Genomic DNA, 115,219 nt, shown 5'->3' with positions numbered 1-115,219 from the left:
ATATCTCAACTGACAGACTAATGACATAGCTGCATTTTGGCATGAGCAAGCAGTGACAGCCACGTCACCACCCACGCAGATGCCCAGCAGCTGGCAAGTTCCTTTGCACTACACTGGGAAGATGCATCTTGGTTTCAGAAATGTTAAAATTGGGGAAGAGGGTATGTCTTCAAATGGTGTAAATTTAGTATAATGAGGACTATTGCAGAATGGTAATAGGCAAATTTGGAAACAACTCAAATCCATCATCTCAACCAACCCCTAGAATCTGAGCAGGTGCTTTGACCGTGACCAGGTCCAAAGTATACGGCACTCCAAGAACAGTCGGAGCTATGTGGGAAGGGAGCTGGCCCAACTTTTTGAAGTTGGTTGGAGAAGGATGGGTATGTGACGTGTGTGTGTGTGTGTGTGTGGTGTGTGTGTGAGGACTATATGCAGAGACAGGAGCTGCGTGTGTTCTAGGAATTGGAGCTGTGAAAAAATATCCCACCCCTGAATACATAAAAAGTCTTGTTAGCAAAGTGCAGGAATTTTCTAATCTTACTTGGGAAACAGTTAATGTCTGAGAAGCTTCATATCGAAGATGCCCCACCCTCACACTGCTCCCAGACGTATCACCCTCGGACTTAAAGACTGCACAGACTCCTACTCACCACGTCGGCCTTGGACCCAGGTAGGACCAGAGACGGGGGCATGGGAGTGCTCGCTCTTGAGGTTTTCAGCGGTAAAGAGTGTCTCTTTAGAGACGGACTGAGTGATAACAGATATTGTTCCCTCCCAGCCTTTTATAGACAGACCAAATCTCCACTCAACGCAGTCATTCTCCAAGAAGCGTCCAGCGTTTAGGTCGGCTTCCTTCGGAAGCCCGGAGGACCCTCGGCCTCCGGAGTGGACGAGGGTCTGCTCCAAATTCCCATCAGGGGCCCGCCCAGGCGGGTGGGCTTTCCCAGCCGCTTCCCCAGGAGCGAGGCTTTGAGGGCCAGAATGGGAGGGATGCCCTGAGCCGGCGTCTTGCAGACCCGGGCGAGGATACACCTCCCTGGCTGCCGCTTTAACACGGGGCCGGCGGCTGCAGCCAAGCCCACTCAGCCTGGCCTCTTAGGCCGCAGCCGGGTGTCTCGCCTGGTCTCTGCCCTCCGGCCGTGCCCTCTCGACCGCTTGCACCGCCGGCCGCTCTCGCTCCAGCCCTGGCGGCCCCGGGGCCCACCCTACGCGGTCCCGCTGCAGCAGCCACAACCCGCGCGTCTTCCGGCGGGTTATGAGCCCCGGCCGCCGGCTCCGCCCACAGGGGGCGGCCATGGAGCCCTCCCTCTCCCGGGAAGCAGCGCGCGCCCTCGAACCCGGAAGCTGGAAGCCGCCCGAGCGCGCCCCCGAGGGCCGCCCGGAACCGTGGGTAGCGGCCACCCAGCCACACCGCCCCACGGTTCCTCACAGCGGTCCTTGGGAGACCTCCTTCAGCCTTTCCGGTGAAGCGCCTTCTCTGTCATTCATTCATTCACTCCATTCATTCATTCATTCAGTTATCTATCCTGATTGTGTAAGATCTACCCCCACATTCTTATAGGCCCCGAGTATACAGCAGTTAACAAAATGCAGTTCCTGCTTTCTTGGAACTTAATTACATTGAAATTAATTGACAATAACAAATAGAAAAATAAATAGATAATACCCCAGGCGATGGTGAGGACCATGAAGAAAAGCAAAGCAGAGTGGGGAGATGATGGGCCAGGATATTTGTATCAACCCACTGTAGAAAACAACAATAAAATTTAAAAATAAAATTCTGGAATACATATATGTGTGTGTGTGTGTGTATATATATAATTTTTTTTTTTGAGACGGAGTTTGGCTCTTGTTGCCCAAGCTGGAGTGCAGTGGCGCGATGTCGGCTCACTGCAACCTCTGCCTCCCGGGTTAAAGCGATTCTCCTGCCTCAGCCTCCGGAATAGCTGGGATTACAGGCATGCACCACCATGCCGGGCTAATTTTGTATTTTTAGTAGAGATGGGGTTTGTCCATGTTGGTCAGGCTGGTCTCGAACTGCGGACCTCAAATGATTCACCCGCCTCAGCCTCTCAAAGTGCTGGGATTACAGGCATGAGCCACCGCACCCGGCATATATATATAATTATTCTTGAGACAGAGTCTCACTCTGTCGCCCAGGCTGGAGTGTAGTGGCGCAATCTCCGCTCACTGCAACCTCCACCTCCCAGGTTCAGGCAATTCTCCCTGTCTCAGCCTCCTAAGTAGCTGGGATTACAGGTGCCTGCCACTAAGCCTGGCTAATTTTTGTATTTTTAGTAGAGACAGGGTTTCACCACGTTGGCTAGGCTGGTCTCAATCAAACTCCTGGCCTCAAGTGATCCACCCACCTCGGCCTCCCAAAGTGCTGGGATCATAAATGTGAACCACTGCGCCCAGCAGGAATATATATTTTTAATGTTCTTAAAACAGTGTTATTAGTTTGCTAGGGCTGCCATTAAAGAAATCACAGATTAGCTTAAACAACAGAAATTTCTCACAGTTTTAGAGGCTAGAAATCCAAGATAAAGTGTGGGCAGGTTTTGTTTGTCCTAAGGTCTATCCCCTTGGCTTGCAGATGCTTACCTTCTTTGTCTTCACATGGTTTTGAGGTAGGAGAGCCGCAGGACTTATTTCCCTGGTAGCTAAGGGATGAAGTGTAAAAACCTGCAAGAACCAGCAGATGGTGAGGAAAGAGATCCCTAGCCACCCTCATTGCTCATTATCGTAGGATATTCCCACCAGTGCCAAGACAGTTTACAAGTGCCATGGCAGTGACCTGGAAGTTACTGTCCCTTTCTATGGCAATGACCTGGAAACTATTAACCTTTTCCTAGAGAGTTCTAAATAACCTACTCCTTAATTTGCATGTAATTGAAAGTGGTTATACGTGAATATAAATACAGTTGCCCAAAGCCCACACATTGCCAACTGTGAGTGCACTGCCTATGAGTTATCCCTGCTCCAGAAGGAACAGTGAAGTTCAATAAAAGATTACTAACACCACCAACTCACCCTTGAATTCTTTCCCGGGAAAAGGTAAGAATTCTCCTAGGCTAAGCTCGGATTTTGGCTTGCCTATCTTGCATCAGTTTCGTGCGTACGTGTGTGTGTGTGTGCGCGTGTGTGTGTGTGCTCTCTGTGTCCAAATTTCCTCTTTTTATAAGGATACCAGTCAGATTGGCTTAGAGCACACCCTAATGCTTCATTTTAACTTACTCACCTCTGTAAAGGCCCCATTTCTGAACACAGTCATATTGGTTAGGGTCTTGTGAATGGGTCTGTTGAGCCCATAACAAGGTATCTAAGATATGACAAGATAGTAAGAGGTCCATCACAGTGGCTCACACCTGTAGGCCTAACCACTTGGGAGGCTGACGTGGGAAGATCACTTGGGCCCAGGAGCTGGAGGTTGCAGTGAGCTATGATCATGCCACTGCACTCCAGCCTGGGTGAAAGAGCAAGACCCTGTCTCAGAAGAAGAAAAAAAAAAAAAAAAAAGCCAGAATCCAGGTAAGTAATACAACTTGGAAGCTGCTTTTGTCCTGACGGCATTATTTACCTAGAAGGAAAATGATAATCATCCTTTTGAACTTCAAAGAGGAAAAAAATAAAACACAATGAGTGGGGAGTAAAATAGAAGACCTTCCTTACTGCTGGGCGTGGTGGCTGACGCCTGTAATCCCAGCACTTGTGGCCAAGGCGGGTGGATCACCTGAGGCTGGGAGTTCGAGACCAGCCTGACCAACATGGAGAAACCCTGTCTCTACCAAAAATACAAAAATTAGCCGGGCATGGTGGCACATGCCTGTAAGCCAAGCTACTTGGGAGACTGAGGCAGGAGAATTGCCTGAACCCAGGAGGTGGAGGTTTCAGTTAGTCGAGATCGCGCCAGCCTGAGCAACAAGAGCGAAACTCCATCTCAGAAAAAAAAAAAAAAAAGACCCTCCTTACAATAACTGGGACCCCAAAGGGCAATAGCCTCAGGGTGAGGATGAATTGAAAATGGAACAGCTTAAAAGGAATTTACAGACTGGATCAAATTGCCTGTCTCAGACGTGATCTTGGTTTAAGACTGTCTCTGACTATGGTGTCACCAGATGCTTGGCAAAAGCAAATATGAATCCTTTTTGGAGGAAAGCCTTATAATTGTAGGGCCCACATTTTTCCTACACATATGTTTTCACAGACAATGTCAAATACAGAATTAAAGATAACCAGGTACACAAAGAAACTAGACTCTTTTAGTGAGAACCAGCAGAAACACAAACATTGGAAATAGACCTGCAGAAACAACTGCTTTTGGAATTATTTGATGCAAACTACAAAATAATATTTTCTTGGGCCGGACACAGTGGCTTATGTCTATAATCCCAGCACTTTGGGCGGCCAAGGCAGGTGGATCGCTTGAGCTCAGGAGTTCAAGACCAGCCTGGGCAACATGGCAAAACCCTGTCTCTACAAAATATCAAAAATTAGCCAGGCATGGTGGCACAGGCCTGAAGTCCCAGCTCTTCAAGAGGCTGAGGTGGGAGGATCGCTTGAGCCCAGTAGGTTGATGCTGCAGTAAGTCACGATCATACCACTGCACTTCAGCCTGGGTGACAGAGCAAGACCCTGACTTAAAACATATGTGTATTTTCTTGCTTACCTATTAGAGCTTTTAGGAAAAAAAGTAAAATAAAATCATATTTTCTTTGCCTGAAGAAATAAAAAAGATAACTTGGACAATTTTGGCAGGTACCTAAAAACTATACAAAGCGATAGAGCAGATTTAAAAAAAGAAGTAAATAGACTTCTATTCTATGATTGAGAAATACAGTAACTAAATTAAGAACTCAGTTAATGGCAGATTAGACATTGCTGAATGTAGAATAAATTGAAAGGAAGGTAGGTCACAAGAAATTATCTAGAATAAAGCATTGAGAAACAAAAAATGTACTTTACAGAAGACAGAGTAAGAGAGATAGAGAATACAGTAAGAGGATCGAACTAAGTTTAACAAGAGATAAAGCTGGGGCAGAGATAGTATTTGAAGAAATAAGGGCTGAATATTTTTAGTACCTATGAAAGCAACCAGGTCACAGATATAAGATGCCATATAACTCTCTAGTGGGATAAATAAAAGAAACCCTTTTATTTATCTAGTCAGAAAATCTACACCTCGTAGAAGAAATTCATGCATTATAGTAAAACTACAAATTGTTATAGAACCAAACTGGGGTCCACTTGCCTGGTGCGGTAAAAACAGATATCCACACTGAGGTTGCAGTGGTAGAAAGGAAGGCATTTATTTGCAGAGCACCAAGCAAGGAGGACCAAGCAGCTAATGATCAAATTCTGACCTCCTCAATGGCTGGCAGGTAAGGGTTTTTAAAGGCAGGGGTAAATTTCAGGAAAGCAGAAGCTACAGGCAAAACTGTAAATCAATACCTGGAGATCACACGTTAGTTTTGGCCTAAAAGGGTGGGATATCTTGAAGGGGGGTGGCGTATGGGGTGGGGATGGCTTACAGGTAATAGGTAGATTTGAGGATTTTCTGATTTGTAGTTGGTTAAGGAAGAGAGGCTTTGTCTTAAAATTTGGGATCAGCAGAGGAAAATATTGACTGGTTTGGGGCTATAATTCCCTCCAGGCCCCTCCGGAATAAATTTAGAGCAAAACACTGTGATCGGAGTTTAATCTTCAATTCTCCTTATGTGAGGTCTACTTGCCAGCAGTAGCTCTGTTCAGTTAGGGATCCTCAGTGGTGGGGTCCGGGTTTCTGAAAGACCACTCAGGGACATATGTTAAGATGTCATCTTGGCCAGGAGTGATGGCTCACGCCTGTAATCCCAGCACTTTGGGAGGCCGAGGTGGGCAGATCACCCGGTCAGGAGATCGAGACCATCCTGGCTAACACAGTGAAACCCCCTCTCTACTAAAAATACAAAAAATTAGCCAGGCGTGGTGGCGGGCGCCTGTAGTCCCAGCTACTCGGGAGGCTGAGACAGGAGAATGGCGTGAACCCGGGAGGCGGAGCTTGCAGTGAGCCGAGATTGCGCCACTGCACTCCAGCCTGGGCGACAGAGCTAGACTCCGTCTCGAAAAGATGTCATCTTTGGTTTCTATAGGGAAACCAAACATCTTTGGACTCCAACTTCCTTGGCTATTGTTTTAGGCTACTATTACCTTCTTGCTTAACAAGTTACTTATTTACTTTTCAGAGATAGCTAGGTGCCTGGAATTTCCTTTGAAGAAATTCAATATTTTCCTTTATTTCCATGCTTGGGTGTCTCCCTGGCCCCTAAGAAGGAGTCCCTGCTCCGTCTCAAAAACACTAAAGGCAAAGAGAAAATGGTAAGTGTGGCTGTGATGGTTTCTAAATATCGGAGACTCTCTCGAATGTGAGGCCAACTCACTTCTAACGAATGGAATGTAGGCCGGGCACGGTGGCTCACACCTCTAATCCCAGCACTTTGGGAGGCCGAGGCGGGCAGATCACGCGGTCAGGAGATCGAGACTGTCCTGGCTAACACAGTGAAACCCTGTCTCTACTAAAAATACAAAAAATTAGCCGGGCGTGGTGGCAGGCGCCTGTAGTCCCAGCTACTCGGGAGGCTGAGGCAGGAGAATGGTGTGAACCCACAAGGTGGAGCTTGCAGTGAGCCTGGGTGACAGAGCAAGACTCTATCTCAAAAAAAAAAAAAAAAAAAAGAATGGAATGTGGTGGAAATGATGGTGTATGATTTCCAAAGCTAAGTCAAGAAAGACATTGCCGTTTCTGCCCTGCACACTCTTTGGTTGCTTGCTCTCAAGAAAACCATCTGAGTAACCAGGATTAACTTACCAGCCATGGGAGTGAGCCATCTTGGAAGCATATCCCGTTCCTTCAGGCAGCGTTCAGATGATTTCAACCTCGGCCAACGTCTCAACTGCAATTCATCTTGACTACATCCTTCGCCCAGAACCCGTCATCTAAGTAGCTTCTGAATTTTTGATCCCTGAACGTTCTAGTAAAAGAAATCCACACATTATAGTAAAACTGCAAATTGTTTTAGTGAGATTAAAAAATGTTTGTTTTATTAAGCCGCTAAGTTTTGGGGTTCTTTGTTATGCAGCAATCCATAACGAATACAATGCATGGCACCACAATTAATAACTAACTCAGGTGACATTGTGGCAGTATTAAGTGGTATTAATATCATCAGTATTAATGAAATCCAGAAGATAGTGGGATGAAATCTTCAAAGTGTTGTGAGGAAATAATCAACAACCCAGAATTCAATGCACAGTTAAAAAAAAAAAATCCTTCAAGAATAAAGATGGCTTGGCACATTGGCTCACATCTGCAATCTCAACGTTTTGGAGGCCGAGGAGGGTGGATCTCTTGAGCCCAGGAGTTCCAGACTAGCCCTGGCAACATAGTGAGACTTCCGTATCTACCAAAAATTAAAAAATTAGCTGGACATGGTGGCACATGCCTGTAGTCCCAGCTGCTTGGAAGGCTGAGGTGAGAGGATCACTTGAGCTTGGAAAGTTGAGGTTGTAGTGAGCACGATTTTGCCATTGCACTCTAGCCTAAGCAACAGAGTGGGACGCTGTCTCAAAAAAAAAAAAGAATAAAGATGAAATGAAGACATTTTCAGACAAACGAAAACAGAGTTATTTACCACCAGCAGACCATGTTAAAGGAAATTCTCAAATTTTAACTTTAGGCAAAAAGAAAATGATTCCAGGCCAGGCACAGTGGTTCATGCCTGTAATCCCAGCACTGGGAGGCTGAGGCAGGAGGCTTACTTGAGGCCAGGAGTTCGAGACCAGCCTGGCCAACATGGTGAAACCCTTTCTTTTCTAAAACTACAAAAATTAGCCAGGTCTGGTGGTGCATGCCTTTAATTCCAGCTACTCCAGAGGCTGAGGCATGAGAATTGCTTGTGGCAAACTCCAGAGGCGTGAGGCAAAGGTTGCAGTGAGTTAAGATCACACCACCGCACTCCAACTTGGACAACAGAGTGAGACTCTGCCTCAAAAAAAAGAAAGAAAGAAAAAGAAAGAAAGAAAAAAAAAAAAAGAAAATGATACCAGATGCAAGGATGCAAAAAGGGCTGGGCATGGTGGCTCATGCCTGTAATCCTAGCACTTTGGGAGGCTGAGGCAGGAGGATCACGTGAAGCCAGGAGTTCAAGACCAACCTGAGCTACAAAACGAAACCCTACCTCTACCAAAGAAAAAGTAATTGAAAAACAAAAATTTAAAAAATGCAAAGAGGAAAAAAGAACAAAGTAAAAAACATATGACTAAATCTAAATGAATATAAATAATAGACGAAAAATCTCAATAATCCATGAGGTTTAAAAAATAGATATAGCATACTGAGTATGTGTGTGTGTGTGTGTGTGTGTGTATATATATATACATATATATATATATATATATTTTTTTTTTTTTTTTTTTTTTTTTTTTTGAGACAAAGTCTCTCTCTGTTGTCCAGGCTGGAGTGCAGTGGTGCCATCTCGGCTCACTGCAACCTCCGCCTCCTGTATTCAAGCGATTCTCATGCCTCAGCCTCCTGAGTAGATGGAATTACAGGTGCGCGACACCACGCCCAGCTAATTTTTGTGTTTTTAGTAGAGAAGGGTTTTGTCATGTTGGCCAGGCTGGTCTCAGACTCCTGGCCTCAAGTGATCTGCCTGACTTGGGCTTCCAAAGTGCTGGGATTACAGGTGTGAGCCACCAGGCACAGCCATTTTTTGGCTGGAATTTTGATATGTATTTTTAGCTGGAAGGGCATATTACTGAATATGAAGACCAAATATAAAATTACAGTAACTAAGACAATGAGGTAGCTATTGGTCTAAGAATAGATCAACTGAGCAATGAAGGGAATAGAGTCCAGATGCAGACATATACATAGGCCACCACCTTGCATATGACAGGGATGGGGAAAGGAAGGTGTTTTTAATAAATTGGTGCTGGGTCGATTGGATATTCATATTAACTCCTGGTTTACAACATATACAAAAATATTCCAAATGGATTGGAGAGATCTAAATATAAAATAATAAAACCTTTTAGAAGAAAATCAGAGAATGTTTTTACAACCTTAATATAGGCACAGATTTATTACATGCTATAGAAAGTACTAAACATAAAGAAAAAACAATACGTTAACATAGATTAAAATTAAAGACTAGATTTTTCAGATACTGCTAGTGAGACTATACATTGGTACAACTATTTTGGAAAAGTATTTGGCAGTATCTACTGAAGCTGAATATTATGACCCATCAATCCTGCCCCTGGGTATATACTCAACAGAAATGCATAAATATGTTCCCTAAAAGATATATACTAGAATGTTCATAGCAGCCTGTCAACAGTAGAATGGGTAAATAAATATCAGTATATTCACATAATCAAGTATACACAGCAATGAAAATAAACAACTACACACAATATTGATGAAGCTCACAAACATAGTTTTGAGCAGAAGAAGCCTGACATAGAAGAATACACACAGTGTGATTCCATTATTTAAAAGTACAAAAGCAGGTGAAATTAATCTATGGTGTTAGAAGTAACCCTTTTTAGGGTAGTGACTGGAAGTCGGGGGGCTCCGGTGGCTTCTGGAATGCTATAATTTCTGTTCTTAATCCACGAGGTGGTTATACAGGTATGTTTAATTTTGAAGATTCATCAAGATAGTTATCTATATATATATATATGTAATTTTCTGTATTAATATTGTAATTTAATAAAGTTTTAAAAAAATGTATGTTGTATCTTTCAGAACTAAAAGAACAGAAGCAGAGCATGCAACTTCAGATTAGCAAAGAGGGGGAAAAGCATAATAAAATGTAATCAATCCAAAAGTGAATATCTATAAGAAGTGGGGAGCTGTTTTATATAGGGTAATCAAGGGACATCCCTCTGATAAGAGGCAATTTGAACAGAGACCTAAAAGAAGTCAGGAAGTGGACCCTATTGATACCTGGAGAAAGCAAGCATCTTAGCAGAAGAAAAAGTCCCCGAGGTGAAAGCGTGTGTGGGCACACGCATGGACTGGCAAGGAATCCAGGATGGCTTGAGGCAAACCATGGTATGAACTTGGATCTATTCTGAGAGAAATGGGAAGCCTTTGAAGACTTTAGAACTGAGAAACAGCATAAGCTGATTTATGTTTTAATACAGTCATTTGGCTGCTATCTGGAGGATAATAAACTATGGGGGACACAAGTGTTCAGGAAGCCAAGTGAGAGAATGGTGAATTGGACTAAGTGGTAGCAGTGGAGATGATAAGAAAAGATATATTTTGAAGATTCAACTCACAGAATTTTCTGATGGGTTGAATGAAGAGTGTTAAAGAAAGAGGAGTCAAGGATGATTCTGGGAATTTCAGCTTGGGCAACTGAGTGTTCCCATTTACTGAGGCAGGAAATATAGGGGATAGAGCAGGTTCAGAAATGGACCTATTAAATTTGAGATGCCTAATACATATCCAAGAATGAAGTATGCACTAGGAGTCTCAAGTGCAGACAGAATTTGGGGCTGGAAATATAAATTTGAGTCTTAGCAACATACATATGTGGAGTTGAGGGTGTTTGCAAAATCATGACCAAAAGCTGCATAGGGAAAGGAGCATGTGATCGGGAAAGGTCGGTGAAGAGATGATATGGCATTAGCACACGTGAGTTTGAAGACTTTTTCATAACTGGGTACCAAAATGTGTCCGCTGGAAAGAAATACTCCAAATTTTTTATTGTGATGAAAACCACATACCATAAAATTTACCATCTTTTTCTTTTTGAGATGGAGTCTTGCTCTTGTCACCCAGGCTGGAGTGCAGTGTCATGATCTCAGTTCACTGAAACCTCTGCCTCTCAGATTCAAGCAATTCTCCTGCCTCAGCCTCCTGAGTAGCTGGGATTACAGGCGCCCACCACCATGCCCAGCTAATTTTTTTTTTGTACTTTTAGTAGAGACAGGGTTTGGCCATGTTGGCCAGGCTGGTCTCAAACTCCTGACCTCAGGTGATCTGCTCCCCTAGGCCTCCCAAACTGTTGGGATTACAGTCGTGAGTCACTGCGCCCAGCCCATCTTAATCATTTTTAAGTGTACAGTTTAGTAGTGTTCAGTGTATTCACATTATTGTGAAACATCTCTAGAATTTCATCTTGCTAATATGAAGCTCTATACCCATTAAACAACAATTCTTCTTTTCCCTTTTCCCTCGGCCACCATTCTACTTTCTGTCTCTACTAGTATGGCTACCCTAGATACCTCATATAAGTAGAATCATACAGTTTTTGTCTTTTTGCCTCAAAGTTTTAACATTGCTAATATCTAGGTTCTGTCACGTTTGTTTTCTTTACCTATCTCTGTGCTTTCATAAATGAGCATTTACTTTTTTATAACAAGTAAAAAACACAAAATACAATATTAGTAGCTTTTATTTTTGAGTCGTTGAATATGGCTGGTATAATAAACCTGTTGTGTAGTGCCTATTACAAATGCCTGTTTACAAATTGAAATGTAAGACTAAGAAAAATTAAGTAATTTGACTAAGATCACAAAGGTAGGGTGTGATCAAGCTGGGATTTGAAGGTAGTTTTTAATGATTCTTGAGCTCAAGCTCTTTACCACTCTGCTTTGAATGCTTAAGATCTGGGAACAATTTAATATTGAGTGAAAAACAATTCCATCTCACTTCGTAGGGATGATGTAGTTCTGAATAAGGTCATATATGTAGATGTATATAGAGTGTGTTGACATACACAATCAATTAAGAAGGGATGATATAAAATGCAGGGTCTTTGGATAATTGATTAGAAATTTGAAAAGCAGAAATGTTTAGGCTGGGTGAGGTGGCTCACGCCTGTAATCCCAGCACTTAGGGAGGCTGAGGTGCACGGATCACCTGAGGTCGGGAGTTCAAGACCAGCCTGGCCAACATGGTGAATCCCCACCTCTACTAAAAACACAAAAATTATCCAGATGTAGTAGTGCTTAACTTCTGTATGTCTCTATCTCCTCATCTGTGAAATGGGAACAATATTAGCATTCACTTCAGAAGATTTTGAGAATTAAATTAATTGAAATGTATAAAGCACTTAGAACAGTGCCTGGCACATTGTAAATTAATGATAAATGTTAGCTACTGGTAATGACTGTGCTGGGCAGACAGAGGACCCTTTTAATCTGAATATTTGTGTCCTTTGATTCTGAAAAACTGTCTTGTGTATATGTATGAATTTCCTACCATTCATTTTCTCTTCTCTTTATGGAGACGGGAAGCTTGGTCTTTACGTGCAGGGTGTTTAGGCCATTGATATGGTTTGGCTCTGTGTCCCCACCCGAATCTCATCTCAATTTGTAATCCCCATGTGTCAAGGGAGAAAGGTGATTGGATCACGGGAGTAATTTCTCCCATGGTGTTCTTGTGACAGTAAGTTCTCACGAGATCTGATGGTTTTATGTCTTTGGAAGCTCCTCCTTCACTTTTCTCTCACATTGCTGCCACTTCGTGAAGGATTTGCTTCTCCTTCTCCTTCTGCCGTGATTGTAAGTTTCCTGAGACCTCTCCAGCCATGTGGAACTGTGAGTCAATTAAACCTCTCTCCTTTATAAATTACCCAGTCTTGGGTATTTCTTTATAGCAGTGTGAAAGTGGACTAATACAGTAAATTGACCTCTATGATTCACTGAAGTATCCACAAATGTCAGTACCTTTTCTTCAGAGCCATCCAGTTTCTTTCTCTCTCTCTCTCTCTCTCTCCCTTCTTTGCTTCCTTCTTTTTTTTTTTTTTTTTTTTTTTTGAGATGGAGTCTCACTCTGTCACCTAGGTTGGAGTGCAGTAGAGAAATCTTGGTTCACTGCAACCTCTGCCTTCCAGGCTCAAGCAATCCTCCCACTTCAGCCTCCTGAGTAGCTGGGGCCACAGGTGCATGCCACCATGCCTGGCTAAATTTTCGTATTTTCAGTAGAGATGGGGTTTTACCATGTTGCTCACGCTGGTGTTGAACTTCTGAGCTCAGGAGATCTACCAGCTTTGGCCTCCCAAAGTGCTAGGATTACAGGCATGAGCCACCACATCCAGCCTGCCAACCAGTTTCCCCAGAGGATTCCTCCAATCTCCTGCTGGGGTTGGATGGAAGATGGTTGAAGGGATGAAAGCCTGGTTTTCACTATAAAAGGGTGCTGAGGGCCCCACAGTTCAATATGCAGCCTTACATTAGTCCCCATTTCAGCCATATTTTTACCCCAGTCTCTACTGTCTGGTGTCCGTGATTCTAGAACAGCTCTGCAATCAAGGACACCAAAGTCAATCCACAAATCACTAACATGACATGAAATTTTTACTGGCACATAGTGAGTGCCAGTGAGTGCCACATGAAGTGAGAAAAGTAAGGACAAATTTGGGAGTTTGTCATAAAGCTGATATAATATACAGGGCTGCTCCTGGCTGGACATGGTGGCTCATGTCTGTAATCCCAGCACATTGGGAGACCGGTTACAGCACATTGCTGTAATCCCAGCACATTGAGACCGGTCCCAGCACATTGGGAGACCGGTCTCCTTTGGGATGAGGAAAGGATAATGGGATGAAGAAAGGCATGAGGGAGGAATGTGTGCGTAACAGCCAGCTGTATGGGTAGGTGAGGGGGTCTAAGGATCTGACATTAGAATTTCAATGAATCCCCGTTTTCAGCCCTCTTTCTTCCATAATGCCCACTATCTCCAAGGCCTCTGTCTTCCCAGGAACATCCTTGTGCCAGTATACTTTTCTGCAGGCTCTGCTACGTCAGTCACCACTCTTCCATTTTCTCACCACCAAAAACTTGACACCTCATGTCTGCTTCTATATTCTCCTCTATTGTCTTTTATACGCTCCATTTTGCTTATGCATTCAGGTTCACGAAATAAAGATAAACTCATGTTGTTAATCAGCTATATTTAAATGCATTTTAAACAAATTAGGCTGGGCACAGTGGCTCACGCTTGTAATTCCAGCACTTTTGGAGGCTGAGGCAGGTGACTGCCTGAGCTCAGGAGTTTGAAACCAGCCTGGGAAACATGGCAAAACCCCATCCTACAAAAAATACAAAAATTAGCCAGTTGTGGTGGTATGTGCCTGTAGTCTCAGCTACTCAGGGGGTTGAGGTGGGAGGATCACTTGAGCCCAGGAAGTTGAGGCCGCAGTGAGCCACGATCATGCTGCTGCACTCCAACCTGAGCAATGTAGTGAGACTTTGTCTCAACAAACAAAAACAACCAAACCAAATTAACATGGAAATACCCTTTTATCTTAAAGTATGTCAGTTATGATTCTCAAAGGTATATGATTCTCAAATATTGGTCCACTTGCACAGAAAAGAAAAAGGAAACAAACAAAAAATATTTCCTCACATATAAAATGTAGGTAGGAAAGTATATGGATAACATTTATTTTCATCATGGATACATAGTTCAATTCAGTTCAAATCAAAACCATTCAATACATATTTACTGAGTCCCTTCTGTGTGCCAGGCACTGTTTTAGGCACTTGTGATACATCAGTGAACAAAACAAAGGCCCCTGCGCCCATGGAGCTTACATTATAGCCGGGAGAAACAACAGTAAACAATAAACACAAATATTTGAAGTATCTAGGGTGTTAGAAGGTGATAGGTGATATGAAAAACATAGAGCAGGTGAAAGGGATATGGGATTTCTCGATTTGGAAGGTAGACAGCTGCAGTATTAAATAGTATAGACAGGATAGGCTTCAGTAAGAAGGCAACAACTGAGCAAAGATGAAAAGGTAAGGGTATAGGGCATCTGCAACAGCTGGTGAATGGGTCCAAAGGTTAGAACAAGGCTGGAGTTCGGGAGAGGTCTGGGCTGGAGATGCGAATCTGGCAGTTGTTAAACAGAGATGGTAATTTAAGCCAAAGACTGTATGAGATCACTGAGGCAGGAACTACAGAGAAAAGTCATAGTCATGTCTTTCAGGGAAATAAGCAATTGGAGAAATTCAAATTCTTGGGAAATCTAAGACCATTGAAACATGGCAGGACAATTTTAAGAAATGGTGTATACCCCCCACTCTTTTTCTGCCCATCAAAGTCATACAGGACTTAAGAGTTAGAGGCCAGCTTTTTTTTAAGTAAATGTAGTAATATAAAAAATTCTAGAGACACTGGTATATATTCTGGATTTATAGCTTTACTTTGGATAATTCACACAACACTCATGTTTTTGTTCTATTTCCACATAAAACAGTAAGAAGTTGAACTTGACTCACTTCCAATTATGTCTGTAAGGATGGAGTATCTATTTCATTAAGTACAGTGAAGCATTAGGAGCCAATTCCTCCACTTTCCATATTTCCCTGCCTGAGCATGGCTCCTGCAGTCACCTCTCTCTGGTCCTCTTTGGTGGGCCTCTTGATATGTTGTCCTAGGGGCGATCTTAAGAGACACTTCCACTTGATACAAAGCATATTTCAAATCTAACATTGTATGCTTGGCAAAGGAAAAGTTAAATATAGCTATCCGAAAGATTTCTCCCCAGGATAAAGTCTCAATATATCTCTATTCAAAAAGGCATCATTATGTTTTAAGGAACTGTGGTTAATTTTTGTAGGTATAATAATGGCATTGTGGTTATGTTTTTGAAGAGTGCTCGTTTTTTAGAGATACGTCTCAAAATATTTATGGATTAATGACAATAAAAAAACCCATCATTATAGATGGAAGTCTGCATAAATATCTCCAAAAATAACTCCTAGGCTCCAAGGCAGCATTACAAATGCAGTGTTTAAAGAATTATTGCAACAAAATACTAAAGGAATTGCTAAGGAAATAATTTATGGCATATACACTTACTAATCTGATACTAAATGATAGTCTGTTGTCACTTCTAATCATTTTACATACTCTATGGTGGGGGGGAGTGAAAAATGACAGCCCTTGAGCCAAATGAAACCTAACAGCTGTTTTTAAAATGCTAAAATGCAGTTTATGGGAACCACTATTGCACACATTCACCAGTGGGTCTCACCCAGGGACAATTTTGGCCTCCAGGTACACCTGGCAATGTCTGGAGACATTTTTGGCTGTCACAACTGGGGAAGGGACAGCTATCAGCATTGAATGCTGGCATCTTGTGGGTAGAGGCCAAGGATGCCCCTAAACATCCCAGGATGCACAGGGCAGCTTCCTATAGCAAAGTATTATCCAGTCCAAAATATTTGCAGTGCCAAGGTTCAGATACTCTAGTTTATATATTGTCTCTGGCTGTTTTTGTACTAAAATGGGTAAGTTGAATAGTCGTGACAGGGACCACATGGCCCACAACACCTAACGTATTTACTATCTGGCCCTTTACAGAAAGTTTGCCAATTCTTGCTCTACAGAAAACCATAAAATATAAATAAGTATCTCATATACAGTAAGTTATCTGTCAATTCTAGAACACTCCCTTTAACATTTTTTCTTCAGAAATGAGAATCAACATTTTAATTTCTACCTCTTCTAGCTATATAAAGGGCTAGAGTAAAAGGCTGTACTATATTTTATTCTGATTTATTAAAGGGATACTTAAAACAGTGTTTCTCAAGTCAACCCACAGATCATTAACATGCCACGAAATTTCACTGGCACATAGTGAACTGAGAAAAGTAAAGACAAATGTGGAAGTTTGTCATAAAGCTGACATAATATAAAAGGCTGTTCCTGGCCGGACATGGTGGCTCATGTCTGTAATCGCGGCATATTGAGACTGAGGAGGGAGAACTGCTTGGAGCCAGGAGTTTGAGACCAGCCCAGCAACATAGTGAGACTGTCTCTACAATAATAATAATAATAATAAATTAGCCAGACATAGTGGGACACATCTGTAGTCCTAGCTACTTGGGAGGCTGAGGCAGGAAGACTGCTTGAGCCCAGGAGTTTGAGGCTACAGTGAACTATGATTTCATCACTGCACTCCAGCCTGGGCAAGACTGAAACTGTCTTTTAAAAAAGGGTCTGGGTCGGGGTTGGAGTGGGGGGGTGCAGGACAGGCACGGTGGCTCACACCTGTAATCCCAGCACTTTGGGAGGCCGAGATGGGCGGATCACCCGAGGTCAATGGTTCGAGACCAGCCTGGCCAACATGGTGAAACCCTGTCTCTACTAAAAATACAAAAACTAGCCAGGTGTGGTGGTGGGCACCTGTAATCCCAGTTACTCAGGAGGCTAGGGCAGGAGAATTGCTTGAGCCTGGGAGGTGGAGGTTGCTGTGAGCTGAGATCAAGTCACTGCACAGAGCAACTCCATCTCAAAAAAAAAAAAAAAAAAAAAAAAAAAAGGAGGGGGGAACTGTTCCTACATTTAAAAATATTAAAATGTCCTTTCTTTTCTGAAACAATGCTGATAATAGGCAGTTGTGTTTTTAATATGGCAAAATTAAGAGTTGGTAACATTGTGCCAAACCATTTTTTTTAAATGTTTGTTTTGGGAAATCCAAAAATCAGGGAACCACTGATTTAGAATCTTTTGCTCCAACATAGATTATTTGATGTTTAGTATATTTCACACAACATTGCTGAAGGTATTTCTTAAATGTGTTTTGCAGTGTCTAATAAGGGATGAACTACAGCTGAAGGCTTTTCCGCACTCATTACAATCATAAGGTTTTTCTCCAGTATGAATTCTCTGATGTTTAGCAAAGGATGAATCATGCCTAAAGGCTTTCCCACAATGACTGCATTCATAAGGTTTTACTCCAGTATGGACTCTCTGATGGATAGAAAGATGTATTCTCTGGCTAAAGGCTTTCCCACATTCCTTACATTTATATGGTCTTTCTCCAGTATGAGTTCTCTGGTGTTGAGTTAGGTATGTACTATGGCTGAAGGTTTTACTACATACATTACAAATATAGGGTTTCACACCAGTATGAATAATCTCATGTTGCCTAAGGTGTCTAATCTGGAAAAATGCTTTTCCACAGTCTTTGCATGTAAAAGGTTTCTCTCTAACATGAGTTCTCAAATGCTGGATCAGTCCAATGCTCTGGCTGAAGGCTTTCTCACACACCCTACATTCATAGGGTTTCTCCCCAGTATGAATTCTAACATGTTGAGTAAGCGATGAAGGATGTCTGAAGGTTTTCCCACACTCCTTACATTCATAGGGTTTCTCACCAGTATGAATTCTCTGATGTGGAATAAGAGATGAACTTTGGCTAAAGGCTTTTCCACATTCCTTACATCTGAAAGGTTTCTCCCCAGTATGAATTCTCATGTGTTCAGTAAGGTGAATAAGCTGTTTGAAGATTTTTTCACAAATATTACATTCAAAGGTTTTCATTTTTGTATAACTCCTTGAATGATTAACTAAATCTATGTTGTATCTGCTTCTCTTTCCAGATGTGTCATATATACGATCTCTTTTTCTTGGAAGACCTATTGGTTCTGGCATAACTTCTGACTTTGCATTAATTCTTTTCTCAAATCTATTAGATTTTTGGCCTCTCTCCTGAGTGAATGTTTTCTTGCACATCAAGGGGATTTGCCCTTCATCCATTCTTTGGTTCTCTTTTTGGCTTTCTAGCTTATTACATTTGGAGATTCTTCCCAAGGTGGAATACATGGTGCTTCCTTTTGTAGATCCTTCCATCATTAGGCCACAATGTAATTCTTCCCATGAAATATCATTCTGTAAGGCTGACTCTTTGGTTTTTGTTTTGCTCTCCAAGTCTAAAAGAAATAAAAAAAATAAAAATAACCCATATTCCCTGCACTTTAAAAAATTAATTGCCACAGTGAGAATGGGAGGACAAAATATATATACTAGGTACAGGAGTTTTGGATTGTCTTCAAATGTGATTCTGTCACCTAGAGAGCTGATACGAATGCAAGTGAAGAAGTAGAGAAAAGAAGCTGTTAGAAGTATGTAAGGTGGACCAGGTGCGATGGCTCATGCCTATCATCCCAGCACTTTAGGAGGCTGAGGCAGGAGGATTGCTTGAGCCCAGGAGTTCAAGACCAGCCTGGGCAACATAAAGAGATCCTGTCTCTACAAAAACAAAAAACAAAACAAAAAACAAACAAACAAAAAAACCAGGCATGGTGGTGTGTGCCTGTAGTCCCAGCTACTTGGGAGGCTGAATTGGGAGGATCAATTCACATCTCAGCCTGTAATCACACCACTGCACTCCAGCCTAGGCAAGAGAGCAAGACTCTACCTCAAAGAAAAATGTAAAATGATTTTAAGAAATTAGGAGGAGCTCATCCATGTGAACTGCAAGAGGAAATAAACTAATAAGACAATAAGAGTAAATATCAGAAGATCAAGGAAGATAGAATTTTTTTTTTGACAGGGTCTCTCACTCTGTCACCCAGACTGGAGTGCAGTGGTGTGATCATGGCTCACTGCAGCCTTGACCTACCAGGCTCAAGCAATCCTCCCACCTCAGTCCCCCAAGTAGCTAGAACTTCAGGCACATGCCACCATACCTGGCTAATTTTTGTATTTTTTGTAGAGATGGGGTTTTACCATGTTGCCCAGGCTGGTCTCAAACTCCTGAGCTCAAGCAATCCACCTGCCTTGGCCTCCCAAAGTGCTAGGATTACAGGTGTAAGCCACCATGCCTGGGTGGAAGATAGGATTCTAACATCATATCATCTCAAGCCCATACTTCTGTGACAAAATTTTCTTTATTTACAAATAAAAGTATTTTAAAAGGTATCTCAAATACTTTTAAACACTAAAATAAAACACTGAATAATGTAGGAATGCACTGACTTTTAACAAAGGATAGCATCTCCCTAACTGGGATAAAATTCCCTGCAGTCGCGAGGATTCTGAAATGTCTCCATTCATACATTTCCCACCAAAATGTATATGTGAGTGTATGAATTTGTACATCTATGGTCTTAAATATACATCTGTTCAAAAAAAAAAAAAAAAGATCATGGTATACATATCTACATCTGTTTTAAGTCTTTTGTGTGTGTGTGTGTGTGTGATGGGGTCTTGCTGTGTCACCCAGGCTGGAGTGGAGTGGGGCAATCTTGACTCACTGCAACCTCTGCCTCCCAGATTCAAGCAATTCTCCTGCCTCAGCCTCCTGAGTAGCTAGGTTTACAGGCATGCGCCACCACACCTGGGTAATTTTTTTTTTTTTTTTTTTGGAGACAAAGTCTCACTCTGTTGCTAAGCTGGAGTGCAGTGGCGCAATCTCTGATCACTGCAACCTCCGCCCCCTGGGTTCAAGTGATTCTCCTGCCTCAGCTTCCCGAGTAGCTGAGACTACAGGCATGTGCCACCACGCCCAGCTAATTTTTGTATTTTTAGTAAAGACGGGGTTTCACCACGTTGGCCAGGATGGTCTCGATCTCTTGACCTTGTGATCCGGCCACTTCGGCCTTCCAAAGTGCTGGGATTACAGGCTTGAGCCACCATGCCCAGCCACTAATTTTTGTATTTTTAGTAGAAATGGGGTTTTGCTATGTTGGCCAGGCTGGTCTCAAACTCCTGACCTCAAGTGATCTGCCCGCTTCGGCCTCCCAAAGTGCTGAGATTATAGGTGTGAGCCACCACACCTGGCCTTAAGTCTGTATCTTTATGGGCCTCTTTTTATATCTGTACATTAAGTTTTATCTCATTCTTTATTTTAAAAAAATTTAAATTATTATTATATTTTAGAGATGGGATCATGCTATGTTGCTCCGGCTGGTCTCCAACTCCTCGACTCAAGTAATTCTCCTGCCTCAGCCTTCTGAGTTGCTGGGAAGACAGTGTAAGCCACCCAGCTAGGCTATCTTATTTTTTCTACAACTGCATTGCATTCTACTGCATGGACATAACATAATTTGACTTGTCCCTACTGAAAAACATTTCACTTGTCTCCAATTTTTCACTGTTATAAAATTACACCATAGTACATCATTATACACAAATGCTTGTATACTCCTGTCAGTATTTCACTGGCTTGACTAGAGAAATTGATGGGTTGTGGATGTGTGCCTTTCCCTGCATACTCACTGGATTTGATCAACCTTCATAATTTTTGCCAATATAAGAGGTAGAAAATGGCTTCTCAATTTGTGATAAAATGTTAATTACTCTGTAAAATCTTTAAGGATAGAGAATATATATTTTATTCATTGTATACCTGGCATAAAATTTTTGGATGAAGGAGTTTCTCTGATATTTACCCTTACTATTCCTATCCATCCATTTTGGGCTCTGCCAACCTAAAGCACCAATACTTCCTGTTCACAAAAAAATCTTATTCCTTAGTATTTCTAACCTCACTTTAGTAACAACACATAAAAAGTGCTCAGAAATAGCTGAATAAATTTTGGAGTTAGCTTAAAAAGCAAGCAGAGATGTTTAGATTACTGATTACAGGGAATAGGGAGATGTTTAATTTTTCTTTTTAAGGTAAAAACAAGATAAATGTCGTATTTCAAGTGGTCAAACCTGGCAGTAACATTCAAGAGGATTCAGAAAAAGAAAGTAAGACATCAGCAAATGCAACTAGAAAGTTGAGTAACTCAGGCATAAAATGATGGAAACGTGCCTTAGTGTTGCCTCAACACAGATGAACAGTAGAAGTGGATCTAACAGGTAATATTAAGGAAGAAGCTGTGGGGAACCAGGGAAAAACAGAGTAGAAAACATGCTTAATGTTCTTGCTGATACCATGATTTCTAGAAACTGAAAGAACAGAGGAGGTTAGGATGAGAAACTTGTTTAGATGAGATGGCTTCTGTTTTTGGATGTACTGGGTTTGAAGTACAGTGCTTCTATGTGGAGATGTCCTAAATGCCAGAGATATATAAGAATAGGGTTCATATGGATGTATAAAACAAAGATGAAATTATGGAGAATATGGGCATGGAAGGAATATTTGAAACCATCACAAAACATCTGTGGGAGTTTGTACAGAAATAGTGCAGCAGTGTAAAAAAGACAGAGATTCCTCAGAAATTGTGGCAGAGTCTGCTGGTTATTCCCTAAACTCTGTTCACCCTGATTTTGGACATATGAATAGATTATATTTCCCAATCTCCCTTGAAGTAGATTGAGTGAAGTCACAAAGGTCTCTCCTGTTAAGAGAATGAAAGTGAAAGTGATGTGAACCACCTTAGACTGGCCCATAAACCCCTCCCAAATGAACTCCTTTGCTTCTTCTATTATAACTCCTCGCTTATTCTATGCTGTCTAAATGCAGATGATGAGGAAACCCTAGTGGATAGAGGAGCCACAAGGCAGAAGAATCCTTCTGAATCACCAGATGAAGAGGAACTGTCCAGTAACCTAAACAATTTCTCCAGGGCCCAGTGCAGTGGCTCATGCCTGCAATCCTAGCACTTTAGGAGGCCAAGGTAGGCAGATCACTTGAGGCCAAGAGTTCGAGATCAGCCTGGCCAACATAGCGAAACCCTGTCTCTACTAAAAATACAAAAATGATTAGCCGGGCACAGGGGCTCACACCTGCAACCCCAGCTACTTAGGAGGCTGAGGTAGGAGAATTGCTTGAACCCAGGAGGTGGAGGTTGCAATGAGCCAAGACTGCACCATGGCACTCCAGCCTGGGTGACAGAGCAAGACTCTGTCTCAAAAAGAAAAAAAAAATTTCTCCAGATCAGTATATGATCAAGGAATAAGTTCATATTCTGTTTGAGATAACTTATAGCTCAAAATCTGTTGTGAAATTTTGGAGTCAATTTATTACAGTCGTTTAGCCTATCTTGACCTAGGCAGAAATCATGTATCTCCATTAAAAAAGACACTGATGAGAAACACTGAAAAAACAATAAGAGAAATAGAGGAGACAAAAATTATTAAACTAGTTGATAGAGGAAAGAATATTAAGGTGGCGAGGTCTACATGTATAATCTAATGCAGCCATGTAAAATAGTGCCATAAGAACACACAAACTGTGGTGTCAGAATGATTAGAATTAAGATATTGAGTCCACCAAGTAGTAGCTAACTGCCCTGTATACATTTCTTAATCAGCCTCCTTTTCCTCACGTGTAAGACAGAGGTAATGTGGGACTTACAGAGAACCCAGCTATCATTCACAGAGAACCCAGGTAAATACCTGTCATTATTACTGTACTTAAATGTTAAAGAAGACTGTTAAAAGCCACTGGATCTGCTAAGAACGAATTCTGTGGTTGATTTCTCAAAGAGTCATAAATTTTCTGGCATGAAAAGTTAAATTACACAAGTTAAAATGAGAGAGTTACAATTGAAACTGTGATCACAAAATAAGGATTAGAAAAATATTGAAAATGAAATCATTGAGAGACAGTGAAACTGATGGTAAAATGACATGAGAGTCCAGTGAAGTGGACTGTATTTAATGAGGAGAGACCTGTGTAAATCTAAATGTACATGGGAAAGAAACTATGATCAAAGCAAGGTTTAGAATATTGGAGAAAGAGGTAAAAATCATGAAAGTCAGATCAAAAGAAATGATGAAGAAGGTTAACCCTGATGAGAAAGGCATCTCTTTTCCTCTGATTCCAGAGAGACTAATGAGAAGATGCAAGTGTGGGAAAAGGGTGACAGAGATAACAGAATCAACTTTCTTGAATGCACCATCCACATGGCCTCAGTCTTCCCCACGGCTTGGAGAAGGCCTTGAGGGGAATTCTCTGGCTAACATCACAAAGGCCCCACCTGCCTTGCACTTACCTGAACTTGGAACTCCTGAAATATCTCTCTCCATCAGCCATGGTTCTTCTCCTTTCTCCAGCTGGGAAATCACGCCAGGTTTGGAAAGCCGATATCCTGCTTTTGGGGAAGAAAAAAATGCATGTGCTGAGGTCACAGAGCCATCCCAAGAATATAAATATGGTTCTTTGGTATTCGGGCCTTCTAAAGAAAGCAGAGTAGAGTAGAAAGAAGAGAGCAGAAAAGAGCATAGCAATCCTGACTGGGTGTTCAGAAGGAAACACGAAACCTCTAATACAGAACCCAAAGCCCAAACAAAGCACTTAATTTAGAAGCAAAGGTTTTCATCCAATAGGTACGTTCTATTTTCAAGAGGCGCCCATCCTTACCCACTGAGACCAGGTTCCCATAGTTCTCCAGCATCACCTCCCGGTACAGATTCCGGTGAGCAGGGGCCAGCTGCCCCCACTCCTCCTGAGTGAAGTCCACTGATACATCCTTGAAGGTTAACAGTTCCTAGAACATCAAATACGTTCCTTTTCAGCCAGACTTCAGGAAGTTGTTCTCACCTTGTCTAGATGCTAAGAGATTCTAATCAAGTTTTCCTGGATACTCTCTTACTAATCATTTAATTTATTCTAATGATTATAGATTACATAAAATGGAGGTTATAAAACAATGCATAAAACATGTAAGTTACCTCTACAACTTACAATCTGGCTGAAGTGAAAATGTTCATGAAATATTAAAGAAGGTCACAGTACAATTTACAGTAATTTTGATTAAAGACAATAAAGTTCAGGAGTATTTGAGAAAGTGGGGAGCTCAGAAGGGGCTAAGGCCACAAGAGATGACAGGGACTTTTGTTGGGCTGAAAGAATTGGTTAAAATGAGAATACTTTAGCATGGGTAAAATAACCTTACCTAGGTTTTTCTGTTAATAATAAAAGTATGAGAGAACAGCACATTTTTGGAGGGAGCATGAATTCTGCCTAGTAATGAAGACGTCTGGACAGAGATAGATATTCTGGGGTAAGAAGTATAAGGGTCTATTATGTATGATCTACAAAAATAAATAACCATTTGACAATTATTTTTTAAAAATACTCCATTAGAGAAATGCAAATCAAAACCACATGAGATATGATCTCATGCCAGTTAGAATGGTGATCATTAAAAAGTCAGGGAACAACAGATGCTGGGGAGTCTGTGGAGAAATAGGAACGCTGTTACACTGTTGGTGGGAGTGTAAATTAGTTCAACCATTGTGGAAGAGAGTGTGGCGATTCCTCATGGATCTAGAACCAGCAATACCATTTGACCCAGCAATCCCACTACTGGGTATATACCCAAAGGATTATAAATCATTCTACTATAAAGACACAGGCACACGTATGTTTACTGCAGCACTGTTCACAATAGCAAAGACTTGGAACCAACCCAAATGCCCATCAATGACAGACTGGATTAAGAAAATGTGGCATATAGACACCACGGAATACTATGCAGCCATAAAAAAGGATGAGTTCATGTCCTTTGCAGGGACATGGATGAAGCTGGAAACCATCATTCTCAGCAAACTAACACAGGAACAGAAAACAAAACACCGCATGTTCTCACTCATAAGTGGGAGTTGTACAGTGAGATCACATGGACACAGGGAGGGGAACATCACACACCAGGGCCTGTCGGGGGTGGGGGGCTGGGGGAGGGATAGCATTAGGAAAAATACCTAATGAAGATGACGGGTTGATGGGTGCAGCAAACCACCATGGCACATGTATACCTATGTAACAAACCCGCACATTCTGCACATGATCCCAGAACTTCAAGTATAATTTAAAAAACAACAACAACAAACAAACAAACAAACAAAAAAAAACCTCCCAAAAGCTAAGGGAATTCAGAAACTGGAAGGCTGAAATAACAACAAATCTCCTAAGTATAGAGAATATTTTAATGCTTTTGTATTGTAAATAATTCTGAAATGCATTTCAGGCCTATTAGGCTGATGTTAGCATCCACATTTAACCTATGAGAAAGCTGAATTTGAGAAAAGTTAAAGACATAGGATTAAACCCTATGATTTAAACACATGATTAAACCATGTGATTTGGGGAACCAAGATCACTCCACTTTAAAACTCTTCTGTTCTCTAATAATACCCTCCTCTGTTTCTCTGACTACTCTCTCATTTTCTTGAGTTTCCCTATGCGTCTGGGGTTTGGTAGTGCAGAGCTTTGCCAATGCTATCAGTTTTCTGACTACTTCATTTAGGACACACGGCACATTCTTAAACTGCTATTAGAAGTTTTCCCTCCTTTTCCGCTTCGCCTATTTAGCTCATGCTCTTCATGACCTGCTAGTATCTTCTCTACTCATTTCTTTTTTCAGTTACAGTCCTGCTCTAGGACTTGACCAAAAATCCTCACTTAAAGGTCATCAATGAAGTGTATACAACTCCAAGAATATCAGAAACTGATTCTGTTGACTTTTAAATGTTGCTTAAAATGACTCATGTTTGTCTTTCTCCCAGATGATATGTGAATTTCATGGGCAAGGACTACATTACATTACGTCTTCTCCTCTCTATCTCTTTTTCTCTCTCACACACACATGCGGCCTCAGCACAATATATTTGTTGGATAAATGGCTAGAGGTTTGCAAAGACAAGAGGTTTCCTGTGGAGGGTTACTACTGGTGGGGAGATTACCTGTGAAATCAACTGATGTGGCCTGGTTTTCTGAGGAAGAACAGGCTAAGAAAAGCCAATCGGCCGGGCGCGGTGGCTCACGCCTGTAATCCCAGCACTTTGGGAGGCCGAGGTGGGCAGATCACGAGGTCAGGAGATCGAGACCATCTGCCTAACACGGTGAAAGCCCATCTCTACTAAAAATACAAAAAATTAGCCAGGCGTGGTGGCGGGCACCTGTAGTCCCTGAGGCAGGAGAATGGCATGAACCCAGGAGGCGGAGCTTGCAGTGAGCCAAGATCGCACCACTGCACTCCAGCCTGGGCGAAAGTGCAAGATTCCATCTCAAAAAAAAAAGAAAAAAAGAAAAAAAAGAAAAGCCAATCCAGGAGGTTGAGTCAAAGAAAATCAAACTCCTGTGCTCTTAAAATCTGAGAAGCGATGTCAAGAAAGTGACCAGAAACTCCAACCCACCTGGGATTCTGCTGTCAGGGATCCAAGGGTCACTCTACTCTCTAAACTTTCTCCCTGGGTCTTTATGTCATCAGCATCCTGAGACAGCAGAGCTGGGGAAGGAAAAGAGCCATGAGGTTTGCATCTCCCCAAATCACCCAAACAGAGAAACTGCCTACAGACCCACTCAGTGTGGCTTCTCCCCAAAAACGTTCACAAAGAGGGACATTTAGAGCGACCCAAGAGCAGCCCAAAGCCTCCTTAATAAGGAGGACCTGCTGCAAGCTGCTTTCACCATTAATATTTCCCAATGGTCTTAGAGATCTCCCAGGCCAATCTTTTGTTCAAAAATCCTCAAAGGTTCCCTACTGACAAGAAAGAAAAATGCAAACACTTCAATATAGATTTCTTTCTTGTTATTTTTAAATTATTATTATTATTTTGAGACAGTCTTGCTCTGTCGCCCAGGCTGGAGGGCAGTGGCATAATCTTGGCTCACTGCAACCTCCACCTCCCAGGTTCAAGAGATTCTCGTGCCTCCGTCTCCAGAGTAGCTGGGATTACAGGCGTGTGCCACTATACCCAGCTAATCAACATAGATTTCAAGATCCTCCACAACCAGTCCATGGCTTCTCCAAGTATTATCTCCTCTAAACATTACCCTTCATCCACTGGACACACCTACCCACACAATCCTAGTACCATTCTTTGAACACATCTGGATAGTATCCCACCCAAATCCTATTTGGTGAAAAATTGAGATATCCTCCAGGCCCAGTTCAAGTAAAGTTTCCCCAGACACCCTTAATGAGAAGAAAGTTTATTCTCTCCTATGCTTCCCAAAAGCTTGGTTTTTATATCTATTCTAGTATCTCTCTCAGGCAGCTTTTTACTTTATTTGTATAATTATCTCTCTCAATTGAGTATTAATGAGGTTATGGCTAGAAACTGTATCTTGCTCATTTTTTTCCATCTGCTAAAGTGCTATACATAACACACTGCCAGCTTTCTAGAATTTAAGTAATACTGGCTGAATTTGAGGTATTAAAAATATGCATTACAGGCCGGGTGCGGTGGCTCACACCTGTAATCCCAGCACTTTCGGAGGCTGAGGTGGGTGGATCATGAGGTCAGGAGTTCTAGCACAGCTTGGACAAGATAGTAAAACCCCGTCTCTACTAAAAATATAAAAATTAGCTGGGCGTGGTGGCGGGCACCTGTAATCCCAGCTACTTGGGAGGCTGAGGCAGGAGAATCGCTTGAACCCAGGAAGCAGAGGTTGCAGTGAGCCGAGATCGCCCCACTGCACTCCAGCCTGGGTGACAGAGCAGGACTCTGTCTCAAAAAAAAAAAAAAAAATGCACTAGAGGCTGGGCGAGGCAGGCAGATCACTTGAGATCAGGAGTTCAAGACCAGCCTGGCCAACATGGTGAAACCCCGTCTCTACTAAAAATACAAAAAACTTAGCTGGATGTCGTGGTGCACACCTGTAATCCCAGCTACTTGGGAGGCTGAGGCATGAGAATCGCTTGAATCCGGGAGGCAGAGGTTGCAGTAAGCCAAGATCGTGCCATTGGACTCCAGCCTGGGTGACAGAGTAAGACTCTGTCTCAAAAAAAAAAAAAAAAAAAAAAGCACTAGGAATTAAGGCACATGAATAACTGTCTTTGTATTTTATTCCAACTTTTTATCATGAATATTGAACATCCATACATCCACATCTAGATTCAACAATTGTTAATATTTACCATATTTGCTTTACCTATCTACATTTTTTCTGAAGCATTTCAAAGTTGTCTGCATCATACTTTATCCCTAAATATTTCAAATAAGGATCTTCTCTTGTATAACCACAATAACATTTATTACATCTATGAAAATTAACAATAATTCCATAGTGTCATCTAAATATTCAGTCCCTATTCAGATTTCCTCAACTGTTTCCTCAACTTTTATTCTGGATTTTTTTTCCAAACCAGGAGTTAATCAAGGCTTACCCATTCAAAGTGGTTGTTACCTCTAATCCCTTTTACTCTAGAATAAGTACTTCCCCTTTCTTCATGATGTTGTCTTTTTAAGATACAAGAACAGTCTGACTGTATCCTCAATGTGGGGTTTATCTTATTTCTCCATCCACTGTATTTTGTGTAAACCAGCAGTTCAGTCTTTAAACTTAATTTAGGATCACATTCAACATTGTTGGTAGGAATACCTTGTAGGTGGTACCAGGCGCTTTATATTACAGTTATCTGCAAAGTATAAAATACCCAGCTATCCCATTACTGAGACATTTGATTAAAACTGTGACCACCACACCTCACCATTGGAAAATTATGTTCATTCCTTGCCATTTAGTAAGTAATTTGAGGGGACAATACTTTGATATCATGTGAGTATCTGTTCTCCATTAACGTTTCAATTATTTTATTTACGGTAAAAGATTCTATCATTCTTTCTACATTTATTTATTTCTTTATTTATTTTTGAGACAAGGTCTTGCTCTATCACCCAGCCTGGAATGGAGTGCAGTGGCGCCATCTCAGCTCACTGAAACCTCCGCTTTCCTGGTTCAAGCGATTCTCATGCCTCAGCTTCCTGAGTAGCTGGGATTACAGGCATGTGCCACCACGCCCAGCTAATTTTTGTATTTTTAGTAGAGATGCGGTTTCGTCATGTTGGCCAGGCTGGTCTCAAACTCCTGGCCTCAAGCAATCCGCCCACCTCGGCCTCCCAAACTGCTGGGATTACAGGAATGAGCCACCACACCTGGCCTCTTTCTACCTTCATTATTGGCAGGCATTTTCTGTGAATAGCTTTCCCTCACCAACTGAAGAGGATCTAAAAGGCACGGTAAATGCATCTTTCATTCCCATAACAACCTATTTTTCAAAGTAAGGAAACTGCTGGGATTACAGGAATGAGCCACCACACCTGGTCTCTTTCTACCTTCATTATTGGCAGGCATTTTCTGTGAAAAGCTTTCCCTCACCAACTGAAGAGGATCTAAAAGGCAAGGTAAATGCATCTTTCATTCCCATAACAACCTATTTTTCAAAGTAAGGAATCAGTGTATTAATTACCTCCAATGTTTGCAAATGAATTTCCCTCCCCATCTTTCTCTATTTTAAGTGTCAAGGTGATCATGTGGAATTTTACTTATTCAAGGTGTTACCATCAGTTTGGATACTTCAGCTTTCCCAAATCTGTCGAGTGAGAGACCCTTAAACCTGGCCTCTTCTGACACATATCCATTAGTCTTTAAGCTCTTCCTTGCTTTCCAACACAAGTTACTCCAGGCTCACCTGGTACTTCCCCTGCTGCTTCTCCTTCTGACCTAGCCACCAAGTTCCTGTGTGACCCTGGGCAGGCCTCCCATTTGATTTACATTTCCCCATTGTTAGAATAAGAAAAATCAGGTTAAGTCCATCCTGCCCCACATGGCCACAGGAAAGATGAAAATAAATAACATACGTAACCATGACACTGAAATACTGGTCCTAAGCTGAACTGACCACTACTACTTAGGAAAACCCCAGACTAGGAGCCACAATCAAGAACTCCGGAAACCTTCCACCCACTCGTCTCCCTAAGAGATGCTTCCACTCAAGTGACTCATTCCTTCTCACACTAGAGGGGACTGCTTTTCCTCCCTCCCACCCAGCAGTTTATTCTCACCTTCTGCTTTAAACATTTCAGTCACATCCTCCCACAGGGCCACCCGCTCCGTGGCCGCCTTTGGACGACGCAACTTCGCCCAGGTGCCGGCCTCGGTGGGCGGGGTGATGAGGAGCTGCTGCAGCATGACGGCGTCCGCACTCCTTTCTGAGGACACTCTGTCTTAGCCCATAGGGCTTGTCCACCTCTGATGAGGAAATTGCTGGAAGCTCTGACAGGAGGCTTCCCAATTGTACCGATCTCCTTAATCGCCGACTCCTACTTCTCAATGTCCTCTCTCAGGAACCCAGGGAACATACAGTATCAAAATCCGAGATCTGGACTTGTGTCTATCATCGGCTGTCAGGGCGCATCTCCCAACTTGAGCTCCATCTGTCTCCTCGGCCAGCAGCTGCAGGCGCCAAGTATTTACTCTCAGCAGCCCCTGCCGATGCTGGGCAGAAGACATTAGAATCAGCAAAGGCCCAAGGAGGCTCAATCATAGGGCAGAACGCTAGAACATATATGAATCACTGTAAAATGTTTCCAAAAGATACACGGAGGCGGTGGGCAGACACAGCACACAAAGTTCAAAGCACCGCGCAGGTGTCAGGAAGCACAAAGAGACGAATACAACCCAATCCTTTGGGGCAGTAATTATGTGTAAAGTAGCCGGGGATTAGGAATCCCAGCTCTTTCACTAGTTGGCTGTAGCAAACCGCGAAACCGCTAGAATCCGTCTCCTCCTCCCCCAATCAGAGGGTTAGTCCTCCCCACAGAGCCGGACCCGCCCGGCCCTAGCCTCCCAGCCTTTGTCTGAGCACGACTCCGGGGCTGCGGAGAGCACCGCGCGCGACAGGGTGGCCGCGGGCGGAACTCGCGCTTCCCGGCTCGCCCAGCTCCCCAAGCCCGGGATACCCACCCGCTCACCTTCTCCCCGCTGGGCCGGCACGCCCCCGCCTTCCCACCGCTGCAGCCAGGTCCCGGCACTGCGCGGCCACGCTCCCACGTAGCGCTGCGGCGGGCAGTCGGGGCCCAGTGCGCCTGCGCAGCGGCTGCCCAAGCCTGGTTCCCAGCGTCCTCCCGGGGAGCCGCTCCGCCAGCGTAGACGCCCCCACCGGTGCGCGCCGCGTTGGCTGCATTCAGGGGCTCCCAGTATCCGATCCCTGCGAGCATCATCAGCCTGGCTCCTGCGGGAGGAGACGGAGCCTGCGTTCTTAGGCCCCAGACTCTGATGAAGAACAACCATCTTTCCTCCGCTGGGAAAATGCACGTGAACGTTAGGGTGAACCTTTGAAACCCTTGACAAAAGGGAGCCATCGGCATCACGTTTTTTGGTGAAACGACACTGGTGTAAAATAGTCCATAGCACTTTCCCTAAATATTATGTACATGCCAGTTATTTATTCTAAGCAGACAGTTGAATGAATTCCGGTATATTGTTAAAAGAATACCACAACAGTTTTCTGTTCTAGTATTCAATAAAAATTCTCATGTTTATTGCTTATCTTGTATTTCTGAAATGCCAGAAAATACACAAAAACAAAAAAAATTATTGCCTGTAATTTCAGCAAGCAGCGGTAACCTTGCTAACAGTTGGTGTACAGCCTTTCCTACACACACACAACGTTTTTCATGCATTGTTATATATTTTCCACAAAAGCGATTATACTGTAATGCTGTTTTATTGCTGAGTTTTCTCCCTCCAACAAAATTTGAGTACATCATTCCAAATACATTTCTACATCAATAGTTTACAAAAACAACAAATTAGGAAATAGAATACAATTATAGTACTTGCTAGCTGTTATGAACCGAATGTTTGGATTCCCCCAAATTTATCTTGAAGCCCTAACTTCCGTTGTATTTGGAGGGTATTTAGAGATAGGGCCTTTATTGAAGTAATTAAGGTTAGAATATAGTCCTAGTCAGAAACGAACCCAACTGGACCTTACGTGGGGCTTCTAGTCTCCACACGGAGAAAACAAATTTCCGTGTTTTTGTTTGTTTGTTTGTTTGTTTGAGATGGTGTCTCGCACTGTCCGCTGGGCTGGACTGCAGTGGCGTGACCTCGGTTCACTGCAACCTTCGCCTCCTGGCTTCAAGCGATTCTCCTGCCTCAGCCTCCCAAGTGGCTGGGATTACAGGCGCCCGCCACGATGCCCAGCTAATTTTTTGTATTTTTAGTAGAGACGGGGTTCCACTATTTTGGCTAGGCTGGTCTCAAACTCCTGACCTCGGTATCTGCCCGCCTCGGCCTCCCAAAGTGCTGGGATTACAGGCATGAGCCACCGCGCCCAGCCAGATTTCCGTGGTTTAAGCCACCCAGTCAATGGTATTTTGTTACAGCAGCCCAAGCTGATGAATACACTAGCATATAATAGTTACAGAATATGAGGCTCTGCCCTAAGTGCATTTCATATTTTAACTTATTTTGTCATCATAGAAACCACTTGAAGTGAGTACTATTATTATTCCCACTTTACAGATAAGAAAACTGAGATTTAGAGAAGTTGAGTAACTTGCCCAAGATCATGTAGCTTACAAGTGGTAAACACAGGCAGTCTATGTTCCTATCTGCTACTCAACAAAAATACCGCATAAAATACAATAAAATGTTAATGGTAGAATCTAAGTAGTGGTACAGGGATGCCGTACTGTAAAATTCTTTCAATTTTTCTGTATATGTGTATGTTTTCATAATAAAATGTCAGAAAAATACAGCTAAGAATAAACAACAAGAATTATGCAGGAAATTATAAATAAAACTCCAATTTTTTTGTTTAAATAGTAAGAATAGTGATATAACACATTCACGAGTTGAAATAGTACATTCTAAGTATGTCACTTTTCCTCCAGTTCACATAAACTGTGATGCATCCCAATCAAAATTTCAACTTTTTCGGCTGGACATGGTGGCTCACGCCTGTAATCCCAGCACTTTAGGAGGCCAAGGCGGGTGGATCACCTGAGCTCAGGAGTTCGAGACCAGCGTGGTCAACATGGCGAAACCTCGTCTCTACTAAAAATACAAAAATTAGTTGGGTGTGGTGGTGTGTGTCTGTAATCCCAGCTACTCAGGAGGCTGAGGCAAAAGAATCGCTTGAACCCGAGAGGTGGAGGTTGTAGGGAGCCAAGATCGTGCCACTGCATTCCAGCCTGGGTGACAGAGCAAGACTCCATCTCAAAAAAAAAAAAAAAAATCAACTTTTCTTTTTACTAAACTAAATGATTCTAAAGTTTAGCTAGTATGGCAAGTGTTCCAGAATGGCCAATAATGTTTTCCAACAACAATGAAGGCAGACTTGCCCTACCAGATATTACCTTGTCTTATGGAGGCAAAATAATCAAAATAAAACTAGTGCCAAAATATACTCGGAAATCAGTGAGATGAAGTTGGAAACTCAGAAACAGACTTGACACTTTATTTAAATTTAGTATATTGTAAAGCTGGTGTTTCAAAGCAGCTGGATAATGATCGATTATTCAACAAATATCATTAGGACAACTAGTTAGCCATTTGGCAAACAGTATGAGTCTTCTCTGGCTGACAACAAAATACCATAGACTGGGTGGCTTAACCAACAGAAATTAATTTTCTTATAGTTCTGGAGGCTGGGAAGTCCAAGATCAAGGTGTGAGCAAGGTAGGTTTCCTTCTGAGGCCTTTTCTCTTGGCTAGTAGGCAGCACCATCTCCTTGTATGTTCACAAGACCTCTTCTTGTGTGCTTGAGGAGAGTGAGCTCTCTGATGTCTCTTCTTTTAAGAACACTAATCCTATCAGATCAAGGCCCCACCCCTGTGACCTCATTTAAACTTATTACTTCTATAAAGGCCTCATCCCCAAATACAGTCACTTTAGGGGTTAGGGCTTCAACATATTCGTTTGTGGCGGAATACAAACATTCAGCCCACAGCAAGAACAAATCAAGTTGGGTTCCTGCTGTACATGTTACACATCGTATAATTTCAAGAAAGTAAAGTTTTGTTTTCTTTTTCACTTTTTAATTTTTTTAATTACCCCATATCCTAGTCAAAGTAAACTTCTGTTTTAAAGTAAAAGCACAACTGTTAACGGGTTCACATAAAGGTGATTCTAGACATAGTTTTGGGATAAGAAACTATTCTATACATAGTTTTGTGATTAAGGTCCTATTATTTGCAAGTAACTAGCTCACCAGAATTGCTTTCTAAGTTAAAATGATTATTATTATTGTTGTTGTTGGAAGGATTCTGGAGTCTTCAGGAACTCGAGGAAGAACTGGATAGCCTAGTCTGTGAAAGGTTAGGAACCAGCGGATTTCTGAGCACCACAAAGCAAATACCTAGAGAGATGCCCTCTAAACCACCACCCTTAACATGATTCAGCTCTGGCAACTTTCAGTTGTGTTACTCAGTTCAGAATTCCAAATTTTGGCAGGATCATTTGATCATTTGGCTGTGACCAGGGGCCACGGAGTGTCATGGTAGAAAGACTTGGCTTCTGGGCACCCACCCCATGAACAGTTAGCAGTTCCCAACAAAGGGGAAATGTTTCAGACTCAGGAAAAAGATGAATTGCTCCTTAATTTATTTCATAACAGAAGTAGAACTTTAATACTAAACCATGATTTTTCAAATACAAAAAAGAAAACTATAGATTAATTTATGACTGTAAGTACAAATATTCTAAATAAAATATTGACAAATAGAATTAGTGATGATTTTTTTTTTTTTTTTTTGAGACGGAGTCTCGCTCTGTCGCCCAGGCTGGAGTGCAGTGGCGCAATCTCGGCTCACTGCAAGCTCCGCCTCCCGGGTTCACGCCATTCTCCTGCCTCAGCCTATCCGAGTAGCTGGGACTACAGGCGCCCGCCACCACGCCTGGCTAATTTTTTTTTTGGATTTTTAGTAGAGACGGGGTTTCACCGTGGTCTCGATCTCCTGACCTCGTGATCCGCCCACCTCGGCCTCCCAAAGTGCTGGGATTACAAGCATGAGCCACCACGCCCGGCCGAATTTTTAAAAATATATATGACCAACCAAGTTTTTCCCAGGAATATAAGGGTGTTCCAATACCAGGAAGCATATTAACATAACATATAACATCAAATTCAAGAGGAAAAACTATATGATCATGTCAATAGTCAGTGAAAAAGACTTTAATAAACTTTAGCAGTCATTTCTGGTACATCATTATCTGCTTAACAAGCAAAGAGCATTTACTGTTTGTCAACTATTGTTCTAATCCATATACTAAAAACTCTAAGCAAAATAGGAATAGAAGGAGATTACTTGGTATAGACCGAATGTTTCATCCCCACAAAATTCATATGTTAAATCCTAGCTCCCAATGTGATGGTATTTGAAGGTGAGGTCTTTGGGAGGTGATCAGGTCATGAGGGTGGAGCCTTCATGAGTGGGATTGCTACCCTTATGTTGGAAGTAAAGCTCGGAGTTGCAAAGAAAACGAGCACTTAAACAAAAGATTTCTTAGCAAGGCAAAATTTACTTCTGTAGAAGGGTGCTCTTCGCAGGTTTGGTCACCACGAGAGCACACTGAACAAAGGAGGGAAGGGGTTTTTATCCCTAATGCAGCTTGTCCCTGTCACTGTGTCCTGCCTCCATTGGCTGGAGTTGGACCGCACAATCTAAGCTGAACCCAACTGGCTAATTCGGAATATGGTTACACTGGTGAGAAGGGCAGTTTTGGCGGGAAGAGCCATTGCAACGGGAGGGGTAATTTACAGAGTGGCTAGCAGATGTGGTCTCTGTAGACAAGGACTGGTGGGAAAGTTGTTTACTGAAACTAACATAGGGAGGCCAGAGGATAAGGAAGTTGGTTTGGCCTTGGAAGTAGGGAACAAAGAACGGGACGTTGAACAAGCCAAACCTTTGAAGAGGAACTTTTTTTGTATCTGATACCTTATAAAAGAGGCCCCAGAGAGCTCCCTGTCCCTTCCTTCTACCATATAAGGACACACCCAGAAGATGGCCTCTGGGAACCATCTGCTCAAACCTTGATCTTAGACTTCCCACACCTCAGAACTGTGAGAAATAAATTTCTGTTGTTTATAAGCCACTCAGTCTATGGTCTTCTGTAATAGCAGTCCAAACAGTAATTTCTTAGACATTACTTCTAAGAAAGACTATTTACAAAAATAAAAAATGTAAATGGTACCCTAAATAGTGTAACAAGAAAACAATTTCAAATAAAATCAGAAACTTGCCATCATATTAGTTTGTAACATTGTCTTGGAGTATTTGTCAAATAAAATAAGAAAACTAGCACAAATATTGGAAAAGAAGAGGTAGAGCTATATCTTTTTGCTGATGATATGATACAATATCTAGAAAAAGTCTCTAATAAAAACTGCTAGAATTAATAGGAGAATTGATGTGAGATAGTTGCCTCATAAGAAATACACACAAAATAAATATTTTCCTTGCTTTAGAAATGAGCACGTAGAAATTAGTAGAGCTGGGCACGGTGTCTCACGCCTGTAATCCCAACACTCTGGGAGGCTGAGTTGTGTGGATCATGAGGTCAGGAGTTTGAGACCAGCCTGGTCAACATAGTGAAACCCCATCTCTACTAAAAATATAAAAAATTAGCCGGGTGTGGTGATGGACACCTGTAATCCTAGCCACTCAGGAGAATGAGGCAGGAGAATTGCTTGAACCCAGGAGGCAGTGGTTGCCACAAGCCAAGATTGCACCACCGCACTCTAGCCCAGGCAATAGTGTGAGACTCTGTCGCAAAAAAAAAAAAAAAAAAAGAAATGAGCACCTAGAATAGAACAGAAGTGGGATATATTCCATCCTCAGAAGGAGTGATTCGACCTATAAAATATTTAGAACAAATTTAATAATAACAAAGTAAAGGTGAAGAAAATACAAATGAAAATCATTAAAAGGCATAAAACAAGATTTGTGTAAATGAAAATGTATATCATTCATAGAGATTTGCTATCATAACAATGTCAGATAATATAAAATGATTATAATTCTGATTAGAGTCCCAACAGGGTTTTGTTTTGATTTTGGAACTAGATTTTAAAATCTTAAAATTTATATGCAAGAATAAAGGTCCAAGACGAGACAAGAAAAGTCAAGAAAAGAACAGTGATGGGCGACTTGGCTTACCAGATAGCACAACACACAAAAAAGTCACTTTCTCTGTCCATTTTGTACTGCTATAATAGAATATCTGAGACTTGGTAATTTATAACGAACAGAGATTTATTTCTTACAGTTCTGCAGTCTAGGAAGTCTAAGATTGCGGGGCCCATATCAGGCAAGGGCCTTCTTGCTGTGTCATCCATGACAGATGGCTGACGTGCAAGAGAGCTGGAGAGAGCAGGAGATTGAACTCAAGACCTCAAGCTCTTTTATAAAGCATTAATCCATGCATGAGGGCAAAGCCCTCAGGACATACACACCTCCCATTAGGACCTCCTTCCCAACACTGTTGCCCTGGAGATGAAATTTCCAACGCCTGCTTTCTGGGGGACACATTCAAACCATTGCAGTCACCATAGCCATATAATTATGATTCTGGCATGAGGAATGACAAAGAAACCAATGAAACAGACTAGAGAATCCAAAACTGATTCTAGTACATGTGAGAATTTATTAAATGACAAAGATGGAGGCTCAATTCAGTAGGAAATGGATGAATTGCTTAATAAGCGAAGCCTACTGAATTCTAGTATTTATCAATCTAGAAGAAAATAAAGTTTTGACATGGGTCCTCATCTTAAACCATATTCAAAAATAATTCCAGTTAGGTTAAACTCTAAAATATAAAAATAGATCAAAATCCTGAAAATCTAGTGGGAGGGATGCTTTTAACCAAATCAATTAGTCAAACACACCTAGTCAATGTACTTGACTATTTAAAGGTTAAAAATCTTTATAGGCAAAAGATGTCTGAAAGTCAATATACAGATGACACACCTAAAAAAAACATCCGTAATGCAGATGACAGATAAAATCAGTATTTAATTGCCTTTAAAACATTTAATTTGAGAAACGTCATTATTTTACGTACTACTAAAAAAGAAAAATGCTAGGCTGGGCACAGTGAGTGGTTCATATCTGGGTGACAGAGTGAGACCTTGTCTCAAAAAAAAAAAAAAAAAAAAAATTAGGCGGGGCGCGGTAGCTCATGCCTGTAATCCCAGCACTTTGGGAGGCTGAGGCAGGTGGATCATGAGGTCAGGAGTTCAAGACCAACCTGGCCAATATGGTGAAACCCTGTCTCTACTAAAACTACAAAAATTAGCTGGGCGCAGTGGCAGGTGCCTGTAATTCCAGCTGCTCGGGAGGCTAAGGCAGTAGAATTGCTTGAACCCAGGCGGCAGAGGTTGCAGTGAGCTGAGATTGCACCACTGCACTCCAGCCTGGGCAACAGAGTGAGACTCCATCTCAAAATAAATAAGTAAACAAATAAATAAGTAAATAGTAAATTTTAAAAATGCTACCATTTAATTAATGCACAATGTTTTCTTACAATTTAAGTGTTTTACACTTAACAAAAGAGCTATTTTGGATATTTTGGGCATAAATTTTATCACGTCTCATGCTGCTCTGCTTCTGTGCCATTTAATGTACATGATCTTTTTTTTTTTTATTGTAATGTCAAATCACCCTGTAACTTTTTTTTTGGTTTTGAGACAGAATCTTGCTCTGTCACTAAGCTCACCGCAACCTCCCCATTCCGGGCTCAAGCGATCCTCCCACCTCAGCTTCCCAAGTAGCTGGGACCACAGGTGCGTGATACCACACCCAGCTAAAAAAAAAATCTGAATACAGTACTTTTATTCAGATAAAAAATTATCTGAATACAGTACCTTTGACAAAGCAATCCCACTCCTAAAAATGCATCCCTTGGAAACAAAAGCATTGTTTCAAAGGACAGTTGTACGAAGGTGATTATTACAGAACTGCTTCTTCTAGCAGAAAATAGGAAATTAAATGCCCACCCGTAAGGGATTTGCTGAATAAATGATACAGCCACACCAAGGACTTAAAAAGGCCTTTCAAAAGAATCCATTAGAACTATGCCATCACTTGGCAGGATTTCCATAAGATCTTTTCCAAGTGAGAAAATCAAATTGTCGAAAAATTTGTTAGATTAAATCATATGGACTTCCTAATATTCGATCAGTTTTAACATACAAAAGGGGTTGGGTGTGGTGGCTCAGGCCTGTAATCCCAGCACTTTGGGAGGCCGAGGTTGGCAGATCTCTTGAGGTCAGGAGTTTGAGACCAGCCTTGTCAACATGGTGAAACCCCGTCTACTGAAAATACAAAAGTTAGCCAGACGTGGTGGCGGGTGCCTGTAATCCCAGTTACTCGGGAGGCTGAGGCAGGAGAATCATTCAAACCCAGGAGGCAGAGGTTGCAGTGAGCCCGGATGGTGCCACTGCACTCCAGCCTGGGCGACAGAGGGAGACTGTCTCAAAAAAAAAAAAAAAAACGAAAGGGACAACTTCATGTGATTCAGCCTAATAATTACCCCACAAATAAGTCTATTTGTTATTTGTGTGTGTGTGGTGTGGATTATCTGAATACAGAGGCAAATACAAACTAGATTGTTAACATGCACAAATTTAAAAAAAAAAACATTATCTGAAATCAGATTATTTTCTCATAACACTGACTTTAACAAGGGATTTATGCCAAATGATGTTGGCTGCATCATAATGAAGCTCTGGATTCCCTTTTTAATTTTAGTAAATGTATTCAAAAGAGAACAATTTGTCTACTGTACATAGGAAACCATTACATGACATAAAAAAATAAATCCAATAAGTTCAACTTGTAAATAAAATAATGAAAAGAAGTATTAATAAATCCAATCAATTTACAAAAGCATGTATCTGAAAATAAGTTTCTCATTGGAAAGAATAAAACTTTATCAGTTTAAGGCCAGGTGTGGTGGCTCACGCCTGTAATCACAGCACTTTGGGACGCCGAGGAGGGCGGATCACTTGAGGTCAGGAGTTCGAGACCAGCCTGACCAACATGGTGAAACCCCGTCTCTACTAAAAATACAAAAAAATTAGCCAGGCATGTTGGCGCATGCCTGTAATTGTAGCTACTCCGGAGGCTGAGGTGGGAGGCAGAAGTTGCAGTGAGCCAAGATCACGCCACTGTACACTCCAGCTTGTACGACAGAGCGAGACTCCATCTCAAAACAAAACAAAATCTTTATCAGTTTAAAAGGGGGAGAGATAGTTGGTTTATTATCAGTTATTAAAAAAAAAGATAGGCCTTACTAAAAAAAAAAAGATGGGCTCAAGCTGAGGTGAGAGGATCACTTGAGCCCAAGAGTTGGAGACCAGCCTGGGCAACATTGGGAGACTCCATCTTAAAAAAGTGGTAATAATAAATAAGGGCATGGTGACTCACACCTGTAATCCCAGCACTTTGGGAGGCTGAGGCAGGCGGATCACCTGAGGTCGGGAGTTCGAGACCAGCCTGATCAACATGGAGAAACCCCATCTCTACTAAAAATACAAAATTAGCCAGGTGTGGTGGCACATGCCTGTAATCCCAGCTACTCAGGAGGCTGAGGCAGGAGAATTGCTTGAACCAGGGAGGCGGAGGTTGCAGTGAGCCGAGATTGCGCCATTGCACTCCAGCCTGAGCAACAAGAGCAAAACTTCGTCTCAAAAAATTTAAATTAAATTAAATTTAAAAAATAAAATTATCCAGGAATGGTGGCGCATGCCTGTAGCCCCAGCTACTCAGAAGGCTGAGGTGGGAGGATCGCCTGAGCCCAGGAGGCCTAGGCTGCAGTGAGTCAAGACTGCACCAGTGGACTCCAGCCTGGGCTAGACCCTGTCTCAAAAAAAAAAAAAAAAAAAAGATGAGCTTCTATGTTTCTATTTTTCACCACTGGAAACCTAATTTATAAGTATGCATAGTGTGTGTAGAGGCAACAAACTTAACTGTATTCTCTGGTGGAATTATAAACTAATCAAAATTATGAGAAATTTTCGTTTAATAAACTATATTTCAATAGGATCTCTAATACAATATCTAGAATCTGTTCTTCAAAATGTGTCGAGTTATTTGGTCACGTCTCCAAAGGTAGTGAGGAAAGGGCTCCTTATCTACTCGTCTCTGCCATCAGATTCTGAAAACCCCAGTGAAGACTTTTTTTTTTGAGAGGGAATCTTGCCCTGTCGCCAGGCTGGAGTGCAGTGGTGCAATCTTGGCTCACTGCAACCTCCGCCTCCCAGGTTCAAGCGATTCTCCTACCTCAGCCTGCTAAGTAGCTTGGGACTACAGGCGTGCGCCACCACGCCCAGCTAATTTTTGTATTTTTAGTAGAGATGGGGTTTCACCATGTTGGCCAGGAGGGTCTCGATCTCTTGACCTCATGATCCACCCACCTCGGCCTCCCAAAGTGTTGGGATTACAGGCGTGAGCCACCACGCCTAGCCCAATGAAGACTTTTTTTTTTTTTTTTTTGAGACGGAGTCTCGCTCTTTCACCCAGGCTGGAGTGCAGTGGTGCGATCTCGGCTCACTGCAGGCTCCGCCCCCCCGGGGTTCACGCCATTCTCCTGCCTCAGCCTCCCGCGTAGCTGGGACTACAGGCGCCTGCCACCTCGCCCGGCTAATTTTTTGTATTTTTAGTAGAGACGGGGTTTCACCGTGTTAGCCAGGATGGTCTCGATCTCCTGACCTCGTGATCCGCCCGCCTCGGCCTCCCAAAGTGCTGGGATTACAGGCGTGAGCCACCGCGCCCGGCCCCAGTGAAGACATTTTATCAAGTCATTTAAGTGTCTCATCATAATCTTCAAAAATACAGTTTCAGGGAGTTAATAACCATATCATTTCAGTTCGGATGAGTTAATAATCATATCATTCAAGCAAAAGGAACCTGACTCACCATTATAAAGAGGCATGCCCCACAACTCCAGTTACACAACACTGTAATTTAAGGCAGTTGATCTCTCAAGTGGAAAACTGGTTTAAACCTCGCCTTGCAGGACTGAATTTAGATTGTTCACGTGATATAGCCAGTGCCAGTTAGGCATGCGCTGTTACAAAGGGTATGTAATTCGGAAAGATGAAGATGTTTTAGCGTCTTGAAGAGATAAATAGGGATTCTTCTGAGGGAAAACCAACGAGCTTCTGAACAAAACGAGAAGCTGCTTGAAATCATTCCCCATCTCTTCATAGAACTGAGAAACAGAGAATTCAGTGACCCACTCTTATATGATTGGCAATTTTAACAGCTTTGTTAGGTATTTGTCTTAAACCTTCATGCCCAGTTTCTTCCTGTGCGTAATCAGTAAACTTTATTCAAATCACCACCACTGTTCACATTTCCATTGCAATCTCCAGCCCTATCGTTTAGAAATACCATTTTCATCACTGATTCATGATAGAATCAAAAGGAAATTAACATTATCAATACTGACAGTGAGGTCCAGTTCCAATTTGCAATTATATATCCTCCTACATATTTTCCATAACTAATGATTGTCAACTTCCAGCAGAAGAATGCTGAAAACAACGCAGAAGGGATTCACACTAGCACTCGGCATCATCTATACTATCCATACTTCTGAGCATGTATCATGGAAGGTTTAGTTAGAGTAGCCAATGCTGTTTCTGTCCTGTGCATGTCCTTGAGACCTTCCAGTGCCTCCAGCAAATGCCAGAGGCCAGTATCTGCATCTCTCTGCCAGAAGCTGGGCTGCCCCAAATATCTGAGAATTATTACTGACCATTCCACCGTAGTCTCACCAACAGCCCTCAACCAATGACATTTGGTACTTGGTATGAGAATGCCTGGTCTGCTCACCACTAGGTGGCATAATTCTGAATATTGTATTTTGCAGTTTCCCAGTTTCACTGAGATTAAGCTCCAGTCTCCTGAGATGGTAGCTAACTTCAAAGTGTGTCCTTTATTGGTTATCTTCCTTTTCCTATCTCATTTCCTCCTCTCCCTATTGGTATTTCCTGTGTTTCCTAAATAAACTATTTGCACTGCAATCCTTGTCTTAGGGTCTGCTTCTGAAATAACATAAACCAGGCAGTCACTGAATGCATGAACAATAAGCCTGTAAGTTATGGGGTTCTTGTAAGGTGAGTTATCGTGTCTTACCAGCCTACACTACCCTCATCCCAAGGAATGACATCCTTGAAATTTCATCTTTAATGTGCCAGTTACATTTCTCTCAGTACACATTAAAAATGAATAAACAGACAATTCATCAAAGTATACATTTATAATTTGTATACTTTCCTATATGTAGAATACACTTCAATTACAAGTTAAAGACATAAATGCACAATAACTGAAATCATCCTTCAGAGTCGCAGTCTCCTCTGGTTCTGAGCTTCTGCTTGCAGTGAGTTCATTCAGTTTATCGATCATCTTGCCACCCCACTTTATCTAGAATTTTGCTGGAATCTTTTCTCTTCAAAGAACAACCTTCACTAACACATGAGGGTAAACAGAAAGTGATTGCTCTTCTCTTGTCCTCGTCTCTGGAACAATCCTCCAGGATCTTGGGTCACTTTTCAGCTACTGGTTTCGCTTGGAATGGGTACTCAAAGCTAATACCCCTTCTCTCTCCTGGGAGACAATGGGACAGATCAAGGCCACACTCATCTTTCTTGCCTTAAGCTCCCACAAAATTAATAAACCAGACTGCAGTTTTTATGCTAATTTTAGGAGAGAATCAGGGAAATTCAGAATTAAAGCTGAGTTAACTTGGACTTTCCTAAAGAGAAAGTACGCAACGATGTAGGGCTTCACAAGGATGACAGTCCCCACCCTCATCCCACAGGTGCCCTTTTCTTTGAGAGACTTTCAGTCTACAATTCCCTTCCCTGGAAAATTGAATTCCTTGGCAAAAGAAGGGCCTCCTTCCCTGGACTTTATTCCTCCCTAGTCTCTGTCTTAACTTCTATTTAAAGGGAGTAGTTGGAACATATGCATTTAGCTCCCTCATCAAAAATCATTACAATAGAAAGAGAGATTTAAAGCCAGAGGCATGAACCCACAGGGACACATCGAATGGAAGAGAAGAAAAATAACAAAAACTTTTGGAAACTGGAAAACAGATGAATGGTGATGGACTTATGAGTCCTGAAAAGGCTGAATCCTAAGTGGGCAGAGGTGAAGGCCAAGAGGAACCCAACTTCCCTTACAGAATCCTGAAAAGCAGAGAAAGAGGTTGCCTGGAGTACCCCCTAAAAATGCGGGGTGAAAGCAATGCTAAAAATAGAATATAGGCCAGGCGCCCCCAGTGGCTCATGCCTGTAATCCTAGCACTTTGGGAGGCTGAGGCGGGCAGATTGCCTGAGCTCAGGAGTTTGAGACCAGCGTGGGCAACATGGCAAAACCCCATCTCAACCAAAAACACAAAAAATGGCTGGGCGCAGTGGCTCACGCCTGTAATCCCAGCACTTTGGGAGGCCGAGGCGTGCGGCTCACGAGGTCAGGAGATCGAGACCATCCTGGCTAACACGGTAAAACCCCATCTCTACTAAAAACACACAAAAAATTAGCCGGGCGTGGTGGCGGGCACCTGTAGTCCCAGCTACTCGGGAGGCTGAGGCAGGAGAATCGCTTGAACCCGGGAGGCGGAGGCTGCAGTGAGCCGAGATCTTGCCACTGCACTCCAGCATGGGCGACAGAGCGACACTCTGTCTCCAAATAAATGAATAAACAAAATAAAATAAAATAAAAATTGAATGCCGGTGGCAAATCTGCTGAAGAAGCAGTTATATTCCCAGCGTCCCTCCACTACTCTGTAGGTGACTGTTGTTCTTTTACCTCTGCAGAAGACTGAACCAGTAGTTCCCGGAGACGATAACACAGAGGAATCTCTGAACAGCAGGACACCAGGCACAGGTGAGAACAGGTTACTATGCTGAAAATGGCAGATGGGATGGGGTGAGGATAAATGAAAATTTACACACTTAAGACTCCCAACCTCCTTTCCAGAACTCCCACTCAGGTCTACACTCTCTGGGCAGCAAATTTGAAGAAACGTCTCCAGTGACTCCAGGTGGCCCAAGAGAAAAGACCTAAGCACACTGACACTGGGGTTTCCCCAGGAACGCGCAGATCACCACCCAATTCCTATGGGCAGCTCTGGTCCCAGGGCACCAAGAGTGTCATGATCTGCAGTTCAATCTCCCCAGGGCCAGATGGGGAAGTAGTTACTTGCCAAAGAGGGCATAATTTCAGAAACCATAGTTGCCTCCTTTGTGATTCTTTCTTTGGGGCTTGTAAGAGTCTCTACAGCGTCCAAATCTGCAACTAACTTACTGAATCATAAGGGCTGGGGCACAGCTGCCTGTTGCCTAAATAAGAAGAGACTTCCACTATTCTGTGCTCCACTTGAAGTAGGCCAGTTGTCCAAAAAATTGTTTGAGTCAACACACTCGAATATGACACATGTACTTCACACACAAAAAAGACTCACCACGTACTGTACTTCTTTTTTAACAGAAAGGGATAAAAATTCAGCAACTTGTCCCTCACTTTAAAGGAGTTATCCTAACATGCCTAAAATCAGTCATTGATGTGACAGGACTCCTTATAGATTACAATATGTCATAGATTGCCCATTACTTCCTGCTTAAAATAATAATCATTTATTATCTCTCCCAGTTTCCATGAGTCAGGAATTAGACAGGGTACAGTGCAGACAGCTTGTCTTTGCTCCGTGATGTTGGAAGCCTAGCTGGAAGACTCAAAGGCAAAGAGCTGGAATAATCTGAAAGCTTATTCATTACCATCTTGGCCGTACTAGAGCTGTTGGCCAGAACACCCACACATGACCTCTCCTTGTGGTCTGGGCTCTCTTAGAATCTGGTGGCTGGGTTCAAAGGCAAGAGTCAGGCTGGGTGCGGTGGCTCATGATATAATTCCAGCACTTTGGGAGGCGCAGGTGAGTGGATCACCTGAGTTCAGGAGTTCGAGACCAGCCAGGTGAAACCTCGTCTCTGCTAAAAAAGAAAAAGAAAAAATCAGCTGGGTGTGGTGGCAGGTGCCTGTAGTCCCAGCTACTTAGGAGGCTGAGGCAGGAGAATGGCCTGAAGTCTGGAGGCAGAGGTTGCAGTGAGCTGAGATTGTGCCATTGCACTTCAGCCTGGGCGACAAGAGTGAAACTCTGTCTCAAAAAAAAAAGAAAAAAGAAAAAGGCAAGAGTCCCGGGACAGACAGAGGCAGGAAGAAGCCATACTGCCCTTTTATAGCCTAGCCTCAGAAGTCATGCAGTGTCATAGTTGCTGCATTCTATTGACCAAGGCAGTTACAAAGGTCTACTCATGCTCGGGGGAGAGAAAATAGACCCCACGTTTCAGTGGAAGAATGCCAATGTCACATTATGTGTATGAAGGATGGGACATATATTGATGTGGCCATCTATGGAAAATGCAGTGTACCACAGTGAGACAACCAGAGCCTCCACAGACTGAATTATGACATAGATCCAAGAGCTGACATATTCCCCAGAGGGGATGGAAATCACACTGCTTTTCTACCAAGTGGAAGCAAAGTGCTTCTGATATTTTTATCAGGATAGACTGTCCCCCACCCAAACTGTCATGTTAATCATGTATAGCAGGTGTCCCACACTATCCTGATTTGATTAAATAGGAAATGACTTCCGGAACAGCAATGGCAATGGGTATCTTCTCTTCATGAAGTTAAGGATAATTTACTGTTATTCTCCCAAACCCCCCCATCTTCTGCACCGGCTAGACTGACAAGTTAAAAGGCCATGTGATAGCAATCACCACTCCATCTGTGAAGTCTTTTAATCCCTGCAATTCCCCTAGAGATGCAGTACCAGATCCATTTACTGTTTTGATGTGGAAGAGCTCCAGGAGCTTCCTCATCTCCATTGCTTTCTTTTTTTATTTTTTCTTTCTACCAACTATAGAAGACTCACTGAATCCATTCCTTTCTTAACAGGCTTTACTTCACAGGTGAGCAAGCCAATGTGGCGATTCTGTCACGTGCTAAGAACATCTTTTCCAACTAGATGCTCAGGAATTTGGGGAACTATGTTAGGAGAGGTTTAAGTTTCCACTGGACCAATAGTGCAGCTGACTTAGGTAAAAACTCCATCATGGCCAGGTGCAGAGGCTATAATACCTGTAATCCCAGCACTTCGGGAGGCCAAGGCAGGTGGGTCACCTAAGGTCAGGAGTTCGAGACCAACCTGGCCAACATGGCAAAACCTGTTCTCTACTAAAACTACAAAAATCAGCCAGGCGTGGTGGCACACACCTGTAATCCTAGCTACTGGGGAGGTTGAGGCAGGAGAATCACTTGAACCTGGGAGGCAGAGACTGCAGTGAGCCGAGAATGCACCACTGCACTCTAGCTTGGGCGACAGTGCGAGACTCCGTCTCAAACAAACAAACAGACAGACAAACAAAACAAAACTCCACCATTACCTGGTCCCCATATGAACTCTGAGAAGGGGACAATGACACCGTGGGTATCTGGGAATTAGTAATAGCTAACAGCCAGTGTCCACTTGTTGCCCAAGTGTTTGTGTAGTTTCCCTCGTGTACAGTTATGCAGACAAAATGGTAATACACATTTATCCATAAAACGGTAATGATACACATTCTGTACTGGCAGCACTTTTACAAGCTCCCTCCTCAGGATACATGGCCTCTCCATTATTGAATAGGCTCTGAATCTGTAAACTAGCTTAAGTCTAGCAAGAGAATCCGGAGCTGCATTTCTGTCTTGATATCTGCCTCCAAACCTGGAGAAATTTTTGGCTATACAGATCAAGTAGGGCTTCAGCCATCTGCCATTTATCTAGGACCCTATCTCCAATTAACCACCTCCAGAGATCTCCGTATCCATTTTGAATACCATAAATTCCATGGGGGGTCATCATTAAAGGCTACTGTTGGAATCATTACAATTACACTGAAAATAGGAAATACATGGGCATGGGCATGTAGTCCCACACCTGTAGTCCCAGCTACTTGGGAGACTGAGGTGGGAGGATCCCTTAAGCCTCAGGAGTTGGAGGGTGCAGTGAGTTACTGCACTTCAGTCTGGGTGACAGACTGAGACAAAGTGAGACTCCGTCTCAAAAAAAAAAAGAAGGAAACACTTCACCAACATTTTATGAACTCCTACTAAATCATGTTGAAATGATCCCAGTACTCTTGTGAACAGAGTATGCTTCAAGACTTTGGTAAAGGGAATGTCTTCAGGATCCTGCCAGGCAGGGATAGGTTGGGAAAAGGGATAACATATTTGGTAATTTGTTCCAGAATTCTTCTTAAATTCCTTTCTCCACATTATACAAAGGCATTTCTGTCATCTCAGCTTTTAGGATAGGCCAATATTATGTTCAGCTTCCTCTATGAAAAACATGCCCAGCTGCTAAACATAGGACATGAAATCCAAAATCTGTGGTAGGTGCATTAGTATCAATAAATACCGCCAGACCTTAAATGACACCTTTCCCTTCTTGATTGAACACTCAGTATTTTCATAAGAATTCCTCATGTTTTTTCTGATGACTGTATAAGTCTCCTCCTCTGTGTGCTTCCTGTTTGCTTCCTAGTGTGATATGATGTACCCAAAATAAACTGATACATTCTTGAGAAAAATATTTAACTTCAACCTAATCAAGTTTCTAGACCTAACTTCCAGCTTCTAGGAAGACTAACAAACATAGAACTTTCTACCAACTAATTGGCTTGAGCCCTTCAAAAAGTCATTCTCACGAGGAAAAAAAAAAAAAAGTGAAAGGCACTGTTCCAAACTAAAGGAAACCAAATAGACATAATAACCAAATGCAATGCATAAAGCTAGACTGTATCTTGGTTTAGAAAGAAAAGCATCAAAAGACATTCTTGGGATAAATGGCAAAATTGAAAATGGACAGATTTTAGGTGATATAAAATTTAAGGATGCAGGCTGGGTGCGGTGGCTCGTGCCTGTAATCCCAGCGCTTTGGAAGGCTGAAGTGGGCAGACTGCTTGAGGTCAGGAGTTTGAGACCAGCCTGGCCAACATGGTGAAACCTGGTCTCTACTAAAAATACAAAAATTAGCTAGGTGTGGTGGCGCAAGCCTGTAATGCCATCTACTCAGGAGGCTGAGGCAGGAGAATTGCTTGAATCCCGGAGGCAGAGGTTGCAATGAACTGAGATCATCCCACTGCACTCCAGCCTGGGCCACAGAGCAAGACTCTGTCTAAAAAGAAAAAAAGAAAAATGTTTTTTAATCTTCCTAGAAGCTGGAAGCTACGTCTAGAAACTTGATTAGGTTGAGGTTAAATATTTTTGTTAAGAATGTCTCAGTTTATTTTGGGTATAACATATCACACTAGGAAGCAAACAGGAAGCACACAGAGGAGGAGACTTAAACAGTCATCGGAAAAAACATGAGGAATTCTTAGGAAAATATTGAGTGTTCAATCAAGAAGGGAAAGATGTCGCTTAAGGTCTGGTGGTATTTACTGATATGAATGCACCTACCACAGATTTTGGATTTAATGTCCTATGTTTAGCCACTGCACTCGGCCAACTGCAGTTTGATCATTCCCATTGCTGTATAGTATTCTATTGTAGGAATATACTATAATCTATCCATTTTCCTGCGGATGGGCGTTTGGATTGTTTCCAGTTTGGAGCTATTATGAATGCTTCCAGAACATTCTTGTGCATGTCTTTTAATGCTCAAATACATATATTTCCATTTGGTATATACCTAGGAGTAGAATTGTTGGGTCCTAGGTTTGTCTATCTAGCAAATGATACTATTAAACCATTCTCCAAGTAGTCATGTCAATTTACACTCCTACTAGTTTCTGTTGCTCCACATTCTTGTCAACACTTAGAATGATCTTTTATTTTAGCCATTCTGGTAGGTATTTCATGATGTTTCATGTTTTGTTTTGTTTTGTTTTAATTTCCCCAACTACTAATGAGATTCAGCATTTCTTCAATGTTAGTCAGTCTTCAGAGGTAGTCTTCATTGTTAGTCTTCTTGAAGTGCCTATTCTGGTCTCCATTGCATATTTTTCTAATATGTCTTTTTCTTATTTTGCTGGCATTCTTCATATATTCTGGATACAATGCCTTTATCATATGCATTTCAAATATCTTATCTTACTCTGTGGCAAGCCTTTCTGCTCTCTTAATGGAATCATAAATAGTTCTTAAATTTAATCTAATCAACTTTATCAATCTTTCTTTTATGATTAGTGCTTTTTAACTCCTAAGGCTTCTTCACACGGACATGAAGATATTCTCTACTATTATCTTTTAGGAGCTTAATTTTTTTAAGTTTCACACTAGATCTTCAATCTATGTAGAATTTATTTATTTATGTATTTTATTGATTTATTGAGATGGAGTCTCGCTCTCTTGCCCAGGCTGGAGTGCAGTGGCATGATCTCAGCTCACTGCAACCTCTGCTTCCTGGGTACAAACGATCCTCTCTCCTCAGCTTCCTGAGTAGCCGGGATAACAGGCGCACACTACAACTCCTGGCTAATTTTTGTATTTTTAGTAGAGACGTGGGTTCACCATGTTGGCCAGGCTGGTCTCAAATTCCTGGCTTCAACTGATCCACCCTCCTTGGACTCCCAAAGTGCTGGGATTACAGGCGTGAGCCACTGTGCCTGGCCTAGAATTAATTTATTGTAATGGTATGAGGTAGGGGTCAACTTTCAGTTTTTCTCTATGCTTATCTAATGTTCTAGTGTCTGTGCATTGCCACCTTCATAAATCAATATGTGCCTGGGTCTGTTTCTGGGTCCTGTATTATATTCCAGTGGTTTATATGTCTATCCTGCACTGATTCCACACTGTCTTAATTACTGTAGTTTCATAAGAAATCTTAAAATCTGGTAGTGTAATCCCTTCACATTTATTCTTTTTTTTTTTTTTTTTTTTGAGATGGAGTTTTGCTGTTGTTGCCCAGGCTGGAGTACAACGGCACCATCTTGGCTCACCACAACCTCCGCCTCCCGGGTTCAAGCGATTCTCCTGCCTCAGCCTCCTGAGTAGCTGGGATTACAGGCATGTGCCACCACGCCCAGCTAATTTTGTATTTTTAGTAGAGACGGGGTTTCTCCATGTTGGTCAGGCTGGTCTTGAACTCCCAACCTCAGGTGATCCACCTGCCTCAGCCTCCCAAAGTGCTGGGATTACAGGTGTGAGCCACCATGCCCGGCCCAAATTTTTTCTTTCTTTTTCCAAGATTGTCATGGCTAGTCTAGATCCTTTGCATTTCCATATACGTTTTAGAATCAGCTTTTCTTTTTTCTTTTTCTTTCTTTTTTTTTTTTTGAGACAGAGTCTCGTTCTGTTGCCCAGGCTGGAGTGCAGTGGCACTATCTCAGCTCACTGCAACCTCCACCTCCCTGGTTCACGCAATTCTCCTGCCTCAGCCTCCCGAGTAGCTGGGATTACAGGCACACACCACCACACCTGGCTAATTTTTTGTATTTTTAGTAGAGATGGGGTTTCACTATGTTGGCCAGACTGGTCTCAAACTCCTGACCTCGTGATCTGCCTGCCTCGGCCTCCCAAAGTGCTGGGATTACAGGTGTGAGCCACCGCGCCCGGCAAGGAATCAGCTTTTCAATTTCCACGCGCACACACACACACACACACACACAAACTGGTGCAGAATTTTCACACACTGATGATGGATTCTTTTCCCATGAAGTTCTATAAATTTGTACTTTGAGGCTTTAAGAATGCATACTGGTTTAGAACTGTAATATTTTCCTTGTGAATTGAACCTTTTATTACTACATAGAGTTCCTTTCTCTTTCTAATACAGGATGAGTACCCCTTATCCAAAATGCTTGGAACCAGAAGTGTTTCAGATTTTGGATTTTTTCATATTTAGGAATATTTACATATACATAATGAGATATCTTGGGAACAGGACCCAAGTCTAAATATAAAATTCATTTGTTTCATATACACCCTATACTAATAGACTGAAGGTAATTTTATACAATGTTTTAAATAATTTTGTGCCTGAAACAAAGCTTTGACTGTGACCCCACCACACGAGGTCAATTGTGGTATTTTTCACTTGTGGTGTCGTGTCAGTGCTGATATTTTGAGCATTTCGGATTTTGCATTTTCAGGCTAGGATGCTCAACTGTAATGCTTTTTGTCTGAAAGTCTATTTTGAAAATATAAATATAAATGATATAAAGGATCCCCATTTACTTTTGGTTAGCATTTGCCTGATCTTGCTTGTTATATTCCTTTATTTTAAACATTTTCCTATCCTTATGCTTCAGGAATGACTCAAAGAGACCTTCACTAAAGAAACCTCCAAAGGATATACTTTAGGTGAAGGAAAGCGATCTTAAGGAAAGGTCTGAGATGCCAGAAGGAATGGATTCTATTCTTATTCTATTCTATTCTATTCTATTCTATTCTATTCTATTCTATTCTATTCTATTCGAGATAGGGTCTCACTCTGCCACTCAGGCTGGAATGCAGTGGGGAGATCTCGGCTCACTGCAGCCTCGACCTCTGGGCTCAAGCAATCCTCCCACCTTAGCCTCCCAAGGAGCTGGGACCACAGGCACACGCTACCACACTCAACTAATTTTCTGTGGAGAACGGTTTTCGCCACGATGCCCAGGCTGGTCTCAAACTCTTAAGACTCAAGTGATCGGCCTGCCTCAGCCCCCCAAAGTGCTGGGATTACAGGTGTGAACCACTGCACCTGGCTAGGAATGGATTTTGTTTTATTTTATTTTATTATTGTATTTTATTTTGAGACAGAGTCTTGCTCTGTCACCTAGGCTGGAGTGCAGTGGTGAGATCTTGGCTCACTGCAACCTCTGCTTCCCAGATTCAAGCGATTCTCCTGCCTCAGCCTCCCGAGTAACTGGGACTACAGGCACCCGCCACCCCGCCCAGCTAATTTTTGTGTTTTTATTAGAGACAGGGTTTCACCATGTTGGCCAGCATGGTCTGGATCTCTTGACTTCATGATCTGCCCGCCTCTGCCTCCCAAAGTTCTGGGATTACGGGTGTCAGCCACCGTGCCCGGCCTTTTTTTTTTTCACCAGGCCAGAGTGCAGTGGGGCGATATCGGCTCACTGCAACCTCCGCCTCCCAGGTTCAAGCGATTCTCCTGCTTCAGCATCCTGAGTAGCTGGGACTACAGGCACGCACCATCGCGCCCAGCTAATTTTCGTAATTTTAGTAGAGATGGGGTTTCACCATGTTGGCCATAGCCAGGGTGTTCTCCATCTCTTGACCTCGTGATCTGCCCGCCTCGGCCTCCCAAAGTGCTGGGATTACAGACCCGGCCTTTTTTATTTGTTTACATTTATTTATTTATTTATTTAAGACGGAGTTTTGCTCTTGTTGCCCAGGCTGGAGTGCAATGGCACGATCTCGGCTCACTGCAACCTCCGTCTCCTGGGTTCCAGCGATTCTCCTGTCTCAGCCTCCCGAGTAGCTGGGACTACAGGTACTTGCCACCACGCCCGGCTAATTTTTGTATTTTTAGTAGAGACGAGGTTTCACCATCTTGGCCAGGATGGTCTCAAACCTCTGACTTCATGACCCACCCGCCTTGGTCTCCCAAAATGCTGGGATTACAGACATGACCACCGCACATGGCAATCTGACAGTGTCAGTAATCCAACTGTATTTATTCCATTTACGTTGTAGTTTTTGTATTTAGACTTGTTTCAATCATATTACTTTTCAGTTCAGTTTGGTCCACTTTTCTGAGCTTTTAAAAAAAAAAAAAATTTTTTTACCCTGCCTTTTTCTTGGGGGATAGGAGGATGGTTGATATTTTTGTTTATTTGCATTTTCTTATTCTAATTTTTCCCTCTTTATTGGCTTGGAATTTACATACTCTATTTCTACTCTTTTTTTAAAATTTTTATTTATTTATTTTTTGAGACAGAGTCTCGCTGTCTCCTTAGCTTCTATTAAAAATAAATATTTCCCCACAAATTGTCCCAGCCCACTGCTGTTATTTTACAAATCCACCGTATGTGATTCCCATCCATCTCCTGTGGTATCAATTACCACCCCATGGGCTAACTCACAAATTAACTTCTCCAGCCTGACCTCTTCCTTGAACTTCAGATTCTTAAATCCAATTTGCAGCTGGTCAACCAGACCTGGATATAGCACAGACAATCCAATTTCAACAAGCCTAAAACCAAACTCCTAATTATCTACTTCTCCCCTCCTAGAGAGAAAAGCCAGCTTCTCTTCCTTCTGTAAATTCTTTCACATAATCTAGAAACAGGGGAGATTTGACTGCTTCCTCTCTCTCCATCCCACATCTTGTCCAGTACTGACATCTCCCAACTCTACCTCCTAAAGCACCTTGTCTAGCCCTCGGTCACAGTCCACATTCGGCCCGGGATGGCTTTGAATGAGGCCAACACAAATTCGTAAAACATTATGAGGGCCAGGCGCGGTGGCTCACACCTGTAATCCTAGCACTTTGGGAGGCTGAGGTGGGCGGATTGCCTGAGCTCAGGAGTTCAAGATCAGCCTGGGCAACACGGTGAAACCCCGTCTCTACTAAAATACAAAAGAAATTAGCCGGGTGTGGCGGTGTGCACCTGTAGTCTCAGCTACTCGGGAGGCTGAGGCAGAATTGCTTGAACCCGGGAGGCAGAGGTTGCAGTGAGCCGAGAGCCAGCCTGGGTGACAGAGCGAGACTCCATCTCTACAAAACAGACAAACAAAACAAACAAAAACAAAAATTATGATTTTTTTTTTTTTTAGCTCATCAGATATCACATTTTATCAGTATTTTACGTGTGGCCCAAGACACTTCTTCTTCCAATGTGGCCGAGGGAAGCCAAAAGATAGGACACTCCCGTCCTAAAGTATTCTTCTGGTTGCTTTTCCCACAAATAGCATTCTATGGTTATTAGATATACCAGAAAAATCGACTCCATGGTAAAATAAGTGTTGGTAAGTGCTAGAAAACTAAGAACAAAGTCTACTACAGGACTTTTCAAAGAGATTACTCTGTAGATATTATAGATATGAGGTGATATAACAGTCTTTTCCACGCTTATTTTAGCATTTCTGTGGAACACCTTTTAGCATCTCACATGCCTCATGATCAGTCACTAACTGCTATTCTAAGCCCCTCCATTCTCCCCTACCCCCGCCACCACGGCCCTAGGTCAGCTCTTCCCATCTGGTTCCCTAGCTCCGGTCTTGCTTCCTCAAACGTGCTGTTCACAGTGATGCAAGAGTGAGCAACCTAAAACTCAAACCTCCCAAGTCTCTCCACCACTCACACGTCAGGCTAAACCCCTTCAGAGGGTGTGGAAAGGCCCCCGACCTGGTCCAGCTCCACCTCTCCCACAGCACACGACACTCGCATCATACCCTAGAAATATGTTTGTGCCTCCCAAAATGTTCCATGCTCTTGTAGGGTTCTGTATCTTTAGTCACATGACACTATTTGTCTGGAATATTCTTCTCCACACCAATTCACTGGTTAACTGCTACTTCTCCCTTTAAGACTCAGCTCTAGTGCCACTCTCTTCAGGAAGTTTTCCTGACTGGGCTAAGTCCCCCCTCACCTCAGCTCCCATAATCCACCTGTATAGGAAATTACAGGCCCGGCACAGTGGCTCACGCCTGTAATCCCAGCACTATGGGAGGACAATGTGGGAGGATCACTTGAGCCCCAGAGCTTGAGACCAGCTTGGGCAACATAGAGAGACCGTGTCTCTCCAAAAAAAATAAAATTAGCCCAGTGTGATGGTGCACGCCTTTGGCCCCAGCTACTTGGGGAGGCTGAAGTTGGAGGATTGCTTAAGCCCAGAAGGTCAAGGCTGCAGTGAGCCGTGATCGCACCACCGCACTCCAGCTTGGGCGACAGAGCGAGTCCCTGTCTCAAAAACAAAAACGGAAAAAAGAAATTATAAATTTGCTGCCCCATGAGACCATGAGCTTCTTAAAAGCAGAAACTATCTCAGATTCATCTATTTACCCTTCCTAAACTCTAAACGCTGATGGGTTCCAAGACTCAGTTCTCTTCTATTTTCTCAAGTGACTTCAACCGGTCTCATGGCTTTACATAACACCCATAACCTCATGACTCCCAAACTGATGTCCCCAAACTATTTCCAACTCTTTCCAGATCTCTACGGACTGGCTGCTTATTCAGGTCTCAGTCCAAATGTAACTTTCTCCTGACCACTCCATCCAAATGGCCCCGTACCCACTCTCTCCCTTTGTCTTATACTGTCTGAATTAAATCTATTTATTATGCATTTCTCCTACCACACTATCCTATGAGATTGGAGAGTTTTTATTCACTGCTTTGTCTCTAGAGCCTAAAACAGTGTTTGGCACATTACTGACACTTATTAAATGTTTGTCAAATGAGCTACTGCCTAACACAGATCTGGCACGTAATACCTGCTAATATCTGAGTGCTCACTCAGTGCCCAATAGTGTGCTAAATATACCACAGGAACTGCTGCTGCTTCTCCTGAGTATTACCATTGTCCCCATTTTACCTGGACACTGGAGTTTAGTAGTTTGCTCAGCTCCCAGCATAGGAAGGGATAGGAACACTGGCAGCCTGACCCAGAGCCAACTTTCCTAGACACTGTGCTGTCCTCCCACTTACATCTGCAAGGACTCAAAAGGGTGTACTCAAAGGAAGGAAGGGAGGAAGGGTCCAATGATCACATTTGTTGAGAGCAGAAAAGGAGTCAAAGGGAGAAGGAAACAGACTAAAGACGGTCTTCTGCCTTTTGAATTTCGTACTGCCCCCAGGATTGAGTGTCCTGTTTCTAATTCCTGACACTGATACGGAAGGTCCAGTTCTGATAGCTCAGAGAGGGGTGAGTTACCTTTACCAGCCAAAGCTACTGCTTTCTTGGCAGAGATGAATTTCAACTCACTACTTAATTGCCACGGTATAGGGAAAGAACAAGGGGCTGGAAATCCAGACACTTGGAGGCTACTGCTGGCTCTGCCCAGGGTTCTCTAGTGGACATTTGCCAACCATGTCCCTTCTCCGTGTCTCAGTTTCTCCACCTGTGGGGGGAAAGCATGCCGCTCTGATGTTCTGTGGCTCTAGCAGGTGCTGATCTCCGGAGTTCCCTCAGCTCCCAGCTCTAGATGCCAGGGGAGAGAGGCCCCCTTTCTGACTGCTGGAGCCTGGGCCTCACCCTTGGGTATGAGAAGTACAGAATTTTCTAAAATACAGGAAGTGAAAGAATTGCCTTTGGAAAACAGAAAACCTAAGTGTAACGCACCCTCCTCCAAGAGTGACGCACAGTAATGGCCAAGCAAACAGTCCTTCCCTGCAATATTTATTAAGGAATTTACACATACACAGGAGAAAGGCAGCCAGGAACTGTGGTTCCCACACACGAAATCTTTTAAGCAAAGTTTTCTTGTCTGAATTTTCAAGTGGGGTGAACAATGACTGAGAGGAAAGCTGTCTCGGCCCTCTGCCTCGTACACCTGGGAACGGTGGGGAAACAGAGCACCCTGGATACACAGGCATGAAAGAGTGATCAGCAGACTGGGAGAAGGGAAGGGAGAAAGGGAGTTATCAATGACATGGCGTTTTTTAAACCATAAGAAAAACACAACAGTTTTAGGCTGCTGATAAATTAACTCCTCTCTGTTGTAATCCAAAAACTAAACGAAAACAAAAATACCCAGAGCAGATGGGGAGAGGGTGGGAGGCGGAACACACACCCATACACACACACACACACACACTCACGCGCACACACAAGCAGTACACGTTAAGCTCTGCATTCCCACTATAGGGGTTGGTCCTCCAGCCACGGAGCCAGATCCTACTGAAGGCAGGTGGGAGGCGGGAAGGGATGTGTGTCTGTGTGTGGGATCTTCATAAAGTCTTTGGTGCTAATAAAGGCTGACCCAAGCAGCAAGTCCTGAAGCCCCAGATCCGGAAAGCAACTCAGGGCAAAGAGAGTAGTATTTTTGCTCATCCTCATAGGAGGGGGCTTGCCTCACCCCAGGGCTAGGGTCAAACTGACCCAGGACCCAGGGAGTATTTAATTTGATTTCAGTACTTGCTTCATTCCCATAAATCATGAGAACATGATGCTTCCTCTTAAAATTTAAACACTTAGAAACAGCTTATTAACACATATAGAAGGACCTCTAAGCTTTCCCCTGCTGCCTAATACACAACACCTACAGACCTTTCTGAGAGTCTCACAGGAGCTTTAACCTTGAGGGAAGGGACCGAAGGGTGTGCACATTTCTCCCACAGTTTAAGTGCCTTCTGCCAACAACTTCTAAGGTGCTGGTGCCAAGAGAGGACTGGGGAGGACGTTGGGATGGCTATGGGGCATGTACAACATAAAGCAACAGAGAGGTCTTCATGTTTGGGAAGTGGCTGGGCAGGATGCCAAATCCCAAATGACTTATTGAGCAATTTCTAAACCAAACAGAGAGGTAGGAAAAGAGGATGGGGGTCAGGGGTGGAGGCTGTGGAAAGGGGAGAGCCAGGGCTGAAGAGAATGGCAGCCATACAGGTGTTTTGTTTTTATTTCCACATCTGAGGACTGAGAGTCTGATTTGCTGCCTGTCCATTTCCGCCGCTCATTGACTGTCCATAGTTCATCATGCCATTGGCTCCATAGAAGTTCATCCCAGCCATCTGCTGGGTCATCTGAAAGGGAGAGAGGAGACTTTCAGACCAGGCTGTGGGCATTCTGCCAATTAGTGCAAAAGGCAGGGTGGGAGTCCCTTTTTCTGCCAGGATGGGGAGAATGAGACAAAGGGAAACTCTGTTATGGATAGTAAACCCTGGACCTTAGCAGTCAGATCATTTCAAGGCCATGTACATGAATGACTTTTTGGGAGTGCAATGCTGACGGAGACTAAAACTCAGGGAGGGAAAGAAGGCATCCTGGCATCTGGATCTAGTCGACAGAAAGTCAGCATGAGTTCCTCTCTTTTTCCTTTCCAGTCCCTCATCCTAAATAGAAGGGGCCTATTGTTAACTTGCCTGGCCAATCCTAAAAGCTGAAAGGAAAGCCCCTCCCCAGTGCTTCCACCTCATCTCCAGCACAGCTATTACTGTCAGTGTCAGGGACAGCAGGCTTGCTCGTTTGCAGAAGGGGGGAGAAAAGGAACTGGACTGTTCAGAATGAACAAAGGCCGGGGGGAAAAAGACTAATGTGTCTTCAGTGTTTGAGAAGGGAAGAAGCTGGGAGAAAACAGTCAGTGGAGAGAAAACAGTGGAATAAGGCCTGGGGCAGGATGGGGTGGGGGTCCTTCATGAACCTGATGGAAAGAATGGCCCCTAGCAGTGAACAGAAAAATACCTTACGGAGAAAAATGCCTTGAATTTCCTGAGCCTAGTACATTTTCTATGTAAGTTCTTTTTCTTTAGGAGAAAGTATTATTTTCTTGTACCAACTTTTAAAGTAAGTTTCAAATTTACATAAAAGTTGAAAGAATAGTACAATAAAACCCATATATCTTCTTCCTTAAATTCACCAACTGTTAACATTTGCCATATTTTCTCTCCCTCCCTATAAAAAAACTTACACTTTTTTGATGAGCATCAAAAGTTGCAGATAAAAAAAAAAAAAGCTGCAGCTATCACAACATTTCACTCCTAAGTTAGGAGGCACCTCATAAGAATGAACACCTTAACAGAACCACAAAACAATGAACACGCTCAAGAATTTTAACATTAACACAATATTCTAATGTACATGGCATTTCATTTTCAGATCTCTGTAGTGTCCTTTAATCCAGAACAGTTTCCCTAACACTTCCTTCCATTTCTTCCTGACACTGACATTTTTAAGAACCCAGGACAGTTATTTTGTAGCATATCCCTCAATTTGGATTCATCTCATGTTTTCTCATAATTGGATCCAGGTTCAATATTTTTGGCAAGATCCTATGGAGGTGATACATGTCTTTCTTAGTACAAAATATCAGGAAGCATATGATATTACTTTGTTCCACTGTCAGTAATTTTATGTTTGATCACTTGGCTGAGGTAGTGGCTATATTTCTTTCATTATAATTAATAAATAATCTGAAGGGCATTTCTTTGCAAATGTGTCAATCCTTTGCTCTTTTTACAATTACTATCATTCTTCTGTAAAGAAGGCTTTTCCTCCCTCCATTCCACACCTGGTTTTTAAAAAATATCACCATGGACTCGTGGTTTTCTTTTTTTTTTTTTCATTCAATGTGTCATAATCCATTGCTGTTGTTACTCCTTTTGATGTTCAAATTGTCTCACATTTGGCCAGTCAGAGCCACTGTAAGTTGGCTCATATGTCCCTCTGACGTATTCCCGTCAGACTTACAGCATTCCATTACTTATATAAATAAAAATGAAACAACGAAAATAAGTGAATTAAAATCTCTACTATGAAAGCTAGAAAATAACAAAGTAAACCCATAGAAAGCATATGGAAATTGAGGTAGAAAACAGAAAAATGTAGCACCAATAAATCGAAATCCTGGTTCTTTGAAAAAAATTAATGAGACTTCTTGGCATAACTTTTGATAAATTTGAAAACCTTGGTGAAATGGAAAATCTAGGTAAATACAGTTTTCCAAAATTGACTTCCATAGAAGAAACGGAGAAAAGTATCAAAGATTTGCTACAAAAGAAAACAATAGGGCCCACAAACTTCACATGGGAATTCCACAAAACCTTCAAAGGCCAGTACTACATAAATTATTCCAGACCACAGAGAAACAAAAACATAAAAATACTTTTTATAAATAAGTATAACCCTGATAAAGATAGCATACACATGCACATGTGCAGTACACATGCACCATACCACCTCTCTGGGATTCTTTTGCCTATCTCTTGGTTTTCACATTAAATCACTTTGTATTTCTTTGTACCTAGTACAAAACTAGTGTTGCTTTGTGAGCCAATTTGGACATCATTTTCTTTTGATAGAAGAGTTGCCTACTGATATGACTGGTATGTTTGGTCTCAATTCCATCATATTAGATTTTTACTGTGTTTATTGTATTTGCTGCACTTTGTAGTCTGTTTTTAAAAATTCTCAGCTGGGTGCAGCGGCTCATGCCTGTAATCCCAGCACTTTGGGAGGCCAAGGTGGGTGGATCACCTGAGGTCAGGAGTTTGAGACTAGCCTGGCCAACATGGTGAAACCCCGTCTCTACTAAAAAATACAAAAAAAATTAACCGGGTGTGGTGGTGGGTGCCTGTAATCCCAGCTACTTGGGAGGCTGAGGCAGGAGAATCACTTGAACTCAGGAGGTAGAGGTTGCAGTGAGCCGAGATTGTGCCACTGCACTCCAGCCTGGGCGACAGAGTGAGACTCTGTCTCAAAAAAAAAAAGAAAGGAAGAAAATTATCTTGGTATTCAGAACATTTCACGTTTGTTCTAGTGATTACCTTTACAGTAATACTTTTTAGCAATGTCCTTGGTCTCCTTTTTCCTTATTCAAGCTTCCATGATTTGGTTTGTCAGCTTATTACATCCTTTGATTTCTACTTATTTCCCATACAATATTTATTATTCAACTTTTCTCCCTCCTCCTTCCATTTTTAGTTGTATTTGTTTGTCAGAATATAATGTATATTTTGCAACCCTTGTCACCACCTTTGTTTTAGTTTAGATTTCTCAATTAAACATTCAATTCTCACCATCAGTTCTTTTGCCAAAAATGAAAAGGACCCCAGTCATCTCTTGGGTGGATGAAGCTTATCTTCTGTTAGATTCCCCAGGAAAGTCTTGTAAGTGTGATATTCCCTGAGTTCTTGCTTATTTATTTTTTACAGCCTTGATACTGAAGGATAGCTTGGCTGGCGTGGCTGTAAAATGCTTGTCTTGTCTTGCATACACTTGAGTGTCTTTAAAATACTACTCTCCTTGTTATTCTTTTTGTATTTTGCTATTAGGAAGTCTGATGTCAACCTGGGTATTTTGTGTTTGTTCTAAGTGACAGATTTTTGCGGGCAGGAGGTATGGAAAAGGTTGGAGCCCTAAACATTTTGAATGTTCTTTAAAGTCTGTAGGTTTGCTGGGATATGTTTTAGAGTTGACTGTTCTGGGTCAATTTTCCCGGACACACAGTGGGCTCTTTCCATATTATATCCAAGTCTTTTATTTCTAGAATGTTTTCTGGTGTTATAGTCTTAAACACATTAATTCTGTCCCATATTTTATTTATTTTGTCTTTATTTCTTTGGGCATCTCCAAATATATGTAAGTTTTCTTTGCCTAACTTCCATATTAATTTCCATCTGATTCTTTTTACTCCTTTCTATATTTAGTTTTCATTCTCTCAGCTGTTTCATGCCTTTCCTCAATGCTGAATATATTTTCAGCTCAATCTACTGTTCCTTAGCTAACTTGTAGTTGAGTCTTTATACGAAAATTTTGGCTTTTTCTTCAATTTCTTTTCTGAGTTTAGTAAACTTTCATTTCACAACATTCAGTTTTTCATCCATTTTGGCTTTAAGTTTTTGAATTTCTGATTTAAGGTGTTTTGTCTCATCTGCAAATGTTTGTTTTAGGACATTTAATTCAGATTGTTGGTAGATTGTGTAACAATTTTCTTCTGCTTCATGACTGTTTTTTGAGGGAGAATATTCATTACGTGAAATGTTTTGATTTTCATTTTCTATTTTCTTCTTGTAGTAGTTTGGTACAAATGTCAGCTGCCATGTTGGTTTATTTTGTAAGGTCTAATTTTTTCTCAATCAGCAATAATAGGTGTGAAGGTCTGGGGAGGCTTACTAAATTTCTTAGATTAAGAGCACCATCTTTTATTAGTGAAGTGGTTATTTTGGAAGAGGGAAGAAGGTGTGTATTTGATTTTGTGATTCTCATTTCCGTTTCTTGCGTCTTTCTTTCCCTTCACCAACACTCCTCCAAAGGGTACCTCCTCCTTTTAGGCCATGCCCATCTCCCCGAGAAGCAATGCTTTCCCAAGGTTACTACCTATACTCCTATATATCTCAAGTCTTTTATTTTTGATCCTCCAAGTAAACAGAGTTCTAATCTACCACATCTCAGACCTGTTCTCAGTACGTCTTTGATGAGGGTAGGTCCTTCTCCTTCTGGGGGGTTACTTTATCTGTGATGTTATTGCTAGGCCCCTGCTCCATCTTCTCTTTTTACAGTCTCCTCTGTGATGCTGGCTCTGCTAGATTTGGTGTTTATATGCCCATTGCCATGCCATTTGAACCTTGTAGTATTCTGTCTACCAAATGAGATTGCTGTGAGAATATCTGCATTAATTGTTTGTATGGGGTTTTTGTGTGTGTGTGTGTGTGTTTGCTTTAGAGAATGTGTGGAGAGATTCAGATTTAGGCAGTTGGGCTTATTCTACAGGAGCCCAGAACTCCTCAGAAAGTCTGACTTTAGACAGACCTTCTAGGAAAAAAAAAAAAGCAAACCTAACAATGTCTCTGGCATTACCTCATCTACATGGAAAGGATTCAAAGGATAGTGGAGAGGTACAAAGTGAGAAAAACTTGAGGAAGGCTCAAAACTCTTGCTGCAAGTAAAATGGGGTAGCTTACCTGAGTAAGGTTCCACTGCAGCTGCTGCGCTGGCTGGACCCCATACACAGTCTGGGGCATAGCTGCCATGCCTGCCATGTAGCCAGCCTGCTGGGTGGTCATCATTCCATTCGGCACACCCATCATTGATGCCTGCATGCTACCCATATAGCCTGCAGGCATGGCCATGGGGGCAACCATCCCAGAAGCTCCTGGCTGAGCAACCATGCCTACTGGTGGAGGCATCATGCTCCCCATTATGCTGTTAGGAGGTGTAACCCCGGGGAAACTGGGGTAGGCTGTGGGATATGCCATCTGAGCAGGAGCCATGAACATTGCTGCCAAGAAAACACACATACAGGTCTGTTAAAGAGGGAAAAACATAAAGTCAGCCCAAACTCTCCCTGGCTACCCCTTTCCAGCTGGAATTTCTCAGGATTACTCTACTCACAATGCTCTTTACACAGCAAAGTAGTTAGAGTCCCTACAAGGCCTGCTATGGCTTACCAATGGGCTGCTGACTGAGCCATTCTCCCTTTAGGGTCCAGATCCAGACCTTGAGCTAGACTTCACCAAAGTGTGAAGTATGACTCCCCAGAAGTTTGACTCTGAGTTATATTAATTTCAATCTGCTGATACGTTGGTCACATTCAGGTTTGTTTGGTGTATGACATCCTGGCCCCCAAAGCAACTGTCCTCTGTCACAATAAATAATTCCTGCACGGAAGCCCTCATGTCTCTATCTGGCACACGGCCATGACACCCAGGAACTCTACCTTGAGTAGGCATTTGAGGCGTCTGGGATCCATACAGTGAAAGAATGGAGTCTTTAGAGAGCTGTTTCTTGCCTATGTCTTCTGATTTGCTCCCTGGCTCTGGAAACAGGTTCAGGTTTTCAGGAACAGAGCCGGCACTCCCTGCAGTTGGCATGGAACCTACAACCTTAGGACAAAGAGGGCAGGGAGAGAATTGAAATGGTTCTCATGGGGGTCTCTTTAAGGGTCTCCCTTCCCTCTCTGCTGCTCCTAACATCTGCAATAAGAATTCATGGCTCAAGTTAATAGCTTCCTGACATTTTTACCATTCAAATATCTGAACACACCTGATAATTAAACTCTGTTACAATTCTTTCCTTTCACCAAAACATGTGATTTGGTAGGAAGAAACAAACAAAACAACCCACAAATGATGCAGCAGAGGGAACTAAGTTTAGATTCCAGTGTAGCCATTTACTAGTATAACCAGAGGCTAGTCACATAACTTTTACAAACTAATGTCTCCACATCTGTAAAATTTCCACTTTGCAGGTTTGTGGTGAAGGAGTGAAATTATTAATGAAATATACAAAATGATATACAAAAACCACCTTGCACTGTGCCTGAGACACAGCAGCCATTTCACGAATGGTAGCCATTAAAGGTTTCAAGTCTTTCCTACCTACAATTTTCTGGCAGTAACTCAGGCCGAGGAGCTAGCCTCAAGTATCAGCCTTCACAGTATCACACACTTTCCAGAGAGGCAACTCAAAGGGCCCACCCTTTTCGAGCAGGAGAAAAAATGGCATGAACAGCAATCTTAGACTGTGACACAAAATGACACAATGTTAAGGGAAGAATGAAGAATCAAGAAAACCAAAGTCCAACTCCACCAAGGAAGCATGAAGTGGTACCATGATTAAGATATCAAAATCACCCATTTCAGAATGTTCTTTAATCCCGAGGAGCCCACAAGACTCACCTTTCTGGAACCTGAAGAAGAAGGGGATGGAACAGAGGCCAACAGATCTAAATCCTTCTCTAGGGTATTGCTGGTCTTACTATTTGCAATGGAGCAGGCCACAGGAGCATCTAGAAAGACAGATCGAAGTTAAGATGCAGCACTGCTTATTAAGCCCGTGCCTTCCTTCTATTCTAGACAAAAAGCAAACGTGGCCCATAAGCTCATGGACCTAGAAATCTAGACTTCTGGAACCATCTAGCATGGACAGGGCTTCTCAAAAGAGGCTTCACCCCACATTCCCAGAGTGCTCTGGGGAAGCCTGTAGCCCAGCTATCAGGCACAGGGCAGCAGACGCCCAGGCCTGAAGGGTATTTCAGCACCACAGTTGGGGGCTGGCTGGCTCCCTTCTGGCTATTTGAAGGGCAAGGTATGGAGGGTTCACTTTCAGAGAGCAAGGAAAGGTACAGAAATTAGAAGCCTAAGTAGCCAATAACCTCAATCAGCAGAAGCGGATGGAAACAAAGTGCAACCATCAGTGCTGTGAAAGGCAGACAACAGGCTTTCTTTCTGAAAGGGCAGAATCACTAGTTCAGGATTTCAAAGGTTTGGAGAAAAATGACCACAGGCCATCTCAGAAACAGGTTGCATCTGAAAAATGAAAGGAATGGGGGCAGGGAGTGGAGTACAGGGAAGTGACATGAGGCTCAAAGGTGCTGTTTCGCAAAACTGCTAACATTTATGGAGGGCTCAGTATGTGCCAGGCACGGGGCTAAGACCTTTAGAGGCATTATCTCATTTAATCCTTCCAACAACACCTTTGAAGTAGAGACTCATTCTCACTGCACAGATTAGGAAAGCAACACTCAGAGGTTAAGTAAACTACCCAAGGTCACACAGACAGTAAGTAACACAGAGGGACACTGGCTCCAAAGGCCATGCTCTTAACCACTACACCACACTGTCGCTCTGAAAAGTGTCACAGTAAACACTTCCTTAGAGCAAATGCTCAGATGTAAAACAGATCAGGAAGAATGTGAGAGAACAGTCTCAGCAATGAAGACAAAACTGGAGAATCCCATCTCTACCTATCCTCCAGGGTCACTGAGAATTTATCAAAATTTCTAAGAACTTGGAAGCTGAAAAGTCCAACTCTTACCAAGGCCCAACAAATCCATGACAGGCGCTGTGGATTTCGGGGAGCTTTTCCGAGGTAGCTGTGGGTCTTCTTTTTTCTGTGGCTAAGGTGAAAATATGTTATAGAAAGAAATAAGCAGGTGGTTTTGAACTCTTTTCCCATCTCCACTGTAAAGCCACGGTGTTCTTGTGGGTAGGGCTGCTGTTATTCAAAGACAGTTACCAAAGAAACGAAACTCCGGAAGTATTAGGTGAAAGAATCAAGTCAGGAGGCAGAAGTGCATAAACCAAACCTAAAGTGAAAAACAAAGATATTGCCTGTGATTGTCTGGCGTCCTAAAGAGACAGATCTTTCTGAAACCAAGACAATCACAGAACAGGGGATCCAACAGAAGCAGCAGTTTTTGGTCCCAGGAAAAGCCAAGAATAAAGGTAGGTATCTGATGGTACAAGAGCCAAGAGCCAACAAATCTCCCAGTGGTTAGAAAACCTTTTACTTTAACACCAAAAGGGAGGTCGGTTTAAAGATTACCTAATTCACTCTGCCAATAGCACTAGTGATTGTGTCCACAGACAATGTGATTCAGAACGACGATAAAAGACTCTTCCTTAAGCAATAGTAAGTAAAGTCCTCTCTCCCAAGATTCCAAGCTTTTATATTAGAGATTCTACTACTACAGCCACAATATGTCCTGTGGAAAAAGAAGGGTGTCTGTTTCAACATGACAAAGCAAGAATATAAGAAGGGATCATTTAAAATGGACTAGTATGGCCTCACTTCTGGACTGTTCCTCATTGAAATCGGAAAATGGGGCACAGAAGGTCTAACAAGGGAAGGACTAATGTGGAAATAGCATCTGCTCAGAAGGTGTCCCCCAGCCTCGGCATTCTGGCTTGGAATGTGCCTCTTGCTTAGATGGAACAGAAGCATTTCCTGAGTTCTCATCTGGCCCCAAAGAGAAGCTCTTACAGAGCAGATTTAGGCAGCAACTGGTAATGAGACAGCAGAAATGACAGCAGGCAATCCAATCCAGATGCAGAACCCTTTAGCCCCAGCTGTGATGGTGCAATGGTACTCACCATGAGGCCTCCTACTCTCCCTTTCACAAATATACACATACCTGAGGCTGTCCATACAGTGCAAATACTTCCCAACTTACCATTTTCACCTTCTCGAAAACAACAGGTTCCAATTTTTTTTCTGGAACTGGTTCGCTTCCTCTTTTCCACTTGTCATCTTTTTCTTTCTATAATGATTTAACAAGACAAAGAACACAGGGCCCAAGGTGACTAATAGTTCGATAAATCCTAATTCCAAGTGTCTGAAAAGGACACCTCCAATCCCCATTGATTCTGACATAAGTGACTGACAAGCTTGGGGGGCGGTGTCTTGGTGTGCAGCATGAGAGGTGACCTCTTCCACATTAGCCTCGATGCTGTACGAGGCGTCTTCCAAACACCTTAGGCGCCCGCCCTCCTAACCCACTCATGACTGTTGACATTTGCGATCGAGGCTATGTACAGACGCTAAAACATTTTACCAGTATGCTGCCCATCTGTGCCCCAAATTTAATTTGCCCATGCTTTGAGAGGTCTCCCCTCCTGTTGGTATACTAGTGAATAAGTTCATCTTACTCAGCTTATGTCCTTTGTGATATCATAAATTCAATCATAGGTCCTCTCAATATTCATTTTTTTAATAGTCAGAAAATAAACCTTAATTTCAAGTTTACAGATTAGAAGAACAAAAATTAAGTTTTAAAATCAAATAAACATCTAAATGTAAAACAAAACCACAAAGTAACCTTAAGAATACAGAGTATAGCATACATATGAAAAACATGTTTGGTCTTGCCAGTGATAAAAAATGCAATTTAAAATGCACTTTATGCAGGGAGAAAGATCTTTCTATAATGGTGGGAGGGATGTGAAACCAGTACTCTTATACAATGCTGAGAAGAGACAGTAAAATGGTACAAATTCTGGAAAGTATATTGGCAAAACTAGGAAGAGACAAATGTTGAAATCCTTTGACCTAGATGATACCATATCTTGTAATGTATCTTACGAAAATAGTCCAAAATATGAAAAACGTTAAATGCACCAAGTTCACCCCAGAATTATTTGTGCTAAAAAAAATTAAATAACATTTATGCCACATAAGGGGAATGGTAAAATAAATTATTACTTTTAGTGATTTAGCTACTCACTGAAAGATGATGCAACAATTAAAAATTATAAACACTACATAAGCAACATAGAAATATATGTTAAGTGGAATGAAGGCAGAAGTCTACATAACTGTATTATAATTATGCCTCCAAAAAGAAACTATATAGAAAAAAAGGGGAACACACCAAGAAGATAATTATTAGCAAAGATAGTGAGGGTATGCATGGATATTTCACCTTAATTTTCATTTTCTCTAAAATAATTTTATAATCAATACATGCAGCTGTCTTTTTCATACAAAGTGTATGTCTTTAACACAGACATTTCATTTAAGTTAAAAATGTTTTATCTGCCCATTATAAAAAGAATAGTTTTTAACAAAGCCAGTTTCTTTTCATTTGATACTAAACGTCTTCACTTAGCAAATACTAATTATTGGCATAAAAATCTTCACAAAATACGAAAAAAATCTAAGTACATTAAATAACAAATTCTGAAATAGCTTTTTGGTAAATGGGAGGTTATTTCCTTCCTAAGAAAAACATCCAGTAACATCCATGCTTTCATGGGTACAGTATACCAGCAACGTAATCATGAATACCCTGAGGGCAGAGCTACTGTTTCTACAGTAGCTGTGTACAAATAGCAACTCTACTCCTTCATCATCTGAATTATCTCAGATACCCTTTTCTGACCTCATCTGAGTTCATATCCTTAGGCACAATGAACAGAGCTGGGCAGACAGACCACAGTTTTCTACAAATAAAAGGAAATGTGTATGCCTGGGTTCTAAACTGTTATTGATGATGCCATCCAAGCTGTAGCTGCACACTGGGTTCTTTCCTGGCACAGATATGATACTGACAAGTCCCTTTTCTGGATGACTGCAAGGTAAGAGTCCTTCATACACAGCTGAGAAGGAATCATTTTTACCTAACTACATGTATTACCTTACACTTACTTGCCTGTGTTGAAATTCACCTACCAGTTAATGCTCCTTTCACACAGCTTCATAAGATCAGTCTGAAGTGGATTCCAATTAGCTTAACTTTTAATTACCCAGAAGGGCTTGGAGCTCGGTGCAAGCAGTGATTTCACTGGCTATTATATCATGATTACATAACTAGAATAGATGATAGATAGGTAGGACCTGAGTGGGAAGTAGAGAATCCCTTACTCTCAATACTTCTGTGACTAGATAAATAGCCAATTATTCCCAAGAGAATTTTCTGTAGAATCTTGTCAAAGGTTATTTAAAGGTCTAAATAGTCCTATCTATTGGTTCTCCATTAGTTGTCATTAGTTAGGCATATTTTCCTCTTTCAGAAACCATGCTGTCTGTCCCCCTGTGTGTTACATTTGTCCTAGTTATCATACACTGTATTGCAGATTCTAAACATGCCTAGGAAGGAATGTGTTCTTGGCAACTGGTAGTCAGTCTGCCTCTGAAACCCTTCTCAGAAACAAGGGTCCCATTGGCAATCAGTCCACCAACACACTGGTTATCAGCAGGTAATGCTGGAAATATACATTGGTCAAACTGAAGGAAACTCTGGTGATTTAATTACACCTACTTTTGCTGATTTCATTTACAGGAAAAAAAGTATATATGTGTGTATATATCTATGTAGATAGATATATCTGCAGTACATATACACATATACTGTTTTATTTGATCTAGTATATGCAACATGTCCATCCCAAGAAATAGTTCAAAATTGGGAATCATCACTAACACCTTCTAACTACAGATTAAGGCAAGAATTCACTGATAGGCAGAAGTTTGTTTCATGATATCTCATGGTCTTGACTCAGTAACTGGCACTTTTTACTTTTGCTTAAAAATTTATTTTGAGACAGGGTCAAACTCCGTTGCCTAGGCTGGAGTGAAGTGGTGCAATCACAGCTCACTGCGGCCTCAACCTCCCTGGCTCACGTGATCCTCCCACCTCAGCCTCCCAAGTAGCTGGTTACTACAGGCATGTATACCACCATGCCTGGCTAATTTTTAAATGTTTTGCAGAGATGGGGGTCTTGCTTTGTTGCCCAGACTGGTCTTAAACTTCTAGGCTCAAGTGATCCTCCCACCTCAGCCTCCCAAAGTGATGGGATTAGGTGATGAGCCACCACACCTGGTCTACTTTTGCATTTTTTAAAAGATGGTTTTGGAGTGTTTTGGTAGCAGTTCTTCAACGTGTTCTCTGGCCTGATTTAATAAGCACATTACTTATTATGGACAAAACTTGAAAGATGTATAACCAACCCTAAAGGCATTGATGTCCAGACTTCGGTCCATGTATTTCTTCTTCTCATATTTGTCTCGAATAAATCCTTCAACGGCTCTGCAAAAAGCTTATTAAGGATGAATCCAACAAGCCTCTCAAACAGCAAGAAGATAGAAGGTCAATTGTGTTCCAGGAAGCATTGTTCTCCTCCTTCCCTCTTGCCTGGTTTCCCCACATGGCTCCTGCCTCTTCATATGCAATTTCTCTGACCAAAACCTTGAAATGCCTCCTTCACAGTTAGAGCAGGGAATCATTACTTCCTATGCTTTCCCTTCCGTGTGATGATAGCAGCAAGTGGAATTAACCTTCAAATTGACATTAGAGGTGGCTATACATCTGTGGCTGTTCTAGAATATAGGTAAAGCAGTCAAATGTCTATTTTAAAGCACTTAGGTCAATAGGCCTCAAACAAAAGCACGTAAGTGCCCCTTAAAAACATAAACTCTTGTGCCCCACTGCCAAATTCTGACCAGTGGGTCTTCTGCAAGGCCCCAAATCTGCATTTAACAGCTTCCACCTGAACCCATTAAAAAAAAAGAACCTTAACAAGATGATCTACAAACTACATTTCGAGAAGCACTGCCTTTAAGGGATTTGGTTTTGCTATCCTCTGTTGAACAGATGGTGGAAGAAAGTTATTGGTTACTAATAAACTGGTAAACAGTTAATTCTTTCACCCAAGACATAAAAAGATGATAAAAATGAATGGCAATTTTGCTGACTGCCAGGGTTAACAGAGCACAATGAACTACTCTTTTTAATCAAACAATAGTTTCAGAGATCCAAAATAAACTAGTGGAGATATAACTTTATGGAAGAATTCACAGTGAAATCACTGCAGTCTTAATTCCAGTGAGTCTTCTTCAAGTGACACCATATGACAATTCTGACATTCACAAATACATATGCTTTTTGTGCACCTTGGTCGCAGGACAGAGGACAAGCAAGGACACTGACTAATCCACTAGAGATGACCCAGTCACATTACAGGACTGGAGTCTTGTCTGACTCTCCCCAAACATCAAAATACCACTCAGCCTTCTAAGTTGCTCCAGAAAAGATACGGGTCTATCTGAGGTCGCCGAAAGGTCTCAGGAAGATAGGCTTCATAAAGTCGGTTTGCCTTTCCATTTCCCATCTCTTGCATGCACTGTGACCAAAGAGAACGTAGAAACATGGAACGTCAGATCAAGAAAGAACTGAAAAACTTCTCACCCAATTCCACTACTATACAATTGAAGAACCAACCTAGAGAGTGTCAGAACCAACATTTAAACTTGTGTATTCTGATTTCCAATTCATGATTCTCTCTGCCTTACTAGGATTTCCCAATCATTTGCCCTAAGCTGTCTTTCCCCCTACTCCATAGGTTCCTTTTACTGAAATATTTGTGTACCAAGATAGATTTAATTCAGTAATAAATCAAGATCTCATTTGAAAGTCTTAGATACACAGCTACCAATTAAAATGTCTACTTGGCAGGCAATGATCAGTGTTATCATTCTGAGTTTATACTATTAATCAATTCCAATAAATGTGTTTCCCACTAGGCTTTTAAGTAGACTCCTTAACACTTGTGAGGGATAAATCCCAAGAGCTTTTTAAATCTCCAAATTCCCAAATATCTCCACGGCATTTAATTTCCTTCATAAAACAGAGTAAAGTGTAACTGAAAAATGTAACTCACCTTTTTATACCTTTAATACATCTATAAATACAGTCTAAAGCAATTTCTAAAGCCATTTTCTGGTTAAGAGTAACCTCTTATTTCCATTACCAACTTTAGCAACTGGACTTGGGGGGGCGGAGGGCTTCCCTTTTACTCCCAAGAAAGAAAAAATTAAAATTAAAGCATTTCAATGTAGGAAGAGAATAAAAAATAATGAAGCTATATCAAGGTACAGCTCTTAGGCCAGCCAGACTCATTAACTTAGGAGTCTCACTCCAAGCCCACCAAGCTAACAGCATGCAAGATTCATGTATGCATTCATTCCAGCTGTTACAGCTTTTTAAAGATGATAACAATAAATATAATATATACGTTGTCTTATTTAATATACTTTTAAGGTTAATTATGTTTAAATTTATTTAAAATTTTTGAAATTTTAAATGTTATCTAATTCCACATTTGTATGTGTCTAAAGATATATTAACAATCAGAAATGATGAGTTTACAAAAATGGATATATCTTAATATTATGTACCATTAAAATAGTTTCCCTGTCTAAAAAAAAAAGATTCATGTATGCATTTTGGCAATAAATATTTCTATTAAGTCTATGATTTGGAGGTTTTTTTAAAAAGTGAATTTTTATTATTATTATTTTTTTTTTGAGACAGGGTCTCACTCTATTGCTCAGGCTAGAGTGCAATGGCATGATCATGGCTAACTGCAGTTTCAACTTCTGGGCTCAAGCAATCCTCCCACCTCAGCTTCCCAAACTGCTGGGATTACAGGTACGTACCACCAGGCCCAGCTAATTTTTTAATTCTTTATTTTGTAGAGACAGGTGTCTCACTCTGTTGCCCAGGCTGGTCTTGAACTCCTGGACTCAAGCGATCCACCCACCTCGGCCTTACAAAGTGCTGGGATTACAGGCATGAGCCACCGTGCCCGACCAAAAGTGAATATTTGAAACTATAAATTTTAGACCTGCAAATGCTAAGAGTCTTAGAAAATCACCCAAAGATCCCTCTTAATACTTTCGTGGACCCATGGAATCCTAGACCATAGACTATTTCTGTTTTTAAGGAAGTTAAATAAAGGTAGAATAACTGGTATCTTAAATAGAAAGAATAAAAATTTCTGTTAAGGTACAAGAATTTGACATTAAGTGTTTAACAACTAAATTTTCCTTTATCTTCACCTTTGTGCCAGGTTTGACTGAAATGCATCTGGAATTCCTTTTACACAGATATATGGAGCAGCTGACTCACTCTCGGGCTAAGTACCTGAATCTGTTCTTGAGTCCACTGGTCGAGGTTAACTGACTTTACCCTGGATATGTGCACCCCCAGATTCCTGTGGATTCCAGCACATCGAATGCAGATGAACACACCAATGTTCCATGAGGCCCATCGCGGCCCTGCGAAATCAGGAACAGGGCAATAAAGTTCAGATTACAACATTCGAGGCCTAAACTACAATATTAGATTATCAGACATTTCTGCTAGAATGTAAGTGAAAGAATTTTTACCATAACCACCTGGTTTTGACTCTGCTCATTCCTCAATGTGTCAGCTTTTCTTTAGTTTAAATTTAAGTGTACAATACAGTGGTTTTTAGTATATTCACATAGTTGTGCAATGATTACTACTATCTAATTCCAGAGCATTTTCATTAGTCCAAAAGAAATCACAAACCCATTAGCAGGCACTACCCAGTTTCTCCCACCTCTTCCTCCCAGCCCCTGGCAACTATGAATCTACTTTTTATCTCTATGGATTGCCAATTCTGGACATTTACTGTAAACAGAATTATATAATACGTGGGCATCTGTGCATGGTACAATTTCTTTACAGTGTCTGCTAATATGAGTGTTGAAACGCAGATGTTATAAGACTGTTACTTATATTAAGAAAAGTCCCAGGAGTGCAAAGCCATGTCATATTCTATTTGGCCGAGCACCTTGCATAAACAGTCCTCTCCCAAGAGACGTTTTAGTGGTGATGGGCCTGTATTCACCACTTTTTAGTGGTGGCCTGTATTCAGTTTTCCTACCAGGAAAAAAGATAGATACGGCATGCTTGTCCATGGCTCAACCTGTAACTGAAACTGTGTTTATCCTTCCCCCAACCCCAGGCCTATAAAATATGCATGTGCATTAACTTAATAGGATCCTTTCCCCTTAGGCTGATGTTCCTACTTTACTCAACTACTGAAGTATCTTGTTTCAAGATTGCCAAATAATAAAGATGCTCATAGCAACAAAAAAGAGATCTCAAATATGAATTTTAATTCAAAACTGTTACAGAATCTCCCATCCCCTGCCAGTGTTACTCATCCTAATAATCACTCTGAAAACTTATCACACTCCTCTTCATAATTTTCACCCAGGAAAAAAAAATGACTCATAAGAAACCTGCCAAAAACTTACTAAAAAATCAGAAATACTTCCTTCTCCATATCCCACTTGGCAGAAATTTACCACATAAAATAAGTGTGACATAAAAATTAGAGGATGCAATAAAGAGGTGAAAAGACACTGATTTTCTACAGAGATAAACAGGGCCTACGCTTGGAACGACAACAAGCACAAGACTTCAGTTCTTTAGGACACAGACAATTATTTGGTTAGCTAGCAGGTTTTTAATTTTTTAATTTTTATTTTTAGAGGCAGTCTCGCCGTCACCCAGACAGGGAGTGCTGTGGCACGATCATAGCTCACTGCAGCCTCGTCTTCCCGGGCTTAAGTGATCCTCCCGCCTCAGCCTCTGGAGTAGCTGGGACTATAGGCGTGTGCCACCCTGCCTGGCTAATATTTTTATTTACTGTAGAGATTAGGTCTCACTATGTTGCCCAGGCTGGTCCTGAACTCCTGTCCTCAAACAATTCTCCCACTTCGGCCTCCCGAAGTGCTGGGATTACAGGTGTGAGCTACTGTGCCTGGCCAGCCTGAAGGTTTTGACAGCAGTTTTAATGAAGGAATGCTAGAATCGTGTGGCAGAAAATTAGTTTTAGAAATTTGAATTCATGATTATTACAAATAAGAATGTAATTTTTTGACAAAGATATCACTTCTTTACTATGGCAAATACTGCAACAGAAGGCTCACATTCTCCTTATTACCACCAGGTGGTGCTCTCTGCCTGAAATTTTATCCCAATACCTTATTGTTATCACAAGCTCAGATCTACCTTCTAAAAAGATATTTAGTCCCTTCACATTCCTAGATGGATTTACATAGTTGGCCCACCATGTATCTAATAAACACAAAAACGATTTGCACACTTGTTTCAGGTGGGAGAGTGTCACGTCAAACACAAAATGAAAACCCCTAAACTGATGTAAACGGGGTTTCTTAGCATGCTGTATATCCATTTTAGGTTACAGTTTTCATAAAGGAACTCCAATAAGATCTAAGTTATATAAGATTTAAAATGGCACCAAGTTAATATTTCATGTTTCTTAAAGCATTTTTCCTTTGCTCTAGATTCCGGAGTCTAGAACTCATAAGACAAGTTAAGATGTATTTGTTTGCTAACAAAGTCAGAAGCCAAACACATTCATTAAAAATTAAGTCAGCTGTGAAATGTTACACTGTTTGCTTCCTGGCCTTAAGATGGGAAAAGGCAATTCCCAGTCATCTAAGCCACTGTCACAGCTCCCACTCCAGAGTACTTAAAGTCTTTTTGCTTCTGAGGAATGCAAGGCTAAGACTTGGAGCCTTGGGGTCACTCTGAAGCCACTGACAAGGCCTCAGTACAGAAACACAGGCAACTATATTTTCATGAAAAGCCAGAGAAGAGCCTCTTCTCCCTGCCAAATCCCTACCTGACATCCCTTCTGAAACCTCTTCCCAGTGAATATAGTGACAGTTATATCCCAGATACTCAGTCTCTTTTAGTTTTGAGCCACTAGATTAATGAATAACTACATGTTTCATCAAAGATTCTGAAATTAGAGAAAAGAAAAATAAAAGAGACAAATGTTACTTATATGGCTGAAAACATGGGGAAACGGTGTAGTTACTTTTATTTCATTTTATTTTTTATAGACAGGGTCTCTCACTCTGTTGCCCAGGCTAGAATGCAGAGGCAAGATCATGACTCACCGTAACCTCCCAACTCCTGGCCTCAAGCGATTCTCCCACCTCAGCCTCCCATGTAGCTGGTACTACAGGCATGCACCACCATGCCCAGCTAATTTTTTAATCTTTTAAAAGACAAGGTCTCCCTATGTTGCTTAGGCTGATTGTGAACTCCTGGCCTCAAAGAATCCTCTCGCGTCAGCCTCCCAAAGCACTAGGATTACAGGCGCGAGCAACCACGCTCTGCCAGTTGTAGGACTTAGGTTTGAGCGCAGCTCCTTCAATGATTACCTGTGTGACCTTCTGAGAGATACTTAAATTTCCTGAGCCTTAGTTTCCTCATCTATAAAATGTGTACAATAGCATTCACCTCACAGTGCCTAGAACACAGAGGGACAATAATGACTGAGGACTATACATAAGGATGTGGTATAGAATGAGGTTTCCAGAACCCACTTCCCATTCATCTTCCTGATAAGGGCCAGTTAACTCATTCATATATGTAATATATACCAACACTCTATGCAACACCACGGAGTGCTTCTTTTTATTTTATTTTAATTTTATTTTTTTGAGACAGAGTCTCGCTCTGTCACCCAGGCTGGAGTGCAGTGGCGTGATTTCGGCTCACTGCAACCTCCGCCTCCTGGGTTCAAGCAACTCTCCTGCCTCAGCTTCCCGAGTAGGTGGGACTATAGGCACGTGCCACCACGCCCCGCTAATTTTTGTATTTTAGTAGAGACAGGGTTTCGCCATGTTGGCCAGGCTGGTCTCAAACTCCAGACCTCTCTGGTGATCCACCCGCCTTGGCCTCTCAAAGATCTGAGATTACAGGCGTTAGCCACCACGCTCAGCCAGAGTGCTTCTTTTTAGAAAGGAATATGAGTTCTGGTCCCAAAATATCAGAACTAAAATGAACTGAATATCAGAGAGAAGAAATTTACCCTAGACCCAATTTCAAAGTCTTCTGGAAAACATGAAATTTTAAGCAGCTTCATTTCTCTTAAAATATTTCTTGAAAATGCACTTTTTAAACCCTCACCTGTTCCCTTTCTCTGATACACATCCCCACCCTGCCCTTGTGCTTACATATGCCCCCATTATACAGGCAAAGAAAGAAGGCCCAAGGCTGTCAGCCTAAGTGGTGGGTACTTGGATTCCACAGTACCTGGTATTGCTGCTACAAGGCAGCCTACTTGAATCTGGTAAACTTGCAAAAATGCAAGTGAAACCAATTGTTTCAGTTCCATCCATGTTGCTGCAAATGTCAGTGAGTTTAAAAAAAGTGGATCTCATGAAGAGACAGTAAATTGGTGTTCTAGAAGCCAGGAAGGGTAGGCGGATGGAAGAATAAATGAGGTTGATTAACGGGCACAAAAATACAGTTAGCCAGCCTGGCCAACATGGTGAAACCCCATCTCTACTAAAAATACAAAAAATTAGCCAGGCATGGTGGCACGCGCCTGTAATCCCAGCTACTGGGGAGGCTGAGGCAGGAGAATTGCTTGAATCCAGGAGTCAGAGGTTGCAATGAGCCGAGATCACACCACTGCACTCCAGCCTGGGCGATACAGCGAGACCCTGTCTCAAAAAAAAAAAAAATACAAAAACACAGTTAGAAGAAATAAGACCTAGTGTTCAATAAATCAGTACAGTGACTATAGTAAATAATAATCTACCATATATCTCAAAATAGGTAGAAGAGAATAATTCAAATGTTCCCAACATAAAGAAAAGATCAATGTTTAAGGTGATGGATATAGCATTATCATGATTTGCTTATTACACATTATGTGAATGTATCAAAATATCACTTGCACCCTGAAAACATGTACATCTAATTATGTATCAATAAAAAGAGATAAACCAATTGTTTAATACACATTGGTCATGGCAGTCAAGGAAAAAAATATAAAAGATGCCATTTTGAAATTTAAATTGAAAAGAGATGCTAAGAGGCAATATGCCAAACAATTTTGAAAGCAAAGAGGATAGACAAGTGATGTAAACTGGTAGTGATTGGCACAACACAAGAACAAGGTCACACATAAGTGAACATATTCAAAAGGAGCCTAAGAGCAGGCTTGGGCAGCATTAAGCAATACTAAAACTAATATAGAATCACTCTGCAATAAGGGATCAGGGAAAATGAGAAAAGTAGATGGAGATGGATTTGGTTAATCACTCAAGAAATCAACTGTCCTAAGTACCAGCTCAGTATCGGAAAAACCTGGGTTTACATGGACCTGTTGCCTGTATTTTGACAAGTTTCTCTAGGGCTTATGTCTCCATTTGTAAAATGAAAAGCATATACGTAATATCCAACTTATATTCAACGTCTGGACAGCTTCTACATACCGAGTAACTACTGCTGCAAATTCCTCTTGCTGCTGAAACTTCCTCCACCACCAAAGCTGCCAGGGTTAGAGGGGCTCTGGGATTGACAACTCAGCAGACAGAAAAGCGGAACTAGCATGATGGACGACTTCAAGCTACTATTAATATTATAATAATTACATCATTGAGTTCTAATCTATGGAGTTCCAAACAAATAAATATTGAGGAGGAAAAAACATTGATAAATTGATGGCCACCTACATTTAGACCTGCTGGCATAATGGACCTGTCAAAAAGTTCAACGGGCAGGCTAAGCGAAGGGAGAGAACTTTCCCATCTTCCATCCACATCCTGTGGAATCTATCTTGGAAACTTTTCCAGAATCTATCCATTTCTACCTAGACCTCCTCATGTCTCACCTATAAGCATACGTTCTTTTGTTTGTTTGTTTGTTTGTTTTGAGACAGAGTCTCGCTCTGTCGCCCAGGCTGGAGTGCAGTGGCGCGATCTCGGCTCACTGCAAGCTCCACCTCCCGGGTTCACACCATTCTCCTGCCTCAGCCTCCCGAGTAGCTGAGACTACAGGCGCCCGCGACCATGCCCGGCTAATTTTGTTTTTGTATTTTTAGTAGAGACGGGGTTTCACCGTGTTAGCCAGGATGGTCTCGATCTCCTGACCTAGTGATCCGCCTGCCTTGGCCTCCCAGAGTGCTGGGATTACAGGCGTGAGCCACCGTGCCCGACCAGCATTGGTTCTCTTAACATTATTTACTGTGTACCTATGTGCAAAGCAATTTGCCTGCTAAGTACTGGGGATACAAAGGCAGAGAAAATAAAGATGAGATTCCTCAATTCAAAAAGCTCACAGACTAACAAGCAATTAGTCTTCAGAATCCCACCAGAATAATCTTTCTAAAACACAAATCTGTACAGGTCACACCTCTACATATAAACCTTCCATGTAGTCTCATACACAAAGGTAGATACGTAAATTGGTGCACATTTTCTGAATAGCATATTCCAAACTAAGCTCTCAATCTCTTGCTACAAAATCTCCTCTTCCTTTTTTCTTCATCTTAGTCAACTACACCTCCATCCATTCCATTGCGTCAGTCAGAAAATTATGCATCATGAAACCTCTCTCCTTCAGCCCCCACATCACCAAGACAAAAATATCTGTCAAATCAGTATCTCTTCTCTCCATCTGTATCACTATTTCTGTAATCTAAAGCCACCAGACTCTTTTGGACCACTGCAATAACCTCCTAATAGCTCTCTCTCCACTTTTACATTCTCTTCTCCCTTGGGCCCAAACCAAAACCATTCTCCACCAAACAGCCAACTTGAGCTCTTAAAGAAGCAAAGCCACATTGTGCTGCTTAAAATTCTTCTATTACTATTGGATTAAACAACAAAATCCTTAACATAGTTTCCAAGGTCTTAAAAGGTCTAGCCCATGCCTCCTTCCGCAGCCTCTCAGTTCCTGTGATAGCAGCCTTCTTTCATTTCCTCAAGGCACCAACATGTTCCTTCCTCAGGGCTTGCTGGCCTTTCTACATGCTGCTCCTGCTGCCTAAAAAAATTATTTCCCTAACTGCCAAATGCCACTTGCAGCCTGGCCAACTCCTATACATCACGAGGTCTCAGCTGAAATGTTTCTTCCTCAAAGGAGTCTTTCCTTGGCTCCCCAGTCTAAACCCGACTGTAAAGTCTCTTCTACCCTTTCTTTTGGTTTTTACCTTACAGAAAATTTCAAACAAACAAAAGCAGAGCATAATTAACCATGAGTTTCAGCAATTATCAACTCCTAGCCAATTTTGTTTCAGCTATACTCCCACCCACTGCCCCTCAACTCCAACCTTGGATTATTCTGAAGCAAATCCTAAATATCATACCATTTCATCTGTATATACTTCAACATGTATCTCTAAAAGATAAGGACTTTTTTTTAAAGGTTATGAACTTTCATTTACCTTTTACTCTTTCTTTCATTCATTTTTTTTTTTTTTTTGAGACAGGGTCTTGCTCTCTCACCCAGGCTGGAGTGCAGTGGCGCGATCATAGCTCACAGCAGCCTTGGGCTGTCAGGCTCAGGCAGTCCTCCCACCTCAGTCTCCCAAGTAGCTGGGACTAGATGCATAAGCCACCATGCTCAGCTGATTTTTATTTTTTAGAGATGGGTCATTGAGTGGTGTTAAGAGTCAGGAAAAAAAAAAAAGAAAGAAAAGAAAAAAAAAGAAATGGGCCAGGCACGGTGGCTCACGCCTGCAATCCCAACACTTTGGGAGGCAGAGGCGGGCAGATGACCTGAGGTCAGGAGTTTGAGACAAGCCTGGCCAACATGGTGAAACTTCATCTCTACTAAAAATACAAAAAAAAAAAAAAAAAAAAAAAAAAAAAAAAAAAAAATTAGCCACACGTAGTGGCACGTGCCTGTAGTCCCAGCTACTTGGGAGGCTAAAGCAGGAGAATCACATGAGCCCAGGAGGTGGAGGTTGCAGTGAGCCGAGATCCCACCACTGCACTCCAGCCTGGGCAACAGAGCAAGGCTCTGTCTGAAAAAAAATAAAAATAAAAATAAATAAATGAAATAAAAAAGAGACAGGGTCTCACTATGTTGCCCAGGCTGGTCTTGAACTCCTGGCCTCAAGTAATTTTCCTACTTTGGCCTCCCAAAGCACTGAGATTACAGGAGTGAGCCACTGTGCCTGGCCACCCTTTACTTTTTCTAAATCATACCACATTTTGTTACTGTCTAATTATTTGATTGTTTAAGATTTCTTTCCCACTAAATTATGCGTGCCACAAGAGCTGACACCAGACCTGTGACATTCACTATCATATACTCACGGCATACCATGGTTCCTTGAACATAGCAGGGAAGCAACATTTGTTTAAAGATTAATTAAAACTAAGTATGCTAGGTGCAGTGGCACATGTCTGTAGTCCCAGCTATTCAGGAGGCTGAGGTTGGAGGATCACTTGAGCCCAGGAGTTTGAGGCCAGCCTGGGCAACATATTGACACCGTATCTCAAAAAAACAAAAGAACTAAGTAAATCCTTTGACCCCACTTGTAAGAATTCATCAGGGAAAAAACAGGTCAAGTACACAAAGAAATATGTTAAGAATGTTCATTATTACATCTTTATGAAAATTAGAAACATCAGTAGGTTACATTAAGGACTTATGGTATCACCATTTAACGGGGAAAAATTTTGGAGCCTCTATTTCATACAAAAGTATCTCCATGATATAGTAATTTTAAAAATCCAGTATTAAAAGAGTATACATGAAACAATTCCATTTTTGTTTAAAATATGAATAAATGAGCTGGGTGTGATGGCATGCCTCTGTAGTCCTAGCTACTTGGGAGGCTGAGGTGGGAGTACGGCTTGAGCCCAAGGATTCAAGGTTGCAATGAGCTATGATTGCACCATGGCACTCCATCCTAGGGAACAGAGTGAGACCTTGTCAAAAAAAAAAAAAAGAATAAATGTACAGGTATGCACAGAAAAAAAATCTAGAATATATGTAAATTATTACTATATCTGGATAATAGGGTTGTGAAACATTTATTTTCTTCTCTATATATCCTCTCTGAATTGTTTGCAATGAGCTTTCTATTAATTTTGCAATGGGAAAAACCTGTACAGATATCGTAAAAACAAAACAACGTAAGCATCCAGGGCCCCTTACCGGCTGCAGGATAAGTTGAAACTCCTTAACATGATATATATAAAGTCTGTTGAGAGCCTTGTACTTTACACATGCTGAGGAAGTCATAATTCAGAAATACGCAGCACACTCAAATCTCTTTGACTACACCATTCTTTCTACCTGGAATGGCTTTCTCCCTCATTCCCTGCTTGACAAACTTAAAAATCCAGTTCATCTGTGACGCCCTCCAATGGAATAAACCCTAACTTTCTCTATTGCTAATAGCCCAGGGTATGCTTTGTTCTTCTAATACTTAATATCTTGTTCGAGTTGCTCACAGGTCTCTCTTGTCCTAAATAGACTATGAGCTCTGGAAGGCAATGACCATGTTCCTTCATCATTTATCCCAAACACTTGACACAATGCTAGCAAACAGAAGATGGTACACAATAAATGTGTGTTAAATGAATTCATCATAAGCAACATAAATGTACATATTTTTCCTGTTTTGCAGAATGAAGGGAGAAGTTTTCAAATGCCTTAAAGGATAGCTATAACGCAGAAAACGGATTAGGTTACTTTGGAAAGGCTTCAAAAGCAGAACTGGCACCAAGGAGTAGAAGTTGATTTTAGCACCCTCTGGGGAAAAATTTTCTAACAACTAAGGTTGTGTAAAAACCAATGCAGCATATCCAGAAATTGTAAAATCTCAGTTAGTGCAGTGTTCAGACAGAGGCTTGGTAATCAGTTCTCAGGGATGGTAGAGAAATGATCCCCATGTGGTGAATTGGGTGAACAATGAGCCCTACAGTTCTTTCTACTACTACAGTCCTACTACTACGGTAGATAATTTGCAGTAATTTTTAGGTCCCTTTCTGCTTACCGTTCAATGGTCCTGAAAACGTAAAATGAAATAAACAATCTATGAAGATGTTAGGCCTGGAGGAACCTAAAACACGGAATCAAATTCGGTTCATGGAGCCTACACTAGGCACTGAAAACTGGTTAAATGCAACATACACATAAGGAAAAACCTAAATCAACAAACTCGGATTTTATAAGAGATTAATTCTACGTGACAGAGCTTGTCATTAACTCTGACCCAAAATTTGGAAGTCAAAGTAAAAAAAGCAGCAGTATTTGTTTTAAGAACAGATCTAGTGCCAGTTACCTCAGTTCCACTCATTATATCCCTCCATTCTCTGATTCACTGAAAAGGAAGAATACACAGGAACACCAGTGGGATCTTGGAAAAATTATGTAGGGCTGCTGAGAGGTATGTTTACCTCTATGTTTTCATCTACACAAAAGAGAGTTCATCAAGTTCCTTATTCCAAAATAACAATAACAGTAACTTTGAACTTCTGTAAGTATAAACATTTTAAGGAACCATGAGACCAAAATAAAGGCTTACGCAATCAACCTCTGCTTTCAGAACACTTGCAGGAGAAGTCGCTTTCCATCTGGGCCATCTTGCAACAACGTTGTTTCCGTTTGTCAAAAAGAAACACTGTCCACATTTGTACAGTTGAAAAAAGAGCGTAAGTTAAGCTTAAAAATGTCTGAGACAAAGGAAATTAAAACATGTCTGAGACTGGTTAGAGAATAAAGGTAAATCCTACACCAAGAAATTTAAAATTAGAAAATCAGAGGTGGAAAGGACTTTAGAAGTCCTCTTGGGTCCAGCCTCCCACTGAATGCAGCCTCCTTCTAGGGGTGATCACTTGGCTTGTCCAATGCTAAGTCAGTTATGTACCATTTCAAAAGGGAGTCGGTTTGTCTATTAGACGGCACTGACTATTAGAGAGGCCTTCCTTATACGGAGTCCCATGAATCTGTCTTCCTACCATTTTGATATCCTGGTGCTGCTTTTTACTCCCCTCATACTTATATAATATATCAAAGTATGCAAGATAAAGATGGAGGTTTGGAGATTCTAGCAGAAGAGAGCAGCCACTTATATACTCAACCAAAATACAAGCCCGCTGAACCAACTTAATCCAGGAGCTCAATGATAGAACAGACATAGCAATTAGACAGACTGCTGTGATTATCAACGGAGATGAAGCAAAGCAACATTATCTTCCTACCGGGTAACCAGAAAAAGGACGTTAAGGGAAGTAGAACACTGCTAAGTACTCACTAATGAAATGATTAGTCAATCTACATCTAAAACTAATTCAGCAGTTAACTTAAAATGGCTTTTCTCAAAAAACATTAAAGCCTGTAACACAAAGAAATCAACAGGAAAGCAGACTGAGGTCTACTAGGAGACAGGAAGGAGGCACTCTTCATCTTTCTCATGTTATTTAACTGGCCCTTCTTATCTACAGAGCTAAAGATACGGATTATCTAAACTACAGCACTAATTTCCTGTGTGACTTTAGACAAGTCAATATACCTCTCTGACAAGTCAATATACCTTAACCAGATTATCTCAAATCTACCTCTTCTAAAAGATAGTAACTGTATCTCAAAAATTCATTAAACTACTCCGAAAAGGTTGAAGGGAAGGCAATTGACTTTCAGTAAATTTGGCTCCACATTAATCTTACTTTCTTGGTTTTTATTATTATTATTATTATTATTATTATTATTATTTTGTAGAGTTGAGGTCTTGCTATGTTGCCCAGACTGGTTTTGAACTCTTGGGCTCAAGTGATCTTCCCACCTTGGCCTCCCAAAGTACTGGGATTACAGGCATGAGCCACTGGGCCTGGCCATTGGTTTATTATTAACAGGTAGGGATTTACTGTGACTCTTCCTTGTTGTCTCTCCCAGCAGTGGAAGGTACCTAGTGTATACTTAGGTGATGTTTCTGGGAATAAAGAACTATCAATCAGTCATCCTGTATCATTATTATCAACTCAATTCCCCAGGTGACTTCAGGAGGGAAAGAATGAGATCCTAGTTTGGACTTTGTTGGCTTTGAAAAGGACATTCTGCCAACATATGTTCTGATAATGTCATCACCCCATTCAAAGCTATGTCACTGGACCCCCCACCATCATCTGAACTCCAAACTTCTAAGTATGGCTTAAATTCTCCCGTGATCTGGGTCTTTAATTCTCATTACTCCTCTTCTCACTTCTATACACCAACAATGACATCACTTCCTCTTAAAACTGTGTATAGATGCCACTTGTCATGTTCCTGACTCACAGAGAAGTCTGAGAGAGTGAATACTACCCGCAGAGACCCACAGGCCTTTTTCTGATTTGGGGATGGGATACAGACAGAAGGACTCTTGGGTGTGGTGAGTCCCTGTTCCAACTAGAGGACCTCCTGACTGCCACAAAAATCAATGTACACATATATCAAAACACCACATTGTATACTGTAAACATATACAATTTTCATCTGTCAATTATATCGTCATAAAAAAGAATTCTTTCCAGTAGGTCCTGGGGAAGCTATGCAGTTCTCTTGGTGGTAATGTCTGAGAGCTGAGACAAGGCCCAAGTCTTTGGGGGTTTCCCTAGGAGATTCTGGTATGTGCTGCTATGATTGTTTTTATAGTAAAGAGCCAACACATTTTAAGGAGGGAGAAAGACCTAGCCAAGAGATTTTCTGCCAGTATTGAAGAACCTTGTAAAGTCAGTGAGATGAGACTGATTGCATAAGCCAATGAAGTCCCCAGTTGCTTCCGTTAGAGGCCAGTCCCTTGATGTTACAAACACTGAATAAGACAAAACTTAAAAATCTGAACGGGTCCACCTCTTCCTTTGAGGACAATAGACTTCTTCCAAAAAGAGCAAAAGTGGACCCCCTTAAGTTTTCATTTCATGGAGTGAACTGATGATGGCTAACCTTCAAGACATGGTTACTTGAAGATTCATCAAAATCCTTCCAATCCCTAGTGATTGGTGCCCCAAACACCTAAACACACTGCACAAGAGGAGAACAACTTCTGAGGCAAATGGTAGATGGTGTGATTGAAACACTTATCTTAAGAAAGCTTAGAACTGTGCTCCCAAGAAACCACAGGATGGAAGCAAAGAATTCTGGAACTGAAGGAAAAAATTCTTGAAAATGAACATATGAATGAACTCAGTTACAAATGATAAAGAGAGCCAGCTAAAAATCTATGACTGAAACTGCTGGAAAAGATAGATTTGCTTGCTCTCTTTAGAGCCAATTACATGGATAATGGCAACTTGGAATTGGAAAAAAGGGTGAATCAGAAAATGGAGACCACTTAGACTATTGTCAGACGTTAATCTGAAGAAACTCATTGATTCTGTTCACGCAAATACTCCTTAGAAGGGTTAGAACAGGCCGGGCACAGTGCCTCACGCCTGTAATCCCAGCACTTTGGGATGCTAAGGCCAGTGGATCACCTGCGGTCAGGGGTTCAAGACGAGCCTGGCCAACATGCTGAAACCCCATTTCTACTAAAAATACAAAAATTAGCCAGGCATTGTGGCTCACGCCTGTAATTCTAACTATTCGGGAGGTTGAGGCAGGAGAATCGCTTGAACCTGGGAGGCGGAGGTTGCAGTGAGCCAAGATTGAGCCACTGCACTCCGGCCTGGGTGACAGAGCAAGACTCTCTCAAAAAAAAAAAAAAAAAGTTAGAAGAACTACTTACACTTTGTTGATCAACTTACAGTCTCTCACAAATAGCTTTACAGGGCCTATTTCCTCTATTTGCAAAATATCTTTTTGTGCAAATCTTGCTCTGCCCACTTTCCCCATGAAGCCTTTTCTCCTTCCTATTCCAACTCCCACAGCACTCTGCTGCCTCTCCTGCTGCACTCACTCATTTGTGGTTGTTCTATTGTTGGATTTGTTTGTTCTTCTAAGATAGGGTCTTGCTTTGTTGCCCAAGCTAGAGTGCAGTGCAGCCTCAATCTCCTATGCTCAAGCAATCCTTCCACCTCAGCTTCTCGAGTAGCTGGGACTACAGGCATGTGCTACCACACCTGGACAGCTTTTATTTTTGAGAGCTCCTTTAGGTAACAACAACAATAAAAGTATACTAATTTAGTATACTTTTTTTTTTTTGAGATGGATTCACGCTCTGTCACCCAGGCTGGAGTGCAGTGGTGTGATCTCGGCTCACTGCAACCTCTGCCTCCCGGGTTCAAGCTATTCTCTTGCTTCAGTCTCCCAAGTATCTGGGACTACAGGTGCATGCCACCATACCCAGCTAATTTTTTGTATTTTTAGTAGAGACGGCAGGGTTTCACTCGATCTCCTGACCTAGTGATGCACCCGCCTCGGCCTCCCAACGTGCTGGGATTACAGGCATGAGCCACTGCGCCCGGCCTAATTTAGTATACTTTTTAAAAACCTAGTATGAGTATTTTGCTTATGTGGATTTAAGTTTTAGATCACTCATTACAGAAAATCACACAAAGGTAATTTAAATACCCTAAATAGAAAGTCAAGGGAAAGGGTGTCCTTAATGCTCCTTGTCTCCTGGTTAGCCTATGATATTTCAACTCTAGCCAATTTCCTTTACACAAAGACCCTGCTTAAAGCATTTATGAATAAGCTGGAAGAGTGGTGGATGAGACATGGCTTCTCTGAATAGGGGAGGGAGGACACAAAAAATAGCTGCTTTCATTGAGGGCAGGAAAGAGATTATTTCATTAGGAGCCAAACAGTGAGACTATCTCAGTACAAACAATTGTTTGGCTTGAAGACTCCATGTGGGTAATTACTCCAGCAAAGGCTCAGCTGGAATGGAACACGGAGCCTGCCAGGACCTAAGGATAGGGACTGACACAGGCTCAAGTGTCTGAATCATGCCTTTGGAATCCCAGAGCATCCTAGCAAAGATGTTCACAGAACACACTCTACCCCAATCAGCGAGAAGCACCATTCTGCACCCAACCAAGTGAAGAATGTGAATTTGAAACAGATGAGAAAATCTGGGGGTACTGGAAGCAGATTCAAAGTTATTAAACCTAAACTGATATTTTACAGCAAATGCAGCAAGTCCAAAGATTAGATTTCTCGGGCAATCTAATGCATTTCAATCACCACTTCAACGGCTAACAACAGGCTGGGTGGAGTTGGTGTGCAGGGAGGGACTGCTGAGCTAACAGCTGGGGAAATCATTTCAAAGTCAGCCAGGTGGACCTGATATTTCAAAACTTGATATTATAATTAAACCAATTTCCTAGTGACCTCACTTCAGGTAATATATGCAAACTTGGTTCTCAAGTTACTGTCTTCATTTCCTGGGGACATTCAGTTCTTTACATTTTTAGGTTACTTCAGGTTAACTTCCTCTTTGCAACAACCAGTATCTACTCATATATTTAAAAACAAAAACAAAACAAAAAACTAAAGGTGCAAAGTGAGCCTGCCTACTGCAGGAGGGAAGGGGCCTATGTTTAGAAGAAGCTACTAAAAAGGGTGATATGGTCATTGTCCAATGAGATTGCTCTTCATCCTCCATCCCTAGGATAGATTCCTCACTCCACCACATTGACGAGGGATTTTTTTCCCTTACGAAGCTGAAGGGATAACTATCATAACACTAGATTCTGGATGCACAAGACCCAGTCCTGATCCATAACTCACAATCCCAGGGCCTTCCTAGGTTGCTGCCTGATAGCCTTTGCCAGTGAATGCTTTCATACATTTCAATCATTAACCTGACCAAGGCTAACAGCAGGCTGGTGGGTGTAGGCGTGTGGGGTCTGCTGAGCTAACAGCTGGGCAATCATTTCAAAGTTGGCCAGGTGGACTCAACATTTAAAAACTTGACATGGTCATTAAAGTCCCTCATAATCAAGTGTCGGCATTCATCTGTGTATAGTATACACTTAATGCATGCTTACTGATTAAACAGGTAATAAGCAATAGTGTAACAATATGAAAACTGCTATTAAAAACAGCCCATATTCAAATAGTCCCATCTTTGTCCCTCTAGACCAATGGCTCCCAACAGAAACAATTTCCCCTCAAGGGGCAATGCTGATGTCTAGAGACATTTTTGGTTGTCACAACTGGCAGAGGGGTGGGGAAGTGCTTCTGGCATCTAGTGGGCAGAGGACAGGAATGCTGGCTTCTAAACATTCTAAAATGCCCTGGACAGTGCCCACAACAAGGAATCACCCAAAATGTCAATAGTCTGAGGTTGAGAAATCCTGCTCTAGAGGAACCATTTTTAAGCCATTTAGTTTTAAGTGAGACATAAGAATATGTCAGTTTTGTGGAAAAGCCTCTTCTCTTGTTCTGTAACAAACAGATACACGTTTAGAGTACAAAATTCTAAAATTGTAACCAACCTTAGGAATGATGTAGTGTAAGCACAGTTGGAGAAACTAAGGCCTAGAGAGGTCAAGTCAGTTGCCCAAGTTCACAGAAGAAAGGATCAGCTGGACTGAAATTAGAATCACCTTTACACACCCAAATGTGTGTTATACATAGTAGATGCTCAGTAATGGTCACTAAATTGATATCTTGTTCTTTAGGTGTTCTTTTTTTTATTATTACAACACACAATTCACTCTCTGCTGCTGGGAATGTGAGACTGATTGTGAAGACTTCTTCCCATCCACACTCCCCTTCCTCAAAAAGAAGCCCAGAAGGGAAAAACAGCGTAACCTACTAGAGTTCAAGACTGCGTGGCCAGGCAGAAAATGTTTTTCAATTGTTTCCAGGGAAGCTCATGTCTTTCACCCAGGCAGAGGCTTTACACAAAACCTTCTAAGTGAGCAAATGAGCCCTTGTGCAAGACCGTGGACATGTGAATTTCTCTTCACAACTCAGCACAGCAGCTTTCCTAACACATTGGAGAAGTCCCAACCAATGGCAAACAGATGGAAAATCAGTGCCAGTTTCACTGAATCACAACCACATCCAAACAAGCTAGAAAGTTTTCAGTTCTAAACAAACAGCAGAATCAAAATGAATTCTGGGATCAAAGTACAGATGGTTGGTTAGTCCAGTGGTGTGCAGAATAGCAGTCACCAAAACAGCCCTGGCTTAAGGGAGGAGAGCAAAAGATGGAGATTTGCCCTTTGAAAAAGAAAACATTCACCACGATGTTTCAAAACCCAGGCGTTTCAGAATAGAACACAATGGGGTAGAGGTCAAAAGATATGGCACAAGGGGGTGGGGCAAAGATACCAGCCATGCGAATAGAAAGATCCTGCAAAGGGAACATGAGGCAGATGAACCCAGGGCAGGTCTGGCGGTGGGGGGGCGGCGGGGAGCGGGGAGTGGGTGGAGGGGCACATCACAATTTCAAAACAGCCCAAGTAAGAGTGTTTACAGTAAACAAACCTGTTCCAGTGGGCACAAGGAGAGTTTCTAAAACTGCTGCAAGGTTATTAAATTCTACAGCACCTGAGAACAATGTCTAAATATTTACTCCCATGCCACAAAAGGGCTAAAGGACTGCTATTTCAGCCTCCTGTTTCACACTTCATGCTACATTTTTCCCAAGATGATGTGTCACACCAAAACCTCCTACTGAGAGGGCAGAGGATTCGCTTCATGTCTAGCTCCAGCGTTCAAAGCAGCACAGGTGGCAGAAGCACAGAAATGAAATGGCACAAAGAAGCAATTACCACAAAGCAACCATGAGATTCACCTGCTCAGCTTCCTGGAGTGTCACAGATCTTCAGCTATCTGGGCTAATAGTATGAGGGTGACTATCAAAAAATAAAACAAAGCATATGACCTGAACACACATTAATAGAATAATGCTGCTCATAACAGGGACACAGACACCATGTGCCAGACGCTGGGCATTAGGTATGCAGATAGACATGAAAAGACAGTCCCTGTCCTCATCTCCAGTCTAAGGAGGGCCCTTCTTCAAAAAAAATAATAATGCAGTAGCTGTTACCTCCTTTCTACTAATGTAGGACCTCTGATCCACCTTCCTAGAGGGCTAAGTTTAAGTGAATGAGGACCGTATGAACAACATAAGATGCTAGTCAACGGCCCAAGGCTATTTCCGCACATCAGGTATATAATGTCAAAGTGCCGGCCCATCTTGCTGTGATATGACCCATAAAGCTGTTCCTTATGTCCCTTATGGGGAAACCAGGGTTCTCCCGAATTCCCCATTCCTTGCCTCAGCAGACATCTACTGCAATGAAGCAGTTCAGAACGATAACGCCCATAGCAAAGCCATCTCCATGTGGGCTCAACCCAGAGAATCCCCTTGGTAACTTTTTAAATTAGAGGGCCCACTTGACTACTCAAATCTGAACACATAAATAACCCATCACTCTAACAACAACACAAAAATTTATACTTCCTTATTTGTATTGTTAAAAAATTGAAAACTCAAATATTAACAATTGGGCAAGTGATAATAATGACATATTCCAATGATGGGATACAATAAAGGTATTTAAATGTTTTTAATGTCATGAAATAAGCTTACAATAAATGTTAAGCAAAAAAGAATGATATAAAATCATTATGGTATAAGCTCAAGTAAATGGGTGATAAGAATTATGAAAAATAAGGCTGGGCATGGTGGTTGATGCCTGTAATCCCGGCACTCTGGCAGGCTGAGGCAGGCAGATGATGTGAGCTCAGGAGTTCGAGACTAGCCTGGGAAACATGGCAAATCCCTGTCTGTATTAAAAATACAAAAATTAGCTGGGTGTGGTGGTGTGCACCTGTAGTCCCAGCTACTATGACGGCTGAGACAGAAGAACTGCTTAAGCCTGATGGACAGAGGCTGCAGTGAGCTGAGATCGTGCCACTGTACTCCAGCTTGGGCGACGCAGCGAGAGACCTTGTCTCCAAAAAAAAAAAAAAAAAAATTATGAAAAATACCTTCAGCATCATTATATTTTTCATACTTTCCAATGATTTTTATCATGGATAGGTTTCAAAATCATAAAAGATAAAGTTGTTGTTGTTGTTTTAAAAAAACCAGCATTTACTGATGTTTAGATTATAAGCACAGGGATCCTCCCATCTCCCCAGCTCCTAAAATCCCACAAGACAGAAAACAACTGGTCTGTTCCTATGGCAACAAATCTTTTTTTCCTTAAATGTATGAGAAGTCTAATGAAACTGGGACCTATTTTTACTCTGCCCGTAATATGGACCCTTGATCTGAGCCACTTGTGTCAGGCTACTTCTGTTGAGACTAGGCTCAGAACAAGTTAGAATGCTCAGAGGAGCCAAGCCGGAGTCTTCCTGATTCCAATGTTTCATTTAATGAAGCTTCCTTTCTCTTTCATATAATCTGGGAATGTTAATACTGTAGTCACACTACAGGAAAGACCTTTCCTTAAGTTTCTCCTCCATCTGTAACGGTTCCTCTAACCGAACTCTTCATGCCTACTTTCAGAGAGACAAAGTCAATCCCTGTTCCAAACAGCTAATCTTTCGGTAAAAATGATTTCAACATAGCAGAAGAGCCTGAATCTCTTAATTCATTCTTTCTCAAATCAGCTGTCACACTCAAATTGGTTTCCGTCAGCTCTGCTGTTTTCAGCTATTTTGAACAAAAGCATCATGGTAAGAACGGGGAGTTTCCTTCCTGTTTCTCTTCTCAGGGTTTGTGTCAGTTATAAGGAGTGATAAAGTGTCAACAACAACAAAAAGACACCAATGCCCCCTTCTCTACAAGCTTTACACTACAGCATATGATGTCACCAGTTCACACAGAAAATTCTGTAAGAAATTATTTTTGAAGGTACAGAATAAAAACAACCACCTAAACAATATTAAGACAAAATTTCCTTAACTCAAAACTAGAAACACTAGAGAACTCATTTCTAAATCCACACATTTGGGGACTTCCAGTTAGACAAGAAAAGAGGAAGTTAAACAACAAAATGTACTGTGTGTGCACTTCAGAACACTGAGGTGAAGTAACATTGTAGGATTAACATGTAAACCCACATCTAAAGATGTAAGCTCTGTGGTAGAGGCCTGGGGATTTATGGTCTTCCCTCACCAGCAACTGCTGTAAAAGACAGCATGGCTATCTGAAGAAAAGGAAAAGAAAAGGTGCTGTATTTGCTCAAATCACCATGCTAGGACACACTTATCAGCTACAGCTGAGGGTAGGTCTCTCTCCCTCTCACATTTGCTTCACTGTTTCAATACATCATAAAATGAGAGAATTACACATTTGGTTTGTGGGTGAGGGGAAATGACATGAGGCCTGAGGAACCCAGTTCTCATTGTTTCAGATTAAGAAATTTCTTTTTGGAAGCTTTGACCTGAAATGTTCTTTTAAAAAAGTATTCTCCAAGTAAGCTTATGAAATCCAGAACTTAAATAAACTGTATTCTATATGTATTTAAAAGCAAACCAGAATCCCTATAGGAAATCTATAAACTGAAGGGAAAAGAGGGCTATGGTCAACAAAATTTGTCAGAGAATCACTTAACATTAATTGAAAATGAAAAAAAGCAACAATAATAAAATTCTACTACTACCCAATGACATGCTACAAAGGTGGGATTCCAGGGCAAGCTTCAGCCACACATGAGGGAGGATGGGGGATAAGGGGAAGAGCTGGACAAACTGAAGACGACCACCAGAGCAACCTTACGCTGACGGATGGCCACAGCTGAGGCAGATCTGGCTCATCTCTGGGGCTTTCCACTGGGGAGAGACCTGCAGTTCAGCCATCAGTGGACCGGCATTCACAAAGCCTGTGGGGAAACACAGGATCCAGAAGAGTAGGGTAGGGAAGGAGAAAGTGTGGGAAATGGAATAGTCAAACACAGCAGTGAAATATTATATTTATTAAATATGAAGCTTCAAAAATGCATAGATGGACCTCTTAAGTTGAAATGGACCAGTTGAAAAGAACCAGTACTCTGGGAAGCAGTCTGATGGCTTTTTCAAATCCCAAATTACATTTTCATTACACCTGTGAATTACAGTAACACCTGCCAAGAGGAAATGAGTTTTTTGGAGAAAAGAAAGAAACAAGGAAACCTATGCAATTGTTACAGTTGGTAACTTCACTCAAACAACGAGAGTCCTTTATCTGTGGCCTCTGTGGGAAGTAACAGCCTAAAAGCAAACATACTCACACTGCACTGAAAACTCTGCTGGCCTAGTTCCACCAATTCCATTAATATAGCAAGGGCCCAAATGCAGGTGACCTGATTGACAAAAAAAGCACTTCTAGAAAGGGCTGAACTTGTCTCATATAACTCATTAGACACTTTTATAATCAAGTAGAAAACAAGTAGCCACGACTTGGAAAGCTCTGCCCTTAAATGGAGCAGCAGCAACACTCCTTACAAGACAAAATATTTTTTCAGGTCAGGGTAGAGGAAAACAGACCCAGTGATCTTGCCTCCCTCACCCAGTGCAAACTTATCTGAAGTTGTGGGGTAAAACAAACAAATCAATAAGACTAGTTAAACTGACATGCAGCACAAGATAAAACAGCCACACTGCAGTTACCTTAACTATAAGGAAAACACCGAGCTGAGGCCCGGGCTTGGTGGCTCACGTCTGCAATCCCAGCACTTTGGGAGGCCAAGGAGGGTAGCTCACTTGAGGCCAGGAGTTTGAGACCGGCCTGGCCAATGTGGTGAGACCCTGTCTCTACTAAAAATACAAATAATTAGCTGGGCATGGAGGCACACACCTATAATGCCAGCTACTTGGAAGGCTGAGGCATGAGAATCACTTGAACCCGGGAGCCAGAGGTGGCAGTGAGCTGAGATCGCATCAAAGCACTCCAGCCTGGGCAACAGAGCAAGACTCTGTCTCCAAAAAAATGAAAAAAAAAAAAAAAAAAAAAAGAGTGAGCTATACCATGTTTTAAGGCTGCAATCCTCAACATTCTCTGTGTATGGCTTCTGTGTTACTAACTCAAGCTGTCCAGTTGTAGATATACTCAATGTGGATACACCATACCTAGGACTTCCCAGAATTGACAGGGTGGGCACTTATTTTCTGAGTAACCAAACGATAAGTTGCTCCTGGCAGCAGCCAACAGTCAAATACATATTCAATACAGGAGCCAATTTGCCTAGTCATACCCCCTAAGTATATAAACTATGACTGAGTTGTTACATTACTTCCTGGGACTAATAACTGTTTCAGCAACAGTCGAGATCCTTTAGAAGCGCGCAATGTTGTATCTGCCGGAAACCCCTTCTGTTCTCTTGTCCAAAATAATTCAAATACTATAAGGGGAAAGAAATTACATCTTGGAGAATTCAGTGCCTTTGTGTCTTTACCTGTTTGCGCTGGGATCCCTCCCTTGCTCCGCTTGATCACAGGGAACTACATTTCCCAGGCTCCCTTTGCCAACTGATTTCGGGATAAGTTCCATCAATGGGAGGCACTGATGAGGATAAGAGGCAGGAGCAGGGAGCAGCCAGGGGTAATACGCTCTCTCACTCAGCCTACTTCCAGCTGCCACCAGACAGCTCCTCTTTCCATGCTTCCGCTCACACCAGACCACTCGGACTTCCAGCCCTTGGTGACACCAGTGCACCGTCTATTTTCCTTGCGGGCATAGTAGTTCCCAGGCATTGCTAATTGATTGGGTGCCTCACCAGCCCCTGTTCAGCTTCTTGGCTCTTCTAGCAGCCTTGTAACCCACTCCCTATTTTAAATTCCCTCTGCTTACAAGACCAACAGTGGCTTCTGTTCCTCTGACTGGTCATTGACTGACATAGGGCCTTCCAAACATATTTTAAAACTTATTTTTCAGAAAATTAATAGCTTTCCTAAGAATTAAAACAATTATTCAGATAACCTAGAAAAGATCTCTTCTAATATGAAACAAAACATTTACAGACGACAAAATCAATTCATGCATTCAAACAAATATTTACTGAGAGCCTGGTCTGTGCCAAGCACTGTTCTAGGTGCTGGGAACACTACAGTGAACAAAACAGGCACAGGCCCCTGCCCTCTAGCTTACATTCTAGGGATGTATAAAGTGTGGCACATTATGATTTTAAAAATTAGCCAATACAGGACTGTTGCTTTAACAATAGAGGAATTTGGTAAAAGTGGGTTAACTTTAAGGTGTTCTACTCTACAAAGACTTGGTTCTTACCTTTTCAATGTGGTATGAACTGTCACATTCCAGGGGCCAATACAGAACTTCTTCAAAGCTAGTATCTAGTTAAACTGGCCACTTGATCAAACAGGAGTACAACTGTGATAAGGATTTAAGCAGACACAATAACAAAAGATAGGCACTGTATGCTTACAGTGTAAAGCATATGCATGTTTTCTGCGGATTCTTGCTTGGCATCATTTTTACAGGAAATACCATTTGGAGGAACTGAGTCTGACTCAATTTAACAAGTCACTTTATCCCTTCTCTGTAGCACAGGTAGAGTCCATCAACGTAACATACAAAGCCAGTGGCAGTGTACATAACAAGTAGAATGTCGCAGTCACCGACTGCATGACACGATTTCCAAGATGGAATTTTCAGGCAGAAGAACAGAAACAGACAATGACTCATGTGATGAACAGTTATATAGACAACTGTGCCCAAGAAAGCTGCCACCTACATACCATAATGACATCAGATGAAAAATGCAGAAAAAAGGTAGTTTTCTGATTTATCTAGAAAAAAAAGATTTGCTGAAAAGTATATATACTGAGAGATGAGACTGCAGCTGCCTGTTTATGCATCCTAAGCACTGAGCAACCCGGAGCACACATCAGGTATTCCAAATATGACCTGCTTGAGGCTAAGAGCATGTACAGCCTCAAAAATCAACATCAAGAGCTCCAGAAATAACATAATATCTACTGCTGGCACTTCACTAGACTTATGCTAAAATAATTTAATGTACCCACAAAGGTACATTTCAATGGAGAATTTAATGGGCACCATGCTCAGACCCTTCTTACTATTCAGCGATCAGGAAGCGTTTCATGCCTGCAATATTTATAACCCCATGTGAATAGCAGGTGGACCTACAATACTCTGGGCTTCTTACACTACAGGAAGTCTAAAGCATAGTGCATATTCAAAATCTCAGTGCCACAAAGCAAGTCAACCACAGAGCTCAGGTTTTAACCTTACAGGATCCTGACTACCTGTCAAACTCTACTCCTCATCACTCCTCAACATGCAGTCAAAATATACTAAAGAATCCCCACACGCACACACACAAAACAGTGCACCTTCGAGGCTTTGCACATTCTGTTCCCTCTTCCTAGAATGCAAAGTTCCCTAAATTCGCTTGGCAAAGTCATGCTTATCCTTTAAGACACAGCCTACTTTTCTCTTTGAAGCCATGACTTCCTGAGGAAGACTTCTTTGCCTTCTTCAATGCTTTCATTTCTCCCTGTATACCATGCCACAATAATTTCTATATTGCATGATTTATATTTGTACACATCTGCTTCCCCATTAGACTGTAAAATCCTTGAGACCAAAGACCCTTTCTTTTAATCTATATGTCCCGGTACAATGTCTGAGAAAAAGTAGGTAGTAAGTGCTTAAGAAACATTTTCTGAATGACTGTATGTAGTGGGGGATCTCAGGCTTGCAAAGTTCCCCTAAAAGATACTACATTTTCTATTCTTCATCTCACTGGCACCAAATGATATTTAAAGGGCAAGGAGAACAAATAGGAAAGTACCTCTCAGGGAACAAGTTTAATATGTTGACATTAAAAGACAATCTAATGGGGATTTTGATAAATCACTTTCAGTGAAACTATCAATCTAACCATGACTGTCAGAGTTATAGTGCACTAGCTGTAAAAACCCAGAAATGTATGTGATCTTGGCAAGAGAAAGGCATTTAACAACTAGAAATGGAAGCAGAACTCCTTCTGTTGTTTAGCGCCTCTGTAATTTTTACTTTTTAAAAGGTGCCACAGGCTGGGCATGGTGGCTCACACCTATAATCCCAGCACTTTGGGAGGCTAAGGTGGGCGATCACCTGAGGTCAGGAGTTCGAGACCAGCCTGGCCAACATGATGAAACCCCATCTCTACTAAAAATACAAAATATTAGCCGGGTGTGGTGGCAGGTGTCTCTAATCCCAGCTACTCGGGAGGCTGAGGCAGGAGAATCGCTTGAACCCAGGAAGCGGAGGTTGCAGTGAGCCAAGACCACGCCACTGCACTCCAGCCTGGGCAACAGAGCGAGACTCCATCTCAAAAGAGAAATAAAAAGTGCCACAGATTCAGCTAAAATAATTTAAAATTGATAGGAAAGTTCATTTCTAAGGAATATTTAACAAGCAATGACTTGGCTATCAACAGAAAACAAATGTAAAGCAAAGCTAAAGATTAATGTACATGAGTTAAAATTTAAGAGAACTATGAGAAAATTTCTACACAAAGAAATTCCCAGGGCGGGCGCGGTGGCTCACGCCTGTAATCCCAGCACTTTGGGAGGCCGAGGCGGGCAGATCACAAGGTCAGGAGATCGAGACCATCCTGGCTAACACGGTGAAACCCCGTCTCTACTAAAAATACAAAAAATTAGCCGGGCGAGGTGGCAGGCGCCTGTAGTCCCAGCTACTCGGGAGGCTGAGGCAGGAGAAAGGCATGAACCCGGGAGGCGGAGCTTGCAGTGAGCCGAGATCGCGCCACTGCACTCCAGCCTGGGCGACAGCGAGACTCCATCTCAAAAAAAAAGAAAAAAAAAAAGAAATTCCCTGGTCTAATCTTTCATACAAGTTTGAAATGAGGAAACATCCAGAGACCATCCTCAAGGGTACCATAAAGCACATTTGCAAAAATGCCAGAACTCCATATATAGGAAATGTTTTTGGCTTAAAGACTAGGGAATTACTGGGTGAGTCATTCTTACTGTGGCTTCCAGTAACCAGATTATCTTAAAAGGGAATAAAGTCAAAAGTAAAACTAATAAAATCAACATTAAAAAATTTATGATCAGCAATGGTAAAAATAAATAATGCAGACATTTGTGTAACACATTAGTTTACAAGGCACTTTCATTTTTCAAACTAGGAAAATTAAGCTGAGAAAGTTAGGTGGTATGTGGAATCAGGTCACCAAGCTGCAATAAACAAAGTAAAGGAATTTAACTGGCTGTTCCAATACCAAGTCTACAGACTTTTCCATTACTCTGCCTCTCTGCCATCTTAACGGTAGGCTTATATGTGTCTATGGGCCTAGGACACTTTCTAAGATGCCTTCAAAGACAGCAGTGTCCGCTGGGCATGGTGGCTCATGCCTGTAATCCCAGCATTTTGGGAGGCCAAGGTGGGCAGATCACTTGAGGTCAGGAGTTCCAGACCAGCCTGGACAACATGGTGAAACCTTGTCTCTGCTAAAAATATAAAAATTAGTCAGGTGCCTGTAATCCCCGCTACTCAGGAGGCTGAGGCAGGAGAACTTGAACCCGGGAGGTAGAGTTTGCAGTGAGCCAAGATTGCGCCACTGCACATAGCAAGACTCCGCCTCAAAAAAAAAAAAAAAAAAAAGGAGAGAGACAGCAGTGTCTTCCAAATCATTTAAGAATATCTTTCAACTTAGTCAAGATAACTTGGTCATAGCCTTAGCAAATACCTTCAAAGAACAAAGCACTCCTCAGTGTGCATGGAAAGTGAATGCTCTCCATGTTCTGTTGATTGAAAAATGCAGATGCCAAGAGCTGTGGGTAATATTCTACCATTTGCATAAAAGCACTGCAAAGGAATATATTTAAATGTAGTTGTTTGTCTATGCATACATTATCTCTTAAAAGTCATGTAAGAAATTGCCAGCAATGGACTAGGTGTGGTGGCTCACACCTGTAATCCCAGCACTTTGGGAGGCTGACGCTGGTGGATCACCCGAGGCCAGGAGTTCGAGGCCAGCCTGACCAACATGGTGAAACCCCATCTCTACTAAAAATACAAAAATTAGCTGGGCATGGTGGTGGGCGCCCAGCTACTTGGGAGGCTGAGGCAGGAGAATCACTTGAACCCAGGAGGGAGAGGTTGCAGTGAACCAAGATCTCGCCATTGCACTCCAGCCTGGGCGACAAGAGCAAAACTCTGTCTCAAAAAAAAAAAAAAAAAAAAAAAAAAAAAAAAGAAAAGAAAAGAAATTGCCAACAATTATTACTTCCACAGAGTGAAAATGGTGGCTCAGAGATGAGGGACAGCAAAATGATTTTATACCGTACATATTCCCCTTTGGACCTTTTGGATTTTGAACTACATGAAAGTGCTACCTTTTTCAAAAAGTACATTTAAATGTAAATTTAAAAATATATAATAGGAGTTGGAACAGAGGCAATGGTTGGGTGGGGTGAAACATTTCAGAGATAGGATGCAGCAGAAGAAGGGAAAAGCAAAAAATTATTACACTTTCTGTCGGACTCTAGAATTTCATGTGGTGCTTCAGTCTGAAGTAAATACTCCTCAAGATGATCAAATGTCTTGTACTATTAACTCTTTGCTCTGCCGGGTATGGTGTGTCACACCTGTAATCCCAGCACTCTGGGAGGCTGAGATGGGAGGACTGCTTCAGCCCAGGAGTTAGAACTAGCCTGAGAAACATAGTGAGACCCTGTCTCAATTGGCCTCTCAAAGTGCTGGGATTACAGATTTGAGCCACCGCACCCAGCTTCTATTCTGAAGTTTAAATCACATACCTTAAAAGTCAACTAATAAATGTTCCTAAATAAGCAGAAGAATTTAAAAATAAAAGTCATTGCCAAAGAGTTATATTTTGGAACATTGCAAAAATACCTGCTCATAGGTCGATAGTCTATGCCACATCATCTAACTGGATATTAATAGATGAGCAATCACTCACCATATCTTGTAAATGAATAAATAAATAAATCTTTGCCCATCAAACAGCTCTCAATTTCTCACAAACCTTGACACTAAGAAAGGAGTGTCCCAATAGTGGACACAAATATTTAGGTCATCAGAAAGGTATAGTCAGCCCTACGTTAGAAATGGGTTCTGCATCTGTGGATTCAACCAACTGCAGATTGAAAATATTCGAAAAAATGGCTGGGCCCCATGGCACATGCCTGTAGTCCCAGCACTTTGGGAGGCTAAGCGGGAGGACAGCTTGAGCCCAGGAGTCTGAGGCTACAGTGAGCTATAATCACACCATTGCACTCCAGCAGGGCGGCAGAGCAAGACCCTGTCTCTAGAAAAAATAAAAAGGAAAGAAAATATTCAATAAAAAATGGATGGTTGCGTCTGTACAGAACATGTGCAGACTTTTTTCCTTCTCATTATTCCCTAAATGATACAGAGTAACAACTACTGGCATAGCATTAACATTGTATTAGATATTATAAGTAATCTAGAGACCATTTAAAGTATAAGGGAGGATCTGTATAAGTTATAGGCAAGCACTACACCATTTGTATCAGGGACTTGAGCATCTGTGGATTTTAGTGCCCCAGAAGGTTCCTGGAACCAATCCCCCATGGATACCAAAGGACAACTGTAGATCCTTTCATGGTAAATAAGATAGTGTCCAGTTTAAAACACAGTCTCTGAAGGGGTGGCTTAGCAGTTGCTCCTGACACACTGATAAAATCTAGAACTGCTGAGCTAGAAGTTAAAACTTGGACCAGTATGACCCCAAGTACAAAGGAAGTATGATCCATACCCAAAAATGGAACCCAGCCTCAATCAGCCAGAGTTACCATTGACATAACCGGAATTTTCAGTAGTTTTGTCCTCTGTTCTATCACTACCTAAGTCAGTCCAAAAGTTCACCCTAAAAGTCACATTAACCCCAGGGTTTTGGGTAATGAAGAAAGCACATCTTGAGCCTAGAGCAAATCATAGCATTTCTTAAACAGGCAACCCCAAAGCAGTTTCCTTTCCCACAGTGAAATTACTGGAATGGCTTAGTGGTCCCAGAAACTGGTAAGACTCGTGCCCAGGAGAGTTAAAAACCCCAGGATCAACAAAACTCGTACGAAGTAAAAAGAACACATGCTTGTTCTCTGTTCTGATGTTTATTTGTTGTGTTTTGTTTTTGAGACAGGGTCTTGCTCTCTGACCCAGGCTGGAGTGCAGTGGCACTCGATCATGGCTCACTGCAGCTTCGACCTCCTGGGCTCAGGTGCCCAGGTGATCCTCCTGCCTCAGCCTCCTCGGTAGCTGGGATCACAGATGCACACCACCACACCCAGCTATTTTTTTAATTATTTGTAGAGACAAGATCACACTATGTTGCCCAGGCTGGTCTTGAACTCCTGGACTCAAGTAATCCTCCCTCCTTGGCCTCTCAAAGTGCTGGGATTACAGATTTGAGCCACCACAGCCAGCCTCTATTCTGAGGTTTAAATCACCCACCTTAAAAGTCAACTAATAAATGTTCCTAAATAAGTACAAGAATTTAAAAATAAAAGTCATTGCCAAAGAGTTATATTTTGGAACATTGCAAAAATACCTGCTCATAGGTCGATAGTCTATGCCACATCATCTAACTGGATATTAGTAGATGAGCAATCACTCACCATATCCTATACAGTTAACTTCCAATTTTTTAGGAAAAGACACAGGAGTACAGGTAAATAAACTGAAACCCAATTCTCATTTTAGCCAACACTTTTTAAATTCCTCCTCCAATGAAATGTAATTTTTATCAGCGCTAACAGGTAACAATTTATTGATCCAAACATCTTTTCCTTCAACAATCTGATAGTTGTCCAAATGATCATTATGACAACCAAAATTAGAAAATAGTAGGGGAAGAAGAGTGAGAGGGCTTGGAGGGGTGGAATGGGATAGATAATTCATAAATTGGATAAACAGAGGCCTCAACAAATTCCTATTTGTCATAATTGAAAGATGACTGACCCATTGTCATCTCATTTTTAACACAGTGACCAAGTCCCTGAAGCCACCCGGTAAAATGTAAAACAAACTTTTTAAAAGAAATTGTTTGAGGATCCAGGATTCTACCATCAACAGTAGTTAATAAAGTTTACAAGCCAGCTGTTACTAGTTCTCATTAAGAATTAACTGACATTTCATAACCTGATCCCCAGTAAGCTTATTAATAAAAAGCAACGGAAATTTTGGGCTGGGCACGGTGGCTCATGCCTGTAATCCCAGCACTTTGGAAGGCCGAGGAGGGTGGATCACCTGAGGTCAGGAGTTCGAGACCAGCCTGGCCAACATGGTGAAACCCTGTCTCTACTAAAAATACAAAAATCATCTGGGCATGGTGGCGGGCGCCTGTAATCCCAGGTACTCGGGAGGCTGGGGCAGGAGAATCACTTGAACCCGGGAGGCGGACGATGCAGTGAGCCGAGATTGCACCACTGCACTCCAGCCTGGGTGACAAAGGGAAACTCTGTCTCAAAAAATAAAAATAAAAAATAAAATAAATAAAAAGCAATGGAAATTTGGAGGAAGAAGTAGTGAATCAGCCTCTCTCTTCCATATACTGTATTTTATTGGAATATGAGTAAGTATAAGGATAATATGAGAAATGGGGGGGGTGGTTCTAGTCACCAAAATGGCATCTGACTCTCCAAATGCAGCAATGCTCACTCCAGTGGGTTGCTTCACTGTGACTCAAGATCTGTCAAATGAGGACATAAGGGAATTTGAATAAAGCCAAGATACGCTCCTAAAATAAACCGAATCTTCCAATAGACCTAACAGAAGATGTAACAAGAATCAGCAGACTAACCTACTCAACATAAATTGATTCTAAAATACTTTTTAAAATGAATTATTGCTAATGCAAAAATTCAGGAAAGAAGTCTAGGAATTTGTTTTCCTAATGGCACATTCCATTTATCTATTGGTAGAGGTCACTAAAATACATTACTAGGTGTCTATGTATCCCTCGCCTGTTCTCCTTTTATAATCTTATTCTTCAAAAATAAAAGGTAATTAAGTGAAAGCATCAATTAAATATGTCCTTCCTTTCTCAAAATAGATAAATACGAATATAACTGAATCTTTATTTTATAGTATATGCCCACTACGCTGTACGGCAAACAACCATGGCAAATCCACTGCATTATGAACAAAAGTAAATTAATAGTCGCCCTCAAAATATAACTATCCATTTCTCCCCAACCAAAGGGAAAATAATTTTCCCAATCCTCCCATTATATGCCAAAAGAATTAGAAAATACAGGAAAAAAAAGATTCATAGAAGCGTGTATAAATGTCAAGTGCCAACATTTCACTAATAACCAAGATTTCCTATTGTACTGACTTTTAATTGTATCAAATCATGAATCTTCTAGGGCACAGAAAACAGAGTAAATGGCTCTGCCAATTTACAATGATCATATTTCACCTTTAGAAGTGTAATCACCATGGAAGCAATGAATTCATCGACTTCATCTTTCTCTCTCCACTGATTAAACGGATCCTGCACTACAGGCACAATTGGCTAGTTTCTGCCACCACTCATACATAGGCCTCCAACGCACTCTACAAGCCAGGGCTACACTGCCTAGAAATCCGCACTGTGTCACTGCATAAGGCAGTTTCCCACTGCACACATCCGGGAAGAATAAAGTCACCTAAGCACTCTTGTCAGATCTTAGCAAGGCTGCAAAATGACAGGAGTTGCTAACCAAATAACAGGAAGCAACAATCACCACCTTTAAAAATCATTTAAGCAGTTTTCGTCTCCGCCATCTCACTTCCCTCCTCCTCCTCGTCATTCTCTCTCTCTCTCTCTCTCTCTCTCTCTCTCGCTCTCTCTCTCTCTCACACACACACACACACACACACACACACACACACACACGCACTGCAGTTCATCCCCAGCTGGGGACATGCTGGGAGCTCTGGACAGCCGGCCCAGAACTCATTCAGAGCCCTCAAATACAGACATTCTCACCTGAACGCGCCAGGCAACTTCCACCCGCACCATCACCTCCGCCCTCCCCGACACACACACACTCGCCCTCGCAAGCTCTCCCCATACCAATCCCCCAGCTGCAGAAAGCCCAGCAGGCTCATTGCAAGCGCAGCACGCGTTACCACTTACAAGCCGAGCTGGGCGGCCTAAGCTTCAGAAACCTCCTCTTCACGCAGCCCACCCCCACCCCCCGGCGCGGCTGGACCCCTGGCCCGCCAGGTGGGATGCGCTACCTTTAGACTGGCAATCCGCACAAAACTTGTTATCCTCCTCCAGCAGCAGGTTGGCCAGGACAGCCTGGTACCGATCCACGTCCTTCACCGACTTGCCTGTCATGGCCAGGGTGCCGGCGGGGGCAGAGGGCGACGCGCCCTCCTCGCCCCCAGAGACCCCTGCCTCAGTCCGGGGGTGAGGACTCCCGGTCCCCCGCCCAGGGGCACCTCCTGAGCGGGGAGAGCCCTCTCCTCCGGCCCCGCCGGACCCCCCTTCCCGGGTCGGGGGCGTCCGTCCCCCACTCCGCAGCCCCTCGGCGCGGCGCCCCTTGGCGGGCTTAGGGACAGGCCCGCGTCCAAGAGAGGCTGCGGGGCCAGAGACCCTCAGCCCAGGCAAAGGCAGACCACAAGCCTCCTGGGTACCGGACGCAGAAATGACCCTCTGGCCGGCCTGTCTGCTGGCCTTGCGTCCCGCGCCTCGGTTTCCCTGGCAGCTGCCGTCAGCTCCGCTACCACCTCCACCGCCTACTTCCGGCAGCTCTTCCTCCCCACCTCCACCCTGCCCAGCCCGCGCATGCGCCCCGCCCCCACCGCGCCGCACTGGGCTCTTCCTTCAGCTCCGCCTCTCGGGAACCAATCCGTGGAGAAGCGGGGGGCGGGGCTTGGGTGGGGGCGGAGGGAAGGGGTGGGCCCGCCCCCTGCGTGTCCTTGGAAGAGAATGAATGGAGCCTGGTAGAAAGGGAGTGGAGGGAATGGAAGAAAGTGAAGGAAGACAACAACTAACATTTACTGAGCTCTTACTATGCGCTAGGCACTGTGTTAAGCGCTTTGCGTGAATTATCCCAACATAAGCCTCACAACAACCCTATGAATTACTTATCATCCTTATGTAACCTGAGGGTTGTTGATACTCCAAAGTCCTCCAGCTTGTTTTTTCCAGCAGCCAAATAGAAGTGTGCAAGCCCCTAACCCAGGATATAGGAACGTCTCCCCCTCCCCAAATTTTCAGAGGACTCTGGTCACCTCTCACTTGGAATACCTGCTCCCACTGATATTCATTAGCCCTCCTCTGTGACTCCTGCCTTTTTGGATATTGTTTGGCCTGGTGCCCAGACAGTTTGTTTCTTCTTCCATTTCTTAAATTCTCACAAAACAGCGAGTTTTGCGTGGCAAACTTTTACTGAACGTTCTTTGGGAAGGGTGGGGGACAGTGATTAAAGCATAGCACAGAACAGGCAACTCCTTAAAAATGATTATTAAACATCATTGTCCAAAGCCACCCTTGCTACAGATAATTTATCATTGGCTGTCCTTTTCCTTAGGGATCCACCTGCCATCTGGCTTGTGTTTTCATTCGCTCATTCATTCACTGAGCACGATGTTACTGAGAAATTTCTAAGTATCAGGCACTGTACTAGGGGAGAGGGAAACAGCACGATCCGATTTGTGGTTTTAAAAGGTCACTCTGGCTGCCATGGAAATAACTAATCAGAGAAGATAGTAAGCAGATGCTAAGAGTCATCTAAACTCTAGTGAAACCCTCTCTTCCATTTCTTTACTTTCTCCCAAGACCAGGATCCCCTCAAAGCTTCATCTCATCAGAGGAAAACTAAACATTTCTATTACTTTATTAATCACAACAATTGAATTTTCTCGCTAAGCCTCTTCCCTTCTAGCCATGCCTAGGGGACTTGACTTTTAAAAACACACAAGTTCATCAGGGTGTTTTTCCTGAGAAAACCCATCCAAATAGGTATTACCATAACCATTTTTCAGTTGAAACAGACAGTCAAGATTAACTAGTTACTGGGTGTGGTGGCACATACCTGTAGTCCTAGCTACTCAGGATGCCGGAGCCAGAGCATCACTTGAGCCCAGGAGTTGGAATCCAGCCTGGGCAACACAGTAAGAACCACCCCTCCAACCCCCAATGTACCCCATTACCCTGTCTCAAACAACAACAACAAAACCCAGTTAATTGCGGTGAGTGGTGATTGTACCTTACTTAGTTCAAGCCCTCCCCATCTTCATCTCCTCACTCTGCAAATAGCCTTCCTTCCTTAGTCTAAATCTGGTTAAATTAATCCTTCACCGTGCTCTCTAGAGGGAGCTTTTAAATGCCGATTCTGATTGACTCACACTCTCCTGCTTAAAAAATCCTTTAGTGGCTCTCCGTTGCCTATGGCAGTGTTTCTCAAATTTTTCCATCTAGTGAGAGAGCTCATGGCTTTGTGGTTAAGCACACAGACTCTGGGGCAAGAATGCTTAAGTTTAAATCCTCAGCTTTTACCACCTATTATCTGTGTGACTTTGAGCAGGTTACTTAGCCTCTCGGTGCCTCAGTTATTTCATCTATAAAATGGGAATGATGATAACATTAATAGTACCTATTTCACAAGATTATTATGAGGCTTAGCTGAAATAATGCCTGTAATATAATTAGAACAGCCCTTGGCACATAGTGAATGATAGACAATTAGCACTCTTCACTAAATATTTCTGGCATTTTGCCTTCTGAGCACGTGGTAGGATTTTATTTCCTGGCCTTCAAGTGACTGGGAAAGACCAATGAGTTTGAGCAGAAAGGATGGATTACTTTGTCTCTGAAGCATTTATTTGTTGCTTTGAGACTCTTCTGCTTCTCTTTCCCTCTGGCATAGCAACTATTGACGCTGAAGATGTTGTTTGCTCTATTAGCCTGGATTTCTGTGTCACTGATAAACAAGAGCTCTCTGCCAGCCCATAGAGGATAACTTAGCATAAGCAAGAAATAAGCATTGTGTTTCCATTGAGTTTTGTTTGTTTGTTTACCACTGTATAAGCTAGCCTATCCTAACAGATACATCAAGTATTAGCTCTTTTTATTATCTTTACTAATAGCAGAGTAAAGTGAGTGCATAGCCCAGGGTCTGAAGATATAAACAAAGCAAACTGCTCTTCCCAAGTACACATTTTTTTTGAAGTCTTGAATTTTGCTTTGACAAGTCTTGCAAAAATGTTCACTCTGTTCCATCATGCACATGTTATCTTACCATAAAACTGTTTCCACATTAGTTATAGAATTTTTTTTTTTTTTTTTTTTTTTTTTTTTTTTTTGAGACTGAGTTTCGCTCTGTCTCCAGGCTAGAGTGCAGTGGTGCGATCTCAGCTCACTGCAACCTCCACCTCCCAGGTTCAAGCAATTCTTCTGCTTCAGCCTCCCAAGTAGCTAGGACTACAGGCACGTGTCACCTATCCCACCTAATTTTTTGTATTTTAATAGAGACAGGGTTTCACCCTGTTAGCCAGGATGGTCTCAGTCTCCTAACCTTGTGACCTGCCCACCTCAGCCTCCCAAAGTAGTAGGATTACTGGCATGAGCCACCGCGCCCGGCCAGTTATAGAATTTTCTATCTGTCCCAGTGGCTACTGAGCATAGTTTGGTTGCACTGTATCTAATGGATTTCAGAAAATTGGAATGAATTGAAGAATCCTGATACCACATTTCATACTCAGCTTCCAGATAATTTCTCTTTATTGTTTTTATTCTGTTTTGTTTTGTTTTGTTTTGTTTTTTGGTGGCAGTAGAATTTATTAGAATGTGCCTTTTAAAAAATTATTTGAAATAGAGATGGAGTCTTGCTTTGTTGTTCAGGATGGTCTTGCATTCATAGTAAGTGATCTCACCCTGCCCCCAAGTGCTGAGGTTAGGCATGAGCTAGAATGTGCTTATACGGCGCCTGGCTGCCACAGTGCCTCAATATAAAGCTCGAATGTCTTGACAATTTTTCTTGAGTAATGACACTAGGAAGTTGACAGCCAGGTGAATGTTATTTACAAGCTCATCGTCTGTCAGCTTCACATGGCCAACAGCCACAGCCAGACACAGCACCTTCTTCATCTGAAACTTGGTTGTGGACTTCGCCTCATCCACTTTGGCCACCATGTTTTTGTTGTGTGTCAGCAGGGAAGGGAACTTACCCACCTTATTTAGGCCTGGGCCAAGGATTCATGGGATCTGCTTGATCAGATACTCTGAGGCTAAAAAGACATCATACTTCTTTGACAGCAGTTTGACCAATTATTATTCTTATTGAGCTTTTCGGCACCTTGATGTCCCTGTGGAGGATGTCCACAGCCTTGGACCATTTTTTTTTTTTTTTTTTTTGGAGACAGGGTCTCACTTTGTCACCCAGACTGGAGTGCAGAGGCTCGAACATAGCTCACTGCAACCTCGACTTCCCAGACTCAAGCAGTCCTCCCACCTCAGCCTCCTGAGTAGCTTGGACTACAGGCATACGCCACCATGTCCAGTTAATTTTGTGTATTTTTTGTAGAGACAGGGTTTCACCATGTTGCCCAGGTCGGTCCTGAGCTCCTGGAATCAAGCGATCCTCCTGCCTTGGCCTCCCAAAGTGCTGGGATTACAGGCATGAATCACTGTGCCTGGCCCATCTTATTTTTCTTTAATAAATTATTTTCTGTTTGTAGAAATAGGATCTGGCTATGTTGCCCAAGCTGTCTCAAACTCCTGGCCTCAAACAATCCTCCCCACTCAGCCTCTCAAAGTGCTGGGATTACAGGTGTGAGCCACCGTGCTTGGCCTCTTTTTTTTCTTTAAATCCGAGTATTTTGAAACCCTAACTCACATAAATAAGGACAAAATAGAAACCACTATACTAGAGAAGCCACAGTAGTAACGTGCCCACATTACTACCAAGAAAGAGGCGTGGTGAACATTTCTGGACTATTGCCACAGGAAACTCTCATTAGTGTATCTTATAGCTAAGAGACCAAAATCGCTTAAGCCGTATGTTCATCAGTTTCTGATTCACTGGCCAGTCACTTTACCTATACCGGATAACACTCATAGAATGACTTGTTCATTTAGAAAGCTGAATAATTATGCTCCCTGTTTTACTATGAGCTCTGTGTTATTTGTCACGTGCAAATGAGCTTAGTGAGACTAAGCTTAGTGAGCTTCGTGATTCCCCTCTGGCTACAGCTGGTCTAAAGGCTGCCTCTGGGGGCACCGGCTGAGTTCTGCCCAGGGTTGCTTTCCACTGTGACAAGGCAGCACTGAGTTCTAATGCAAAGTCCCACAATCATTGCACTCTCCTTCCCCCAAGCACACCAGTTCTCTCTCTGATCCACACAGCTGCTGGTGGGGAATGGGGGAGTACTGGCATCAGCAATTCAAGACTGTCTTTTGTACTCTCTTCAGTGTCTCTTTCTGTAATATGAAGTTAAAACCAGGTACTGTGATTACTCACTGTATTTTCGGTTCATATGAAGGTGATTTTTTGTGTGGATAGTTGTTCAATTTGGTGTTCCTGTGGGGAGGACAATTGGTGAGGTCTTCTATTTTTGGCCATCTTGCTCTGCCTTCCCATATATATTTTTTTTAAGTTTTAAATCAAAGTAAAACATGCACATAGTTTTAAAAGTCAGGTAATTATACAAGGGTTATAATGACAAACAGTAATCCTCTGCCCCATCTCTGCCCACACTGGTCCCTACCCCTCTGAGACAACCATTTTCAACTCTTATAGCTGTTTCTTCTACAATTTATGTATTGCCCAAATAACATGCTTATATCACCATGATTTACCTTCCCAGCTTTATTTATTCACTTCCTGCTATGGAAGATGAGGATTTAGATTTCTTTATATATACTCTCCCAGACTTCCTTTCCCACATTTTCCTAGTATAGTTAAATGACAATATTTTGTTAAATTGATGCTCAATATTTATAATATTATGACTTAATATTATTGACAGTTGTGCTTTGTATTCATTGATTGTAATTTTTTCCTGGTTAAACTTTTTGTTTTTCCTGGAGTCAATAATTGCTCCACTTTGGAGTGCTTAATTTTCTATGAATCTATGATTAATTCATCTCCTAATCCTTTGACAGAAGAGAATTTCCTCTTAGTGAGTTCTAACACATCAGCTAAGCTATAAATTTCATTATTCTTGGCACTGTCCATCCTGAAGCTTCTGCCCTGCTGCTCCAAACTGGAGAAGGCCTGCTGCTGTGTAATCATCACCCTGGAATTCCCCTTCACTATCATCCTGGGAATGGCCTTCCTCTTTTTCCTGTGTTGAATGCTCTATTTTCTGGATTTGGTGCTTACGAGGGACAGAGCAAGTATAACTGACCAAGGCCTACTCCAAGAACTCTGTAGTATAATGATAGGAAACTGCCCCACACCAGAGCATGTCAATGTGAAATGGCAGAACACTGGGGGAAAAGGCAAGATCTGAAGTTTCCAGAGAGGAAAAACAAATCACATGAAAAAGAATCGGGAATGAGAATAGCATGGAGTTCTCAACAGTAGCACTGGAAGCCAGGAGACAATGAAACTTTGCCTCCAAAATTCTGAGAAAAAAAAGAGTTGCCAACCCAGAATTCTGTACCAGCCAAACTACTATTCTAGAGGCAGTGTTGAATAAAGACAGTTTCACATACCGTAGATTTCAAAATCTTGCCTCCTACGCTGGCTGTGTTCCATTGGCTTCCACATCCTCTCTCAGCCCTTCACCTGGCTCTGAGGTCTAAGAGACAACTTTGATAGATGGCATCAACCTGGCTCCTCTGCACACCAGCTTTTGGTTGTGTTCAACCAATGGGAAGAACAGTGGGAAATCAGAGGGCAAGAGGAGAGAGAAGTCAAGTTATTTGTTTTCTCTGCTTTCTCCGTACTGGCAGAGCTACTGCCCCCCTCCAGTGACAGTCAAAGTGTCTGCGACAGTGGCCCTCGTGACTGTGATGGTGGCCCTCTCCTACAGCGAGGGCTCACATCACATTCTGGTCATACTCTCTCCCCTGGCCTCTTCAGGCTTTGAGAGCAATAGCCATCTGCACTTGCTCACCCCAAGGTACATCATGCCCTTGGTTGATTTTCTTTCACCCTTCCCACACTTTACAAAATGGTCCCTTCTTTAAACACTCCTCACTGGCCTCTTTTGCGTTGGCCACAGGCTTCCTGTTGGAATCCTAACCAGTTTATCTCCCATGCACACTTTGTCAAAAATGACAGCATAATCAAGCTGGGAGTCAGAAGCCTTAGGAATCTACCTGGTGCTCTATTCTATAGCAGCTGAGCTGGCACCCAAGCCACGAGACAAAGTCCTTCCCCCTCTTCCTTTCCCTTTGCTCAAGCAGAGGAGTCTCTCCCTGTGGCCACCAGTGCCCCAGGCCCACAGCAAGTACTCCCTGGCTTCTGTTGATGTTCATTCAAGGCCTAAGGGCTCTTCAGTCAGCTTGTGGTGAATGCTGCGAGGTGTGGGACTCTCCCTTCAGGGCAGTGGGCTCCCCTCTGGCCCAGGGAAGGTCCAGAAATGCCATCTAAGAGCAAAGTTCTGGAATTGGGGACCTCAAGGGCCCACTTGGTCAATCTGGTACCTAAGCTGCAGGACAAAGTTCCCTTCACTCTTCCCTCTCTTTTTTTAAGCAGGAGTCCATTCCTGCAGCCACCACAGTTGGGAATGTGCTGGGTCACACATTAAGCCAGCACATCTCTGAGTCTCACCCAAGGCCTATGGTGAGTCCTGCCTGGGTACTGCTGCTGATTATTCGGGGCCCAAGTGCTCTTGAGTGAACAATTGAAGAATCCTGCCAGGACTGGGTTCTTCCCTTCAAGGCAGTGGGTTCCCTTCTGACCCAGGGTGTGTCTAGAAATGTCATCCAAAACCTAGGACCTGGAATAGGGGCCTCAGGACTCTGCCTCGTTCCCTGTCCTACTGTGGCTGAACTGGTATCCAAGTTGCAAGACAAAGCCCTCTTTTCTCTCTCCTCTCCTGTGGAAGAAAGGACTTTCTCCTGGAACTGCAAGCTATGCTGCCTGCAATTGGGGAAGGGATGGCACAAGCACTACCTTGGCAGCCCCAGCTGGTGTCTTATTAGGTCATGTGCCCCCCATGTCCACTGGCTTCAAGCCCAGCATATCATCAGGTCTTTCCCCAGAATTGCAGTCCTCGTGGCCTTGACTGCCTTTCAAGTTTACTTAGAACTCCAGAGCACTTTGGCCTGGGGTGGTGAGACTAATGTGAACTGTTTCCAACCACTGGTATGGACAATTCCCCTCTGGTGAGGATTGATCTAAATGCTCCCTCTGGAGCACTGGCTGAGTTCTGTCCAGGGTTGCTTTCCACTGTGACAAGGCAGCACTGAGTTCTAATGCAAAGTCCCACAATCACTGTGCTCTCCTTCCCCCAAGCACACTGATTCTCCCTCTGAGCCACACAGCTGTTGCTGCGGAATGGGGGAGCAGTGCCATCAACAATTCAAGACTGTCCTTTGGGCTGGGTGCAGTGGCTCACGCCTGTAATCCCAGCACTTTGGGAGGCCGAGGCAGGTGGATCACCTGAGGTCAGGAGTTTGAGACCAGCCTGGCCAACATGGCAAAACCCTGACTCTACTAAAAATACAAAAATTAGCCAGGTGTGGTAGTGGGTACCTGTAATCCCACTACTCAGGAGGCTGAGGCAGGAGAATGGCGTGAACCCAGGAGGCGGAGCTTGCAGTGAGCCGAGATTGCGCGACTGTGCTCCAGCCTGGGTGACACAGCGAGACTCCATCTCAAAAAAAAAAAAAAAAAAAAAAAGAAAGAAGAAGAAGAAAAAAGACTGTCTTTTGTACCCTCTTCAGTGCCTCTTTCTGTAATACGAAGTTAAAACCAGGCACTGTGATTGCTTAGCGATCAAAAATAATAACTACAACTTTTCACAACATAGACAGTCCAATGAGATATAGACAGAAACAACAAAAAGTTAAAAAGGAGGGGGATAAAGTGTTGAGTTGTTATTATTTTTTTCTTTGCTTGTTTTTTTATGCAATCAGTGTTGAGTTGTCATCAGTTTAAAATAATGGGTTATAATAGATGATTTGCAGTCCTTATGGTAACCTCGAATAAAAAACAAACAACAGATAAACAAAAAATAAAAAGCAAAAAAGTAAAGTGTACCACCAGAGAAAACTACCTTCACTAAAAGGAAGACAAATAGAAAGGAAAAAAGGAAGAGAAAACCGCAAAACAACCAGAAAACAAATAAAAAAGTGGCAGGCATAAGTCCTTACTTAGGCCGGGCGCGGTGGCTCACGCCTGTAATCCCAGCACTTTGGGAGGCCGAGGCGGGCAGATCACGAGGTCAGGAGATCAAGACCATCCTGGCTAACACAGTGAAACCCCGTCTCTACTAAAAATACAAAAAAAATTAGCCGGGCGAGGTGGCGGGCGCCTGTAGTCCCAGCTACT

General features: G+C 42.2%; 3 protein-coding genes across 12 annotated transcripts in view; 1 reads left to right on the top strand and 2 right to left on the bottom strand.

The window, feature by feature from the left end:
- Positions 1–1,470, top strand: part of LOC115837507 (collagen alpha-1(I) chain-like) — a gene marked incomplete at its 5' end in the record, with an annotated part of 4,966 nt that extends 3,496 nt beyond the window's left edge. The window contains one exon of the mRNA XM_030823180.1: positions 1,018–1,470. Coding sequence (XP_030679040.1) covers positions 1,018–1,470 — 453 coding nt within the window. The remainder of the gene's footprint in view (positions 1–1,017) is intronic.
- A 15,980-nt stretch (positions 1,471–17,450) lies between these two features.
- ZFP69B (ZFP69 zinc finger protein B) lies at positions 17,451–31,613 on the bottom strand. 6 transcript variants are annotated; one of them, XM_003273327.4, is made up of 6 exons: positions 31,397–31,613; positions 30,488–30,920; positions 26,834–26,925; positions 24,057–24,183; positions 23,689–23,784; positions 17,451–18,729 (listed from the first exon to the last, which is right to left on the bottom strand). In XM_003273327.4, the coding sequence occupies exons 2-6, from the start codon at positions 30,612–30,614 to the stop codon at positions 17,561–17,563; spliced, it is 1,611 nt and encodes a 536-aa protein (XP_003273375.2). In that variant the 5' UTR covers positions 30,615–30,920; positions 31,397–31,613; the 3' UTR covers positions 17,451–17,560. The 6 variants fall into 6 exon arrangements, with proteins under 6 accessions (XP_003273375.2, XP_030679418.1, XP_030679415.1 ...); XM_030823555.1 differs by having other exon boundaries at positions 17,454–18,729; positions 23,689–23,871; positions 31,389–31,613; XM_030823554.1 differs by having other exon boundaries at positions 17,454–18,729; positions 23,689–23,871.
- Positions 31,614–57,769: 26,156 nt separating this feature from the next.
- Positions 57,770–106,550, bottom strand: SMAP2 (small ArfGAP2). Of its 5 annotated transcripts, none has more exons than XM_030823550.1 (10): positions 106,002–106,550; positions 74,246–74,379; positions 72,358–72,443; positions 71,272–71,350; positions 67,997–68,083; positions 66,859–66,940; positions 65,721–65,830; positions 64,760–64,925; positions 64,005–64,321; positions 57,770–59,129 (listed from the first exon to the last, which is right to left on the bottom strand). In XM_030823550.1, exons 1-10 carry the CDS (start codon positions 106,102–106,104, stop codon positions 59,004–59,006), a joined length of 1,290 nt encoding a protein of 429 aa, XP_030679410.1. In that variant the 5' UTR covers positions 106,105–106,550; the 3' UTR covers positions 57,770–59,003. The 5 variants fall into 5 exon arrangements, with proteins under 5 accessions (XP_030679410.1, XP_030679412.1, XP_003273373.1 ...); XM_030823552.1 differs by lacking the exon at positions 106,002–106,550 and adding an exon at positions 94,539–95,436; XM_003273325.3 differs by lacking the exon at positions 106,002–106,550 and adding an exon at positions 87,649–87,875.
- Between the last annotated feature and the right edge of the window lie 8,669 nt (positions 106,551–115,219).

This window comes from Nomascus leucogenys, chromosome 12, assembly GCF_006542625.1.
Source record: "Nomascus leucogenys isolate Asia chromosome 12, Asia_NLE_v1, whole genome shotgun sequence".
NCBI lineage: Eukaryota > Metazoa > Chordata > Mammalia > Primates > Hylobatidae > Nomascus > Nomascus leucogenys.
This window is presented reverse-complemented; position numbering and strand designations above follow the sequence as displayed.

What these genes read in the sequence shown, in the direction of transcription:
- ZFP69B (XM_030823555.1), bottom strand. Translation starts at nt 30,614, where the DNA reads ATGCTGCAGCAGCTCCTCATCACCCCGCCCACCGAGGCCGGCACCTGG. An exon ending in CCCTGACAGCAGAATCCCAG is followed by an intron (nt 24,184 to 26,833) that starts GTGGGTTGGAGT and finishes TTGATGTTCTAG; the next exon opens with GAACTGTTAACCTTCAAGGA. An exon ending in TTCAGGAGTTCCAAGTTCAG is followed by an intron (nt 18,730 to 23,688) that starts GTAAGTGCAAGG and finishes TATTTCTTTTAG; the next exon opens with ACTTGGAGAGCAAAACAAAA.
- SMAP2 (XM_030823550.1), bottom strand. Translation starts at nt 106,104, where the DNA reads ATGACAGGCAAGTCGGTGAAGGACGTGGATCGGTACCAGGCTGTCCTG. An exon ending in CATGGATTTGTTGGGCCTTG is followed by an intron (nt 65,831 to 66,858) that starts GTAAGAGTTGGA and finishes CTGTCTTTCTAG; the next exon opens with ATGCTCCTGTGGCCTGCTCC. An exon ending in TGCAGTGGAACCTTACTCAG is followed by an intron (nt 59,130 to 64,004) that starts GTAAGCTACCCC and finishes TCTCCCTTTCAG; the next exon opens with ATGACCCAGCAGATGGCTGG.